Genomic DNA, 144,179 nt, shown 5'->3' with positions numbered 1-144,179 from the left:
TTGGTTTTTCATCACAATAAAATACACTGAACATAATCTTTACAAAAGTTATTTACAAAAGTTTAAGCTATTGCCATTATAAATTACAATACTTTTTATTTAAGTATTAATTATTTTTTAAAAATCAAGCCATTGTTATTTGGAATATCAATACATCAAAGGCACGTAAATACAAAACATGTTGCATTAGAAATGCTATAGGTGTCACATTTGCAAAAGTTAACAGTATTGGCATTGTAAATGACGAAGATATTAATTTCGCTATTTTCAAAGCCAACACATAACTAAAAAATGTGTAATTTACAATACCAGTAGCTCAAATGTTCCTAATGTGAGACCGATTGCATTGCAAATGCTTGTCTTAGACATTATGTTTTAGTGAGAGATGAGTTTTAATCCTCACCATTTGCGGACGGCATGACCCAGAAAAAATTATTATACACTTACCTTGCCGCTGGGTCCCGCATCTCTGCTCCTTGCTCCTGCTCTCCTTGTAGGACAGGAAGCCAGGAAGGAAGCTCCGCTGACCAACCACAGCGCTGCAATGCACCCCACTGTGTGATTGGTGAGCACCCAGGCTCCCCTGACCAATCATAATGCTGTGATTGGTCTGGGCGTCCTGGTTCCACACTCAACCAGGAAATGGGGGCCTGTGCTTGTTTTCCATACAAGCGGTAATGCAGCCTGCATGGAGAACGGGGAAAGTGCGCATGACTGGTTTGGGCGTGGCCCCATAGGGCCGACTAAGCAGCCATTGCACACGTAGGAGTGGGCACGCCCCTCCTGCCCTCAGCCCCGCCCATCCACCCGCAAAGGGAACATAAAATGAGAATAACTCAAAGTTCTAATCATTTTATATTTGCTTTCCTTTACACTCCGCAAAAGCAGTGAGACGACGCTCCTCCGCCACAGCGGAGGGGTTGCCACTGGTACTCACAAAAGTGTGCAGTTTGATTTGAAAATATCCTAACTCTGGGACAACTCTCACCATATCAAAATATTGTAAAGAGGACACACAAAGGAGCAGAAACACATTTGCAGCACTCCTAGAACCTGCAGTTGACAATATTGTTTCTAATCGAAGAAATAAAGAGTTTTGCCAACGCTTTTGAGAGGGGTCCGTGTCTCGTGGTGAAGCTCATTCTTTTCATGGTCAGTACTCAAGGTGGGCATCAGTCTCCACAAACCCTCGCCCTTCCAACCTGCAGAGGGTCACGGTTTCCACCACACATACCTCGATGCGTTTTTGTATCTCGCAAGTGTCATTGAAAGAACTAAGTTTCCATCAGCCTCGACTGAGTCTGGTCTAACCATTTATTGTCTCTTTGCTCCAAAAGCTGCATCCCATGGACTTCTAAGCGCCATGTGCATGAAAACTGTTTCGTCTTGTTCCTTCCTGATGGGTTGAGTAGAGCGCACAGCAGAGTTTTTGCCAGTGGATCCCCCTCGGCATTGTAGTGTTGTATGAGTTAGAAATGACGGAACCCTTGTGGCTCCTGGTGGCCTCCGTAGAACTGTGACGTGAGGATTAGAGCGGAGTGATGTGAACGCAGGTTTAGAATGTTGAGTTCACAGTTACGCGCAGAAGAGTCGACGTTTTATACTAAGCTCCGTGTGTGGTGTAGTCATTGGTGGGTACGCGGGCGGGGGAGGACGCTACGGGCATGTCCACTGGTCAATCAAGAGAAGGTGACAGGAAACTCCCCCCTCCTCCTCCGTGAGATCCATCCAGAATTCATCAGACCAGCTTTAATGACAGTTTGAAAATAGCTCCGTGGCATTTTGAGATGGAGCTTTAAGGGGTTGGCTGGTACAGAATATATTCGCATTGGAAGGAAGCCATACGTGTGGCTTATCACATGACCCAGTCGTGGCCCCAGGGACTCTTCCATTGCTCACCTTACCAAGGGGTACCTTGCAGTCTGTGGGGGACATTACTTGTTGCCTCCTCATTAAATATGTAATTTGACTCATGCCTTTGATGCTCCGACTCTCCCAGTGCACTGATGTATTTCTGTTTTGTTCTTTCAGGGTTCTCCACACAGGAAACACATCTTTTCTTCTTCAAAGCCTCTCCTCCTGCAATTAGGTTGTAAAATACTTGTCTTGTTAACATAAAATTTGGGATGTGATTACTTTTCTATGGCAAAAATTCCGACAGGAGAGAAATTCAAGAAGATACTGGCCAAATGCACAGACTAGCTGGATGTTTAACAAGCATTGGCAAACCCAAAAGTTCTGGATTTAATGAAATAATCATTTTTTGAAGTTTTTGTTCTTTTATATTTTTTTGCATTATTAACAACAAGCACAACATGCATTTATTCTCGATATTACGTGTGCACACTGCCATAAAGCTATGGCACTCGAAACATATTTCCTCTGACACATAGAAGTGTATTTTTTCTTGTTCTTGTTAATGTGGCTTCAAGTTAGGCATGGTGGCCATATTTCTAAAGATGGCTGTCTCCTCCTGAATGGACGCTGTTTAGTGTTTCTGCAGCACACACTCACGCGGAGTCATGTTTGTATATTTCCATTGACATTGTTCCTGCTGATCTCAAAGAATCTTTCCAGCGTGTTCGCAGTAATGCTGCACTTGCCCGAGACCCATCCGCAAGCTCACTGTACGGCATTCATTCACAATAGCAAACTCTTGTTCATCTGACCAGTCGCCCTGCCGTCTACGGAGGGCATTCGCATAGAGTGGGCAGAATTAGAATTCATGTAGTGAGATAGTGCTTCTGGGCCCGATTCACAGAACTAACTTAACCCCTTCCACGCTCATGACAAGCTGGGCTCGTCATGGCGTAGCCTCCTCGCACGCTGATGACGAGCCCAGCTCGTCACGAAAAGTGAGGTTTTAAAAAACTCAGCACAGGAGCGGAATTGGTGCAGCAGTGATGGTGTTAAGACAAAATCCTAAACGTACTACTTTTGGTATTCACAGAAGTTAGGATTCTGTCTTAAGACAGACTTAAGACAGACTTAAGTTAGGATTTTGTCTTAAGTCTGTCTTAAGTCTATCTTAAGTCTGTCTTAAAACAAACTTAAGACAAAATCCTAACTTCTGTGAATACCAAAAGTAGTAAATTTATGATTTTGTCTTACGTTAGTTCTGTGAATCGGGTCCTAGGTGCTGAGGCAGTATGACATTTTATAATGTTGCATTCTGATTTGCTGACACGGTAACTATTCGTCTCACGCTATGAGGAATCTGCGCTTTCCATGGGACTCTATTAGAGGATTCCCCATGTACACCCTAGATTTTGGGGGAGGCCAGAAGACTTTCCGGTGCTGTACGCGATGCTGTCCGTTTCTTTATTGATTTTGCTGCTCACTTGGGACTTGAAATTATTCTGATTTTCCCATTTTTCTGTCCATTCTTTTGAGACTTTATGGCTTTTGAGTCTATGTTTATGCATGAAATGATTTGTGTATTTTTTTTAATTTTTATAATAAATATGTTAGAACTCAATCATTGAGTGGGCCCTTAATTAAGTGACTGTATTTTGATGGGTGCTTTAACTCTGGAAACATTGTCTCATGAAACTAAAGTTCAATATAGTCTCCAATTCATCAATGAGAGGGTGCAGTATTGAGGTAATATTATGGGATGTACATCTTAGGGGCCTGGAGAGCTCGGGCCCATTAAAGCCAGAAAGAGCAGAGAGAGATGGCAGTTTAATCGAGCACATGAGTGGATTAGACAGCATTAGACGAGAGGCGGGCAAAAAAGCAGGGGTAAAGAAATATTAGAGACAATGGGGGGTTCAGGTAAATGTAAGAGGAGCGGACACAGCACTGCATGAGCGAATTTTGCGGATCTCGCGTTCGCGAATTTTGCGGATTTGCGGATTCGCAATCCGCAAAATCCGCGAATTCCCGCGAATTTGCGGATTTTTTTTTTTGTGTTCGCCCGTGTTTCTGCCAGTTCGCGAGGGTTTTGTACACTTTCGCAAATTGCGAACTTACCTGTCGGGTCGCAAGTTTCGCGAACTTGTTGTTTCTACGTGTCCAGCCTGTTTGGGACACTCTTCTTCATCACTGCCACTCTCTGTCACCACTGCCACTCTCTGACTACTCATGCCACCCTCTGGCCCACCCATGCCACCCTCTGTTTCATCACCACACCCTCTGGTTGTCCAGTGTACATTATTTTCGGCAAAGCAAAGCACACCTTCCCTGCCTCAAGTGACCTGAATTAATTTGGGGCTGATTAATGTGTCACAGAATATTTTTTTAGCTGGCACCTGCTTCCTTAGTGCGCCCTGATTAGTGATCTTTTGCACTTGCTAAGTGCTTTCATTGTTGCAAAATTAGTTACAACACCTGCCCTGCCCCAACTGACAATAATGAATTAGGGGCTGATTAATGGATTTTAACTTCCAGCCTGGCTCCTGCTTGTCTCCCTTAGCTGTAATTCAGGACCTTTGTGGCATATGTGTAACTATTCTGAGGTTCAGAGCAGGGTCACATAATAGTTTCAACTGGCAACTGAACTCTGGAGGGGCCCCTCAGGAAGCACTACAGGAAATGGCTACTAATGATGAGCCTGAACTTTTGAACCTGGTAAGTAGTTACTTTCAGTTTTGCTAAGATCGTATTTCTGCAATTTTGCACTTATTCGCGGGGCGCGAACTCACGCGAACTCACGCGAACAGTGCGAGCAGTGCGAGCAAAATCCGCTGCTCGCGGATTTGCGGATTTTGCGGGAGATTCGCAAATCTCGCGGATTGCGGATTTCCCGAAAATCCGCAAAATCCGCGAGCGGAACGGATTTTCCGCCCATGCCTACTGCTAATGTAGGAGGGAACTTTTATGTAGGGTCAGAGATAGGAGGTGGAAATGAATAACGTGGGAAATACAGATTTGGAATTAAGTTACTGGTAGTGAGAGGTACTGGGTGAAGGAAAAAATAATTGTAGAGCGCATAGCTGCCCTGAGGCATCCCAGCACTAACAGCAGCAGCAGGCAGAGAAGACAGGTTACTAGACGGGGTTTTGGAAAAACAATGTTTTAAGGGTCTTCCAGAAGGGGAAAAAATTGGACTCAAGACGTAAGTGAGTGTGGAGGGCGTTCCAACGCTTGCCAACGTTATAAGAGAATAAGCGCCCGCCGCTTCTTACTTTTTTGGGGGGGGGGACTGAAGCAAGAAGGCGGTTGGCCCAGCGGAGTCATCTGTTAGGGCAATAAGGGGAGACAATGGATGGAATAATTGGTGGGCTTTTTCCCCAGAAGGACTTGTGGGTGAAGCATAGAGACTTAAATTTGATTATCTCTGATACGGGTAACCAATGAAAAGCCTTCAGGGCTGCCTCAGTGGATGGACGGTAGGGGGGCTGGAGGAGCAAACGAACTGCACAATGTTGTACAATCTGCAACTTGGAGGTGGTCGCTCGGTGGGGTTAAGAGGAACATTCAAGGGGTGGGGTTAAGAATAAGATTTAAGGGTGGGGTTAAGAGTAAGAGTCAGGGGGTGGGGTTAAGAATAAGAGTTGGGGGTGGGGTTAAAAGTAACATTCAGGGGGTGGGGTTAAGAGTAACATTCAGGGGGTGGGGATAAGAGTAAGAGTCAGGGGTGGAGTTAAGAGTAAGAGTCAGGGGTGGGGTTAAGAGTAGGAGTCAGGGGGTGGGGATAAGAGTAAGAGTCAAGGGTGGGGTTAAGAGTAACATTCAGGGGGTGGGGTTAAGAATAAGAGTCAGGGGTGGAGTTAAGAGTAAGAGTCAGGGGTGTGGTTAAGAGTAAGATTCAGGGGGTGGGGTTAAGAGTAAGATTCAGGGGGTGGGGTTAAGAGTAAGAGTCAGGGGGTGGGGTTAAGAGTAACATTCAGGGGTGGGGTTAAGAGTAAGAGTCAGGGGTGGAGTTAAGAGTAAGAGTCAGGGGTGTGGTTAAGAGTAAGATTCAGGGGGTGGGGTTAAGAGTAAGAGTCAGGGGGTGGGGTTAAGAGTAAGAGTCAGGGGTGTGGTTAAGAGTAAGATTCAGGGGGTGGGGTTAAGAGTAGGAGTCAGGGGGTGGGGATAAGAGTAAGAGTCAAGGGTGGGGTTAAGAGTAACATTCAGGGGGTGGGGTTAAGAATAAGAGTCAGGGGTGGAGTTAAGAGTAAGAGTCAGGGGTGTGGTTAAGAGTAAGATTCAGGGGGTGGGGTTAAGAGTAAGAGTCAGGGGGTGGGGTTAAGAGTAAGATTCAGGGGGTGGGGTTAAGAGTAAGAGTCAGGGGGTGGGGTTAAGAGTAACATTCAGGGGGTGGGGTTAAGAATAAGAGTCAGGGGTGGAGTTAAGAGTAAGAGTCAGGGGTGTGGTTAAGAGTAAGATTCAGGGGGTGGGGTTAAGAGTAAGAGTCAGGGGGTGGGGTTAAGAGTAAGATTCAGGGGGTGGGGTTAAGAGTAAGAGTCAGGGGGTGGGGTTAAGAGTAACATTCAGGGGGTGGGGTTAAGAGTAAGATTCAGGGGGTGGGGTTAAGAGTAAGATTTAGGGGGTGGGGTTAAGAGTCAGGGGGTGGGGTTAAGAGTAAGAGTCAGGGGGTGGGGTTAAGAGTAACATTCAGGGGTGGGGTTAAGAGTAAGATTCAGGGGGTGGGATTAAGAGTCAGGGGGTGGGGTTAAGAGTAAGAGTCAGGGGGTGGGGTTAAGAGTAAGAGTCAGGGGGTGGGGTTAAGAGTAAAATTCAGGGGTGGGGTTAAGAGTAAGAGTCAGGGGGTGGGGTTAAGAGTAAGATTCAGGGGGTGGGGTTAAGAGTAAGAGTCAGGGGGTGGGGTTAAGAGTAAAATTCAGGGGTGGGGTTAAGAGTAAGAGTCAGGGGGTGGGGTTAAGAGTAAGATTCAGGGGGTGGGGTTAAGAGTAAGAGTCAGGGGGTGGGGTTAAGAGTAAAATTCAGGGGTGGGGTTAAGAGTAAGAGTCAGGGGGTGGGGTTAAGAGTAAGATACAGGGGGTGGGGTTAAGAGTAAGAGTCAGGGGGTGGGGTTAAGAGTAACATTCAGGGGTGGGGTTAAGAGTAAGACTCAGGGGGTGGGGTTAAGAGTAAGAGTCAGGGGGTGGGGTTATGAGTAAGAGTCAGGGGTGGGTTTAAGAGTAAGAGTCAGGGGGTGGGGTTAAGAGTAAGAGTCAGGGGTGGGGTTAAGAGTAAGAGTCAGGGGGTGGGATTAAGAGTAAGAGTCAGGGGTGGGGTTAAGAGTAAGAGTCAGGGGGTGGGGTTAAGAGTAACATTCAGGGGGTGGGGTTAAGAGTAAGAGTCAGGGGTGGGGTTAAGAGTAAGATTCAGGGGTGGGGTTAAGAGTAAGATTCAGGGGTCAGGGTTAAGAGTAAGATTTAGGGGGTGGGGTTAAGAGCAGGGCCAGACCTGCTACCGGGTGTTTTGGCATGCTGCTGAGCTGGGGTTTGATTTCGTTGATGGGGACCTGCGTGTGCTGAACGAAATTCGTTTTGCATTGTTTATTTGGAAGTACACGTAGGTCTCCATCAATGAAATTAGCCCCCACCGCAGTCACATCAGCCCCCAGCTCTGCCAAAACGCCCGGTAGCCAGTCCTGCCCTGGTTAAGAGTAAGATTCAGGGGATGGGGTTAAGAGTAAGATTCAGGGGGTGGGGTTAAGAATAAGAGTCAGGGGGTGGGGTTAAGAGTAACATTCAGGGGGTGGGGTTAAGAGTAAGAGTCAGGGGGTGGGGTTAAGAGTAAGAGTCAGGAGGTGGGGTTAAGAGTAACATTCAGGGGTGGGGTTAAGAGTAAGAGTCAGGGGGTGGGGTTAAGAGTAAGAGTCAGGGGGTGGGGTTATGAGTAAGAGTCAGGGGTGGGTTTAAGAGTAAGAGTCAGGGGGTGGGGTTAAGAGTAAGAGTCAGGGGTGGGGTTAAGAGTAAGAGTCAGGGGGTGGGATTAAGAGTAAGATTCAGGGGCTGGGGTTGAGAGTAAGAGTCAGGGCTTGGGTTAAGAGTAACATTCAGGGTTGGGGTTAAGAGTAAGAGTCAGGGGGTGGGGTTAAGAGTAGGAGTCAGGGGTGGGGTTAAGAGTAAGAGTCAGGGAGTGGGGTTAAGAGTAACATTCAGGGGGTGGGGTTAAGAGTGAGATTCAGAGGGTGGGGTTATGAGTAAGATTCAGGGGGTGGGGTTAAGAGTAAGAGTCAGGGGGTGGGGTTAAGAGTAACATTCAGGGGTGGGGTTAAGAGTAAGAGTCAGGGGGTGGGGTTATGAGTAAGAGTCAGGGGGTGGGGTTAAGAGTAAGAGTCAGGGGGTGGGATTAAGAGTAAGATTCAGGGGCTGGGGCTATGAGTAAGATTCAGGGGGTGGGGTTAAGAGTAAGAGTCAGGGGGTGGGGTTAAGAGTAACATTCAGGGGTGGGGTTAAGAGTAAGAGTCAGGGGTGGGGTTAAGAGTCGGGGGTGGGGTTAAGAGTAAGAGTCAGGGGTGGGATTAAGAGTAAGATTCAGGGGCTGGGGTTATGAGTAAGATTCAGGGGGTGGGGTTAAGAGTAAGAGTCAGGGAGTGGGGTTAAGAGTAACATTCAGGGGGTGGGGTTAAGAGTAAGAGTCAGGGGGTGGGGTTAGGAGTAAGAGTCAGGGAGTGGGGTTAAGAGTAACATTCAGGGGGTGGGGTTAAGAGTGAGATTCAGAGGGTGGGGTTATGAGTAAGATTCAGGGGGTGGGGTTAAGAGTAAGAGTCAGGGGGTGGGGTTAAGAGTAACATTCAGGGGTGGGGTTAAGAGTAAGAGTCAGGGGTGGGGTTATGAGTAAGAGTCAGGGGGTGGGGTTAAGAGTAAGAGTCAGGGGGTGGGATTAAGAGTAAGATTCAGGGGCTGGGGTTATGAGTAAGATTCAGGGGGTGGGGTTAGGAGTAAGAGTCAGGGGGTGGGGTTAAGAGTAACATTCAGGGGTGGGGTTAAGAGTAAGAGTCAGGGGTGGGGTTAAGAGTCGGGGGTGGGGTTAAGTGTAAGAGTCAGGGGTGGGGTTAAGAGTAAGATTCAGGGGGTGGGGTTATGAGTAAGAGTCAGGGGGTGGGGTTAAGAGTAAGAGTCAGGGGGTGGGGTTAAGAGTAAGAGTCAGGGGGTGGGATTAAGAGTAAGATTCAGGGGCTGGGGTTATGAGTAAGATTCAGGGGGTGGGGGTAAGAGTAAGAGTCAGGGGTGGGGTTAAGAGTCGGGGGTGGGGTTAAGTGTAAGAGTCAGGGGTGGGGTTAAGAGTAAGATTCAGGGGCTGGGGTTATGAGTAACATTCAGGGGTGGGGTTAAGAGTAAGAGTCAGGGGTGGGGTTAAGAGTCGGGGGTGGGGTTAAGTGTAAGAGTCAGGGGTGGGGTTAAGAGTAAGATTCAGGGGGTGGGGTTATGAGTAAGAGTCAGGGGGTGGGGTTAAGAGTAAGAGTCAGGGGGTGGGGTTAAGAGTAAGAGTCAGGGGGTGGGATTAAGAGTAAGATTCAGGGGCTGGGGTTATGAGTAAGATTCAGGGGGTGGGGGTAAGAGTAAGAGTCAGGGGGTGGGGTTAAGAGTAACATTCAAGGGTGGGGTTAAGAGTAAGAGTCAGGGGTGGGGTTAAGAGTCGGGGTGGGGTTAAGAGTAAGAGTCAGGGGTGGGGTGGGGTTAAGAGTAAGATTCAGAGGGTGGGGTTATGAGTAAGAGTCAGGGGGTGGGGTTATGAGTAAGAGTCAGGGGGTGGGGTTAAGAGTCAAGGGGTGGGGTTAAGAGTAAGAGCCAGGGGGTGGGATTAAGAGTAAGATTCATGGGGTGGGGTTAAGAGTAAGAGTCAGGGGTGGGGTTAAGAGTAAGAGTCAGGGGTGGGGTTAAGAGGCGGGGGTGGGGTTAAGAGTAAGAGTCAGGGGTGGGGTTAGGAGTAAGATTCAGGGAGTGGGGTAAACAGTAACAGTCAGGGGGTGGGGTTAAGAGTAAGAGTCAGGGGGTGGGGTTAAGAGTAAGATTCAGGGGGTGAGGTTATGAGTAAGAGTCAGGGGTGGGGTTAAGAGTAAGATTCAGGGGGTGGGGTTAAGAGTAAGAGTCAGGGGGTGGGGTTAACAATAAGAGTCATGGGTGGGGTTAAGAGTAAGAGTCAGGGGTGGGGTTAAGAGTAAGATTCCGGCATAAGTTTAATGCTAGAACAAACCTCAGGATAAGCAGCTGAGGATGAAAGTTGGAGGGGTTATACGAAAGGGGATTTGGAGGGTACCCCCATACATAAAAGATAATCTGAGAACTGCCTCAGGTTTATCCCCCAAAAAACTTAGAGAGTATTACAAATACATTCATTCAAATTTGACTCAGATATGTATAGTTCCTAAATGAATCACCCTTTTATAGAAGCAGACCAAAAGACTGACACATCCCAGCAGCCCCTCCCCCCGTACCTGGATACCCTCAGGGGTGATAAGCAGTGCTCTAGACATCCTTGATTGGTTGGAATCCTTGTTTGAACACAGAGTGGACCCCAGAGCAGGGGAGGCCTCTGCCCAAGGGACCTCAAGCTCACTCAGATGTCCCTCCTCCAATCCTCCCTGCTCTTTAACCCTCAGCTCCCCGCTGCAGAGCAGGAGGGCAGAGGCAACACAGACAATGGAGGGTTGGGGAAAAGCAACACAAACAAAGGGACGAGGCAGGGCAGGTGGGGAGCCAACAACACGGGCAACAAAAGAAGGTAAGCAACACAGAAAATGGAACGAGGCGGGTCGGGTAGGGGCAAGCAACACAATGGAAGGAGGGAGGGTCGGAGGAACAAAGGGGGTACATGAGGGAGACCGATGAAAAACATGCACTCTTGTAGAGTGCTCAAACAGTCAATGAAAAGTAGCACCTAAAAAAGAGCAGTGGAAGGACACAAGTAATGTCTCCAAGCTTCAGGGGAGGAACAAATCCACAAAGAAGAAGGAAGCCTGCAGCAGCTGACCAATTAGAAGCGAGCAAATGAGAGTGACAATGAAGGTAACTATTGGACAGGCCTCGTGGTAGGCCCGACCCCTCCCCGCATGGCAGGTCACGGATCACTGCTCCCCCTGTTCCCCGGACAAGAACCACCCCTGCAGCCGCCGGGTCAACACCTAGCTCTTCCCCGGCCCATCACAACAACATTCTCGGCTGGCCCGGGTTCCTTCCCGAACGACCGTCCCCGGCCCAGCCGCCATCTTGGACCCTCCACGACCAGGCCTCGTGGCCTCGGGTCAACCTCCGCCATCCGGCCCAGCCAGGCCCCGACATCGAGGCACCACCATCCACCCAGGGGGTACAGAGACCACTTGTCGAGTCAATGGAAGAAGGAGTGTCGATGGCTCCCCTCCGCCAGGTTTCGATCACCCCCCAGCCTCCCTGGGCGCTGGCTCCACCCCCCTGCTGGGTGTCTGGACTCCCTCATCCCGGACCCCCCGACCTCCAAGTGCGAGGGTCCGGACATCAAAGGGCGCCAGACCTATAACTGGGGTAGCTCCAGAGCAGGAAGGCAGTTGTATCCTGGAGTCGAGAGACACCGAGACGAACTCATCCTTGAAGGCCTGCTGGCGCTGCTGCGGCCCCTCTTCGTGAACCATCTTCAAAAGCCTGCTGGCCCTGCCGCGGCTCATCCTCTTCGTGAACCATCTTCGAAAGCCTGCTGGCACTGCCGCGGCTCATCCTCTTCGTGAACCATCTTCGAAATCCTGCTGCGGCTCATCCTCTTCGTGAACCATCTTCGAAAGCCTGCTGGCGCTGCCGCGGCTCATCCTCTTCGTGAACCATCTTCGAAAGCCTGCTGGCGCTGCCGCGGCTCATCCACTTCGTGAACCATCTTCGAAAGCCTGCGGGCGCTGCCGCGGCTCATCCACTTCGTGAACCATCTTCGAAAGCCTGCTGGCGCTGCCGAGGCCCCTACTTGCGAACCCTCCAGCTCGAGGATTGAGAGCTATACACCCGCTACCCCTGTACCGGACCGGTACTGAGACTGTCCCGCTACCCCCTTTCCCACAGAGACTAGAAATTGACGAGATCATCGTATCCTTGTCTTGCTGTATCGTCAAGTTTACCCTGCCTAAGAATACCTATAAAAGTGTACATAACCTATCTTGGTGTGGCGTCCATCTGTGGGGGGGTAGTTGCTTGTCCGTACGATCTAAGGAGAGGGCCCTCAACAGGAGGCCTCTCCCCCTTGCTCGGCCGACCCTCCGGGTCTCCGTCTAACATTGGTGGCCAGCGGCGCGATCCGAGCCGACGCATAATCGTACGGAGAGTAACTCGCCCCACGACGCACAGCAACAATGACGACAAAAGAGAGTGGAACAACCGCAACATTCCAGATGGAACGGCTGGAAGAATACAGCCACAAGGAATTGAAACAATTCTGCATAGACTTGGGCATCGCTACCACGGGACTGAGCACCAAAGATGACCTCAAGCACGCCTTGGAATCTTGGGTGGAAACGGGAACGCCCCCACCCCAGAACGAAAACATTGAGACCACCGAAACAACGGCAACCCCCGGAGAAGAAAGAAGAACGGGCCTCTCTCCCGAGGAGGCCCAAGAACGGGAGAGGAACCGGCTCCACGAATTGGAACTGGCTTGTTGGACAGGCCTCGTGGTAGGCCCGTCCCCTCCCCGCATGGTGGGTCATGGACCCCTGCTCCTCCTGTTCCTTGGACAGGAACCACCCTTGCAACCCACCGGGGCAACTCCCGGCCCTTCCCCGACGGAACCCTGGCTCCTGCACACCACCGCATCGGCTGGCCCGGGTCCCTTCCAGAACCCCGGTCTCCGGCCCAGCCGCCATTTTGGACACTACACGACCAGGCCTCGTGGCCTCGGGTCGACCTCGGCCTCGGGCCCAGCCAGGCCCCGACATCGAGGCACCACCACCCACCCAGGGGGTGAAGAGACCACTTGGCAGGTCAATGGGAGAAGGAGAGTCGATGGCTCCCCTCCGCCAGGTGTCGATCGCCCCCAGCCTCCCCGGGCGCTGGCTCCACCCCCCTGCTGGGTGTCTGGACTCCCTCATCCCGGACCTCCCGACCTCCAAGTGCGAGGGTCCGGACATCAAAGGGCGCCAGACCTATAACTGGGGCAGCTCCAGAGCAGGAAGGCAGTTGTATCCTGGAGTCGAGAGACACCGAGACGAACTCATCCTTGGAGGCCTGCTGGCGCTGCCGCGGCTCCTCTTCGCGAACCATCTTTGAAGGCCTGCTGGCGCTGCCGCGGCTCACCCTCCTCGTAAATCATCTTCAAGGCCTGCTGGCGCAGCCGCGGCCCTCCTCGTCGTGAACCATCTTTGAAGCCTGCTGGCCCTGCCGCGGCCCTCCTCATCATGAACCATCGTCAAGGCCTGCTGGCGCTGCCGCGGCCCCTCCTTGCGAACCCTCCAGCTCGAGGATTGTGAGCTCCACCTTTTGCTGCTCCTGTATCAGACCGGTATTCAGACTGTCCCGCTACCCTTTACCCCAAAGAGACTAGAATTGACGGGATCCTCGTATCCTGGTCCTACTGTACCGCTCATCACCTTGCCTAAAGATCTATATAAAAGTGTGCAGAACTTATCCTTGTGTGGTGTCTATCTGTGGGGGGGAAGTTACTTGTCTGTACGATTACCGGAGAGGGCCCTCGCCGGAGGCCTCTCCCCCCTGTACTCGGCCGACCCTCCGGGTCTCCTTCTAACATGGCTCGACTCCGCTTAGATGGAGAACTAAAACTAGCAGAGAAAAAGATAGCCCTCGAACACTTACGGCTACGGGAAGAACAGGAAGAGAAAAAAAGCCAGAGGGAGCTGGAAGAGAAGAAGCTAGCGTACGAACATGAGCGCAATTTAAAAGAGCTAGAAATTCGACGACAAAACAAGGACCTCGGCGTCCCCGAGAACCAAAACTCCGCTCCCCCTACGGACACCAAGGTCCACATTCCCAAAGACGTCGTCCGGGAGTACTACCGGAACAACGATATCCAGCAATGGTTCAAGGCCTACGAAGTAGCCATGACCTCCCACCGAATTCCACGGAAAGACTGGGGAGCCGGGTTGTGGGGGAGATTCGTCAACAAAGGAAGAGATGCCCTGCTACAACTCCCCGACGCAGAGATGACCTCCTACGACCACATGAAAGCCGCCCTGCTCACTCGCTACGGGCTCACCCCGAGATGTACCGGCAGCGATTTCGAGACTGTAAAAGAGTACCACCTGGGTAGAATACGTGAACTTTTTTAGCCGAGCCCTGGAAGAATGGGTCAAAGGCAGCCAGGTCACCACCTACGAACAGTTGTTCGACCTCATTGTGTGGGAGCACCTCTCCAATAATTGTTTCGTAGAACTCAGGCAGCATCTCCTCGACAGCAAGCTGACCGAACCCCGGAAACTCGCCATGGAAGCGGATCGATGGGAGAGCACCGAGTCCCCCGGAGTTGGCCGGGCGAACAAAACAGAGCCTCCCAGGGGTCCCACGTCCGCGAGGAGGAGGAGGAGGAGGCCAGGGTCGGGGCAGGGACACCGCTTCGGTACCCCCCCACTAACAACACCCCGTCCCCAGCCGGAAGAGGAAACCCTCCGACGCGACCGGGATTCCGCTCCAACATTGTCTGCCACAAATGCCAGCGGCCCGGCCATTACGCCAATGATCCAAACTGTCCGAGGAACCAGTCAACCCAGGCCCCGGGTCCCATGAGCCGCCAGATCACTGCTGTCGCCCTCAGAGAGGAGCAAGGCGAAGAAGAAGACGAAGAATGTGAGCACTACCAAACCGAGTGGGAACCCGCAGCCATGTCCCTGGTATGTCTAGGGGACAGGGACATGGTCCCGCGGGCCCCCCTCCCCGCCAACACGCAGAAGTACAGCCAGTGGGTCACCATTAATGGACACCGGGCTGAAGCCCTCCGCGACACAGGGGCCAGTGTGACCGCAGTCCGTTGCCATCTGGTGACCCCCAATCAAATCATGCCCAACGTACTTTGTCCAGTACGATCTGCGGACAATTCCGAGAGCCTGTGCCAGATGGCCCGCGTCCCCTTCGAGTGGGGGGGGTATCGGGCATGCTGAAGGTGACCGTCCGGGATGACGCCCCCGTGGACTTCCTCCTGGGAAACGACCTCGAGAGCTCCCCCTGGGCAGCCGTGGAGCGAAGAGAGCACCTGGGGATGCTGGGTCTCCCTGAATGGGTCTGCGCCACGACCCGATCCATGTCCGCCCGCGCCATCCCATCTCCCGAAGAACCCGAGTGGCCCGAACCTCCACCGCCGGTCGACACAGAAGAGACCGCCCCTGAGCCGGGTCCACTGGGGACCAACAACGAAGACCCGGACCCACTCCAGGACCTCCCGGAGCTGGCCCAGTGGCGCCAAGAAGGTGGCCCCACTCAGGAACAGTTCCGCCAGGAACAAGAAACGTGTCCCTCCCTCGAGGGACTCCGACAGCAAGCCAGAGCCCAGAGCGCAGGGGATGCCTCGGGGGCCCACTGGATCTATTGGGACAGCGGGCTCCTCTACAGCGAGCAAAAGATTGCCGAACTGGGGGCCAGCCGGGTGCTGGTGGTCCCTCTCCGATTCAGAGACTTCCTCTTGAACCTGGCACACGATGTGCCTCTCGCCGGGCACCTGGGGCAGGACAAGACTTACAGCCGCCTGGTGACCCATTTCTACTGGCCTAAGATGCGGAACGATGTAGTGAACCACTGCCGGGCCTGCCCCACCTGCCAGGCCAGCGGGAAGAGCGGCCGGAAAATAAAAGCCCCCCTAAAACCCTTTCCCATCGTCACCACTCCCTTTGAGAGGGTAGGGATCGACATTGTGGGGCCCATGGAGCCCCGGACAGCACAAGGGCACCGGTTCATACTAGTCCTGGTGGACCATGCCACCCGCTAACCCGAGGCCATCCCTCTCTGCACCGTGACAGCGCCCGTGGTGGGCCGAGCCCTGATGGGGATCTTCTCACGGGTGGGCTTCCCCCGAGAGGTCGTCAGTGATCGAGGCACGAACTTTATCTCCCGGTACATGAAGTCCCTATGGCAACAGTGTGGGGTCACCTACAAATTCACGACCCCGTACCACCCGCAAGGAAACGGACTAGTGGAACAATTCAACCGCACCCTCAAGGGTATGATCATGGGCCTGGAAGAGCCCCTACGCCGCCAATGGGACGTGCTGCTCCCCTGCCTCCTGTTTGCTTATCGAGAGGTCCCACAGAAGTCCCTGGGATTCAGCCCCTTCGAGCTCCTGTATGGGCACCCCGTCCGTGGTCCCCTCAGCCTGGTCAAGGTAGGGTGGGAAGTGACCCCCCAGAAGACTCCCCCTGATGTGTACAAGTACCTCCTGACCCTCCCGAACCAGACTCGGCGGTTCAGGGAACTCGCCAAAGCCAACCTCGAAGCCAGCCAAGAAGACATGAAACAATGGTACGATCAGAATGCCTCATCCATCGAGTACGAGCCGGGACAACAGATCTGGGTCATGTCCCCGGTCGAACCTTGCGCCCTTCAGGACAAATGGACAGGACCCTTCAAGGTGGTGGAGCGAAAGGGCCCCGTCACCTACCTGGTAGACCTGGAGACCCCCCGAAACCCTCTCCGGGTCCTCCATGCCAACAGACTTAAGCCCCACTTTGTACGCTCTGAACTTAGCCTTCTGATGGCAACCGACAGTGGGGCTGAAGAAGATTCCGAGCCCCTTCCCGACCTCCTGAAGACCCGCGAGAAAGACGGCTCCGTGGAAGGAGTCCACCTCTCCGCTGCCCTGTCTCCAGCCCAACGCCAAGACTTCCGAAACTTGCTACAGCAATTTGCCGACCTGTTCTCCCTCATCCCTGGGGTCACCCCCTGGTGCCTCCACGATGTTGACACCGGGGATAGCCCCCCTATCCGGCACCGAGCCTACAGAGTACCTGATCGAGTACGCGCCTGCATCCAGTCAGAAGAAGCCAAGATGCTGGCCCTGGGAGTAATCAAGCCCTCCGACAGTCCCTGCTGGTCCCCAAGGCCGCCGCCCCTGGCATCGCCCCAGAACTCAGATTTTGCGTAGACTACCGGGGCTTGAACGCCGTAACCCGAACAGATGCTCACCCTATTCCACGAGCGGATGAACTGATCGACCGCATGGGGGCCGCCCGCTACCTGAGCATCTTTGACTTGACCGCGGGCTACTGGCAGATCGGCCTCACCCCGGGTGCCCAGGAGCGATCGGCCTTCTCCACGCCGGATGGCCACTACCACTTCAAAGTGATGCCCTTCGGCATGAAAAACGCCCCCGCCACTTTCCAGAGACTCGTTAACAAAGTGTTGGCGGGGCTGGAAGAGTTCAGCGCCGCCTATCTGGACGATATTGCCGTGTACAGTCACCGCTGGGCAGAACACCTCCAACACCTCCGGGAGGTCCTGACCGCCCTCCGGCAAGCAGGACTGACAATCAAGGCCAGCAAGTGCCAAATCGGCCAAGGGTCCGTGACCTACCTGGGGCACCATGTGGGAAGTGGCCAGGTGGCCCCTCTCCAACTCAAGATTGCTGCCATTCGGGCTTGGGAGCCCCCGGTCACCCAAACAGAGGTCCGAGCCTTCCTGGGGCTCACCGAATACTACAGGCGCTTCATAAAAGACTATGGCAGCATTGTGGGGCCCCTCACAGAACTCACGTCCAAGAAAAACCCCCCGAAAGTACACTGGACTCCTGAGTGTCAGGCCGCCTTTGAGAACCTCAAGTCCGCAATGTGCACCGCCCCAGTGCTCCAAGCCCCCGACTACAGCCGGGAATTTATAGTACAGACGGATGCCTCCGATCACAGCGTTGGGGCCGTCCTCTCCCAAATCAACACCGAGGGAGTTGACCAGCCAGTGGCCTTCATCAGCCGACGCCTGCTGGCCCGAGAACAGCGCTGGAGCACCATAGAGCGAGAGGCCTTCGCCGTGGTGTGGGCCCTCAAGAAGCTCCGGCCCTATCTCTTCGGTACTCATTTTTGGGTGCAAACAGACCACCGTCCTCTGCAATGGCTGATGCAGATGCGGGGAGAGAATCCGAAGCTGTTGCGTTAGTCCATCTTCCTGCAGGGGATGGGCTTCACTGTGGAGCATCGCCCCGGCAACGACCACGCCAACGCAGACGGCCTGTCCCACTTCTTCCGCCTCGGCGAGGAGATTACCCAAGAGGATGGGTGACTCTCCCTGCCTTCAGCTGGGGGGGACGCATGTTGGACAGGCCTCGTGGTAGGCCCGACCCCTCCCCGCATGGCGGGTCACGGATCACTGCTCCCCCTGTTCCCCGGACAAGAACCACCCCTGCAGCCGCCGGGTCAACACCCAGCTCTTCCCCGACGGGGCCCCGGCCCATCACAACAACATTCTCGGCTGGCCCGGGTTCCTTCCCGAACGACCGTCCCAGGCCCAGCCGCCATCTTGGACCCTCCACGACCAGGCCTCGTGGCCTCGGGTCAACCTCCGCCTCCGGCCCAGCCAGGCCCCCACATCGAGGCACCACCATCCACCCAGGGGGTACAGAGACCACTTGTCGAGTCAATGGAAGAAGGAGTGTCGATGGCTCCCCTCCGCCAGGTTTCGATCACCCCCCAGCCTCCCTGGGCGCTGGCTCCACCCCCCTGCTGGGTGTCTGGACTCCCTCATCCCGGACCCCCCGACCTCCAAGTGCGAGGGTCCGGACATCAAAGGGTGCCAGACCTATAACTGGGGTAGCTCCAGAGCAGGAAGGCAGTTGTATCCTGGAGTCGAGAGACACCGAGACGAACTCATCCTTGGAGGCCTGCTGGCGCTGCCGCGGCCCCTCTTCGTGAACCATCTTCGAAAGCCTGCTGGCGCTGCCGCGGCTCATCCTCTTCGTGAACCATCTTCGAAAGCCTGCTGGCGCTGCCGCGGCTCATCCTCTTCGTGAACCATCTTCGAAAGCCTGCTGGCGCTGCCACGGCTCATCCTCTTCGTGAACCATCTTCGAAAGCCTGCTGGCGCTGCCGCGGCTCATCCACTTCGTGAACCATCTTCGAAAGCCTGCTGGCGCTGCCGCGGCTCATCCACTTCGTGAACCATCTTCGAAAGCCTGCTGGCGCTGCCGCTGCCCCTACTTGCGAACCCTCCAGCTCGAGGATTGAGAGCTATACACCCGCTACCCCTGTACCGGACCGGTACTGAGACTGTCCCGCTACCCCCTTTCCCACAGAGACTAGAAATTGACGAGATCATCGTATCCTTGTCTTGCTGTATCGTCAAGTTTACCCTGCCTAAGAATACCTATAAAAGTGTACATAACCTATCTTGGTGTGGCATCCATCTGTGGGGGGGTAGTTGCTTGTCCGTACGATCTAAGGAGAGGGCCCTCACCAGGAGGCCTCTCCCCCTTGCTCGGACGACCCTCCGGGTCTCCGTCTAACAGTAACCAATGATAAACAAAGGGCAGGCTCATTTTACAGATCTTGTGATGACATTCATGTGCAAGAGCTATCTTAATCATTCCTTGGTCTACAAATGTTAACAATCATGGACGCCACCAGCAGGTGGCAGATAGTAACAGTGTCGGGTTCGAGACCTACGCCTCAGACACTGTGGATTACACCATCCTCCTGGCACGCCTCTATGTCCTGGAGTTCACAGGTGTGGTTCTGAACTGGATGCAATATGATATGTGTTTTATGTCAGCCACGTTATGTTAGTCATTTCATGTGATGTCATATTATGTAATATCTTGGAAAGAACTGGGGCCCCTGTGTCTAGGATAAACAAGCCCTGACAGGGAATATTCAATAACATGTAAAAGCACACCTGGGCACAGTGAATTACAGTTAAAGCATGCAAACAAATTCTAGAATTCCGACATTCTTACTGGCAATAATTAGCAGAACAGATATCCAACCACTATGCATTTGTTTAATTTCTTTTTTTCTTTTTTTTAAATATCAAAATTCATCCATCGTACTTTTTTATATAAATGAATGTACATATTTGACACACATAATTGATTATTTATGAAAAGATTATCAAAAATCATTTTGAGTTGATATACTTCATATCATTATTTGCAAAAACTAGCAAAGTAAACATGTATACATTAGTAATATTCCTTTGTTACTAATATTTTACATAATCAATGGTCAAAAGAGAACAATTTGGTGATGATCTGCAGAGACTGGCGGCATGTTGTCAGCCACACTCCTTCCACATTGCAGTCAGGTAACTAGACATGAAGTTTGCACCTCTGTCTGATACAACCTCCTTAGGAAGCCCACTCTTGAGAAAATTCCCAAAAGGGCTCTTGACACAACAGGTGCTGTTGTGGTCCTAAGTGGAATAGCTTCTGGGTATCTGGTGGCATGATCTACTACCACCAGTATGAATCTGTGCCCAAATGCTGTTGGGGATCCATTGGTCCAACAAAGTCAATCCCTACACGTTCAAAGGGAACCCCCACCACAGGTAGTGGTATAAGGGGTCCTTTGTGGTGCCACCTGATTTGCCACTGGCTTGGCAGGTGACACAGGAGCGGCAAAACTCCTTTGTGTCTTCAGACATGTGAGAAGAATGGCCTTGAAGAGCACTCCAAATTCAATGCAACTTAAACGCCTAATCTATCGGTGCTGTGACTGATAAGGGTTGTCACTCCTTAGTTATACTGTAGTTAGGACTAGCCAAAAGGTTAGTCCAGTCATGCACTGTTCACGTGGTGTTATCTCACACCCTATGTAGTTATCAAACTAAGTCTATCTCGGAACGCCAAACTCTGGGGCATATTACCAACAACTAGCGATATTGGTTTAGCGGCGATATTTTTATCGCTGAGCTGCGGCGATTTTTATCGCTTAGGAACCTTGCTATTATCAAGGTTTATCTCCTAAGCGATAAAAATCGGCCGCAATGCATGAATATCGCTGAAAAGTCAGCGATATTCATGCATTACCGAGCTAATGCTCTTAGCCATGTTGTCCACCTACCATTGGATAACATGGCTAAGAACTGCTCAGGGGCAGGTGTTAGCTTTTGGAGATACAAGGTCTTGCCCGGTGTGACCTTGCTTAACATAGGCTCACACTTACTGATCGGGGTGTATCCATTAAAGATGAGGTACATTGATCTATACACAGGTAGATTGTGTATACTTAGTGACTCACTTTAGCTTTGGCCTTCCAAACTGTGATCTGAACTGTAACAGCCAGGTCGCGCTTGCTTGACTGGCTCTCGTGAGCCTTTGATGCGCGGTGAATTCGGGGCAGATACAGCTTTCTGAGTCTCTGTGGTGTGCGCATGCGCGGTCCTGAGACGGAGTGCGGCAGGGATAGTGGCGCGGGAGGCGATCATTACTGAAGCTTCCACGCATGCGCGCCATCACCGGCCTCACAGACGCGCATGCGCAGGGTAGTGTCTTGTTTACACACAGGCGCGTCTACAGCGGGACGTGGTCCAGCTGCCCTGCATTACACCGGTTAGCGCCGGTATATATACCGGCTCTGAACTATCCGTCGGTGCCTCCCCTTCGGCTCGTGAACCCGCCGTGAGGTACCGACGGACAGGTTAGTAGTGAGTGATTGCGTGTGACCTAACAGGTATTTCTAGCGCACTCCGCTGACTTGGGCTATGTGTGCTTGAGTATGGTTTGACTTGAGAGACACTGATAGGGTTGAGGAGCTATACTGCTCATTTTTCCTTGGTTTTCGTTTTTTTACAACTGAAACAACTTATATATCCTCATGGGTTGCACATCCCTTAGTGGAGGTATACCTGATTGTTATTTGTATATCTACAGCTAAAACTTTATCTATATTCATAGAGTTTATACACTCTGTAAGTAGATGGGTCTCACTAGGGATTGTGTCTGTAGTCACTAGATCTGTGGCTTGACTCATTGGGATTTTTGCCTAAATGACTCATCTTAATGTGACCATCTTTCTCCCTCGTGGCGGGATCCTTTGTTTGGACAATTCAGAAAATTATTGGGTTAGGTAGACAGTACAGTGTACTACAACATTGACAGTGATCTGACCAAGGAACTGTCTTTGTTTACACGTCTAGAGCGGGGCCTTGTCTTTCCGAGCAGTTGCCGGGTGAGGTGAGGCGTACTTCCCACAGTTAATGGGTAAGTGTTAAATAATTTCTTCACTTATTATGTAATTCTACACAGTAGTAGCTTGTGGTGATGTTTTTCGCGTGCCACTAGAATGATCATCATAAGTTTGTGCTTGATCAGCCGTAGGTTGCTGGAATGATTGCTGGAGATGCACTGTAATGATACGTGGTATTTAGAGCCTATGTGATTAATCCACGTGTTCATACAATTGACGTTTTTTTCTCTCACTCTTTCACCATAGGGAAGTCCATTCGCATCCACTGCCAAGATTTAGAAGATGCGGTAGGATGGTCGTGTCCGACCACTCTTAGTTTATTCACGTTTTTATTTTCTCTACACATTAGGTAGTGTGATCTGCAGTAGCATTTGACAGCTTGGCCCTGACGAATGCCGGTGTACTGACACAATACGGCAGAAACATGTTGGCCTTATTTTTGTTTTCCACCAAGCGAGCAGGACAGTGATTATTTTATGCTGTCATTACACTATTTTTAATCTGACGTCCAGGCAGGCACTAATAAAGGTCCTTGTTTGCCTCGACAGCCATTTTAGCCACTGCACTATACTTATGTATTCTTTGTTTGCACTGCACCTATCAGTACCATTTCTATATTAACTTTTGCGGTGTCCAGACCGTGACTCAGTCATACATCGCCAATTTACATCTGGGCTTCTGTAGACTGACCATGGCCTGAGTGTCCTACATGATGAGGCCCCGCCTTGTTTGGTTGGTCTGATAGGACTTTAATCAGCAAATGTTGATGGTCAAATGAGTTTTTGATTTATCTGGTTGTTGTATTGTTTCTTCTGTGCATTCCTTTCTCCAGCACAATTTCTTAGCACCTCGGCGTTATCCGACCGACAGGTACTTTTTGTTCTTGTGGCTGTTGTACTGGGGGTAACTACCTGTGAGGTCGTTAAACTTTCCCTCGGACCCTCCTATACCTTCTTGTTGTATTGTAGCTTTTGGAGATATTCACGCTTAGCGCGAATATCTCCAAAAGTTGGTAATAGGAGATAGCGATGTTAGCGACTGTTTCCAGTCGCTAACATCTTGGCACACCCATTTTGCATGTCATTAGTGATAAATATCACTGACATGCAAAGTGGGGCCCAAGATGGTCGCTATCTCCTACTAGCTGTCGCTAACTGGTGTTAGCGACAGCTAGGTAATAGGGAGATAATTTTATCTCCGCTTTCTTGGCTTTTAAAGCCAAAAAAGCGGAGATAAACCCCCTTGATAATATGCCCCTTTGTTTTCCGAAAAGTTTGGCGTTCCAAGATAGACCTGAAGACAGCAGATTAAGACTCGCGAACACTGTAAACAACAGGTTGAGTGTTTACCATCATCAGACACAGCACACATCGGTGACATTATCGAGTACGCATCGACTATTTTTACAATTCATCAGCCATATTAAGCAAGAGTGGCTCCTGAGGAAGGTACCGTTTAGGTGCCGAAATGCATCGGGCACGCGATTAAGATGTGTTATGTGCTAATGTTGACTGTAATCTGTGAAAAAGAATTATGACAACTGATCTTATGTATACATTGTTTTCAAAAAATTGATTGTGATTTATTTAAACATGTGATTTAAAACATGAACTCTGATGCAATTAAGAGAAATTAAATGAATGAAAAGTGATTGATATATATATTTATTGATTTAGTTTGATAACTACATAAGGTGTGAGATAACACCACGTGAACAGTGCATGACTGGACTCACCTTTTGTCTAGTCTTAACTTCTGACATGTAAGGCCAGTGAAAGTGAGGGGCAAGCCTGTCCCAAGTCTTGTTCTGGCCAAGATGTCCTGCAAGGGGAATATCATGGGCTAATGTAAGAAGGAAGCCCCTGAATGCCAAAGGTATGACCAACCTCCTGGAAGCACCAGGCTTGGGGTCTCTAGCCTCTGAATACAGGAGCCCTTCATCCCAATAGACTCTATGGGTTCCATTAGCATTCCCAGCAGCCTCAGCAGCAGCTTGCTGTCTGAGGGGTTACAAGAGACCTGATCAGGCTCAAGCTCCTCCAGGACAGTTCCTTCTTCAGGCTCACAATCAGCTTCCTCAGAAGGCTGATCCTCATTCTGAGGTAGGAGGGAAGGCACTACCTTAACCCTACTGCTCCTTGTCCTGGTAGGCAACTGGTCCATTATTCCAGAATCCAGTGCCTGTTCAGTGCTGCAATGTTTGACCTGTGACCTAGTCACAGCAAGCACATGTGCTGAGATGCCTAACATTTCTGCATGGGTCCTATACTCCACTTCAGACCAGACTGAAGTTTCTAGGTCATTGCCAAGCAAACATTCTACAGGGAGGTCTGAGCTAACAACATCCTTCTTTAGGCCAGTTACCCATTCCCAGGAGAAATTAACAACTGCAATACTGTGAGTGGTAGTGACATTGCTAGCATTGGTCTCTAGGTAATTTTCACCTAGTATGATCTGTCCAGGGTCCACAAAGTCAGGCATCACCATAGTGACACAGGCATATGTGTCCCTGTAGGCCTGAACCATTCTTTTATTAACCCCTTCGCCGCGGGGCTAATTCCCCCGCGGTGCGGGGAGGAGGGGGGGCGCGCACGGCGCCGCTGTGCTGATGACGAGCCCAGGCTCGTCATGCAGCACGGTGCTCGTGTGCTCATGACGAGCCTGGGCTCGTCATGAACCCGCCCGCGCAATGGAACGCTCAGCACAGCGGGGGAATTAGCCCCGCGTGTGAGCGTTACACGGCTCATGACGAGCCCAGGCTCCTCATGAGCACACGAGCACCGTGCTGCATGACGAGCCTGGGCTCGTCATCAGCACTGAAGGGGTTAATCAAAGGAGTGTGTCTGTACTTGCCCAAGGTATTGGGACCCACAGTAGAGGACATAGCCATGTCCCCATCAAGTTCAAGTTCAAGTTTAACATTTGTATAGCGCACTACTCACCCAGAGGGTGTCAAGGCGCTTGAGGGGGTACTTTACTTATCGAATATCCAAGTTTTTAGTTGTTTTCTGAAGGAGAGGTGGTTCTGTGTAAGGCGGAGGTGGGTACTCTGACTAGGCCAGAATCCATCTCAGTTCCCAGGGTTAACCCTACTACACCCTTCTGTTGAGAACCACCACTTGGAGCTGAACTAGGGGGAACAGTTGCCTTAGGGGCAATGGTGGCTGGAGCTGCCTCCTTCTTGGTGCAATTACTGGTCCAGTGAGTATTTATTTTTTACAAACATTGCACCAGGACCTTCTTTCTTTTTGGATTGTTGGGAAAGGAGAGACACAATATTGCTGCCCACTGACCCAGGGGTACCTGCTGGACATTGCAGGCCCTCTCCAAAGCAGTTATCCACTTGTGGATGTCATCCCCAATCTGATAGGGAGGGACAATTTTGATCAGGTTTCTATGGTCATGAGACCTATCCCTACCACCAGGGATATTGCTGCCACCAGTGGGCTCTAGCCCACACAATTTCCTCTCTCTTTAAAAAGCTAGGGTCTCTCTGCCCAGGGCAAGGTGTTGCCTTCTGATCCTGGGCTTGGCTTCTGTCATCCTTGCTTCGTGTTCCCTCTTTTCTGTAGAGGTTCTCCTCCTCCTATCAGGGGAGTTTCTCCTTCTCCTGTGAGAAGAGGCCGTGGACCCTATTGATGAACCAGAATGGTGAGATTCTCCTGATGAGGATCTATCCCTTCTAGGTCCACCAGTAGGCCTACTTGAGTGAATGGAGGAAGGCCCAATTTGGCCCTCTCCACTACCAGGTAGTCCTGTGTCTCCCAGGTGCTGATCAGAATCCTGGTCTACATCCTCATCATCTTCATTCTCCTGGTGAGGCACCCCACTAGGATCTTCTTCTGATGAAGGATGCCCCCCCTCCCTACTACCTTGATTCCCTGGGTCTGATGCTTTTGCTAAGTCATCTGCTACCACGATCTCTATCAAGTGTTGGGTGGTTGGACTCTGTCCTTGCCTTAACTTTCTGGCCACACACAAGCTTCTCAAATCTTGAAAAATGGATGTGTCATACTTAGTTGTCTGCAGATTGCTGAAATCTGGTAGAGGCACTACCTCATACTCTTAAGGCCATGACTAGTGAGGTGTGGTGTGTGCACCTACATACACTACTTGTTTTCCTACTAGAACCTCTCTAGGAGTTGTAGTCAGGGTGAGCTAAGCCCTTACCACCTACAACTGCTAAGTTCAGTAGAACTTATGTATTATAAGACTTGATTTATATGTACCTACAGGTACCGTAATGTGATTTTTCAAATGATATCTCAAGATTATTTGGTAAAACAACAGCAAGCTCTTATCCCATCCGCTGCACACCAATGTGAGAAGTTGGCCTGGCATATGATGTCCACTATTCTAGTGGGCACCTTGCACTAGTCTAAACGACCCTTATGATGGTGGTTGTAAAGTCAACCTTATAGACCAGCTATCCTGGTGGTAGCCTGGACCAGCAGTCTTAGGCTAAAACTTCAGAGAGCATGTAAAGCAAGCTGTTTTACCAATTATAATCCCTTGAATACCAAATGAAAGGACACCACACAAGGTATATATCAAATATATATGTATTTATTCTAAACACAACTCCTCTGCACTCTTTATAAGGTCAGAGGTAAAAGTACATCACGAGAATCTCAATTAGCATACGATAAGTTGCACAAATATAATTATGCCCAAGGGGCCTCACTAACCATTTATTAAAATAGTGGTATAAGAACCACGTCTGGAATAGAAAGTAAGCCTAGCGAATCGCTGGGGCTACTCTAAACAACCAAAGCCTAGGAACAGGAGGCCCACGGGAGACGCGTGCAGTGTCTAAACACAGCCGCGAGTTACCATTGACTTTCTATGGGAAACGAACAAGTTACAAAGTTAAAATTTAAGGGCACTTCCAGATGGACTACGATGGAACCCCTTTAGACTAGGACACTTCAAGAGTCAAGACCCACTGGAGCACCGGAGTACTCGTGTTACCTCACCCAGGGAAGCCGGGTACATAGGGGCCTTTTGGTGTTGAGTTTCGTCGATGTTTTCAGTGGAGATCAGCAAAGAAGTGCTGCAGGCGACCAGAGGAAAAGTGTCCGGGTGGATCCAAGGGTGGATCGAAGATCTGAAGAACCTGAAAGCAGAGGGGACAGAGTCTGGGTCACTAGCCAGTGGCCAGGAAGGAACCAGGAAGGAACCAGGCGATGTTGTGATGATCTCAGGTGAGATGGTGAAGCTTGTCTCTTCAGCCACGAGGCATCCATTTTGTGATGCTGAGGCTCTGTTTAACTTTAACCGGGTTTACCAGTAACTACATGTCTAGAAGGGTGGAATGCTACCCCCGCCAGGAATGGCAGGGGGGGGTAGTATTCCAGAGTGTTTGACACCTTACACAACATGTTTTGATAAAGCCAAACCAAAGATATCATTAACCAAGAGGATTATAATGCACTTAAGAGTATATGGTATGGCTATATCATAGAACAGCTACAAGGAGATGGTTCCGAAAGCTGCAGAGCCGCTCAGCTCATGCTAGGGCACCCTCTCACATAAAACCAAGCACTCTGCCTTCAGGATTGTTACGGCCTGTCATAGGAGTGACTTATAGGCTACTATGTGTCTATATATAAGGTAGATACAGGTATTCTATATCTAAGTAAGGGGTGATTACACCACCTTACCCAGGCTGTGTGAACAGACCTATGGTGTCAGTTTGGAAGCCCAACCAGGGGTGGCATAATACATGCTACAGTCCCTGGTAGGCCTTGGGTGAACCTATGCCCTGGGTACCTATGGTACACTGTACAGGGACTCACAAGGGTGACCCAGTAACCAATCTGGTATGTACCTAAAGTACGTGGTATCAATTTAGAGAGAGAACAGCTAGGCTGTGGTCCTGATTAGCAGGCCCACAGCCAGTCTAAAGTCCAGAAAATCACAGCAAAAAGTGGGGGTGACCATAGGAAGCAGACCCTACTCTCCTACAAACTAGACATGAGGTGAACTAGAGGTGAGGTAAACTAGAGGTGAGGTAAACCAGAGGTGAGGTAAACTAGAGGTGAACCAGAGGTGAGGTAAACTAGAGGTGAGGTAAAGCAGAGGTGCGATGAATCATAAGTGAGGTGAACAAGACATGAGGTAAACCAGAGGTGACGTAAACCAGAGGTGAGGTAAACTAGACGTGAGGTAAACTAGACGTGAGGTGAACCAGAGGTGAGGTATACTAGAGGTAAGGTAAACCAGAGGTGCGGTAAATGTTGTACATAAATTAAGTAGGCAGCAGGACACGTCTTCCAGTAGTTAAATTGGATTTATTAAGTTACAAAGATTAAGCTAAGACAGCAGAGCACAAAGTCTCACAGCTGACCAGACCAACTGCCCAGGGCTAGAATCCCAACACACCAGATAGAACACAGCTAGGTAAGAAGATAGAAACACAAAGAAAGGACTAAAGAAACCAAGAAGCCGTATAAAGCTAAGTATGAATTTACAACACATCTTCCCCCCTTACAAACAACACATATGAAAACCTCAAATACATAAGAAGATAAAGCATGGAAAACACAGAGAAGAAAACGTATAACACTTCGGAGGTCGAAGGTGAGGTAAACCAGAGGTGAGGTGATCCAGAGGTGAGGTGATCCAGAGGTGAGGTGATCCAGAGGAGAGGTAAACCAGAGGTGAGGAGAACCAGAGGTGAGGTGATCCAGAGGTGAGGTGATCCAGAGGAGAGGTGAACTAGAGGTGAGGTAAACTAGAGGTGAGGTGAACCAGAGGTGAGGTGAACTAGCGGTAAGGTAAACCAGAGGTGAGGTGAAGCAGAGGTGAGGTGAACCAGAGGTGAGGTGAACCAGAGGTGAGGTAAACCAGAGGTGAGGTAAACTAGAGGTGAGGTGAACCAGAGGTGAGGTGAACCAGAGGTGAGGTGAACCAGAGGTGAGGTGAACCAGAGGTGAGGTAAACCAGAGGTGAGGTAAACTAGAGGTGAGGTGAACCAGAGGTGAGGTGAACTAGCGGTAAGGTAAACCAGAGGTGAGGTGAAGCAGAGGTGAGGTGAACCAGAGGTGAGGTGAACCAGAGGTGAGGTAAACCAGAGGTGAGGTAAACTAGAGGTGAGGTGAACCAGAGGTGAGGTGAACCAGAGGTGAGGTGAACCAGAGGTGAGGTGAACCAGAGGTGAGGTAAACCAGAGGTGAGGTAAACTAGAGGTGAGGTGAACCAGAGGTGAGGTGAACTAGCGGTAAGGTAAACCAGAGGTGAGGTGAAGCAGAGGTGAGGTGAACCAGAGGTGAGGTGATCCAGAGGAGAGGTAAACCAGAGGTGAGGAGAACCAGAGGTGAGGTGAACCAGAGGTGAGGTGAACCAGAGGTGAGGTGAACCAGAGGTGAGGTGAACCAGAGGTGAGGTGAACCAGAGGTGAGGTAAACCAGAGGTGAGGTAAACTAGAGGTGAGGTGAACCAGAGGTGAGGTGAACCAGAGGTGAGGTGAACCAGAGGTGAGGTGAACCAGAGGTGAGGTAAACCAGAGGTGAGGTAAACCAGAGGTGAGGTAAACTAGAGGTGAGGTGAACCAGAGGTGAGGTGAACTAGCGGTAAGGTAAACCAGAGGTGAGGTGAAGCAGAGGTGAGGTGATCCAGAGGAGAGGTAAACCAGAGGTGAGGAGAACCAGAGGTGAGGTGAACCAGAGGTGAGGTGAACCAGAGGTGAGGTAAACCAGAGGTGAGGTAAACTAGAGGTGAGGTGAACCAGAGGTGAGGTGAACCAGAGGTGAGGTAAACCAGAGGTGAGGTAAACTAGAGGTGAGGTGAACCAGAGGTGAGGTGAACTAGCGGTAAGGTAAACCAGAGGTGAGGTGAAGCAGAGGTGAGGTGAACCAGAGGTGAGGTGAACCAGTGAACATCTTGTCCTATCCCCTGGTGCTGTATAGCGCCTTGTGACGTCCTCTCCCTCAAGCCCCACTGGTCACTGACGCGTCAATGAAATTACTCTGAGGGCCATGGAGGAGTCTTGGCGCGCAGCCCCTGCCCCCCCTACCCTCCCCCCCCCCCCCACACACACACATACCAGTCACGTGGGACCCGCGTGCCTGTGACGCTAGGCCTGACCTTTGCACTCCCTCCCCTGTGACGCAGGCCATGGCACGTGGACCCCCATGTGACGCAGCCCTGGCATGCCGCTGCCCACCCATGCCCAGGCCCGGCAGCTGGCACACACAGGGCACCAGTGTGGGTATGTGGATGTATGTGGGTGACAGGACGTCAACAGAGCTCTCTGCAGCCTCAGCTGCGGCCTCCAGGCGCCTGCTCTCTGCACTCGCTGGCCTGGAGACTGCAGGCTCACTTGGCGCTATAAAGGGGTCCTCGTCCACTCACACACCTGTCCACTCTCTCTCTGCTGAAGCAGTCACTCCCCTTGCGGCCTGTCTCGATTCTTGGCGCTATACAAGGGTCCTCGTTTACTCACACTCCTGTCCACCCTCTCTCTCCTGAAGCAGTCACCCCCCCACCTCGCAGCCTGTCTCGCTACTTGGCGCTATACAAGGGTCCTCGTCCACTCACACACCTGTCCACCCTCTCTCTCCTGAAGCAGTCACCCCCACCTCGCAGCCTGTCTCGATTCTTGGCGCTATAGAAGGGTCCTCGTCCACTCACACACCTGTCCACCCTCTCTGCTGAAGCAGGCACCCCCCCCGCCCCTCCAACTTGCTGCCTCTCTCGATTCTTGGAGCTGCCCCGGGCGCTGGGATCTACACTCGGTCGTCGAGGCGCTTGCTGTGTGTCCACGGCGGCCTGGAGGCTGCAGGCTCACTTGGCGCTATACAAGGGTCCTCGTCCACTCACACACCTGTCCACCCTCTCTGCTGAAGCAGTCACCCCCCTTGCGGCCTGTCTCGATTCTTGGCGCTATACAAGGGTCCTCGTCCTCTCACACACCTGTCCACCCTCTCTCTACTGAAGCAGTCACCCACCCACCTCGCGGCCTGTCTCGATTCTTGACGCTACACTGGGGCGTCCAGGCGCCCGGGGTGATGCCACACTCCGAAGTCAGATGCCAGGGATGTCGCACTCTGATGTCAGGGGCCCGGGGTGATGTCACACTCTGATGTCAGGGGCCCGGGGTGATGTCACACTCTGATATCAGGGGCCCGGGGTGATGTCACACTCTGATGTCAGATGCCTGGGGTGATGTCACACTCTGATGTCAGGGGCCGGGGTGATGTCACACTCTGATGTCAGATGCCAGGGGTGATGTCACACTCTGATGTCAGGGGCCGGGGTGATGTCACACTCTGATGTCAGGGGCCGGGGGTAATGTCACACTCTGATGTCAGATGCCTGCGGTGATGTCACACTCTGATGTCAGGGGCCCGGGGTGATGTCACACTCTGATGTCAGATGCCTGGGGTGATGTCACACTCTGATATCAGGGGCCCGGGGTGATGTCACACTCTGAAGTCAGATGCCTGGGGTGATGTCACACTCTGATATCAGGGGCCCGGGGTGATGTCACACTCTGATGTCAGGGGCCCGGGGTGATGTCACACTCTGATGTCAGATGCCAGGGGTGATGTCACACTCTGAAGTCAGATGCCAGGGGTGATGTCACACTCTGATGTCAGGGGCCGGGGTGATGTCACACTCTGATGTCAGGGGCCCGGGGTGATGTCACACTCTGATGTCAGGGGCCCGGGGTGATGTCACACTCTGATGTCAGATGCCTGGGGTGATGTCACACTCTGATGTCAGATGCCAGGGGTGATGTCACACTCTGATGTCAGGGGCCCGGGGTGATGTCACACTCTGATATCAGGGGCCCGGGGTGATGTCACACTCTGATGTCAGATGCCTGGGGTGATGTCACACTCTGATGTCAGATGCCAGGGGTGATGTCACACTCTGATGTCAGGGGCCGGGGTGATGTCACACTCTGATGTCAGCGGGCGGGGTGATGTCACACTCTGATGTCAGATGCCTGCGGTGATGTCACACTCTGATGTCAGGGGCCGGGGGTAATGTCACACTCTGAAGTCAGATGCCAGGGGTGATGTCACACTCTGATGTCAGGGGCCGGGGTGATGTCACACTCTGATGTCAGGGGGCGGGGTGATGTCACACTCTGAAGTCAGATACCCGGGGTGATGTCACACTCTGATGTCAGATGCCAGGGGTGATGTCACACTCTGATGTCAGGGGCCGGGGGTGATGTCACACTCTGATGTCAGGGGGCGGGGTAATGTCACACTCTGATGTCAGATGCCTGCGGTGATGTCACACTCTGATGTCAGGGGCCGGGGGTAATGTCACACTCTGAAGTCAGATGCCAGGGGTGATGTCACACTCTGATGTCAGGGGCCCGGGGTGATGTCAAACTCTGATGTCAGGGGCCCGGGGTGATGTCACACTCTGATGTCAGATGCCTGGGGTGATGTCACACTCTGATATCAGGGGCCCGGGGTGATGTCACACTCTGATGTCAGGGGCCGGGGGTAATGTCACACTCTGAAATCAGATGCCAGGGGTGATGTCACACTCTGATATCAGGGGCCCGGGGTGATGTCACACTCTGATGTCAGATGCCTGGGGTGATGTCACACTCTGATATCAGGGGCCCGGGGTGATGTCACACTCTGATGTCAGGGGCCCGGGGTGATGTCACACTCTGATGTCAGATGCCTGGGGTGATGTCACACTCTGATATCAGGGGCCCGGGGTGATGTCACACTCTGAAGTCAGATGCCTGGGGTGATGTCACACTCTGATATCAGGGGCCCGGGGTGATGTCACACTCTGATGTCAGGGGCCCGGGGTGATGTCATACTCTGATGTCAGATGCCAAGGGTGATGTCACACTCTGAAGTCAGATGCCAGGGGTGATGTCACACTCTGATGTCAGGGGCCGGGGTGATGTCACACTCTGATGTCAGGGGCCCGGGGTGATGTCACACTCTGATATCAGGGGCCCGGGGTGATGTCACACTCTGATGTCAGATGCCTGGGGTGATGTCACACTCTGATGTCAGATGCCAGGGGTGATGTCACACTCTGATGTCAGGGGCCCGGGGTGATGTCACACTCTGATATCAGGGGCCCGGGGTGATGTCACACTCTGATGTCAGATGCCTGGGGTGATGTCACACTCTGATGTCAGATGCCAGGGGTGATGTCACACTCTGATGTCAGGGGCCGGGGTGATGTCACACTCTGATGTCAGGGGCCCGGGGTGATGTCACACTCTGATATCAGATGCCAGGGGTGATGTCACACTCTGATGTCAGATGCCTGCGGTGATGTCACACTCTGATGTCAGATGCCTGCGGTGATGTCACACTCTGATGTCAGGGGCCGGGGGTAATGTCACACTCTGAAGTCAGATGCCAGGGGTGATGTCACACTCTGATGTCAGGGGCCGGGGTGATGTCACACTCTGAAGTCAGATACCCGGGGTGATGTCACACTCTGATGTCAGATGCCAGGGGTGATGTCACACTCTGATGTCAGGGGCCGGGGGTAATGTCACATTCTGATGTCAGGAGCCTGGGGTGATGTCACACTCTGATGTCAGGGGGCGGGGTGATGTCACACTCTGATGTCAGATGCCTGGGGTGATGTCACACTCTGATGTCAGGGGCCCGGGGTGATGTCACACTCTGATGTCAGGGGCCCGGGGTGATGTCACACTCTGATGTCAGGGGCCCGGGGTGATGTCACACTCTGGTGTCAGGGGCCGGGGTGATGTCACACTCTGAAGTCAGATACCCGGGGTGATGTCACACTCTGATGTCAGGGGCCCGGGGTGATGTCACACTCTGATGTCAGGGGCCCGGGGTGATGTCACACTCTGATGTCAGGGGCCCGGGGTAATGTCACATTCTGATGTCAGGAGCCTGGGGTGATGTCACACTCTGATGTCAGGGGGCGGGGTGATGTCACACTCTGATTTTAGATGCCAGGGGTGATGTCGCAATCTGATGTCAGATGCCAGGGGTGATGTCACACTCTGATGTCAGATGCCAGGGGTGATGTCGCAATCTGATGTCAGATGCCAGGGGTGATGTCACACTCTGAAGTCAGATGCCAGGGGTGATGTCACACTCTGATGTCAGGGGCCCGGGGTGATGTCACACTCTGATGTCAGGGGCCCGGGGTGATGTCACACTCTGGTGTCAGGGGTCGGGGTGATGTCACACTCTGATGTCAGGGGCCCGGGGTGATGTCACACTCTGAAGTCAGATGCCTGGGATGATGTCACACTCTGATGTCAGGGGCCGGGGGTAATGTCACATTCTGATGTCAGGAGCCTGGGGTGATGTCACACTCTGATGTCAGGGGGCGGGGTGATGTCACACTCTGATGTCAGATGCCTGGGGTGATGTCACACTCTGATGTCAGGAGCCCGGGGTGATGTCGCACTCTGGTGTCAGGGGTCGGGGTGATGTCACACTCTGATATCAGGGGCCCGGGGTGATGTCACACTCTGATGTCAGGGGCCCGGGGGATGTCACACTCTGATGTCAGGGGCCGGGGTGATGTCACACTCTGAAGTCAGGGGCCGGGGTGATGTCACACTCTGATGTCAGGGGCCCGGGGGATGTCACACTCTGATGTCAGGGGCCGGGGTGATGTCACACTCTGAAGTCAGATGCCAGGGGTGATGTCACACTCTGATGTCAGGGGCCGGGGTGATGTCACACTCTGATGTCAGGGGCCCGGGGTGATGTCACACTCTGATATCAGGGGCCCGGGGTGATGTCACACTCTGATGTCAGATGCCTGGGGTGATGTCACACTCTGATGTCAGATGCCAGGGGTGATGTCACACTCTGAAGTCAGATGCCAGGGGTGATGTCACACTCTGATGTCAGGGGCCCGGGGTGATGTCACACTCTGATATCAGGGGCCTGGGGTGATGTCACACTCTGATGTCAGGGGCCCGGGGTGATGTCACACTCTGATATCAGGGGCCCGGGGTGATGTCACACTCTGATGTCAGGGGCCCGGGGTGATGTCACACTCTGATGTCAGGGGCCCGGGGTGATGTCACACTCTGATATCAGGGGCCCGGGGTGATGTCACACTCTGATGTCAGATGCCTGGGGTGATGTCACACTCTGATGTCAGATGCCAGGGGTGATGTCACACTCTGATGTCAGGGGCCGGGGTGATGTCACACTCTGATGTCAGGGGCCCGGGGTGATGTCACACTCTGATGTCAGGGGCCCGGGGTGATGTCACACTCTGATATCAGATGCCAGGGGTGATGTCACACTCTGATGTCAGATGCCTGCGGTGATGTCACACTCTGATGTCAGATGCCTGCGGTGATGTCACACTCTGATGTCAGGGGCCGGGGGTAATGTCACACTCTGATGTCAGGGGCCCGGGGTGATATCACACTCTGAAGTCAGATGCCAGGGGTGATGTCACACTCTGATGTCAGTGGCCCGGGGTCATGTCACACTCTGATGTCAGGGGCCCGGGGTGATGTCACATTCTGATGTCAGGGGCCCGGGGTGATATCACACTCTGAAGTCAGATGCCAGGGGTGATGTCACACTCTGATGTCAGGGGCCGGGGTGATGTCACACTCTGAAGTCAGATACCCGGGGTGATGTCACACTCTGATGTCAGATGCCAGGGGTGATGTCACACTCTGATGTCAGGGGCCGGGGGTGATGTCACACTCTGATGTCAGGGGGCGGGGTAATGTCACACTCTGATGTCAGATGCCTGCGGTGATGTCACACTCTGATGTCAGGGGCCGGGGGTAATGTCACACTCTGAAGTCAGATGCCAGGGGTGATGTCACACTCTGATGTCAGGGGCCCGGGGTGATGTCACACTCTGATGTCAGGGGCCCGGGGTGATGTCACACTCTGATGTCAGATGCCTGGGGTTAATCACACTCTGATATCAGGGGCCCGGGGTGATGTCACACTCTGAAGTCAGATGCTTGGGGTGATGTCACACTCTGATATCAGGGGCCCGGGGTGATGTCACACTCTGATGTCAGGGGCCGGGGGTGATGTCACACTCTGATGTCAGGGGCCGGGGTGATGTCACACTCTGATGTCAGGGGCCGGGGGTGATGTCACACTCTGATGTCAGGGGCCGGGATGATGTCACACTCTGATGTCAGGGGCCCGGGGTGATGTCACACTCTGATGTCAGGGGCCGGGGGTGATGTCACACTCTGATGTCAGGGGCCGGGGTGATGTCACACTCTGATGTCAGGGGCCCGGGGGATGTCACACTCTGATGTCAGGGACCCGGGGTGATGTCACACTCTGATGTCAGGGGCCCGGGGGATGTCACACTCTGATGTCAGGGGCCGGGGTGATGTCACACTCTGATTTCAGGGGCCCGGGGGATGTCACACTCTGATGTCAGGGGCCGGGGTGATGTCACACTCTGATGTCAGGGGCCTGGGGGATGTCATACTCTGATGTCAGGGGCCGGGGTGATGTCACACTCTGAAGTCAGGGGCCGGGGTGATGTCACACTCTGATGTCAGGGGCCGGGGTGATGTCACACTCTGATGTCAGGGGCCGGGGGTAATGTCACACTCTGAAGTCAGATGCCAGGGGTGATGTCACACTCTGATGTCAGGGGCCCGGGGTGATGTCACACTCTGATGTCAGGGGCCCGGGGTGATGTCACACTCTGATGTCAGGGGCCGGGGTGATGTCACACTCTGATGTCAGATGCCAGGGGTGATGTCACACTCTGATGTCAGGGGCCCGAGGTGATGTCACACTCTGATGTCAGATGCCTGGGGTGATGTCACACTCTGATGTCAGATGCCAGGGGTGATGTCACACTCTGAAGTCAGATGCCAGGGGTGATGTCACACTCTGATGTCAGGGGCCGGGGTGATGTCACACTCTGATGTCAGGGGCCGGGGTGATGTCACACTCTGATGTCAGGGGCCCGGGGTGATGTCACACTCTGATATCAGGGGCCCGGGGTGATGTCACACTCTGATGTCAGATGCCAGGGGTGATGTCACACTCTGAAGTCAGATGCCTGGGGTGATGTCGCAATCTGATGTCAGGGGCCCGGGGTGATGTCACACTCTGATATCAGGGGCCCGGGGTGATGTCACACTCTGATGTCAGATGCCAGGGGTGATGTCACATTCTGAAGTCAGATGCCAGGGGTGATGTCACACTCTGATGTCAGGGGCCGGGGTGATGTCACACTCTGATATTCAGGGGCCGGGGTGATGTCACACTCTGATGTCAGATGCCAGGGGTGATGTCACACTCTGATGTCAGGGGCCGGGGTAATGTCACACTCTGATGTCAGGGGCCCGGGGTGATGTCACACTCTGATGTCAGGGGCCTGGGGGATGTCATACTCTGATGTCAGATGCCTGCGGTGATGTCACACTCTGATGTCAGGGGCCGGGGGTAATGTCACACTCTGAAGTCAGATGCCAGGGGTGATGTCACACTCTGATGTCAGGGGCCCGGGGTGATGTCACACTCTGATGTCAGGGGCCGGGGGTAATTTCACACTCTGATGTCAGGGGCCGGGGTGATGTCACACTCTGGTGTCAGGGGTCGGGGTGATGTCACACTCTGAAGTCAGATGCCCGGGGTGATGTCACACTCTGATGTCAGATGCCAGAGGTGATGTCACACTCTGAAGTCAGATGCCAGGGGTGATGTCACACTCTGAAGTCAGATGCCTGGGGTGATGTCACACTCTGATATCAGGGGCCCGGGGTGATGTCACACTCTGATGTCAGATGCCAGGGGTGATGTCACACTCTGAAGTCAGATGCCAGGGGTGATGTCGCAATCTGATGTCAGGGGCCCGGGGTGATGTCACACTCTGATATCAGGGGCCCGGGGTGATGTCACACTCTGATGTCAGATGCCAGGGGTGATGTCACACTCTGAAGTCAGATGCCAGGGGTGATGTCACACTCTGATGTCAGGGGCCGGGGTGATGTCACACTCTGATGTCAGGGGCCGGGGTGATGTCACACTCTAATGTCAGGAGCCCGGTGTGATGTCACACTCTGATGTCAGATGCCTGCGGTGATGTCACACTCTGATGTCAGATGCCTGGGGTGATGTCACACTCTGAAGTCAGATGCCAGGGGTGATGTCACACTCTGATGTCAGGAGCCGGGGTGATGTCACACTCTGATGTCAGGAGCCCGGGGTGATGTCACACTCTGATGTCAGATGCCTGGGGTGATGTCACACTCTGATATCAGGGGCCCGGGGTGATGTCACACTCTGATGTCAGATGCCTGGGGTGATGTCACACTCTGAAGTCAGATGCCAGGGGTGATGTCACACTCTGATGTCAGGGGCCGGGGTGATGTCACACTCTGATGTCAGGAGCCCGGTGTGATGTCACTCTCTGATGTCAGGTGCCCTGGGTGGTGTCACACTCAAATGTCAGGGGCCCGGGGTGATGTCACTCAAATGTCAGGGGCCCAGGGTGATGTCAATCTCAGATGTCTGGAGCCCGGGGTGATGTCACTCTCTGATATCAGTAGCCCGGGGTGATGTCACACTCTGATGTCAGGAGCCCGGGGTGATGTCACACTCAAATGTCAGGGGCCCGAGGTAATGTCACTTAAATGTCAGGGCCCGGGGTCGGGTGATGTCACACTCTGATGTTAGATGCCTGGGGTGATGTCACACTCTGAAGTCAGATGCCTGGGGTGATGTCACACTCTGATGTCAAGGGCTAGGGGTGACATCACTCTCTGATGCCAGGGGTCTCGGGTGATGTCACACTCTGATGTCAGATGCCTGGGGTGATGTCACACTCAAATGTCAGGGGCCCGAGGTAATGTCACTTAAATGTCAGGGCCCGGGGTCGGGTGATGTCACACTCTGATGTTAGATGCCTGGGGTGATGTCACACTCTGAAGTCAGATGCCTGGGGTGATGTCTCACTCAGATGTCAAGGGCTAGGGGTGACATCACTCTCTGATGCCAGGGGTCTCGGGTGATGTCACACTCTGATGTCAGATGCCTGGGGTGATGTCACACTCTGATGTCAAATGCCTGGGGTGATGTCACACTCTGAAGACTGATGCCTGGGATGATGTCACACTCTGATGTCAGATGCCTGGGGTGATGTCACACTCTGAAGTCAGATGCCTGTGGTGATGTCACACTCTGATGTCAGGTGCCCGGGGTGATGTCACACTCTGATGTCTCGGGCCAGGAGTGATGTCACTCTCTGATGTCAGGAGCCCAGGGTGATGTCACACTCTGATGTCATGGGCCCAGGGTTATGTTACACTCAAATGTAAGGGGCCCGGGGTCATGTCACACTCTGATGTCAGGGGCCCGTGGTGATGTCACACTCTGATGCCAGATGCCTAGGGTGATGTCACACTCTTTGGTTCTGGTAACTCTGAGGGTCTGTGGTTCGGAGATTCTGAACCCGTTCAATGAAGGTCGTCGGATATAGACGATTTTGGTATCAGCGGACCGCAAATCACGAGTGCGGTATGTATGAGTGTTTTCGTCATAACCGATCAATGAGAACACTACGTATTCAGGGATTTCGTTTGAACCCTCGGGTTCCATTTTGTGTGGTTGCCCTCACATAGGCCGATGACTATGGCCGAGCGAATCCTGGGACACGTACACCTTAGCTGACTTCTGTGTGACCTGGCCGAACTGACTCCCTTGCCCGAGGCTGACCTCGCTGAGCCAGTTCCTTGTTAAGCAGCTGGTCAGATAAAGATCAAAGAGCAGAACATTGCTGAGTTTATGGTACACGCACACACCTTTCTATCTTGCTTCTCATCTGTTTCTGTTCCTTCCTTTATGGCTTAATTATTGATTTGGGTTGAGGTCTTTATGATGGGTTGGTCTGGCCTGTTCGAACAGGAATGTTGGATTTTGCCTTGTCATCTCTGGGGGCTGGACAACGGAAAGTGGGATTGTCGTCATGCGATATTTTTGAAATGTCACCCTACGATTGGTCAGTTTGTATGTATTCGATGCTAGCCAGGAATGTGATTTTCAGCATAAAAGACGATGCTCCGCTCCATGATTTTGTGCAGTCTCTAGCGAACCAGCCGTGTTGTGCTTCGTAGATCTCTGTTCCTGGTTGCAGCCAATAAATTTGGTCTTTGACATCATCAAGAAGTGTCCCGTGTCTCTGTTTGCCGAGGCAGGGGAATCCGAAGACATCGGGCGTTATCCCTGGCGCCGCTGGGTTCTAAAACCCGGTTCTTCAGTTGGCGCCCAACATGGGGCGACTTCAGCGGTACCGGTCCAAGCCCGAAGATCGTGAGGAGCTTCGTGTGAAAATTCTGGAGGAAGGCCTGCCACTTCATCGACCCCTGTATGTCGTCGTGATCCGAAAGTCTTTGCTGCGAGGTTCCCCGCTTTCCGACAGCACCGAAGGACTGCTGCCCTGACTGTCGCCCTGTCTTGGAGCCATTAGACAATTTGTAGAGCGAGACAATAGACGGGTCTTCTGGTGACGCCATCGACATTTCAGTTAAGTATGAGTGGAGCATCTCCCAGTCCTTAGTTTTGTTTGGGTATCCTTCGAGGATCGCTTTGATTTGGTACCTGCAGGCCCCAAAGCCGAGGGACTCGTGTATTCAGGAGACTATCGTTTTGAGATTTCCCTTGAAGTTTGAAGCTAGACTAGTGAGCGAAGATGCTTGGTCTTTGCAGACTTGGTAAGATATTTGGTTGTGGTTGTACTAGGGATTCACGATTGGAGGATTTGTGTCCGGTTCCTCCGATTGGAACTCCGACCTATGAGCTCTACGTAAAACATGAAGTGGGCCCCATCACGTATAATGAAATGTGGATCAAATATACCAGGAAAGACGGCGTCCTACAGTGGCCCCGTTATGGTAGCTTTGAAACAGAGATTTTAGACAATCTCGAAGTTAAACTGTTCAAGAAGAAAGCCCGGCCGGCGATGTTTGACTCTTTCCGCTTATGGCGAAAGGAAGCCAAACAGAAAGAAATTAAGTTAGCGAAGCGAAATAAACGAGAACGAGGTATGTCAATGGTGCAAGCTGCTATACAGTTTAGGGATAATGAAGAAGAACAAGAGAGCGAACAGATGCTTAGGCAGCGTAAACTAGCAGTAGACAAGTGCTATCCAGCTTTGCCACCTCAACAGCAAGAAGAGAAGAAAGATCTTGTGAAAGATCCTTTAATTAACAGTTCAGCGAGGGGTTATTAGTGTTCAGAATAGAATGGCGCACAACATGTAGTGGTTGAGTAGTCACACAAAAGGTAATTTTGGTTGGTGCTGCTTGTACAGAGAGAACCCTAAAAACTCCGAAACCCAAGGGTGTAGGAACTAACCCTTATGTAAAGTACAACAGCCAGTCAAGCGCACACAACAATTGTAAGGGTATAAGTAATCAAGGTAAGGTGTTCAAGGATAAGGTCACACACGATGTTCTTTCTATGTTAGTTTTAATTGGTGTATGATTGGTCCTCCTGTCCAGGAGACACCACCAAGAAAGAAAACCAGCCGACACGTGTTTCGTCAGTCAGGGCGTTAACCCAATGACCCTTCAGGGCTGTTAGGGTGTGATATATTGTTGTATCGGGGGACCGGTGATACTTCCAACCCGGTCCTGGTCGGGTTAAATAAATGATAGCGTGTACGCACAAAAAGTAATGGACTGAAGGGTACGATACTCGTATTAATGAAAAAGGTGGGTAATGCCTTTTGTTCTGATCACGAGCGGCGGTGTGCCGAGTAGTAAAGAAGAAGGGTATTGCCGGATACAGGAAACAAAGATCCTTTAATGTCGCATCTATTGAGTTCAATACTTCAAAGTAGGGATTAGTGCATAGCTCCAACAGTTATTATTTGAAAAGTTTGTATCCGTTGTGGGTGCTCCGTAGGTGGCGACCAAAGTCCCTGGGCGCCTGATTGTGAATCGAAACTTGTATCTTTAATGGAACATTAAAGACATCCCTTTGGGCACACCTTTTCTCCTCAATATGAAAAGGGGATTCCACACAATTTATTCCTTTTCTTGTGTACGTATTTTTATTATTCTTCTTTGATTTCTCGTTTGATGCAATAAACATTATGATCATTGTAAATCTTTTATCATGTTTATATCAGCGACAGAGTTAAGTTTCAAATCCAATGCATTTCGGGCGTATCCATACCGCCCTTCATCAGGGAGTCAACACTACAAACAAAATATAACAACCATGAGTAAAATGTACTGTGTGTGCATCATGTTCAACTAAGCAATGTCCAATTCTAAACCTATGTGTGTTTTATCAACTTCACCACCATAACCTTAAATGCCCGTGACTATAGAGTCGAGTGATGCCGCTTAAGATACCACTTACGTGTCGCTGTATTCATACTCCATGTTTATATCACTGCAACAAAAACCAATACAAACTATGAGGTTCCCTGTACGATGTTAGATCACTTCTCACTGGCTTTACTCCACATGATTTCCTATTTGTAAACTAACCTGATTTGCGGTTTAACGACGTCTCATCGCGTTCTTTCCACCAAGTTTGCAACAACCTCCGTTCGAACCGTTCGCCATATTGACAGCCAATGCGGTCTGCTATAGGTTAGTGTTCCGATCACGTGATCGCTAAACTAGACAAAATACTACGCACTCCATATCTGCGTGTAGAATCTAGAGTCTCATCACTAGGTCTCATGTCTATGTTTACTATCATCCAGCTTCAATTATCCAAACCTGACTAAGGGTTGCGAAAAAAATAAATAAAAATAAAAATAAATCGAAAAGGTCAATTTTAAAAGTTTCTAAAACAAACCACGTGGGAATAGAACCCCACCATACTAATGTGTCAAAAGATCAGAATTATACCAGTGTGCTATCTCTATTGTGAAGAGAAAGTGTGTAATGTAGAATCACATGGTTACACAGTAAATGCATTTTTTGCTCATGTTTCAACAAATAAAATTCAACCTCGCACGTTTCCCCTTTAAAGACACAAGCATCTATTGAGTTCGCCACCCCCTTATGCGCAGAATGCTACGGCACCTCCGCCACCAGTTGTAGTTGCGCAACCTCCGGTTGCTTTGCCACCTGCGATTCCTCAACAGCCAGCTCCTCTTCCACTGGCTCCTATTGCTTCGGCGCAGCCTTCTCAAGGGCCGCCAATTTTGCTACCTCCTTCGTCTGCTACTCCTACGCCTGTCTTGTATACTCCTCCTGTTACTGTTCCGCCTCCGGTTTCTTCTCATTCTGCTCCGCCTCCTCTTCTTTTATCTACTTCTCCTTCTGCTCGACAGAGAAAGACTGATGCTGTTGCTGGTCTGTTTTCTCCTTTGTTGGGTTCATTGGGTATATCTCCTGTTGTAGAGCGTAAGCAATCGCGTAGCCAATTGCCTGGTCCTGATGAACGGACAGTGTTATATCACTTAGCGTGTAAATGGATTACGTATCCTTCGCACTATGACCTTGAGGGTGTTATGGATGTTTTCCATCAATGGGAAGCACCGAAACAAAGATATGTTTTTGATATGACGTGTTCTTTCCTTCGTGAACAATGGGAAGATGGTGAGGTAGGACAAACTCCGTCTGAGTTGTACCGTATCCGTTCTGAGTTTGCGAAAGGGACTGTTGTGGGTCTTGGAGTTGAGAAAGCAGTTGCGACGTTGTTGTCATTTAGGAGTGAATCTCCTTCTCAGCTACTGTTTGAGCCTGATTCGTCGGTTAGGAGAAAGGTGCGTCAATATCCGATGCGTGAGGTTCCTCCAGTTTTGAGACCTGGTGATGCAAATGCTGTTCCAATTATTCCGCCACATTTTCAGCGTGTCTGGGTACATGTTCCATGAAAGCGTGCTGAAGTTTTAGCTCTTAAGCAGACTTTGCCTGATCCGGGTAAAAATCCAGCAGGGTATTATAAGGAGTTATCTCAAACTGCGGATTCATGTATTATGAATCTAGCTGATATAGACATGTTGTTTGGGATTGTTGTTCCACAGCCTATTTGGGGAAAGATTCGCCATACGGATCATGCACAGGAATTTGGTGATACATGGAATAATCTTAGAGCTGCAGATGATAGACAAGTAGGTGGTGCTAAACCCGAAGATGTAATTGCCGAACTCCCTGGTAGGATTATTGATTATATGAAGACTTTAATGCCGGCTATGCATGTTAATTGGGACAAGTTGTCTACATGCAAGCAGAAGAAAGACGAAACTGTGTCCGACTTTTTCACTAGGTTCGAAGAGACATTTGTAGACCACAGTGGTCAGGACATGAGCACTGAAGGTGGTCAACGGTTGTTTGTTGACAAATTTGTTCATAATTTGCTTCCAGAATTGTGCAATATGTTGAAGGATTCTGAGAGTGCTTGGGCTGTTTCTACATCAGCACAGATTTTGGCTACTGCCCAGTACTATGAGAATAGGAACAAGGATGAGATAGAGAAAGCGGATAAGAAGACTAAGGAATTGAAGACTAAAGTTCGTCTACAGCAAGCTTATCCGCCTCGTAATACTCAACGTGATTATCAACAACCTCAGCAATATCAGAGAAACTCGCAAAGGTTCGAGTCTTCTCAACAGCGTATTCCCGTAGGCCCTAATCAGTGTGCGTATTGCAAAGAAGAGGGCCATTTCAAGAGTAGTTGTCCGGTTTTGTTACAGCGCACGAATGGTGCTTCTGGTGTGAGAGGTCGAGGTGTTCAACAAGCTCCTAGAGGTAGAGGTCGTGGTCAAAATGCGCGTTCTTTGCCTCCACAGTATTCTATGAATAGCTTTGATCAGCAGAATGGTGCGCCTGGTAGGACGGCACAGTACTATGCGGATGATTACTACGTCGAAGGTGAGGATGTGGATGGTAATGATTGCTAGGACAGCCATGGACAAAGAGAGGGAGTTGTTTCAGTTCCAGTAGATCAGAGTGGACCCTGTATTGAAGTGATTGCATCAGGTGTGTCAGAGCCTTTTCTGTTGGATACTGGTGCTGCAAAGAGTTCTATTATGCACTCTAAACTCCCTGGCGCACATTTGTCTGGCTTAAAGAATGTTTCAGTAGGTTTTTCTGGCGCCCCGGTTACGAATCCGATTTCTAGTCCGTTGTCTATTTCTGTTGGACATCGTAAATTCGAAGCACCCCTCATTCTGACGACTGGTTGTGGTGAGAACTTGTTGGGATTGGACTTGTTAAAAATATTGTATGCAACGCTATATTGTTCTCCGTCAGGAGTACACCTTACGTTGGGTGAGAGAGTGATCTCTCCGATGTACTTGTCTAAAGATCGACTTCCACCTGAATTGTCTTCTCTCCCTGATTCTCTTTGGGCTACTGGTCCTAATGATGTAGGTCTCCTAGAGATTCAGTCATATGTTGTGACGTTGAAAGCGAATGCTAGGTTACCACGCATTCCGCAATACAGGATTTCTAGTGATGGTGAGAGGGCACTTTTGGCGATCATTTATGATCTGATTGAGAAAGGTGTGATTGAGGAAACGAGAGGTTATGTGTGCAATAGCCCGGTTTTGCCTGTTCTGAAAAGAACTGATTCTTCAGAGCCTCCAGTATATAGGTTTGTGATCGATCTTCGCGAGGTGAATAAGATCGTTGTTCCGCAATTTCCTGTTGTGCCTGATATCACCGCTTTACTGACTTTGATCCCGGCTAAAGCCACGTGGTTTTCAGTGACTGACTTGAAGAATGCTTTCTTCAGCATCCCGATTGCCGTGGAAAGTAGAGATATCTTTGGCTTCTCTTTAGGAGGACGAAGTTTCCGCTTTAAGCGCGCTCCCCAAGGCTATTCCGAAAGTCCATCGATCTATAGTCAGGCTTTGAAGACACAACTTGATTTGCTGGTTTTTCCTGATGGTGCTGCTCTTATTCAGTACGTTGACGATCTGTTAGTTGCTGCCGACAATGAAGAGATCTGTAGAGAGGCTACTTTGTCGTTGTTACGTCATTTGTCTGATTTCCATCATAAGGTTTCTCTTTCGAAGTTGCAATATTGTCGACAAGAAGTTGCCTATTTAGGTCACCTCTTATCGAAGGAGGGAAGGAAACTGACCCCAGAAAGAATTCAAGCGATTGCGAAACTGAGTGTACCTATGACACAGAGAGAAGTGCGTGCTTTCTTAGGTATTACGTCGTATTGCAGACAGTGGATCCCTAATTTTTCGTTGCTTGCGAAGCCTTTGATAGCTCTTACTGTTAAGGATACTCCAAATCCTATTCCTTGGACTGACGAATGTCAGAAGAGCTTTTCAGAATTGCGTGATGCGTTGTGTTCGGCTCCTGTGTTGGGTACCCCTGACTACAGCAAGCCTTTCACATTGTATGTCCATGAGAGAGAGGGATGTGCATTGTCAGTTTTGGCGATAAGCAGCATCCATGTGCTTATTTTTCATCGACTTTGTATCCGGTAGCTAGAGCATTGCCGAGTTGTCTGAGAGCTACAGCAGCAGCAGCTGTCTCGATTCGACAGTCTGCTGGTTTCGTAATGGACAATACATTGATTGTGATGGTTCCACATGCAGTGGATACCTTGTTGAATCGTACCAAGACACAGCACTTAACTAGTGCTCGGTTGTCGGGTTACGAATTGACCTTGTTAGCGAGTCATATGCATATAAAGAGATGCAACATGTTGAATCCAGCTACGTTGTTGCCGATTTCAACTGAGACAGACGTTACCGAATAGCATGATTGTTTCCTTAGGACTGAGGAAGAAACGAAAGGGAGGATAGATCTTAGAGATACTCCTCTTCCAGAGTGTGATGGTACCTTATGGGTTGATGGTTCGTGCTTCAAGCTTCCGAATGGTGATACGACTGCGGCATATGCTGTTACGACTTTGCATACGACTGTTGAAGCTTCACGTATCCCACATAATTCAGTGCAAGCAGCAGAGTTGATTGCATTAACAAGAGTGTGTGTGTTGGCGAAAGGAAAACGAGTGACTGTGTATACCGATAGCCAGTACGCTTTTGGCGTGGCTCATAGTTTTGGACGTTTGTGGAGAGAGCGTGGGTTCCTGACTTCGCACGGAACCAAGATCCAGCATGGTCAGTTGGTGAATGAACTTCTTGAATCACTTACTTTGCCGTTGCAAGTAGCGATTGTGAAATGCAGTGCGCATAAGAAAGTTACGGATGATGTTGGTCGTGGTAATGCGTTTGCAGATGAAGTTGCGAAAGAAACTGCGAGAGATGTGATGAGTCGAATGTATGTTGCAGGTCCGGCGAGATGGGTTCCAGATGGAAGTATGTGTGAAGATATGATTGAGAGTGTGAAATCCATCCAAGCTGAAGCTACAGAGAAAGAATTGAATGAATGGAGAGAGAGTATGGGTAAAATTGATTCGAATGGTTGTTGGATTGATTTGTCAGAGCATCAGAGATGGTTGTTACCCGATGCGCATGTACTTCCAGTGGTTACAATGGCTCATGGATTGGCTCATTTCAGCGTGAAAGGGATTTGCAAGTTGTTGGCTTCGGTTTGGCAGAATGCTGGAATTACTAAGTGTGCAGAGAATCTGGTTAAGAACTGTATGGTGTGTTTGATGTACAATCCTGGTAAGGGAATTTAAACTCCAGCTGGTCATTTTGCTCCTCCAATGTATCCGTTCGAGGCTTTGCAGCTAGATTTCATCCACATGGAGAGGTGCAACAACCTAAGGTACGTGTTAGTGGTTGTTTGCTCTTTTTCTAGATGGGTGGAAGCCTACCCTTTGAAGGATAACACTGCCTTGTCCACAGCGAAAGCCCTTATTAAGGAATTCTTCCCTAGGTATGGTTTGCCGAGAATGATCTGGAGTGACAATGGGAGTGAATTTGTGGGTCAAGTGATGAAGAGAGTATGTGATGGATTAGGTATTAGGCAGAAGTTTCACGCTGCAAATCATCCCCAATCAGCTGGTCTAGTCGAGTGCTACAATGGCACTCTTAAACTGAAATTAGCCAAAATTCAAGCGAGCTCTGGTTTACAATGGCCAGATGCCTTGCCTCTAGCCCTTTTGTCCACTAGAATGACTGTGCATTCACGAATGGGTTTGAGTCCATACGAGGTCATTTTTGGTCGCCCGGGAAATGTTTGGGGAGTGCCGCGGCCGACAAAGTTTAGCGAAATAGAACATCCTGTGTTGCTCGACTACCTGTATGAACTGACGGCTAAATTGTGTGTTTTGCATCAACAGGTTCACGATACATTGCCACAAGCTTCTGAAGATCCAGGACATGCTATTGAACCTGGCACCTGGGTGCTGGTGAAGAACTTCCAGCGGACCAAGAACGAGCAGCCCCGCTGGAACTGACCCTGCCTGGTGTTGTTATCTACCCATTCTGCAGTACGAGTGCACGGTAAAAAGGACTGGATCCACGGTGTACACTGCAAGAGGGCTCCTTTGCCTCTGCTGTACGACCGGTGGGTCCAGAAAGGACTTCCTGACTCTGAGACTGAGACGTGCCTCATTTTCTGCCTTTCAGCGATGCCCGTTTGATTGGAACGAACACTGAGAAAGAAAGTGACGATCTTCTTCAAGAAGCTGTGCCTTTGTCGAATCGTTTGAACACTTCTGAACCTGAACTCCTTTTCCGTGAACAGACATTGCCTGGCAAAGAGCGTTATAATTTGCGATTGAGAGTCGCGGGACAAATAAAAATATAAAGTTTTCTTTTTCTGATTTTGAAGGTTAACTCTCCTCCGAGGAACTACTTTGATTTTTGTTTTTCGAACCGCCATCCGGGTTCAGCTGTAGGGTCGCGGTTGCCGAAGTCTTTGGAGTGCAAGCCGGAGACGTTAGGTCAACGGTTCTGGTTGGTCTAAGGGAGTTGCCCTGGACTGACAGAAGCATTCCTTAGCATAGAACACCCTACCACCGCGAGCAGCAATTAGAGAGGATGGAGTTTTTCGAGATGGAGAGACCTGTTGAAAGAATAAGCTTTAAGAACAAAATATGTAACCTGATGAGCCGAAAACGATTTTTAATATTGTGTTTGTTTATGTTGCTTAGTTTGATGATGTTTTTAATTGGATATGTGACATTCTCTTTTCAAGTGACGTTCATGCCCACTACGCAACCTATACCTCCTCCTACTATTTCTTCTCATTCTTTTCACCCTCTGCCCGAACAGGAAATTGTTAGAAGACTGGAATTTGCTAACAATTCTTTTGTTCAGCATCTGCACCAACACCAGCTAGTAATAACCACGACAAACTGTTGGGTTTGTGGCCTTTTGCCCCATACGACCGATAAAGGTATTCCTTACCTGGTTTTGCCTTTCAGCTACAATGGTTCTATTTGGGCATACAGAACGATGTTCATTTATGCTCATAGTGTCTATCCCCAACGTTCCGTGAAAGATAGTCTGAAGGCTAGTGCTTTGGTCAAGGGCATAGTCGACATGATTAGAGGAATTAGTTCCTATGAGACTATCCCGAGAGATGAGACACAAGCATACATTGGTTGGAACGTTACTGGATATGGAGTTAGTCTGAGTGTTAACCAGCGAGCGAAAAGTTCTCCACCGATTTGGATAGTGCCCAATCAGGGTCATTATTGTCTGCAGGGTAATGGCAAGAATCCGAAGGCTTAGTTAGGGAAGAGTGTCTGTACTGAGACTTATGTATTTGCGTCCCAGACTTCCCCAGCGTTCCTAGCAGCTAAGGGTACCTATTTCATCTGTTACGACAAAGCATATACATGGTTGCCTCCTGACTTCTCGTGCACATGTTTTGTTTCGTTCCTGTTGCCTCTCACTTTTACAGCTGCGGCAGATTACCATAAGACGAGAGTTGTTAGAGGTGTCTTCAGTAAGGAAGATACCGTAGGGCAAGAGTTGGGAGATTTCTTTAAGGGTTTTCTGCCGTTCTGGGTGCCTATAGCTAACAGCAGGAACATTCGCCAGTTGACGAAAGTGGTTGAGTCCACCATAGTCGAAACTGCCGGTGCCCTTAGTAACTTGACTGCTGAGCTCCAGTCTGATCGACTTATGACTCTTCAGAATAGAGTTGCTCTTGATGTCATACTTGCAGACAGAGGTGGAGTGTGTAAACTGATTCAATTGAGCTGCTGCGTTTTCATTCCAGACACCGCTTCGACAGCCTTCCAGGCCATTTCTAAGCTACATAAGATCTCCGAGTCTGTACATATAGACGAGGGAGATTGGTCGTTGATGGGATGGTTTTGGGGATTGATATCCACGTGGGGATGGAAGATTCTGATGGTCATTGGGATGATCTTAGTTATCCTTTTCCTATTCTGTCTCTGTGTACAGTGTGCCCCTGCTATATGTGGCCTCTGTGCTACTTCGTGTGCGAGGAAACCTGTCCAGAGAGAGTTGCTAAGTACAAGGATGATGCTACAGCAACATCTTCATGATCTGATGAATATAGACCTGGATTCAGACTGACATGGGTTTGGGTTTATTGCCAATGTAAGGGTAAAAGGAGGGTCTGTGGTTCTGTAACTCTGAGAGTCTGTGGTTCGGAGATTCTGAACCCGTTCAATGAAGGTCGTCGGATATAGACGATTTTGGTATCAGTGGGCCGCAAATCACTAGTGCGGTATGTACGAGTGTTTTCGTCATAACCGATCAATGAGAACACTACGTATTCAGGGATTTCGTTTGAACCCTCGGGTTCCATTTTGTGTGCGGCAGCCATTTTGTGTGGTTGCCCTCACATAGGCCGATGACTATGGCCGAACGAGTCCTTGGGACACGTACACCTTAGCTGACTTCTGTGTGACCTGGCCGAACTGACTCCCTTGCCCGAGGCTGACCTCGCTGAGCCAGTTCCTTGTTAAGCAGCTGGTCAGATATAGATCAAAGAGCAGGACATTGATGAGTTTATGGTACATGCACACACCCTTTCTACCTTGCTTCTCATCTGTTTCTGTTCCTTCCTTTATGGCTTAATTATTGATTTGGGTTGAGGTCTTTATGATGGGTTTGTCCGGCCCGTTCGAACAGGAATGTTGGATTTTGCTTGGTCATCTCTGAGGGCTGGACAACGGAAAGTGGGATTGTCGTCATGCTATATTTTTGAAATGTCACCCTACGATTGGTCAGTCTGTATGTAACTGATGCTAGCCAGGAATGTGATTTTCAGCATAAAAGACGATGCTCCACTCCATGAATTTGTGCAGTCTCTAGTGAACCACCCGTGTTGTACTTCGTAGATCTCTGTTCCTGGTTGCAGCCAATAAATTTGGTCTTTGACGTCATCAAGAAGTGTCCCGTGTCTCTGTTTGCCGAGGCAGGGGAATCCGAAGACATCAGGCGTTATCACTGGCGCCGCTGGGTTCTAAAACCCGGTTCTTCAACTCTGATGTCAGGAGCCCAGGGTGATGTCCCATTCTGATGTCAGGAGTCCGGGGTGATGTCACACTCTGATGCCAGGGGTCTGGGGTAATGTCACACTCTGCAGTCAGGAGCCCGGGGTGATGTCACACTCTGATGTCAGATGCCTGGGGTGATGTCACACTCTGAAGTCAGATGCCTGGGGTGATGTCACACTCTGATGTCAGGGGCCCGGGGTGATGTCACACTCTGCAGTCAGGAGCCCGGGGTGATGTCACACTCTGATGTCAGATGCCTGGGGTGATGTCACACTCTGAAGTCAGATGCCTGGGGTGATGTCACACTCTGATGCCAGGGGCCCGGGGTGATGTCACACTCTGATGTCAGGGGGCGGGGTGATGTCACACTCTGATGTCAGATGCCTGGGGTGATGTCACACTCTGATATCAGTGGCCCGGGGTGATGTCACACTCTGATGTCAGGAGCCCGGGGTCATGTCACACTCTGATGTCAGGGGCCCGGGGTGATGTCACACTCTGATGTCAGGGGCCCGGGGTGATGTCACACTCTGAAGTCAGATGCCTGTGGTGATGTCACACTCTGATGTCAGGGGCCCGGGGTGATGTCACACTCTGATGTCAGGGGCCCGGGGTGATGTCACACTCTGATGACAGGGGCCGGGGGTGATGTCACACTCTGATGTCAGGGGCCCGGGGTGATGTCCCACTCTGATGTCAGGGGCCCGGGGTGATGTCACACTCTGATGTCAGGGGCCCGGGGTGATGTCCCACTCTGATGTCAGGGGCCCGGGGTGATATCACACTCTGAAGTCAGATGCCTGGGGTGATGTCACACTCTTGTGTCAGATGCCTGGGGTTATGTCACACTCTGAAGTCAGATGTCTGGGGTGATGACACACTCTGATATCAGTGGCCCGGGGTGATGTCACACTCTGATGTCGAGAGCCCGGTCTCATGTCACACTCTGATGTCGGGTGCCCGGGGTGATGTCACACTCTGATGTCAGGGGCCCGGGGTGATGTCACACTCTGAAGTCAGATGCCTGTGGTGATGTCACACTCTGATGTCAGGGGCCCGGGGTGATGTCACACTCTGATGTCAGGGACCCGGGGTGATGTCACACTCTGATGTCAGGGGCCCGGGGTGATGTCACGCTCTGATATCAGCGGCCTGCGTCTTGTCACATTGTATTGTCAGATGCCTGGAGGGATGTCACACTCAAATGTCAAATTGGCAATATCCCCTACCGTCAGTCGGTTGCAGCCTATCGTAAGAAGTTACACTGGCTCCCCATCTCCAGGCGCATCCAGTTTAAGATGCTGACGCTTGCTTTTCGGGCCCTCAATGGGTCAGGCCCGGGATACTTGAGAAAGAGACTTGTACTCTCCCTATCGGTCAGATCTCTGCGGTCTAACAACCTACGTCTTCTCACAGTCCCTCGCTTCCGCCGCTCCAGAATGGGCGGTAGAGCTTTCACTGTAATGACTGCTAAACTCTGGAACAGCCTTCCTCTAGACCTTAGGTCTATTCCCTCTGAACCCCTGTTTCGTAGCCGATTGAAGACCTGGCTATTTTCCACCTCCTAATTTTCCTTTCCTTTTCCAGTCTGCAGCGCCGGGACACCCCTGTCGGGGGTAGCCGTGCGCTTTATAAACTTCATAAATAAATAAAAATAAATAAATATCAGGGGCCCGGGGTAAAGTCACACTCTGATGTCAGGGGCCCGGGGTGATGTCACACTCTGATGTCAGGGGCCCGGGGTGATGTCACACTCTGATGTCAGGGGCCGGGGTGATGTCACACTGATATCAGCGGCCGGTGTCTTGTCACATTGTGATGTCAGGAGCCCGGGGTGATGTTACACTCAAATGTCTGGGGCGTGTGGTAAAGTCACACTCTGATGTCAGGGGCCCGGGGTGATGTCACACTCTGATGTCAGGGTCCCGGGTCATGTCACATTGTCATGTCGGGGGAGGGGGGAGCTTGGGAGTAGCCTGTGCCGGACCGTGGGCGGCTCCCTTCAAAGTTGCAGTGCAGCAAGCATCAAGCAGCCATTTACATGCATTTATTTATTTATTTATTTAAGCTTATATCGCGCACAGCTACCCACAATGGGTTTCCCGGCGCCAGGGATAGACTGTAGAAGAAGGAGGGTGTATCACCTTGACTTGAGGCCACAGCCGACTATTGGTCACGCTTAGTAAAAAGCAGAGTCTTCAGGGCCTTACGGAAGCGGAGTAAGTTGGTCTCTGATTTTAATGCCAATGGGAGGGAGTTCCAGTATTTAGGACCCAGAGTAGAAAAGGAGCGGCCTCCCATTTTTGTCAGCTTCCATCTTGGTACTGTGAAATTACCAGTGTCCGATGACCTTAGTGAGCGCAGGGGTCTGTAGGGTTTTACCAGCCTTTGAATATATGCTGGGGCGCTGCCCTGCTTGGCCTTGAACATGTAACAGAGTGCCTTGAATTTAACACGTTCAGGGATGCTCAACCAATGAAGGTCACGTAAGGCGGCAGTGGCTGAAGTGCGTCTAGGGACGTTCTTTAGCAGGCGCGCAGCCGCATTTTGCACAACCTGCAGCACATGTATGGTGGCTTTATCTGCGCCCAAGTAGAGAATGTTGCCATAGTCCTGGCGTGATGTTACAACTGCCTGGACTACGGTTCTGCGGGAGGAGAGGGGGAGCATCCACAGAATCTTATAAAGCCACCGCAGTGTTGAGAAGCAGATGGCTGAAACCTTAGTAGCCTGTTACCTCATAGTTAGCCTGTCGTCAATAATGACACCCAGGTTACGAACTGCAGTAGATGGTGTAGGCGCATTTCCCAGTTCAGTGGGCCACTGGCAGGGACCCCATAGATGCTTGTTCTGTCCCAGAATGACCACCTCGGTCTTCTCCCCATTCAGCTTGAGACAGTTTCTCCGCATCCAATCGGCCACAAGAGTGAGGCCCGACTTGAGTGCGGAGATATTGTTCTCGTCCCTCCCTGATAAGGAGAAGACAATCTGGGTGTCATCTGCGTAGGAAAACAGGGTTAACCCAGCCTGTTCAACTATGGTTGCCAAGGGTTTACATTGGCAAACCAACAGCTCTGACCTTGTGATGCTGGTGCAATGGTAAAACAAATTGCATTTTTGAGGAAAAAATAACAGAAAAAGATCGCCACATGTATGTGGCCTCCATATGTTTGAAATAAAAATGTTCCATTTAAAATATTTTATAGAAGCTTAAGCTGTGCAATGACTTCTACCAGTTTTTCAGAAGGCGACAATATTTAATCTAACTGCTCAATTTGCATGCAGTTACAACGTCACTTAAACACTTTTTAACAGCAACTTTAAAAGGAAGCTGGGAAAAAGTCTGCAGTTTTTAAACACTGAGAACGAAAAAACTAAATGTAAACCCTTTGAATGAGCTTTGTCACTGAAGAGAAATGAACTATTTCTAATCGGCTGTGAACAACTTTGAGCAGTCACTCAAAGTGAAGGCGGCCAATGGGTAAAGTGGGCTGACCCACTGCCCCACGCTGACGTGGGTGGAGCCAAAATGTGATTGGCTATTCAACAGACCAATGGATGAAGCCTGCTGACCAAAAGCCCATTTATGTATGTATATTATGTATGATCTTACGTTATAAACAGTAGCATGAGGACAGGCCGGACCTAAAAATACTGAGGGCCAAGGCTTTAAGTGGGCCGGGTCTCACCAGTGCTGAGCACCAGCAGTTTTTTAAAGGGGGCATCGACAACGGGTCTCTATCGGCAGGGTTGGATTGGGATTGAAAATCGGCACGGGAACACAAAAAAAAAATCGCCCCCACATTTGCATAATCACTCCTCAAATCACTGCTATGGCGTAATCATATAAAAAAAACTTTAGGAGTGGGGTAAAAAAAATGCACGCGTTAGTTTACAGTGATGAAACGAGTTAGGCCACTTCTACTCAGGCCCCCACTCAGCATGTGCACACATTAATGGGCCGACCCGAGAGACAAAGGGAGTGACACCTCCACCTGTTGCTAAACGGAGGTAAAGAGCGCCCATCTGCCTATTGAAAGGCCACTCAGACACCCACTGGGCCGCGGGCTGTATTCGAACAATAGAGACAGCACCCAACTCGGCCCCCAGACTGCTAAAAAAAGAGGCCTCAGCAGCACTCGGACACCGGCCCCTTGGGCATTGCCCAAATGCCCGCGTTACCAATCCGACGCCGTCTATCGGGCTCTGTTTCGTGCCCTGGCTATAGCAGTCCGTGTTTTTTTTCCAGACTGCAGTGACAGCAGGCACATGGATGTGCGCTGCTCACACTGCTCACTTCTCACTAGTGGAGAAGTTACGGCATGACGTCATGCCAGGTGAGCGTTGGAGGGGAAGGGAAATCCTTAAAAGAGTAATTTTCTCTCTGCATTTCCCTTCTCTTTTTGAAACTCAGGAGCAGCAACATCGTCGTGATGCCACCAGGGCTTTAAGTGGAAGCTTTTTCAGTATTATAAACAAGCCACAGTTGCTGCTTATTTATCTTATGCATCTAACAACCATTGACAAAGCCAATAGCCCTGACTAGTTGTAGGTATGATGTTACTTGTCATATATCTGGAAGCAATGACAGAAACAGCAAAATACAGGTCCGGAGGCACACTGTGCTAAGCACAGATTTTTAGCTTACCTGTTTTTAAACCACACCCTTAATTACATTGGCCACGCCCCGTTGAGAGACCCCCCCCCCCCCCCCAGTTTTTTTGTCCAGTCATTGGCTGCAGCATTGCTAGTCTATGCTACTTAGCTCCCAGGTGCCTCTACTTTTGCCCAGCCATTCCTCCTGACTTTATGATGATTCTAATGCTTTCTCTGGCTGGAAAGAGACATTCACGGAGATCATTTGCAAAATCTAAAAAATCTGCCAGAAAATATGCAAAATGTCCAATGCCTGCGGTGAAGTATGTAATCTGGATTTTTGTGCAGAACTGGACTGCGGGCAGGACTCCTGCTCGTCTGCAGCTCTTCAGTAGTGTAAGGACCCCCTGGGGGTATGTACCCTATCGAGGTGTCCGCACTCTCACCCTCGCCTCAACAGGTCACATCCTATGAACACTGCTATGTCCCACCCAGCCTGTCATTTAACCACTTGATGGGATGCTTTGGTCTTGCGAAAGGAGAGCTGTCATTCCATGCTGCCCCCTGTTGGTGGGAGCAGGGGTGGACCATCAAGATTGTGAGATTTTGCTTTATTGCAGATTAGTAACTGGTATAATTTTCCCAGGTGGGGGCCACCGGGTTCCACAGGTTTAGGGGGGTGGAAGCTTTCACACATGCCGGTCCACGAACAGTGGAGACGGGTCTCTGCCAATGTTTCTTGGACGGTTGTCCACAAAATCTTCTGATGCAGTTGTCTTCTACATTCCCAGGGGATTTCTTCTTGCACCTTGAATTTCATACAGTATTTCTTGTAAAATGTTACTGCTACCCTTCGATGTTAATCATGCAAGTTCTGAGCATAATTTGATTTGTAATATGTTGGACCCAATGTATATCCATACATGAAAGTGTAACCAGTGAGGAGAGGGCTGAGGGGACTACAATGTTTCAGTGATCAGCACGCATGTCACCGAAGAAGGACATCCCATGGGCCTCTTGGTAGGTTAGCCAAGTTCAGATGCGGACTGTGTCCAACATAGCCTCCTCGTTGGCCAACCCATGAGAGGGCAAAATCCAAGGCTCCCTTTCCGGTCCTAAAGAAAAGTGGCCAGCTGTTGGCCTCATTGGCCAGCCCACGAGAGGGCAAAAACCAAGGCTTCCTGTTCGGTCCTAATGAAGAGTGGCCAGTCGTTGGTCTCGTTGGCCAACCCACGAGAGGACAAAAACCAAGGCTCCCTGGTCAGTCGTAAAGAAGAGTGGCCAGTCGTTGGCCTCATTGGCCAACCCACGACAGGGCAAAATCCAAGGCTCCCTGGTCAGTCCTAATGAAGAGTGTCCAGTCTTTGGCCTCGTTGGCCAACCCACAAGATGGCAAAATCCAAGGCTCCCTGTTCGGTCCTAAAGAAGAGTGGCCAGTCGTTGGCCAACCCACGAGACGGCAAAATCCAAGGCTCCCTGTTCAGTCCTAAAGAAGAGTGGCCAGTCATTGGTCAACCCACGAGACGGCAAAATCCAAGGTTCCCTGTTCAGTCCTAATGAAGAGTGGCCAGTCGTTGGCCTCGTTGGCCAACCCATGAGACAGCAAAATCCAAGGCTCCCTGTTCAGTCCTAAAGAAGAGTGGCCAGTCGTTGGCCTCGTTGGCCAACCCACGATACGGCAAAATCCGAGGCTACCTGTTCAGTCCTAAAGAAGAGTGGCCAGTCGTTGGCCTCGTGGGCCAACCCACAAGAGGGCAAAATCCAAGGTTCCTGTTCAGTCCTAAAGAAGAGTGGCCAGTCGTTGGCCAACCCACGAGAGGGAAAAATCCAAGGCTCCCTAGTCAGTCCTAAAGAAGAGTGGCCAGTCGTTGGCCAACCCACGAGAGGGAACAATCCAAGACTTCCTGTTCGGTCCTAATGAAGAGTGGCCAGTCGTTGGTCTCCTTGGACAACCCACAAGAGGACAAAAACCAAGGCTCCCTTGTCAGTCGTAAAGAAGAGTGGCCAGTCGTTGGCCTTATTGGCTAACCCATGACAGAGCAAAATCCAAGGCTCCCTGGTCAGTCCTAATGAAGAGTGGCCAGTCATTGGTCTCGTTGGCCAACCCACAAGATGGCAAAATCCAAGGCTCCTTGTTCGGCCCTAAAGAAGAGTGGCCAGTCATTGGCCAACCCACGAGACGGCAAAATCCAAGGCTCCCTGTTCAGTCCTAAAGAAGAGTGGCTAGTCGTTGGCCTCGTTGGCCAACCCATGATATGGCAAAATCTGAGACTCCCTGTTCAGTCCTAAAGAAGAGTGGCCAGTCGTTGGTCAACCAACAAGACGGCAGAATCCAAGGCTCCCTGTTTAGTCCTAATGAAGAGTGGCCAGTCGTTGGCCTCATCGGCCAACCCACAAGAGGGCAAAATCCAAGGCTCCCTGTTCAGTCCTAAAGAAGAGTGGCCAGTCATTGGCCTCGTTGACCAACCCACAATATGACAAAATCCAAGGCTCCCTGTTCAGTCCTGAAGAAGAGTGGCCAGTCGTTGGCCTTGTTGGCCAACCTACGATACGGCAAAATCCAAGGCTCTCTTTTCAGTCCTAAAGAAGAGTGGCCAGTCGTAGGCCTCGTTGGCCAACCCACGAGAGGGCAAAATCCAAGGCTCCCTGTTCAGTCCTAAAGAAGAGTGGCCAGTCGTTGGCCAACCCACGAGACGGCAAAATCCAAGGCTCCCTATTCAGTCCTAAAGAAGAGTGGCCAGCCATTGGCCTCGTTGGCCAAACCAAAAAAGGAACCGATCCATGGCGCCCTGGTGTGGGAAACTGTTTTTTTTATTGCAGAACCTCCCCTCTCCCCCCACACTTTTTGACTAGTATTTGATGCAACTTTGACTGAGAGTGTGCTGGGTTCCTGCTAACCAGGTTCCCAGTACCAGTGTTGTTCTTTCCCTCAATAGGTTCAATTGTTTTCCCTAATTGGCAAATCCTTGGGCTGGTGAGCTTCAGAGAAGTTGCCGCCTTCGGAATGTGAATCTGGCTCCCCTCAAAGAAGAGAACGCCACCCCATCCCCCGCCCAGAGCTCCCTCGGCACCAGGATAGGCAGGAATATTAGCTCGTCGTGTAGATGTGCCACCTCCAGGCTAGCACCACCCCTCAGGTGGGCATCTGTGAAGTGGACACCATTTTTCAGGCGTAGCCATCTTTGTGATGGCATATCTAGGAATTTTGGGACAGGGTTATGCCCACTTCCCACAGGAAGTGGTCATATAGGGGCCGATTCATAGAACTAACTTAAGACAAAATCCTCAACTTACTACTTTTGGTATTCACAGAAGGCATTTGTAGTAGTAAAGTTAGGATTTTGTTTTAAGTTTGACTTAAGACAAAGTTAAGACAGACTTAAGACAGACTTAAGTGAGACTTAAGACAAACTTAAGACAAAATCCTAACTTAAGTCTGTCTTAAGTCTATCTTAAGTCTGTCTTATGTCTGAGTTAAGTCTGTCTTAAGTTTGTCTTAAGTCAAACTTAAGACAAAATGCTAACTTTACTACTACTAAATGCCTTCTGTGAATACCAAAAGTAGTAAGTTTAGGATTTTGTCTTAAGTTAGTTCTGTGAATCGGGCCCACAGTCATATAGGTGGCGTAGTGACCCCAAGCGTCAGTGGCCTATTGCCTCCTATCCTCCACTCCCCTAACACCCCTAAATTCAGTATTTAGGGGAGTCTCTGGCACTAGAGAAGCAGATCCTGATGACCTAAGAAAAAAGAGGACACTGAAGTAGAGAGGAGAGAAGAGAAAAAGCAGTTGACCCGCTACCAATCCTGCCGGCCTGTCTACATCCCACTTCAAAAACTGCCAAAGCTGCTGACTCCAGAAACCTGGGAGGGCTGGCTGCCTTCGAAAAAAACTCAAGACCTCCTGTGAACAGCGGACCTGTTCTGAAGAAACTCTAAGAGAGAAGACTCTGAGGCCCCTGGAACCGCCAAAACCTGACTCCCGAAGCCACCACCGCACCCGTCGCTTTCAGCCTGAGTTCAAGTGGGCCATCCGTGTCAACATGGTTCCCCAGCCCTCCAGAGCTAGAGTCAATCGTGGTTTGAACCGTCCTGGACTGCCCGATGTCGCCTGCATCCTTTGCACACAGGCCCACTCAACCACAATTGCTCCGGTATGGAAGACCTGACGCCTAAGGACACCCCTACACCCGTTGCCCCCGGGCCTTGGAGAAAAGGACCAAAGGTGTCCCCTCATCCCCAGCATGGCAAGGCCTTAGCCCACTTGCTGGTTCAGCCCGGCTTGCTTCCTAGTCAGAGCCTGCAGCCTATTTTTACAGTGACCGATCCCCATTGAAACGCATTGGGCTCTCGATGCTGATCTGCACCCTGCACCCGCCGCCCCCGAGCCGCTGGTGGTTTACTGGTGGTGCTACCTTGGACCTGACCCACCCCTCACCTTAACTCCTAGAGACTGGTCCCATAAGTCGATGTACTCCACCTGTTTGCAGAACGTGTTCTTCCTTCCATAAGATAACATTGCAGAACTCGGAAATTGCACTGTGTCCACTTTTGAGGGACACTGTCCCGCACCACATCGCAGGACCAGTGAGCTCAGATATAAAAGAGGATATACAGTCAGTACAAGCAAAAGGAAATTACACACCCGCCCCCCCAAACCCCAACTCCCCGCTCCCCTCCCCGAGTCCCACCCCTCACCCTATACAGTGTCTGCAAATCTCAAGGCATATAGCATAAAAGTACAATAGGATGCACGCTTCCGGTCGCCCAGGGGCCAACATTCAAAGATCTTCTCCAATGTCTCGGGGCATTGGTGGCTCCAACCACAGTCCTCTATAGTCCGCCCATCTTTTCCATATCTTAAAATGTTTCGTAGGGCATCCCCTGGCCTCAAAGACAGGACGCTCCAGCCCCATACAAAAGTCCAACCCCCGTTTCCAAACTTCCAGCAAGGGGGCCCTGGGGTCCTTCCAGGCCCTGGCAATATCACGCTTAGCTACAGTGAGGCCCAGGACCAGTAGATGGCGTTTGTAAATGTTGCCCCCAACTTGTTCCATGACATGCAACAGGCCGAGCTGCGGCGTACGGGGAAGGTCCCATCCCAAGACCTCCGCCAAGCAGTCCCAGACACCCCTCCAGTATCTCTCTAGGTTCGCACACGACCACACAGTGTGAACAAATGTCCCGGTCGCTCGTCCGCACCTCAGGCACTCAGGGGAGGCGATCAGGCCCGCCTTCCACAATCGTTCTCTGGTAAAATAGGCCCTATGCAAATATTGAAACTGGATGAAGCGCAGCCGCATCGCAATGGCCGCCCCCCGTGGGGCCTCCAGGGCCTCCCTCCAATCCTCCTCCTCAAGGGCTCCCACATCCCCCTCCCACGCGGAGCGCAGTCTATCCAGGGAGGAGGAGCAGTGTGTGACCAGGGTCTGATATATAGTCGAAATCTTCTTTGCCTCCAGTTCCCCCATGAACACCTTAGCCTCCAAGGGGCTGAACTCTGGCAGAAATTCCAAACCCACCAAGGAGGGGGACAGTGCGTGACGCAATTGCAGGTATTTAAAGAATTGGGTTTTAGGCATGGCGTATTCCGCACTTAAGGTCTGGAAGGATTTAAGGGTAGTGCCCTTCATGATGTGGCCTAGCGTTGAGATGCTGATTGCGTCCCAGCCCCTGAATCCCCGTAAGGACGCCAGCGCCGGCAGTCGTCCATTTTGCCACAGCTGGGTTTCCTGCGTTAGCTTGTTCCACCACCCCATGCGGGGCAGCGCTGCCCGCTACACTCGAAAGACCACCTGGGTGACCACTGCAAGCCGCTTCCTGGTAGCCGCCGAGTACAGAATAGTGTGTACAGTGTCCGGGTCCATCAGGTATCTCTCCAGGGCGTAAGTCGGGTCGCCCCGGTCCCCATACCACCAGTCATTAAGCACCAGTAAGTGCGCCGCCTGGTAATATGATAGAATATTTGAGGTGGCCAGGCCCCCGCAGTATGTGGACAAGAAGCAGGTGCGAAGAGCCACTCTCGCCACCCCCCCAGCCCAGAGGAAGTGGCTCAGCGCAGCGTTCACCTTACTAAACCACTGCGGTGCTATTGGGCACGGGTGGTTCTGCAGCTGGTAAAGGAGGCGCGGGAGTGCCACCATTTTAAAAATCGCCGAGCGGCCATAAATGTTCAGTGGCATTCTGGACCAAGTTCTCATGTCCGTTCGTACTCTATCCCAAACGGGCAGTACGTTGCGCTCCCATGCCACATTAGGAACGTCTGTAATAAAGACGCCCAGGTACTTGAGCCCACCTGCCTCCGTCTGTAGTGTCGACGCCCATGGACCCAATCCCTCGCCATTCCCCAGCACCCATAGCTTAGACTTCTGTGCGTTGAGATGCAAGCCCGAGACTTCTCCGAAGATTCGCATTATCTCCAGGACTCTGGGCCCGGATCTATTGAGGACCGTGAGGAAGAAGAGGACGTCATCGGCATACAATGCAATGCGATTGGACGGGCCCATCTCCCATTCCAGACCCCACAGCTGTGCGTCCATTCGCACCCACGTTGCCAAGGGTTCCATGGCCAATGCGAAGAGGTAGGGTGAGAGAGGGCAAACCTGCCTGGTGCCCCGCGCTATGGGAAAGAGTTTTGACACTGCTCCCGCCACTCTCACCGACGCCGTCAGATCTGTATAGAGCAAGTTTAGATAAGAAAGGAAGACTGGCCCGAGATTGAGGCGGGGCAAAAGCGCCCGAAGGTATACCCAACTGAGAGAGTCGAAAGCCCGATCCATGTCAGCCAGGAGAAGTGCCGTCTGGATCCCGGCGGCTCGGGCCGTCTCCACCACGACCTGAGCCCGGCGGATATTGTGTCGTGTCGCCCTATGGGGCATAAACCCCGCTTGATCAGGGTGGATCAAGTCGGTGATGTAAGGTAGGAGGCGATTGGCTAGGGCCTTAGCCAGCACCTTCGCCTTGAAGTTTAAAAGGGAAATGGGCCTGTAAGACGAGTGAAGTTCAGGGGTCTCCCGGGCTTGCAAAAAACTACAATTTCAGCATGCCGCCAGTCCGCCAGGAGGCGACCGCATTCCCTGGCGGCCTCCAGTGCCTGCCTGTATCGCCCCTCGATTTGGAGATGAAAGGTTTTCATGAATTCACATGGGAATCCATTGGGTCCCGGGGCCTTACCAGTATTCAGTCCCCCAAGTGCCGCGCCCAGCTCCTCCAAAGATAGGGGAAGTTCCAGCTGGTCGCGGCTCTCATCCGAGAGCGCGCGCGTCGGGAGCTCCGCCAAGAATTTGTCAACGTCCTCAGCAGGAAGAATCTCTCGGGGGGCATAAAGGTCCGCGTAGTACCGAGCGAAATCGGCCGCTATGTCCTCAGGAGCTGACATCTGAACCCCCCGTTCGTCCCGAATACCAGGCAGGGTCTGCGCCTGGCAGGTGTGTTGGCAGAGTCTATAGAGCATGGTGCTGGACTTGTCCCCCCATTGATATATTCTGCTCTGTGTGGCCAACCAAAGCTGGCGTGCCTCACCGAGTGCCAGGGATGAGTACTCCTGCTGCGCCTGGAGGAGCCGCCCCACAACCTCATCAGTGTCGCCCATCGTACAGTCCCTCTCCAGGTCTCTAACCCGCCCCGCTGCCTCCTCCACCTCTCTGCGACGGGCCCTGCGGGCCTCAGCGCACCAGGCAATATCCACCCCCCGGAGCACCGGCTTCAGTGCCTCCCACCGGGTGGCGGCGTCCACCTCCGGTCCGTCGTTCTCCGCCCAATAGTTAGAAATGGCCTCTCGTAGGTGCGTGCGATAGCCATCCTGCTGGAGGTGCCACGCCGACTGGCGCCACCGGAAGGGCTGTCGCCTCTTGTCTAACCGCAGATCTAAGGACACGGGGGAGTGGTCCGAGAGACCCCGAGGATGCACAGCTGTGGAGACAACCCTCGACAGCCAGGGGAGGGGAATGAACACGTAATGCAATCTGGAGAAGGACCTGTGTACTGCCGAGACATAGGAATATTCACGACTCAAAGGGTGCTGATACCGCCAGGAGTCGATCCAGCCCATACCCTGCGCAAGGCCATTAAGTTTCGTCCGCGCCGCCACCTGGGGTTCCCTACCGGGCCTATAGCGATCCATACGGGCATCCATAACGTCATTCCAGTCACCCCCCACAATCACCAGGACATCCGGAACATCAGCCCACACCTCAAACAACTTTTCAATGAGTGCCTCCTGCAGCGGGGGCGGAGCATGCACACTGCCAAAGACCATCGGCTCGTCTCCAATCGTACCTTTAACAAACACATACCTACCATGGGCATCGATTCAGTGCTTCTCGTGTACGTAAGAGAGCCTGCGATGTATCAGCACCGCCACCCCCCGGGACCCCCTAGCAAAGCCTGCATGATACACTTGTTGGTAGCCATACCTCTGTAAACTAAGGGTCTTGGTGCCCTGGAGGTGCGTCTCCTGAAGGAGGAGAATGTCAGCCCCTTCCCTTTTCCCCTGCCGCAGCACCGCCCCACACTTTATTTTATCCAGCATCCCACGGACATTCCAACTCACTACTCGTAGCTTCGCCTGCGGGAGGCCTGGCCTTTGGGCATCAACCATTGTCAATGGGAAGAGGATGTAGCAGCCTGGGCTCACGGAGCCACACACCCAAACAATACACTTGCCAAATTAGCGCAGACACTGTGTCAACCTTATCCACCTCCCCCCTTCCCCTCCACCCCCCCTCCCACTGTCATTCCAGCCTCCCCCCATCCCAAGCCCCTGTCCCCTCCCGTCCCCCAAACAAGACCCACAACTGCCCACCTCCCCCCCCCCCCCCCCCAATACCTCATGGAACACTGAAGTATCTGTCGCGGCATGGGCAGCCTCGGGTCCAGAACAGAGCACCCAAGGCCAACCATCCCAATGGATCCCCAACACCCACTAACCAAAGAACTCCCCCTATCCCCCGGACATCTCCCACTCGAGTAGGAGGCAGGTAGCCCCTGTATCGGAGCACCCCGAACCCATCACATTGTTTCAGCAACCACTGGAATAACCAAACTTGTGTGACAGTTTATGCAGCGTTCAAGTGTCAATGACGTACAGCACCGAAGAGTCCCTTCCCTCAGCCCGGGCAACCAGGATCCGTAGGTGGGCAGGACCACCCATAACCCTTCAGCCATCGCCACCCAAGTGGTCTGAGTCAGTGGGTGCAGCAGTTCGAGACCCAGTGCCAGAGGCGGCACGGTTCCGGGATCTGGACTTTCTATTCCGTTTGCTTCGGGCCTGTTGATCACTCTGGGTTTGCGACGAATCACTCGTGCGGCCCGGATCCAGGCCCGGTTGGGCGTGGGGCCTGATCCTCACTGTTTCGTCCGTCCACCTGAAGACATCCTCCGGCGTATCGAAGAAGTGTGTCCGGGACTGAAAGACCACTCGCAGACGGGCCGGGTAGAGCAACGAATACTGAATCTTAAGGCCCCGGAGTTTCGCCTTAGCAGCCAGGAAGGAGTGCCGCTGCTGCTGCACCATCTTGGTGTAGTCGGGGAAGATCATGATCCTGTGGTTCTCAAATAAGAGGGAATCCTTGACCCTCGCCTCCCGCAGTATAGTGTCTCTATCGTGGAAGTTCAGGATTCGGGCGATCACCGGTCTGGGCCGCTTTCCCACTGGCGGCTTCTGCGTCAGGGCCCGGTGGGCGCGCTCAATCACAAAGCAGCGGGATAAGGCATCCGGGGGGAGCCAGCTCTCCAGCCATTGGGAAAGAAAGCGTTCCATGTTGCCCTTCCCGCTGCCCTCCGGAAAACCAACGAAGCGGAGGTTGTTCCTGCGCACCCGCCCTTCGGCGTCCTCCACCCGTAGCGCCAGGCCTTTTTGAATGCTCTCCATCGCCGCCATTTTCTGCTTCAGGGTTCCGACATCGTCTTCCACCACTGAAATCCTAGACTCGGTCTCCGTGATGCGCGCCACTGCGTTGCGGAGGTCTTGTCTCAGGAGGGTCACGTCCGCCCCAACGGCCCCAATCTTGGCATCCAGCATGTCCCTTGACTGGGTTATCGCCGCCAGGAGCGCCGCATTGTCCGGCCCCGACCCCTGACCGCCCTGTGCTCCGGGGCCGCCATTCGGTTCCGTGAACTTGTCGATGGGCCCCTGCTTAGCGGGCCCACCCCCCCCTCTGGTCATGGCTAGGACCCGCTCCGGTATTGTTGCACCGAAAGCGCCAGTAGATCCCTTGGAAAAGGTAGCTCACACCCCCAGCAGCAGCCAAGGACGGGTCAATGTTCAGGCACTGCTAAAGCCGATGTACGCCACACACGCACCGGGCGGAGAGGGAAGGTGGTCAATCCACGGGTCCCCGCCACCTCAGTAGGCCCCATGACAGTCCGGGGGCACCCTAGGCCCGCAGGTAGATCCGACAGCGTGCCCAGGAACCCAATGCAATGTCAAACCGGTCCCACCGGGCCCCCCCTGCCCTCCAGCCGTCCCCACAATGCGAGGGGGGGTATCCTCCAGGGGGGAGGGGGGGGGGAACTCACTGTTTGCCGATCTTCTCCACAGGGTCTGCGCTAGGTCCACACCAGGGCTGCAGGCATGCCCCTCCTGGCACGGACACAATCTTCTCTTGGCCGTCCCACTGGCCCCCAGGCCACCGCTCCGATGCACACAGCTACGATGGACGCTGCAGGCCGATGCGGGCACCCCTCTGGCCCCGTCGCCCCCGGGCCTCACTGCCACTGCACTCCAGCCACGAGAACAGAAGCTGGTGGAGCCAGGCGGGGCGCCTCCAAACTCAAGGCCCCTGCTTCACACAGGCCAGGTAGGCCGCTGCTTCTCCTCTGCGGCCCCCCGGGCACCAGCCCCAGCCACCACTACTGCAGGGGCACCCAGGGATCACCCCGGTGCTTCGGTAATGCCAGGCAGTCTGGGGCTCGGGCTGAAAGGCGGGCCCTCCGGCCCACGCGCGAGCCCTCCGGTCCGGGGACGCCAAACTCGAGGCCCCTGCGCCGGTGCTCGGGTCTAGGCCGCTCTCCGCTCCGGCCGGTTCCGCCGCTCTGGATGTTCCGGGAGCGCCGCTTTCAGGATCGGACGGCTCCCAGCACTGTCCGCCCCCGTCACCCCACGTTTGGCACAGAAGTCGGGTCCGGGGGCCAGGATAATGATACGGATAATCGCCGGGCTAGCGGGAGCTCTAGAGAGCCACGTCCGCCATCAGCGCCCGCTAAGCCACGAACCCACTGTGTCCACTTTTTAAAGTGAAAAGAATTAATATTTAAAAACGTATTTACCTGAATGATTTTTCTCTGATGTCTAAACATACTTAAAGATACTTACCATTTTTATCAATTGTTTTGGCTCTCCTGGAGTCGTGGTGTCAGTTATTCATCATTGTGTGTTTTTGCAAATGTCTTGCACTCCCCTGTGTTAACCCTAAGGCTGCTCGACCACACTACCCACTCTAGCAGCCCCTGTCCCACAGTAAGGGAACCTCAGAGTATATCAGGTTCTTGATATAATACATAAAGAGCCAGCTTCCCACACCTGGTCAGTCCTGGCGAAGAGTGGACGGTCGCTGGACTCGTAGGCCACCTCAGCAGAGGGCAGGAACCAGGGAGCCCTGGTCAGTCCATCCAGAGAGTGGACGGTACTGGACTCGTTGGCCACCTCAGCAGAGGGCAGGAACCAGGGCGCCCTGGTCAGTCCTGTCAGAGAGTGGACGGTCGCTGGACTCGTTGGCCACCTCAGCAGAGGACAGGAACCGCGGCGCCCTGGTCAGTCCTATCAGAGAGTGGACGGTCGCTGGACTCGTTGGCCACCTCAGGAGAGGACAGGAACCGGGGCGCCCTGGTCTGTCCTATCAGAGAGTGGACGGTCGCTGGACTCGTTGGCCACCTCAGGAGAGGACAGGAAGCAGGATGCCCTGGTCAGTCCTATCAGAGAGTGGATGGCCGCTGGACTCGTTGGCCACCTCAGGAGAGGACAGGAACCAGGGCGCCCTGGTCAGTCCTACTAGAGAGTGGACGGTCGCTGGACCCATGCCATGTCAGGAGAGGGCTGTAACTCGGGCACTCTGGTCAGTCCATCCAGAGAGTGGACAGTCGCTGGACTCGTTGGCCACCTCAGGAGAGGACAGGAACCAGGGTGCTCTGGTCAGTCCTACCAGAGAGTGGACGGTCGCTGGACTCGTTGGCCACCTCAGCAGAGGACAGGAACCGCGGCACCCTGGTCAGTCCATCCAGAGAGTGGACGGTCGCTGGACTCGTGCCATGTCAGGAGAGGGCAGGAACCGGGGCGCCCTGGTCAGTCCTATCAGAGAGTGGGCGGTCGCTGGACTCGTTGGCCACCTCAGCAGAGGACAGGAACTTGGGCGCCCTGGTCAGTCCTATCAGAGAGTGGATAGTCGCTGGACTTGTTGGCCACCTCAGGAGAGGGCAGGAACCAGGGCGCCCTGGTCAGTCCTATCAGAGAGTGGATAGTCGCTGGACTTGTTGGCCACCTCAGGAGAGGGCAGGAACCGGGGCGCCCTGGTCAGTCCTATCAGAGAGTGGACGGTCGCTGGACTCGTTGGCCACCTCAGGAGAGGACAGGAACCAGGGCGCCCTGGTCAGTCCTACCAGAGAGTGGACGGTCGCTGGACTCGTTGGCCACCTCAGGAGAGGGCAGGAACCGGGGCACCATCAGTCCTATCAGAGAGTGGACGGTCGCTGGACCCGTGCCACCTCAGGAGAGGGCTGGAACCAGGGGGCTCTGGTCAGTCCTACCAGAGAGTGGACGGTCGCTGGACTCGTTGGCCACCTCAGGAGAGGGCTGGAACCATGGTGCCCTGGTCAGTCCTATCAGAGAGTGGACGGTCGCTGGACTCATGCCATGTCAGCAGAGGACAGGAACCGGGGCGCCCTAGTCAATCCATCCAGAGAGTGGACGGTCGCTGGACTCATGCCATGTCAGCAGAGGACAGGAACCAGGGCGCCCTGGTCAGTCTTATCAGAGAGTGGACGGTCGCTGGACTCGTGCCATGTCAGCAGAGGACAGGAACCAGGGCGCCCTGGTCAGTCCATCCAGAGAGTGGACGGTCGCTGGACTCGTTGGCCACCTCAGGAGAGGACAGGAACCAGGGCGCCCTGGTCAGTCCATCCAGAGAGCGGACGGTCGCTGGACTCGTGCCATGTCAGGAGAGGCCAGGAACCAGGGCGCCCTGGTCAGTCCTATCAGAGAGTGGACGGTCGCTGGACTCGTTGGCCACCTCAGGAGAGGGCAGGAACCGGGGCGCCCTGGTCAGTCCTATCAGAGAGTGGACGGTTGCTGGACTCGTTGGCCACCTCAGGAGAGGGCTGGAACCAGGGTGCCCTGGTCAGTCCATCCAGAGAGCGGACGGTCGCTGGACTCGTGCCATGTTAGCAGAGGACAGGAACATGGGCGCCCTGGTCAGTCCTATCAGAGAGTGGACGGTCGCTGGACTCGTTGGCCACCTCAGGAGAGGGCAGGAACCGGGGCGCCCTGGTCAGTCCTATCAGAGAGTGGACGGTCGCTGGACTCGTTGGCCACCTCAGGAGAGGGCTGGAACCAGGGTGCCCTGGTCAGTCCTATCAGAGAGTGGACGGTCGCTGGACTCGTTGGCCACCTCAGCAGAGGACAGGAACCGGGGCGCCCTGGTCAGTCCATCCAGAGAGCGGACGGTCGCTGGACTCGTGCCATGTCAGCAGAGGACAGGAACCAGGGGGCTCTGGTCAGTCCTATCAGAGAGTGGACGGTCGCTGGACTTGTTGGCCACCTCAGGAGAGGACAGGAACCGGGGTGCCCTGGTCAGTCCATCCAGAGAGTGGACGGTCGCTGGACTCGTGCCATGTCAGGAGAGGGCAGGAACCGGGGCGCCCTGGTCAGTCCTATCAGAGAGTGGGCGGTCGCTGGACTCGTTGGCCACCTCAGCAGAGGACAGGAACTTGGGCGCCCTGGTCAGTCCTATCAGAGAGTGGATAGTCGCTGGACTTGTTGGCCACCTCAGGAGAGGGCAGGAACCAGGGCGCCCTGGTCAGTCCTATCAGAGAGTGGATAGTCGCTGGACTTGTTGGCCACCTCAGGAGAGGGCAGGAACCGGGGCGCCCTGGTCAGTCCTATCAGAGAGTGGACGGTCGCTGGACTCGTTGGCCACCTCAGGAGAGGACAGGAACCAGGGCGCCCTGGTCAGTCCTACCAGAGAGTGGACGGTCGCTGGACTCGTTGGCCACCTCAGGAGAGGGCAGGAACCGGGGCGCCCTGGTCAGTCCTATCAGAGAGTGGACGGTCGCTGGACCCGTGCCACCTCAGGAGAGGGCTGGAACCAGGGGGCTCTGGTCAGTCCTACCAGAGAGTGGACGGTCGCTGGACTCGTTGGCCACCTCAGGAGAGGGCTGGAACCATGGTGCCCTGGTCAGTCCTATCAGAGAGTGGACGGTCGCTGGACTCATGCCATGTCAGCAGAGGACAGGAACCGGGGCGCCCTAGTCAATCCATCCAGAGAGTGGACGGTCGCTGGACTCATGCCATGTCAGCAGAGGACAGGAACCAGGGCGCCCTGGTCAGTCTTATCAGAGAGTGGACGGTCGCTGGACTCGTGCCATGTCAGCAGAGGACAGGAACCAGGGCGCCCTGGTCAGTCCATCCAGAGAGTGGACGGTCGCTGGACTCGTTGGCCACCTCAGGAGAGGACAGGAACCAGGGCGCCCTGGTCAGTCCATCCAGAGAGCGGACGGTCGCTGGACTCGTGCCATGTCAGGAGAGGCCAGGAACCAGGGCGCCCTGGTCAGTCCTATCAGAGAGTGGACGGTCGCTGGACTCGTTGGCCACCTCAGGAGAGGGCAGGAACCGGGGCGCCCTGGTCAGTCCTATCAGAGAGTGGACGGTTGCTGGACTCGTTGGCCACCTCAGGAGAGGGCTGGAACCAGGGTGCCCTGGTCAGTCCATCCAGAGAGCGGACGGTCGCTGGACTCGTGCCATGTTAGCAGAGGACAGGAACATGGGCGCCCTGGTCAGTCCTATCAGAGAGTGGACGGTCGCTGGACTCGTTGGCCACCTCAGGAGAGGGCAGGAACCGGGGCGCCCTGGTCAGTCCTATCAGAGAGTGGACGGTCGCTGGACTCGTTGGCCACCTCAGGAGAGGGCTGGAACCAGGGTGCCCTGGTCAGTCCTATCAGAGAGTGGACGGTCGCTGGACTCGTTGGCCACCTCAGCAGAGGACAGGAACCGGGGCGCCCTGGTCAGTCCATCCAGAGAGCGGACGGTCGCTGGACTCGTGCCATGTCAGCAGAGGACAGGAACCAGGGGGCTCTGGTCAGTCCTATCAGAGAGTGGACGGTCGCTGGACTTGTTGGCCACCTCAGGAGAGGACAGGAACCGGGGTGCCCTGGTCAGTCCTATCAGAGAGTGGACGGTCGCTGGACTCGTGCCATGTCAGCAGAGGACAGGAACCAGGGGGCTCTGGTCAGTCCTACCAGAGAGTGGACGGTCACTGGACTCGTGCCATGTCAGCAGAGGACAGGAACCAGGGGGCTCTGGTCAGTCCTATCAGAGAGTGGACGGTCGCTGGACTCGTTGGCCACCTCAGGACAGGGCAGGAACCAGGGTGCCCTGGTCAGTCCTATCAGAGAGTGAAAGGTCGCTGGACTCGTGCCATGTCAGGATAGGGCAGGAACCAGGGCGCCCTGGTCAGTCCTATCAGAGAGTGGACGGTCGCTGGACTCGTGCCATGTCAGGAGAGGCCAGGAACCAGGGCGCCCTGGTCAGTCCATTCAGAGAGTGGACGTCGCTGGCCTCGTTGGGCACCTCAGGAGAGGACAGGAACCAGGGCGCCCTGGTCAGTCTTATCAGAGAGTGGATGGTCGCTGGACTCATGCCATGTCAGGAGAGGCCAGGAACCAGGGTGCCCTGGTCAGTCCTATCAGAGAGTGGACGGTCGCTGGACTCGTTGGCCACCTCAGGAGAGGGCTGGAACCATGGTGCCCTGGTCAGTCCCACCAGAGAGTGGACGGTCGCTGGACTCGTGCCACCTCAGGAGAGGGCTGGAACCATGGTGCCCTGGTCAGTCCTATCAGAGAGTGGACGGTCGCTGGACTCGTGCCATGTCAGGAGAGGACAGGAACCAGGGCGCCCTGGTCAGTCCTACCAGAGAGTGGACGGTCATTGACCGATCCAAGAGAGGCCAGGATCTGTTGCGCCTGCTGGGTCCAGGCTTCGACCCCCTGAGCCGGGATGTAGCCCAAACTCCCTGGTGAGCCCAGCAGCTCTGGTGGCCACAGGCCTGGAGGTCTCTGACTGGCTGCAGGGGAGCTGGCTCGGCGGGGTCCCTGGCTAAGCTCTCCTGTGCCGCAGGGCTCTCCGTGGCCTGGCGCTCTGGCTGCCCCTTCCCCTGCCCGGGGGGCGGCGCAGGCTGCTGAGGGCCCACCTAGGGGCCAGAGCCCCAGTACAGAGGGTGCTGCCGGGGTCCTCTTTTAAAGCCGACCCCTCCCCTACTCTGTAGCTCTGCTGCGGACGCCTGGCATCATATTGAGGGTCAGCCTCAACACCGGGCAATACAGTCTTACTGCTGCCCCCCCCCCCCCCCCCGACACTCACGAGACACCCCCTTACCCCACACCTCCAGACACTGACCCCCTGAACTGAGGCCAGGGCCCCCGGACCCTCACGAGACACCCCCTTACTCCCACACTTCCAGACACTGACCCCCTGAACTGAGGCCAGGGCCCTCCGACCCTCACGAGACAGCCCTTTACCCCACACCACCAGACACTGACCCCCTGAACTGAGGCCAGGGCCCCCCAACCCTCTCGAGACACCCCCTTACCCCACACCTCCAGACACTGACCCCCTGAACTGAGGCCAGGGCCACCTGACCCTCACGAGACACCCCCTTGCCCCCACACCTCCAGACACTGCCCCCCTGAACTGAGGCCAGGACCCCCGACCCTCACGAGACCTGTGAGGAAAAACATCTGTTCGGACCCTGTGAACATGAGACCCGGTGCCTGCCCCGCGACCCATGTGGGGGAGAGGCGTGCAGGGCTGACGGCCCCACCCTTCCTAAACCCCCCCTTAGTCTCTGGGGTGTGGGAGAGAAGAACGCATGGGGGGGGGGGCGGTGTCATTGTTTTTCATTTCGTTGAGTTTTATATAGCGCTGGCTAGACCCGGAGGTGTCAGGGCGCTTTACATGAGGAGAGTTGCATAGGTTTCACGTTACACTATATCTCCCAACACATTGCAGGTATGAGGGGTCTAGGCTGGGACCCACACCTTCTGGGGGGGTTCCTCTCTCAGTCAGGTAGGGTCTGGCCTGGTCCCCCAGGGTGGGTCCCACGACTCTCAGGGGTGGGGAGGGCCCTCTCTCGACCAGGTAGGGTCTGGCCTGGTCCCCCAGGGTGGGGCCCATGCCTCCTAAGGGTGGGGGGGGCTCTCTCGGTCAGGGAGGGTTTGGCCTGGTCCCCCAGGGTGGGGCCCATGGCTCCTAAGTTTAGGGGGGGCTCCCGCGGTCAGGTAGGGTCTGGCCTGGTCCCCCCCACCCCCATGGTGGGGCCCATGACTCTCAAGGGTGGGGGCCTCTCTCGACCAGGTAGGGTCTGGCCTGGTCCTCCAGGGTGGGGCTAATGCCTCCTGAAGGTGGGGGACCTCTCTCGGTCAGGGAGGGTTTGGCCTGTTCTCCCAGGGTGGGGCCCATGGCTCCTAAGGTTGGGGGGGGTGGGGGGCCTCTCTCGGTCAGGGAGGGTTTGGCCTGGTCCCCCAGGGTGGGGCCCATGGCTCCTACGGTTGGGGGGGGGGGGGCTCCTGCGGTCAGGTAGGGTCTGGCCTGGTCACCCCCCCCATCCCACCAGGATGGAGCCCATGACTCTCAAGGGTGGGTCGGGCCCTCTCTCAGTCAGGTAGGGTCTGGCTTGGCCCGGGGCCCCTCGTGCCTCTTGAGGGCGTAGGGAGGGGGGCGAGGACGGCCCTGCGGTGCCCAGCTTCGGGTCCACGCCTCGGGCCCTCGGTGCCAGGCCTCTGGCCCCGGAGGGAGGGAGGGGCGGGAGCGCTCACCTCACGCCCTCGGATTACTCATTAATGGGCATTGTGCGGGCCCGAGGACAGGAGTATATAACTGCCCGCGGGGGGAGGCCGGACAGAGCCTGGACAGAGAGTGGAGCAGACGGGAGCACCGCTTAATAACCCCCAGCAACCCGCCTGGAGGTGTCAGGGAACCCCGAGACCCGCAAAGCCCCTGAAGGAGGCAGGGTGCCCCCAAAGCCCCCGGTACCCCTTTAATAGCACCAGCGCCCCCTGGAGGAGGCAGGAGCATCTCAGCGCTGCAGTCTGAGGGACCCTGAGCGGAGCCTAGGTGAGTGCGAGCTCTGTGCACGCGCTGGAGTGCGTGAGTGAGGTGGATGCAGTCTGGAGTATGAGTGGGGGTGGGTGCACTCTGGAGTATGAGTGGGGGTGGGTGCACTCTGGAGTGTGAGTGGGGGTGGGTGCACTCTGGAGTGTGAGTGGGGTGGGCGCACTCTGGAGTGTGAGTGGGGGTGGGCGCCCTCTCTGGAGAGTGAGTGGGTTGGGTGCACTCTGGAGTGTGAGTGGGGGTGGGTGCACGCGCTGGAGAGTGAGTGAGGGTGGATGCACTCTGAAGTGTGAGTGGGGGTGGGTGCACGCGCTGGAGAGTGAGTGGGGGTGGGTGCACTCTCTCGAGTGTGAGTGGAGTGTGTTAGGTTATGAAGAACTTATTTCGCAAACAACTGAAAACGCAAATGTTTCAGCAAACTGTGAGGTGGTTGATTCCCTCCACTGGCGTCTGCTCTTGCACCGGGGCACTCTCGCAGTAGCTGCGCCCTAGCACCAGGACACTCTCGCAGTAGCTGCACCCCAGCACCAGGACACTATTGCAGTAGCTGCGCCCTAGCGCCTGGACACTCTCGCAGTAGCTGCGCCCTAGCGCCGGGACACTCTCGCAGTAGCTGCGCCCTAGCGCCGGGACACTCTCGCAGTAGCTGCGCCCTAGCGCCGGGACACTCTCGCAGTAGCTGCGCCCTAGCGCCGGGACACTCTCGCAGTAGCTGCACCCTAGCGCCGGGACACTCTCGCAGTAGCTGCGCCCTAGCGCCTGGACACTCTCGCAGTAGCTGCGCCCTAGCGCCTGGACACTCTCGCAGTAGCTGCGCCCTAGCGCCGGGACACTCTCGCAGTAGCTGCGCCCTAGCGCCTGGACACTCTTGCAGTAGCTGCGCCCTAGCGCCTGGACACTCTAGCAGTAGCTGCGCCCTAGCGCCGGGACACTCTCGCAGTAGCTGCGCCCTAGCGCCGGGACACTCTTGCAGTAGCTGCGCCCTAGCGCCTGGACACTCTTGCAGTAGCTGCGCCCTAGCGCCGGGACACTCTCGCAGTAGCTGCGCCCTAGCGCCTGGACACTCTTGCAGTAGCTGCGCCCTAGCGCCTGGACACTCTCGCAGTAGCTGCGCCCTAGCACCAGGACACTCTCGCAGTAGCTGCGCCCTAGCGCCGGGACACTCTCGCAGTAGCTGCGCCCTAGCGCCTGGACACTCTTGCAGTAGCTGCGCCCTAGCGCCGGGACACTCTCGCAGTAGCTGCGCCCTAGCGCCTGGACACTCTCGCAGTAGCTGCGCCCTAGCGCCTGGACACTCTCGCAGTAGCTGCGCCCTAGCACCAGGACACTCTCGCAGTAGCTGCACCCTAGCACCAGGACACTCTTGCAGTAGCTGCGCCCTAGCGCCTGGACACTCTCGCAGTAGCTGCGCCCTAGCGCCGGGACACTCTCGCAGTAGCTGCGCCCTAGCGCCGGGACACTCTTGCAGTAGCTGCGCCCTAGCGCCTGGACACTCTCGCAGTAGCTGCGCCCTAGCGCCGGGACACTCTCGCAGTAGCTGCGCCCTAGCGCCTGGACACTCTTGCAGTAGCTGCGCCCTAGCGCCTGGACACTCTCGCAGTAGCTGCGCCCTAGCACCAGGACACTCTCGCAGTAGCTGCGCCCTAGCGCCGGGACACTCTCGCAGTAGCTGCGCCCTAGCGCCTGGACACTCTTGCAGTAGCTGCGCCCTAGCGCCGGGACACTCTCGCAGTAGCTGCGCCCTAGCGCCTGGACACTCTCGCAGTAGCTGCGCCCTAGCGCCGGGGCACTCTCGCTGTAGCTGCGCCCTAGCGCCGGTGCACTCTCGCAGTATCTCCGCCAGGGCACTCTCGCTGTAGCTGCGCCCTAGCGTCGGGGCACTCTCGCATTAGCTGCAACGTAGCGCCGGGACACTCTCGCAGTAGCTGCGCCCTAGGGCCGGGGCACTCTCGCATTAGCTGCGCCCTAGGCCAGGGCACTCTCACAGTAGCTGCGCCCTAGCGCCGGGACACTCTCGCATTAGCTGCGACCTAGCGCCGGAACACTCTCGCAGTAGCTGCGCCCTTGCGCTGGGGCACTCTCGCAGTAGCTCTGCCCTAGCGCCGGGGCACTCTCGCAGTAGCTGCGCCCTAGGGCCGGAGCACTCTCGCATTAGCTGCACCCTAGCGCCGGAACACTCTCACAGTAGCTGCGCCCTTGCGCTGGGGCACTCTCGCAGTAGCTCTGCCCTAGCGCCGGGACACTCTCACAGTAGCTGCACCCTAGCGCCGGGACACTCTCGCAGTAGCTGGGCCCTAGCGTCGGGGCACTCTTGCAGTAATTGCGCCCTAGCGCCTGGACACTCTCGCAGTAGATGCGCCCTAGCGCCGGGACACTCTCGCAGTAGCTGCGCCCTAGCGCCGGGACACTCTTGCAGTAGCTGCGCCCTAGCGCCTGGACACTCTCGCAGTAGCTGCACCCTAGCACCAGGACACTCTTGCAGTAGCTGCGCCCTAGCGCCTGGACACTCTCGCAGTAGCTGCGCCCTAGCGCCGGGACACTCTCGCAGTAGCTGCGCCCTAGCGCCTGGACACTCTTGCAGTAGCTGCGCCCTAGCGCCTGGACACTCTCGCAGTAGCTGCGCCCTAGCGCCGGGACACTCTCGCAGTAGCTGCGCCCTAGCACCAGGACACTCTCGCAGTAGCTGCGCCCTAGCGCCGGGACACTCTCGCAGTAGCTGCACCCTAGCACCAGGACACTCTTGCAGTAGCTGCGCCCTAGCGCCTGGACACTCTCGCAGTAGCTGCGCCCTAGCGCCGGGACACTCTCGCAGTAGCTGCGCCCTAGCGCCGGGACACTCTTGCAGTAGCTGCGCCCTAGCGCCTGGACACTCTTGCAGTAGCTGCGCCCTAGCGCCGGGACACTCTCGCAGTAGCTGCGCCCTAGCGCCTGGACACTCTCGCAGTAGCTGCGCCCTAGCGCCTGGACACTCTCGCAGTAGCTGCGCCCTAGCGCCGGGACACTCTCGCAGTAGCTGCGCCCTAGCGCCTGGACACTCTTGCAGTAGCTGCGCCCTAGCGCCTGGACACTCTCGCAGTAGCTGCGCCCTAGCGCCGGGGCACTCTCGCTGTAGCTGCGCCCTAGCGCCTGGACACTCTCGCAGTAGCTGCGCCCTAGCGCCGGGACACTCTCGCAGTAGCTGCGCCCTAGCGCCTGGACACTCTTGCAGTAGCTGCGCCCTAGCGCCGGGACACTCTCGCAGTAGCTGCGCCCTAGCGCCTGGACACTCTCGCAGTAGCTGCGCCCTAGCGCCGGGGCACTCTCACTGTAGCTGCGCCCTAGCGCCGGTGCACTCTCGCAGTATCTCCGCCAGGGCACTCTCGCTGTAGCTGCGCCCTAGCGTCGGGGCACTCTCGCATTAGCTGCAACGTAGCGCCGGGACACTCTCGCAGTAGCTGCGCCCTAGGGCCGGGGCACTCTTGCATTAGCTGCGCCCTAGGCCAGGGCACTCTCACAGTAGCTGCGCCCTAGCGCCGGGACACTCTCGCATTAGCTGCGACCTAGCGCCGGAACACTCTCGCAGTAGCTGCGCCCTTGCGCTGGGGCACTCTCGCAGTAGCTCTGCCCTAGCGCCGGGACACTCTCGCAGTAGCTGCGCCCTAGGGCCGGGGCACTCTCGTATTAGCTGCACCCTAGCGCCGGAACACTCTCGCAGTAGCTGCGCCCTTGCGCTGGGGCACTCTCGCAGTAGCTCTGCCCTAGCGCCGGGACACTCTCACAGTAGCTGCACCCTAGCGCCGGGACACTCTCGCAGTAGCTGGGCCCTAGCGTCGGGGCACTCTTGCAGTAATTGTGCCCTAGCACCGGGGCACTCTCGCAGTAGCTGCGCCCTAGCACCAGGACACTCTCGCAGTAGCTGCGCCCTAGCTCCAGGGCACTCTCGCAGTAGCTGCGCCCTAGCGCTGGGACACTTTCGCATAAGCTGCATCCTAGCGCCGGGACACTCTCGCAGTAGCTGCGCCCTAGCGCCGGGGCACTCTCGCAGTAGCTCTACCCTAGCTCCGGGGCACTCTCGCAGTAGCTCTACCCTAGCGCCGGGGTACTCTCGCAGTAGCTCTACCCTAGCGCCGGGGCACTCTCGCAGTAGCTGCGCTCTAGGGCCAGGCACTCTCGCAGTAGCTCTACCCTAGCGCCGGGGCACTCTCGCAGTAGCTCTACCCTAGCGCCGGGGCACTCTCGCAGTAGCTCTACCCTAGCGCCGGGGCACTCGCGCAGTAGCTGCGCTCTAGGGCCGGGCACTCTCGCAGTAGCTCTACCCTAGCTCCGGGGTACTCTCGCAGTAGCTCTACCCTAGCGCCGGGGCACTCTCGCAGTAGCTCTACCCTAGCGCCGGGGCACTCTCGCAGTAGCTGCGCCCTAGCGCCGGGGCACTCTCGCAGTAGCTGCGCCCTAGCGCCGGGGCACTCTCGCAGTAGCTCTACCCTAGCGCCGGGGCACTCTCGCAGTAGCTCTACCCTAGCGCCGGGGCACTCTTGCAGTAGCTCTACCCTAGCGCCGGGGCACTCTCGCAGTAGCTCTACCCTAGCGCCGGGGCACTCTCGCAGTAGCTGCGCCCTAGCGCCGGGGCACTCTCGCAGTAGCTGCGCCCTAGCGCCGGGACACTCTCGCAGTAGCTGCGCCCTAGCGCCGGTGCACTCTCGCAGTAGCTGCGCGCTTTAGACATGCACTCATTCATTCGATCATGGTATGTAGATTCGTTTTGCATGGCTCATCCCCCGTGAAGGTGCGCAGTGCTTGCGCAGCGCGTGGGTGAGGCTGAAGGTGTTGGGAGTCGGCCTCAGTGACGCAGTCCGAGAGCCGGGTCGGCGCTGACCTGGCGAGGGCGGTCATTCCATGTCTTGGGTGTGATGTAGGAGGATGCCCGACCTCCTATTCATCGTCTCGGATGCGGTGTTGTGTGCGCGTGAGGCTGAGCGCAGGTGTCTCGGGGTTGGTGGAAGTGCATGCAGTTGTTCAGATATGTTGGTTCAATGCTGGGCAGTGCCGTGTATGTGTGCGTGAGGAGTTTGAATTGGCAGCGTTTATGCGTGGGGAGATAGTGGGGCTCTCTGAGATGCGGTCAGGCGAGGCTGCGTGGGGGGTCGAGGGCGAGTATTGTGGCACGTTCTGGATGGTCTGGAGTCGATGGAAGAGATGGTTGGAGATCACGGCAAAGAGTGCGGGCCGGAGTCTAGTCTGCGTGTGATGAGGGCTTGCGTGAGGGTGCGTGAGGGTGCGTGGGGTTCACGGGCCACCATTTGAAGTTCTTGGGGAGAGTGCGGAGAACATGGAAACAGAAGCAGCGGACCGCCGGTGCTGTCCTGTTCCGTTTGTTGTCTACAATGATTGGTGGGTGTGGGTCCGAGCTCCGATGGCCCGGGGGGGTCCCGGGGAGAGCTCTTGTTCCTGGAGTTCAGCGCTTTTGTCTTCTCAGAGTTGAGTTTCAGGCACTTCGCTCTCCTCCATCTCCTACGCTGATCATGCACTTGGAGAAGTTGGCTCTGGTTGTGGTGGACTAGAAACTCGCTGGTCTGTGAGTGGAGGGTGCACTCGCAGGTCTGTTAGTGAGGGGTGGTGCACTCGCTGGAGTGTGAGTGGGGGTGGTCCACTCGCTGGTCTGTGAGTGGAGGGTGCACTCGCAGGTCTGTTAGTGAGGGGTGGTGCACTCGCTGGAGTGTGAGTGGGGTGGTGCACTCGCTGGTCTGTGAGTGAGGGGCAATGCACTCTCTGGTCTGTGAGTAAGGGGTGGTGCACTCACTGGAGTGTGAGTGAGGGTTAGTGCACTCGCTGAAATGTGAGTGAGGGTTAGTGCACTCGCTGGAGTGTGAGTGGAGGGTGCACTCACTGGTCTGTGTGTGGGGGTGGGAGGTGGGTGCACTCGCTGGTCTGTGAGTGAGGGTTGGTGCACTTGCTGTAGTGTGAGTGTGGGTGAGTGCAGTCACTGGTCTGTGAGTGAGGGTTAGTGCTCTTCCTGGAGTGTGAGTGAGGGTTAGTGCACTCGCTGGTCTGTGAGTGAGGGTTAGTGCACTCGCTGGAGTGTGAGTGAGGGTTAGTGCACTCGCTGGTCTGTGAGTGAGGGGTGGTGCACTCTCTGGTCTGTGACTAAGGGGTGGTGCACTCACTGGAGTGTGAGTGAGGGTTAGTGCACTCGCTGGTGTGTGAGTGAGGGTTAGTGCACTCGCTGGTCTGTGAGTAAGAGGTGGTGCACTCTCTGGTCTGTGAGTAAGGGGTGGTGCACTCACTGGAGTGTGAGTGAGGGTTAGTGCACTTGCTGGAGTGTGAGTGAGGGTTAGTGCACTCGCTGGTCTGTGAGTGAGGGTTAGTGCACTCACTGGAGTGTGAGTGAGGGTTAGTGCACTCGCTGGAGTGTGAGAGAGGGTTAGTGCACTCACTGTAGTGTGAGTGAGGGGTGGTGCACTCGCTGGTCTGTGTGTGAGGGTTAGTGCACTTGCTGGAGTGTGAGTGAGGGGCGGTGCACTCACTGGTCTGTGAGTGAGGGGCGGTGCACTCGCTGATCTGTGAGTAAGGGGTGGTGCACTCACTGGAGTGTGAGTGGGGGTTAGTGCACTCACTGGAGTGTGAGTGAGGGTTAGTGCATTAGCTGGAGTGTGAGTGGAGGGTGCACTCATTGGTCTGTGAGTGGGGGTGGGTGCACTCGCTGTAGTGTGAGTGTGGGTGAGTGCAGTCGCTGGTCTGTGAGTGAGGGTTAGTGCACTCGCTGGAGTGAGAGTGAGGGTTAGTGCACTCGCTGGTCTGTGAGTGAGGGTTAGTGCACTCACTGGAGTGTGAGTGAGGGTTAGTGCACTCGATGGAGTGTGAGTGTGGGTGAGTGCAGTCACTGGTCTGTGAGTGAGGGTTAGTGCACTCGCTGGAGTGTGAGTGAGGGTTAGTGCACTCGCTGGAGAGTGAGCAGGAGGTCGCCTCGCAGCGGTCTGCGCAGCTGTGTTTGTGCTGACGGGGTCTTCGGGGCGCTCCGGTGGCACAGGCTTCATGGCACAGGGGGCATATGGCACATCCACCTGCTCAACGAAGCACCGGGGCAGTTATCGAGGCGCTGACGGTGGGCACACGTGGGTGGGTACCCAGGGGGCACACGGGGACAGGGGGGGAGGCAGCTCTCAAGGCACCAGTCACCACCTGGGCACACGCGGGTGGATACCCAGGGGGCACACGGGGACAGGGGGGCAGCTCTCAGGGCACAGGACTCACCACCTGGGCACAACGAAGCACCGGGGCAGTTATCGGGGCGCTGACGGTGGGCACACGCGGGTGGGTACCTAGGGGGCACACGTGGACAGGGTGGGAGGCAGCTCTCAGGGCACCAGTCACCACCTGGGCACACGCGGGTGGATACCCAGGGGGCACACGGGGACAGGAGGGGCAGCTGTCAGGGCACAGGACTCACCACCTGGGCACACATGGGCGATTCACACGACACAGAGGGAAGGCAGGGGCACATTCAGGGCAGAGGGGGCATATCGCACCTCCACGTGCTCAACGAAGCCCGGGGCAGGTATCGAGGCGCTGAGGGTGAGCACATACGGGTGATTCGGGGGCACGTCGCACGGTGCCAGTCCAAAGCACGGGAAGCAGAGGGGGCAAAGGGGGGCCGGTCCCACGGGAGGTCGGTCTGGCCGCCAGCCACATTCATGCGCGGGGGAGGGGGGGATCAGGCCGAAGACACAGGTGTGTGTCGGGGGGCATAGATTCAGAGGGGTGGGGGCCTCACAGCACAGGTACGAGGGGTCGGGTCAGAGAGCACCTGTGCACGGCGGGCACCGCCCGGGGCACACTAGTGCAAGGTGCGCCACACGTCCTAGGGCGCACAAGAGAAGGCGGGGGGAGGGGGGGGCAAGCCCCACGACGCACGAAGGCACAGCTGGGGTGCGGGCCAGTCGGGCCACGAGAGGCCCCTGGCATGTTTCAAAGCACAGCGAGGCGCCCAGGTGCCAGGAGGCGCTACCTAGGGAATCCACCGTGCCCAGTGGAGCCAGGGTACCCGTGTTTTAATCCCAGGGTGACCACACTTGAATGCTTAGTGTGATGAGGGCGACGTATCTGCCCCAGTGCTTACTCACAAGCTAGATGTTAGCTTTAGGCGCTACATCTGAGGGTTTGCTCTGCTGCCCAAAGCCCGGGCCAGGCTCGTCTGCTTCGTAGAGCGAGCGCACGTGTGATCTGTATACGGCTGTCTATTGGCTCTGCTTATGTAACGCCTATAATCTGAGAGATAGCTCTGCTGCATGTACTCCGCTCAACCCGAGAGATAGCTCTGCTGTATGGAGTCACCTGAGCATGGTATATATAACCTGAGAGATAGCTCTGCTGCATCTAGTCCTCTATGCATTATATGTATAACCTGAGAGATAGCTCTGCTGCATGTAGTCCTCTATGCATTATATGTATAACCTGAGAGATAGCTCTGCTGCATGTAGTCCTCTATGCATTATATATAACCTGAGAGATAGCTCCGCTGCATGTAGTCCTCTATGCATTATATATAACCTGAGAGATAGCTCCGCTGCATGTAGTCCGCTCAACCCGAGAGATAGCTCTGCTGTATGGAGTCACCTGAGCATGGTATATATAACCTGAGAGATAGCTCTGCTGCATCTAGTCCTCTATGCATTATATGTATAACCTGAGAGATAGCTCTGCTGCATGTAGTCCTCTATGCATTATATATAACCTGAGAGATAGCTCCGCTGCATGTAGTCCTCTATGCATTATATATAACCTGAGAGATAGCTCTGCTGCATGTAGTCCGCTCAACCCGAGAGATAGCTCTGCTATATGGAGTCACCTGAGCATGGTATATATAACCTGAGAGATAGCTCTGCTGCATGTAATCCTCTATGCATTATATATAACCTGAGAGATAGCTCTACTGCATGCAGTCCTCTATGCATTATATGTATAACCTGAGAGATAGCTCTGCTGCATGCAGTCCTCTGTGCATTATATATATAACCCGAAAGATAGCTCTGCTGCATGTAATCTTCTATGCATTATAGTATAACACGAGAGATAGCTCTGCTGCATGTAATCTTCTATGCATTATAGTATAACCTGAGAGATAGCTCTGCTGCATCTAGTCCTCTATGCATTATATGTATAACCTGAGAGATAGCTCTGCTGCATGTAGTCCTCTATGCATTATATATAACCTGAGAGATAGCTCCGCTGCATGGAGTCTGCTGTGCATTATATGTATATTACGAGAGACAGCTCTGCTGCATGTAGTCCGCTCAACCCGAGAGATAGCTCTGCTATATGGAGTCACCTGAGCATGGTATATATAACCTGAGAGATAGCTCTGCTGCATGTAATCCTCTATGCATTATATATAACCTGAGAGATAGCTCTACTGCATGCAGTCCTCTATGCATTATATGTATAACCTGAGAGATAGCTCTGCTGCATGCAGTCCTCTGTGCATTATATATATAACCCGAAAGATAGCTCTGCTGCATGTAATCTTCTATGCATTATAGTATAACACGAGAGATAGCTCTGCTGCATGTAATCTTCTATGCATTATAGTATAACGTGAGAGAGAGCTCTGCTGCATGTAGTCCTCTATGCATTATAGTATAACGTGAGAGATAGCTCTGCTGCATGTAGTCCTCTATGCATTATAGTATAACACGAGAGATAGCTCTGCTGCATGTAGTCCTCTATGCATTATATATATAACATGAGAGATAGCTCTGCTGCATGTAGTCCTCTATGCATTAGATATATATAACATGAGAGATAGCTCTGCTGCATGTAGTCCTCTATGCATTATAGTATAACGTGAGAGATAGCTCTGCTGCATGTAATCTTCTATGCATTATAGTATAACACGAGAGATAGCTCTGCTGCATGTAATCTTCTATGCATTATAGTATAACACGAGAGATAGCTCTGCTGCATGTAATCTTCTATGCATTATAGTATAACACGAGAGATAGCTCTGCTGCATGTAATCTTCTATGCATTATAGTATAACGTGAGAGATAGCTCTGCTGCATGTAGTCCTCTATGCATTATAGTATAACGTGAGAGATAGCTCTGCTGCATGTAGTCCTCTATGCATTATAGTATAACACGAGAGATAGCTCTGCTGCATGTAGTCCTCTATGCTTTATAGTATAACGTGAGAGATAGCTCTGCTGCATGTAGTCCTCTATGCATTATATATATAACATGAGAGATAGCTCTGCTGCATGTAGTCCTCTATGCATTAGATATATATAACATGAGAGATAGCTCTGCTGCATGTAGTCCTCTATGCATTATAGTATAACACGAGAGATAGCTCTGCTGCATGTAGTCCTCTATGCATTATATATATAACATGAGAGATAGCTCTGCTGCATGTAGTCCTCTATGCATTAGATATATATAACATGAGAGATAGCTCTGCTGCATGTAGTCCTCTATGCATTATAGTATAACGTGAGAGATAGCTCTGCTGCATGTAGTCCTCTATGCATTATAGTATAACGTGAGAGATAGCTCTGCTGCATGTAATCTTCTATGCATTATAGTATAACACGAGAGATAGCTCTGCTGCATGTAATCTTCTATGCATTATAGTATAACATGAGAGATAGCTCTGCTGCATGTAATCTTCTATGCATTATAGTATAACGTGAGAGATAGCTCTGCTGCATGTAGTCCTCTATGCATTATAGTATAACGTGAGAGATAGCTCTGCTGCATGTAGTCCTCTATGCATTATAGTATAACACGAGAGATAGCTCTGCTGCATGTAGTCCTCTATGCATTATAGTATAACACGAGAGATAGCTCTGCTGCATGTAGTCCTCTATGCATTATATATATAACATGAGAGATAGCTCTGCTGCATGTAGTCCTCTATGCATTAGATATATATAACATGAGAGATAGCTCTGCTGCATGTAGTCCTCTATGCATTATAGTATAACACGAGAGATAGCTCTGCTGCATGTAGTCCTCTATGCATTATATATATAACATGAGAGATAGCTCTGCTGCATGTAGTCCTCTATGCATTAGATATATATACCATGAGAGATAGCTCTGCTGCATGTAGTCCTCTATGCATTATAGTATAACGTGAGAGATAGCTCTGCTGCATGTAGTCCTCTATGCATTATAGAATAACGTGAGAGATAGCTCTGCTGCATGTAATCTTCTATGCATTATAGTATAACACGAGAGATAGCTCTGCTGCATGTAATCTTCTATGCATTATAGTATAACACGAGAGATAGCTCTGCTGCATGTAATCTTCTATGCATTATAGTATAACGTGAGAGATAGCTCTGCTGCATGTAGTCCTCTATGCATTATAGTATAACGTGAGAGATAGCTCTGCTGCATGTAGTCCTCTATGCATTATAGTATAACACGAGAGATAGCTCTGCTGCATGTAGTCCTCTACGCATTATAGTATAACACGAGAGATAGCTCTGCTGCATGTAGTCCTCTATGCAATATATATATAACATGAGAGATAGCTCTGCTGCATGTAGTCCTCTATGCATTAGATATATATAACATGAGAGATAGCTCTGCTGCATGTAGTCCTCTATGCATTATAGTATAACACAAGAGATAGCTCTGCTGCATGTAGTCCTCTATGCATTATATATATAACATGAAAGATAGCTCTGCTGCATGTAGTCCTCTATGCATTAGATATATATAACATGAGAGATAGCTCTGCTGCATGTAGTCCTCTATGCATTATAGTATAACGTGAGAGATAGCTCTGCTGCATGTAGTCCTCTATGCATTATAGTATAACGTGAGAGATAGCTCTGCTGCATGTAGTCCTCTATGCATTATAGTATAACACGAGAGATAGCTCTGCTGCATGTAGTCCTCTATGCATTATAGTATAACGTGAGAGATAGCTCTGCTGCATGTAGTCCTCTATGCATTATATATATAACACAAGAGATAGCTCTGCTTCATGTAGTCCTCTATGCATTATAGTATAACATGAGAGATAGCTCTGCTGCATGTAGTCCTCTATGCATTATAGTATAACATGAGAGATAGCTCTGCTGCATGTAGTCCTCTATGCATTATAGTATAACGTGAGAGATAGCTCTGCTGCATGTAGTCCTCTATGCATTATATATATAACACAAGAGATAGCTCTGCTGCATGTAGTCCTCTATGCATTATAGTATAACATGAGAGATAGCTCTGCTGCATGTAGTCCTCTATGCATTATAGTATAACACGAGAGATAGGTCTGCTGCATGTAGTCCTCTATGCATTATAGTATAACACGAGAGATAGCTCTGCTGCATGTAGTCCTCTATGCATTATAGTATACCACGAGAGATAGCTCTGCTGCATGTAGTCCTCTATGCATTATATATATAACACGAGAGATAGCTCTGCTGCATGTAGTCCTCTATGCATTATATATATAACATGAGAGATAGCTCTGCTGCATGTAGTCCTCTATGCATTATATATATAACACGAGAGATAGCTCTGCTGCATGTAGTCCTCTATGCATTATAGTATAACACGAGAGATAGCTCTGCTGCATGTAGTCCTCTATGCATTATATATATAACACGAGAGATAGCTCTGCTGCATGTAGTCCTCTATGCATTATATATATAACATGAGAGATAGCTCTGCTGCATGTAATCCTCTATGCATTATAGTATAACACGAGAGATACGTCTGCTGCATGTAGTCCTCTATGCATTATAGTATAACACGAGAGATAGCTCTGCTGCATGTAGTCCTCTATGCATTATAGTATAACACGAGAGATAGCTCTGCTGCATGTAGTCCTCTATGCATTATAGTATAACACGAGAGATAGCTCTGCTGCATGTAGTCCTCTATGCATTATATATATAACACGAGAGATAGCTCTGCTGCATGTAGTCCTCTATGCATTATATATATAACACGAGAGATAGCTCTGCTGCATGTAATCCTCTATGCATTATAGTATAACACGAGAGATAGGTCTGCTGCATGTAGTCCTCTATGCATTATAGTATAACACGAGAGATAGCTCTGCTGCATGTAGTCCTCTATGCATTATAGTATAACACGAGAGATAGCTCTGCTGCATGTAGTCCTCTATGCATTATAGTATAACACGAGAGATAGCTCTGCTGCATGTAGTCCTCTATGCATTATATATATAACATGAGAGATAGCTCTGCTGCATGTAGTCCTCTATGCATTAGATATATATAACATGAGAGATAGCTCTGCTGCATGTAGTCCTCTATGCATTATAGTATAACGTGAGAGATAGCTCTGCTGCATGTAGTCCTCTATGCATTATAGTATAACGTGAGAGATAGCACTGCTGCATGTAGTCCTCTATGCATTATAGTATAACACGAGAGATAGCTCTGCTGCATGTAGTCCTCTATGCATTATAGTATAACGTGAGAGATAGCTCTGCTGCATGTAGTCCTCTATGCATTATATATATAACACAAGAGATAGCTCTGCTGCATGTAGTCCTCTATGCATTATAGTATAACATGAGAGATAGCTCTGCTGCATGTAGTCCTCTATGCATTATAGTATAACATGAGAGATAGCTCTGCTGCATGTAGTCCTCTATGCATTATAGTATAACGTGAGAGATAGCTCTGCTGCATGTAGTCCTCTATGCATTATATATATAACACAAGAGATAGCTCTGCTGCATGTAGTCCTCTATGCATTATAGTATAACATGAGAGATAGCTCTGCTGCATGTAGTCCTCTATGCATTATAGTATAACACGAGAGATAGGTCTGCTGCATGTAGTCCTCTATGCATTATAGTATAACACGAGAGATAGCTCTGCTGCATGTAGTCCTCTATGCATTATAGTATAACACGAGAGATAGCTCTGCTGCATGTAGTCCTCTATGCATTATATATATAACACGAGAGATAGCTCTGCTGCATGTAGTCCTCTATGCATTATATATATAACATGAGAGATAGCTCTGCTGCATGTAGTCCTCTATGCATTATATATATAACACGAGAGATAGCTCTGCTGCATGTAGTCCTCTATGCATTATAGTATAACACGAGAGATAGCTCTGCTGCATGTAGTCCTCTATGCATTATATATATAACACGAGAGATAGCTCTGCTGCATGTAGTCCTCTATGCATTATATATATAACATGAGAGATAGCTCTGCTGCATGTAATCCTCTATGCATTATAGTATAACACGAGAGATAGGTCTGCTGCATGTAGTCCTCTATGCATTATAGTATAACACGAGAGATAGCTCTGCTGCATGTAGTCCTCTATGCATTATAGTATAACACGAGAGATAGCTCTGCTGCATGTAGTCCTCTATGCATTATAGTATAACACGAGAGATAGCTCTGCTGCATGTAGTCCTCTATGCATTATATATATAACACGAGAGATAGCTCTGCTGCATGTAGTCCTCTATGCATTATATATATAACATGAGAGATAGCTCTGCTGCATGTAATCCTCTATGCATTATAGTATAACACGAGAGATAGGTCTGCTGCATGTAGTCCTCTATGCATTATAGTATAACACGAGAGATAGCTCTGCTGCATGTAGTCCTCTATGCATTATAGTATAACACGAGAGATAGCTCTGCTGCATGTAGTCCTCTATGCATTATAGTATAACACGAGAGATAGCTCTGCTGCATGTAGTCCTCTATGCATTATATATATAACACGAGAGATAGCTCTGCTGCATGTAGTCCTCCATGCATTATATATATAACACAAGAGATAGCTCTGCTGCATGTAGTCCTCTATGCATTATATATATAACATGAGAGATAGCTCTGCTGCATGTAGTCCTCTATGCATTATATATATAACACGAGAGATAGCTCTGCTGCATGTAGTCCTCTATGCATTATAGTATAACACGAGATATAGCTCTGCTGCATGTAATCCTATATGCATTATATATATTACCAGAGAGATAGCTCTGCTGCATGCAGTCCTCTGTGCATTATATATATAACCCGAGAGATAGCTCTGCTGCATGTAGTCCTCTATGCATTATATATATAACCCGAGAGATAGCTCTGCTGCATGTAATCCTCTATGCATTATATATATAACATGAGAGATAGCTCTGCAGCATGTAGTCCTCTATGCATTATATGTATAACACGAGAGATAGCTCTGCTGCATGCAGTCCTCTATGCATTATATATATAACACAAGAGATAACTCTGCTGCATGTAATCCTCTATGCATTATATATATAACCCGAGAGATAGCTCTGCTGCATGTAGTCCTCTATGCATTATATATATATAACATGAGAGATAGCTCTGCTGCATGTAGTCCTCTATGCATTATATATATATCCCGAAAGATAGCTCTGCTGCATGTAATCTTCTATGTATTATATATATAACATGAGAGATAGCTCTGCTGCATGTAGTCCTCTATGCATTATAGTATAACACGAGAGATAGCTCTGCTGCATGTAGTCCTCTATGCATTATATATATAACATGAGAGATAGCTCTGCTGCATGTAGTCCTCTATGCATTATATATATAACACGAGAGATAGCTCTGCTGCATGTAGTCCTCTATGCATTATAGTATAACACGAGATATAGCTCTGCTGCATGTAATCCTCTATGCATTATATATATAACCAGAGAGATAGCTCTGCTGCATGCAGTCCTCTGTGCATTATATATATAACCCGAGAGATAGCTCTGCTGCATGTAGTCCTCTATGCATTATATATATAACCCGAGAGATAGCTCTGCTGCATGTAGTCCTCTATGCATTATATATATAACATGAGAGATAGCTCTGCAGCATGTATTCCTCTATGCATTATATGTATAACACGAGAGATAGCTCTGCTGCATGCAGTCCTCTATGCATTATATATATAACACGAGAGATAACTCTGCTGCATGTAATCCTCTATGCATTATATATATAACCTGAGAGATAGCTCTGCTGCATGTAGTCCTCTATGCATTAGATATATATACCATGAGAGATAGCTCTGCTGCATGTAGTCCTCTATGCATTATAGTATAACGTGAGAGATAGCTCTGCTGCATGTAGTCCTCTATGCATTATAGAATAACGTGAGAGATAGCTCTGCTGCATGTAATCTTCTATGCATTATAGTATAACACGAGAGATAGCTCTGCTGCATGTAATCTTCTATGCATTATAGTATAACACGAGAGATAGCTCTGCTGCATGTAATCTTCTATGCATTATAGTATAACGTGAGAGATAGCTCTGCTGCATGTAGTCCTCTATGCATTATAGTATAACGTGAGAGATAGCTCTGCTGCATGTAGTCCTCTATGCATTATAGTATAACACGAGAGATAGCTCTGCTGCATGTAGTCCTCTACGCATTATAGTATAACACGAGAGATAGCTCTGCTGCATGTAGTCCTCTATGCAATATATATATAACATGAGAGATAGCTCTGCTGCATGTAGTCCTCTATGCATTAGATATATATAACATGAGAGATAGCTCTGCTGCATGTAGTCCTCTATGCATTATAGTATAACACAAGAGATAGCTCTGCTGCATGTAGTCCTCTATGCATTATATATATAACATGAAAGATAGCTCTGCTGCATGTAGTCCTCTATGCATTAGATATATATAACATGAGAGATAGCTCTGCTGCATGTAGTCCTCTATGCATTATAGTATAACGTGAGAGATAGCTCTGCTGCATGTAGTCCTCTATGCATTATAGTATAACGTGAGAGATAGCTCTGCTGCATGTAGTCCTCTATGCATTATAGTATAACACGAGAGATAGCTCTGCTGCATGTAGTCCTCTATGCATTATAGTATAACGTGAGAGATAGCTCTGCTGCATGTAGTCCTCTATGCATTATATATATAACACAAGAGATAGCTCTGCTTCATGTAGTCCTCTATGCATTATAGTATAACATGAGAGATAGCTCTGCTGCATGTAGTCCTCTATGCATTATAGTATAACATGAGAGATAGCTCTGCTGCATGTAGTCCTCTATGCATTATAGTATAACGTGAGAGATAGCTCTGCTGCATGTAGTCCTCTATGCATTATATATATAACACAAGAGATAGCTCTGCTGCATGTAGTCCTCTATGCATTATAGTATAACATGAGAGATAGCTCTGCTGCATGTAGTCCTCTATGCATTATAGTATAACACGAGAGATAGGTCTGCTGCATGTAGTCCTCTATGCATTATAGTATAACACGAGAGATAGCTCTGCTGCATGTAGTCCTCTATGCATTATAGTATACCACGAGAGATAGCTCTGCTGCATGTAGTCCTCTATGCATTATATATATAACACGAGAGATAGCTCTGCTGCATGTAGTCCTCTATGCATTATATATATAACATGAGAGATAGCTCTGCTGCATGTAGTCCTCTATGCATTATATATATAACACGAGAGATAGCTCTGCTGCATGTAGTCCTCTATGCATTATAGTATAACACGAGAGATAGCTCTGCTGCATGTAGTCCTCTATGCATTATATATATAACACGAGAGATAGCTCTGCTGCATGTAGTCCTCTATGCATTATATATATAACATGAGAGATAGCTCTGCTGCATGTAATCCTCTATGCATTATAGTATAACACGAGAGATACGTCTGCTGCATGTAGTCCTCTATGCATTATAGTATAACACGAGAGATAGCTCTGCTGCATGTAGTCCTCTATGCATTATAGTATAACACGAGAGATAGCTCTGCTGCATGTAGTCCTCTATGCATTATAGTATAACACGAGAGATAGCTCTGCTGCATGTAGTCCTCTATGCATTATATATATAACACGAGAGATAGCTCTGCTGCATGTAGTCCTCTATGCATTATATATATAACACGAGAGATAGCTCTGCTGCATGTAATCCTCTATGCATTATAGTATAACACGAGAGATAGGTCTGCTGCATGTAGTCCTCTATGCATTATAGTATAACACGAGAGATAGCTCTGCTGCATGTAGTCCTCTATGCATTATAGTATAACACGAGAGATAGCTCTGCTGCATGTAGTCCTCTATGCATTATAGTATAACACGAGAGATAGCTCTGCTGCATGTAGTCCTCTATGCATTATATATATAACATGAGAGATAGCTCTGCTGCATGTAGTCCTCTATGCATTAGATATATATAACATGAGAGATAGCTCTGCTGCATGTAGTCCTCTATGCATTATAGTATAACGTGAGAGATAGCTCTGCTGCATGTAGTCCTCTATGCATTATAGTATAACGTGAGAGATAGCACTGCTGCATGTAGTCCTCTATGCATTATAGTATAACACGAGAGATAGCTCTGCTGCATGTAGTCCTCTATGCATTATAGTATAACGTGAGAGATAGCTCTGCTGCATGTAGTCCTCTATGCATTATATATATAACACAAGAGATAGCTCTGCTGCATGTAGTCCTCTATGCATTATAGTATAACATGAGAGATAGCTCTGCTGCATGTAGTCCTCTATGCATTATAGTATAACATGAGAGATAGCTCTGCTGCATGTAGTCCTCTATGCATTATAGTATAACGTGAGAGATAGCTCTGCTGCATGTAGTCCTCTATGCATTATATATATAACACAAGAGATAGCTCTGCTGCATGTAGTCCTCTATGCATTATAGTATAACATGAGAGATAGCTCTGCTGCATGTAGTCCTCTATGCATTATAGTATAACACGAGAGATAGGTCTGCTGCATGTAGTCCTCTATGCATTATAGTATAACACGAGAGATAGCTCTGCTGCATGTAGTCCTCTATGCATTATAGTATAACACGAGAGATAGCTCTGCTGCATGTAGTCCTCTATGCATTATATATATAACACGAGAGATAGCTCTGCTGCATGTAGTCCTCTATGCATTATATATATAACATGAGAGATAGCTCTGCTGCATGTAGTCCTCTATGCATTATATATATAACACGAGAGATAGCTCTGCTGCATGTAGTCCTCTATGCATTATAGTATAACACGAGAGATAGCTCTGCTGCATGTAGTCCTCTATGCATTATATATATAACACGAGAGATAGCTCTGCTGCATGTAGTCCTCTATGCATTATATATATAACATGAGAGATAGCTCTGCTGCATGTAATCCTCTATGCATTATAGTATAACACGAGAGATAGGTCTGCTGCATGTAGTCCTCTATGCATTATAGTATAACACGAGAGATAGCTCTGCTGCATGTAGTCCTCTATGCATTATAGTATAACACGAGAGATAGCTCTGCTGCATGTAGTCCTCTATGCATTATAGTATAACACGAGAGATAGCTCTGCTGCATGTAGTCCTCTATGCATTATATATATAACACGAGAGATAGCTCTGCTGCATGTAGTCCTCTATGCATTATATATATAACATGAGAGATAGCTCTGCTGCATGTAATCCTCTATGCATTATAGTATAACACGAGAGATAGGTCTGCTGCATGTAGTCCTCTATGCATTATAGTATAACACGAGAGATAGCTCTGCTGCATGTAGTCCTCTATGCATTATAGTATAACACGAGAGATAGCTCTGCTGCATGTAGTCCTCTATGCATTATAGTATAACACGAGAGATAGCTCTGCTGCATGTAGTCCTCTATGCATTATATATATAACACGAGAGATAGCTCTGCTGCATGTAGTCCTCCATGCATTATATATATAACACAAGAGATAGCTCTGCTGCATGTAGTCCTCTATGCATTATATATATAACATGAGAGATAGCTCTGCTGCATGTAGTCCTCTATGCATTATATATATAACACGAGAGATAGCTCTGCTGCATGTAGTCCTCTATGCATTATAGTATAACACGAGATATAGCTCTGCTGCATGTAATCCTATATGCATTATATATATTACCAGAGAGATAGCTCTGCTGCATGCAGTCCTCTGTGCATTATATATATAACCCGAGAGATAGCTCTGCTGCATGTAGTCCTCTATGCATTATATATATAACCCGAGAGATAGCTCTGCTGCATGTAATCCTCTATGCATTATATATATAACATGAGAGATAGCTCTGCAGCATGTAGTCCTCTATGCATTATATGTATAACACGAGAGATAGCTCTGCTGCATGCAGTCCTCTATGCATTATATATATAACACAAGAGATAACTCTGCTGCATGTAATCCTCTATGCATTATATATATAACCCGAGAGATAGCTCTGCTGCATGTAGTCCTCTATGCATTATATATATATAACATGAGAGATAGCTCTGCTGCATGTAGTCCTCTATGCATTATATATATATCCCGAAAGATAGCTCTGCTGCATGTAATCTTCTATGTATTATATATATAACATGAGAGATAGCTCTGCTGCATGTAGTCCTCTATGCATTATAGTATAACACGAGAGATAGCTCTGCTGCATGTAGTCCTCTATGCATTATATATATAACATGAGAGATAGCTCTGCTGCATGTAGTCCTCTATGCATTATATATATAACACGAGAGATAGCTCTGCTGCATGTAGTCCTCTATGCATTATAGTATAACACGAGATATAGCTCTGCTGCATGTAATCCTCTATGCATTATATATATAACCAGAGAGATAGCTCTGCTGCATGCAGTCCTCTGTGCATTATATATATAACCCGAGAGATAGCTCTGCTGCATGTAGTCCTCTATGCATTATATATATAACCCGAGAGATAGCTCTGCTGCATGTAGTCCTCTATGCATTATATATATAACATGAGAGATAGCTCTGCAGCATGTATTCCTCTATGCATTATATGTATAACACGAGAGATAGCTCTGCTGCATGCAGTCCTCTATGCATTATATATATAACACGAGAGATAACTCTGCTGCATGTAATCCTCTATGCATTATATATATAACCTGAGAGATAGCTCTGCTGCATGTAGTCCTCTATGCATTATATATATACCCTGAGAGATAGCTCTGCTGCATGTAGTCCTCTATGCATTATATATATAACCAGAGAGATAGCTCTGCTGCATGTAGTCCTCTATGCATTATATATATAACACGAGAGATAGCTCTGCTGCATGGAGTCCTCTATGCATTATATATACCCTGAGAGATATCTCTGCTGCATGTAGTCCTCTATGCATTATATTTATACCATGAGAGATAGCTCTGCAGCATATAGTCCTCTATGCATTATATGTATAACGTGAGAGATAGCTCTGCTGCATGTAGTCCTCTATGCATTATATATATAACATAAGAGATAACTCTGCTGCATTTAATCCTCTATGCATTATAGTATAACACGAGAGATAGCTCTGCTGCATGTAGTCCTCTATGCATTATATATATAACCTGAGAGATAGCGCTGCAGCATGTAGTCCTCTATGCATTATATTTATAACCCGAGAGATAGCTCTGCTGCATGTAGTCCTCTATGCATTATATATATAACACAAGAGATAGCTCTGCTGCATGTAATCCTCTATGCATTATATATATATATATAACCAGAGAGATAGCTCTGCTGCATGTAGTCCTCTATGCATTATATATATAACACAAGAGATAGCTCTGCAGCATATAGTCCTCTATGCATTATAGTATAACACGAGAGATAGGTCTGCTGCATGTAGTCCTCTATGCATTATATATATAACACGAGAGATAGCTCTGCTGCATGTAATCCTCTATGCATTATATATATATATATATAACCAGAGAGATAGCTCTGCTGCATGTAGTCCTCTATGCATTATATATATAACACAAGAGATAGCTCTGCAGCATATAGTCCTCTATGCATTATAGTATAACACGAGAGATAGGTCTGCTGCATGTAGTCCTCTATGCATTATATATATAACACGAGAGATAGCTCTGCTGCATGTAGTCCTCTATGCATTATATATATAACACAAGAGATAGCTCTGCAGCATGTAGTCCTCTATGCATTATATCTATAACACGAGAGATAACTCTGCTGCATGTAATCCTCTATGCATTATATATATATATAACCAGAGAGATAGCTCTGCTGCATGTAGTCCTCTATGCATTATATATATATAACATGAGAGATAGCTCTGCAGCATGTAGTCCTCTATGCATTATATGTATAACATGAGAGATAGCTCTGCTGCATGTAGTCCTCTATGCATTATATATATAACACGAGAGATAGCTCTGCTGCATGGAGTCCTCTATGCATTATATATACCCTGAGAGATATCTCTGCTGCATGTAGTCCTCTATGCATTATATATATAACATGAGAGATAGGTCTGCTGCATCTAGTCCTCTATGCATTATATATATAAAATGAGAGATAGCTCTGCAGAATGTAGTCCTCTATGCATTATATGTATAACATGAGAGATAGCTCTGCTGCATGTAGTCCTCTATGCATTATACATATAACATGAGAGATAGCTCTGCAGCATGTAGTCCTCTATGTATCATATGTATAACATGAGAGATAGCTCTGCTGCATGTAGTCCTCTATGCATTATATATATAACACGAGAGATAACTCTGCTGCATGTAATCCTCTATGCATTATAGAATAACCAGAGAGATAGCTCTGCTGCATGTAGTCCTCTATGCATTATATATATATAACCCGAGAGATAGCTCTGCTGCATGTAGTCCTCTATGCATTATATATATAACATGAGAGATAGCTCTGCAGCATGTAGTCCTCTATGCATTATATGTATAACATGAGAGATAGCTCTGCTGCATGTAGTCCTCTATGCATTATACATATAACATGAGAGATAGCTCTGCAGCATGTAGTCCTCTATGCATCATATGTATAACATGAGAGATAGCTCTGCTGCATGTAGTCCTCTATGCATTATATATATAACACGAGAGATAACTCTGCTGCATGTAATCCTCTATGCATTATATATATAACACGAGCGATAGCTCTGCTGCATGTAGTCCTCTATGCATTATATATATAACATGAGAGATAGCTCTGCTGCATGTAGTCCTCTATGCATTATAGTATAACCCGAGAGATAGCTCTGCAGCATGTAGTCCTCTATGCATTATATATATAACCCGAGAGATAGCTCTGCTGCATGTAGTCCTCTATGCATTATATATATAACATGAGAGATAGCTCTGCTGCATGTAGTCCTCTATGCATTAGATATATATAACACGAGAGATAACTCTGCTGCATGTAGTCCTCTATGCATTATATATATAACATGAGAGATAGCTCTGCTGCATGTAGTCCTCTATGCATTATAGTATAACACGAGAGATAGCTCTGCTGCATGTAGTCCTCTATGCATTATATATATAACACGAGAGATAGCTCTGCTGCATGGAGTCCTCTATGCATTATATATACCCTGAGAGATAACTCTGCTGCATGTAGTCCTCTATGCATTATATATATAACATGAGAGATAGCTCTGCTGCATGTAGTCCTCTATGCATTATAGTATAACACGAGAGATAGCTCTGCTGCATCTAGTCCTCTATGCATTATATATATAAAATGAGAGATAGCTCTGCTGCATGTAGTCCTCTATGCATTATATGTATAGCACGAGAGATAGCTCTGCTGCATGTAGTCCTCTATGCATTATATATATAACCCGAGAGATAGCTCTGCTGCATGTAGTCCTCTATGCATTATAGTATAACACGAGAGATAGCTCTGCTGCATGTAGTCCTCTATGCATTATATATATAACCTGAGAGATAGCGCTGCAGCATGTAGTCCTCTATGCATTATATATATAACCCGAGAGATAGCTCTGCTGCATGCAGTCCTCTATGCATTATATGTATAACACGAGAGATAGCTCTGCTGCATGTAGTCCTCTATGCATTATATATATAACCTGAGAGATAGCTCTGCTGCATTTAGTCCTCTATGCATTATATGTATAACACGAGAGATAGCTCTGCAGCATGTAGTCCTCTATGCATTATATATACCCTGAGAGATAGCCAGACCCAATCACAGTCAACCCTCACTCACCCGAGGGTGACACGCCTCCTCACTGGGTTCCCTCCTCACACCAGGACCGCAGGTACCCAGTGTGGGGTACGACTCGCACTACTAACCAGACCCAATCACAGTCAACCCTCACTCACCCGAGGGTGACGCGCTTCATCACAGGGTCCCCTCCTCACACCAGGACCGCAGGTACCCAGTGTGGGGTACGACTCGCACTACTAACCGGACCCAATCACAGTCAACACTCACTCACCCGAGGGTGACACGCTTCATCACAGGGTCCCCTCTTCACACCAGGATCGCAGCTACCCAGTGCAGGGTATGACTCGTACAACTAACCAGAACCAATCACAGTCAACACTCACTCACCCGAGGGTGACACGCCTCATCACTGGGTCCCCTCCTCACACCAGGACCACAGGTACCCAGTGTGGGGTACGACTCACACTACTAACCAGACCCAATCACAGTCAACTCTCACTCACCCGAGGGTGACACGCCTCATCACTGGGTCCCCTCCTCGCACCCGGACCACAGGTACCCAGTGTGGGGTACGACTCACACTACTAACCAGACCCAATCACAGTCAACTCTCACTCACCCGAGGGTGACACGCCTCATCACTGGGTCCCCTCCTCGCACCCGGACCACAGGTACCCAGTGTGGGGTACGACTCACACTACTAACCAGACCCAATCACAGTCAACTCTCACTCACCCGAGGGTGACACGCCTCATCACTGGGTCCCCTCCTCGCACCCGGACCACAGGTACCCAGTGTGGGGTACGACTCACACTACTAACCAGACCCAATCACAGTCAACACTCACTCACCCGAGGGTGACACGCTTCATCACAGGGTCCCCTCCTCACACCAGGACCGCAGGTACCCAGTGTGGGGTACGACTCGCACTACTAACCAGACCCAATCACAGTCAACACTCACTCACTTGAGGGTGACACGCTTCATCACTGAGTCCCCTCCTCACACCAGGATCGCAGCTACCCAGTGCAGGGTACGACTCGTACAACTAACCAGAACCAATCACAGTCAACACTCACTCACCCGAGGGTGACACGCCTCATCACTGGGTCCCCTCCTCACACCCGGACCACAGGTACCCAGTGTGGGGTACGACTCGCACTACTAACCAGACCCAATCACAGTCAACTCTCACTCACCCGAGGGTGACACGCCTCATCACTGGGTCCCCTCCTCACACCAGGACCGCAGGTACCCAGTGTGGGGTGCGACTCGCACTACTAACCAGACCCAATCACAGTCAACTCTCACTCACCCGAGGGTGACACGCCTCATCACTGGGTCCCCTCCTCACACCCGGACCACAGGTACCCAGTGTGGGGTACGACTCACTCTACTAACCAGACCCAATCACAGTCAACTCTCACTCACCCGAGGGTGACACGCCTCATCACTGGGTCCCCTCCTCACACCCGGACCATAGGTACCCAGTGTGGGGTACGACTCACACTACTAACCAGACCCAATCACAGTCAACACTCACTCGCCCAAGGGTGCTACGCCTCATCACTGGGTCCCCGCCTCACACCCGGACCGCAGGTACCCCAGTGTGGGGTACGACTTGTACTCCCAACCACAGTCAACTCTCACTCACCCGAGGGTGACACGCCTCATCACTGGGTCCCCTCCTCACACCCGGACCACAGGTACCCAGTGTGGGGTACGACTCACTCTACTAACCAGACCCAATCACAGTCAACACTCACTCGCCCAAGGGTGACACGCCTCATCACTGGGTCCCCTCCTCACACCAGGACCGCAGGTACCCAGTGTGGGGTACGACTCGCACTACTAACCAGACCCAATCACAGTCAACACTCACTCACCCGAGGGTGACACGCTTCATCACAGGGTCCCCTCCTCACACCAGGACCGCAGGTACCCAGTGTGGGGTACGACTCGCACTACTAACCAGACCCAAACACAGTCAACACTCACTCACTTGAGGGTGACACGCTTCATCACTGAGTCCCCTCTTCACACCAGGATCGCAGCTACCCAGTGCAGGGTATGACTCGTACAACTAACCAGAACCAATCACAGTCAACACTCACTCACCCGAGGGTGACACGCCTCATCACTGGGTCCCCTCCTCACACCAGGACCGCAGGTACTCAGTGTGGGGTGCGACTCGCACTACTAACCAGACCCAATCACAGTCAACTCTCACTCACCCGAGGGTGACATGCCTCATCACTGGGTCCCCTCCTCACACCCGGACCACAGGTACCCAGTGTGGGGTACGACTCACACTACTAACCAGACCCAATCACAGTCAAAACTCACTCGCCCAAGGGTGCTACGCCTCATCACTGGGTAACCTCCTCACACCCGGACCACAGGTACCCAGTGTGGGGTACGACTCGCACTACTAACCAGACCCAATCACAGTCAACACTCACTCACCCTAAGGTGACACGCCTCATCACTGGGTCCCCTCCTCACACCCGGACCGCAGGTACCCCTGTGTGTGCCACAACTCCCCAAGGGGAGGAGTCGAGGTGTTTTAATTCAAGATGAGCACAATGATAGTGTTCTTGAGTGAGGGGTAAAGTGCCAAGTGATGTAAACATGTCTCATGGTGGGCTCAGATCGACCTTTATTCTGGTGCCCCATTGGACAGGAGTCAAAAGCGAGCGAGGACGGGGGGACAAGAACGACCCTATGGGAAGTGGCAACGCGTTTCTGCAGTGGTGACTCGGTAACGTTCATAGGCCTTCACCAGGACCAAAAAGTGCCTCCCACTCTGCTAGTTTGACTAAAATATCAAGGATCAGGGACTGTGGATCAGGGACTGAAGTTAAGGGACTGAGGTTAAGGGACTGTGGATGAGGGACTGTGGATGAGGGACTGTGGATGAGTGACTGTGGATCAGGGACTGAGGATCAGGGACTGTAGATCAGAGACTGAGGATCAGAGACTGAGGATCAGGGACTGTGGATCAGAGACTGAGGATCAGAGACTGTAGATCAGAGACTGAGGATCAGGGACTGAGGATCAGAGACTGAGGATCAGAGCCTGAGGATCAGGGACTGTGGATCAGAGACTGAGGATCAGGGACTGTAGATCAGAGACTGAGGATCAGGGACAGAGGATCAGAGACTGAGGATCAGAGACTGAGGATCAGGGACTGTGGATGAGGGACTGTGGATCTGAGACTGAGGATCAGGGACTGTGGATGAGGGACTGTGAATCAGGGACTGTGGATCAGGGACTGAACCAGGGACTGTGGATCAGGGACGGAGGTTAAGGGACTGAGGTTCAGGCACTGTGGATGAGGGACTGTGGTTGAGGGACTGTGGATGAGGGACTGTGGATGAGGGACTGTGGAGCAGAGACTGAACCAGGGACTGTGGATCAGGGACGGAGGTTAAGGGCCTGAGGTTCAGGCACTGTGGATGAGGGACTGTGGATGAGGGACTGTGGATGAGTGACTGTGGATCAGGGACTGAGGATCAGGGACTGTGGATGAGGGACTGTGAATCAGGGACTGTGGATCAGGGACTGTGGATCAGAGACTGTAGATCAGAGACTGAGGATCAGAGACTATGGATCAGGGACTGAGGATCAGGGACTGTAGATCAGAGACTGAGGATCAGAGACTGAGGATCAGGGACTGAGGATCAGGGACTGTAGATCAGAGACTGAGGATCAGAGACTGAGGATCAGGGACTGTGGATCAGAGACTGAGGATCAGACTGAGGATCAGAGCCTGAGGATCAGGGACTGTGGATCAGAGACTGAGGATCAGGGACTGTAGATCAGAGACTGAGGATCAGGGACTGAGGATAAGGGACTGGGGATCAGAGACTGAGGATCAGAGACTGAGGATCAGGGACTGAGGATCAGGGACTGAGGATCAGAGACTGTGGATCTGGGACTGAGGATCAGGGACTGAGGATCAGAGACTGAGGATCAGAGACTGAGGATCAGGGACTGTGGATGAGGGACTGTGGATCTGGGACTGAGGATCAGGGACTGTGGATGAGGGACTGTGAATCAGGGACTGTGGATCAGGGACTGTGGATCAGAGACTGAGGTTCAGGGACTGTGGATGAGGGACTGTGGATCAGAGACTGAGGATCAGAGACTGAGGATCAGAGCCTGAGGATCAGGGACTGTGGATCAGAGACTGAGGATCTGGGACTGTAGATCAGAGACTGAGGATCGGGGACTGAGGATCAGGGACTGAGGATCAGAGACTGAGGATCGGAGACTGAGGATCAGGGACTGTGGATGAGGGACTGTGGATCTGGGACTGAGGATCAGGGACTGTGGATGAGGGACTGTGAATCAGGGACTGTGGATCAGGGACTGTGGATCAGAGACTGTAGATCAGAGACTGAGGATCAGAGACTATGGATCAGGGACCGAAGATCAGGGACTGTAGATCAGAGACTGAGGATCAGAGACTGAGGATCAGGGACTGAGGATCAGGGACTGTAGATCAGAGACTGAGGATCAGAGACTGAGGATCAGGGACTGTGGATCAGAGACTGAGGATCAGAGACTGAGGATCAGAGCCTGAGGATCAGGGACTGTGGATCAGAGACTGAGGATCAGGGACTGTAGATCAGAGACTGAGGATAAGGGACTGAGGATCAGGGACTGGGGATCAGAGACTGAGGATCAGAGACTGAGGATCAGGGACTGAGGATCAGGGACTGAGGATCAGAGACTGTGAATCAGGGACTGTGGATCAGGGACTGTGGATCAGAGACTGTAGATCAGAGACTGAGGATCAGAGACTATGGACCAGGGACTGAGGATCAGGGACTGTAGATCAGAGACTGAGGATCAGAGACTGAGGATCAGGGACTGAGGATCAGGGACTGTAGATCAGAGACTGAGGATCAGAGACTGAGGATCAGGGACTGTGGATCAGAGATTGAGGATCAGGGACTGTAGATCAGAGACTGAGGATCAGGGACTGAGGATCAGAGACTGAGGATCAGAGACTGAGGATCAGGGACTGTGGATGAGGGACTGTGGATCTGGGACTGAGGATCAGGGAGTGTGGATGAGGGACTGTGAATCAGGGACTGTGGATCAGGGACTGAACCAGGGACTGTGGATCAGGGACGGAGGTTAAGGGACTGAGGTTCAGGCACTGTGGATGAGGGACTGTGGATGAGGGACTGTGGATGAGGGACTGTGGATGAGGGACTGTGGAGCAGAGACTGAACCAGGGACTGTGGATCAGGGACGGAGGTTAAGGGACTGAGGTTCAGGCACTGTGGATGAGGGACTGTGGATGAGGGACTGTGGATGAGTGACTGTGGATCAGGGACTGAGGATCAGGGACTGTAGATCAGAGACTAAGGATCAGAGACTGAGGATCAGGGACTGTGGGTCAGAGACTGAGGATCAGAGACTGAGGATCAGAGCCTGAGGATCAGGGACTGTGGATCAGAGACTGAGGATCAGGGACTGTAGATCAGAGACTGAGGATCAGGGACTGGGGATCAGGGACTGAGGATCAGAGACTGAGGATCAGGGACTGTGGATGAGGGACTGTGGATCTGGGACTGAGGATCAGGGACTGTGGATGAGGGACTGTGAATCAGGGACTGTGGATCAGGGACTGTGGATCAGAGACTGAGGTTCAGGGACTGTGGATGAGGGACTGTGGATGAGAGACTGAGGATCAGAGACTGAGGATCAGAGCCTGAGGATCAGGGACTGTGGATCAGAGACTGAAGATCTGGGACTGTAGATCAGAGACTGAGGATCAGGGACTGAGGATCAGGGACTGAGGATCAGAGACTGAGGATCAGAGACTGAGGATCAGGGACTGTGGATGAGGGACTGTGGATCTGGGACTGAGGATCAGAGACTGTGGATGAGGGACTGTGAATCAGGGACTGTGGATCAGGGACTGTGGATCAGAGACTGTAGATCAGAGACTGAGAATCAGAGACTATGGATCAGGGACTGAGGATCAGGGACTGTAGATCAGAGACTGAGGATCAGAGACTGAGGATCAGGGACTGAGGATCAGGGACTGTAGATCAGAGACTGAGGATCAGAGACTGAGGATCAGGGACTGTGGATCAGAGACTGAGGATCAGAGACTGAGGATCAGAGCCTGAGGATCAGGGACTGTGGATCAGAGACTGAGGATCAGGGACTGTAGATCAGAGAATGAGGTTCAGGGACTGTGGATGAGGGACTGTGGATGAGAGACTGAGGATCAGAGACTGAGGATCAGAGCCTGAGGATCAGGGACTGTGGATCAGAGACTGAGGATCTGGGACTGTAGATCAGAGATTGAGGATCAGGGACTGTGGATGAGGGACTGTGGATGAGAGACTGAGGATCAGAGACTGAGGATCAGGGACTGAGGTTCAGGGACTGAGGATCAGAGACTGAGGATCAGAGATTGAGGATCAGGGACTGTGGATGAGGGACTGTGGATCTGGGACTGAGGATCAGGGACTGTGGATGAGGGACTGTGAATCAGGGACTGTGGATCACGGACTGTGGATCAGAGACTGTAGATCAGAGACTGAGGATCAGAGACTATGGATCAGGGACTGAGGATCAGGGACTGTAGATCAGAGACTGAGGATCAGAGACTATGGATCAGGGACTGAGGATCAGGGACTGTAGATCAGAGACTGAGGATCAGAGACTGAGGATCAGGGACTGAGGATCAGGGACTGTAGATCAGAGACTGAGGATCAGAGACTGAGGATCAGGGACTGTGGATCAGAGACTGAGGATCAGAGACTGAGGATCAGAGCCTGAGGATCAGGGACTGTGGATCAGAGACTGAGGATCAGGGACTGTAGATCAGAGACTGAGGATCAGGGACTGAGGATCAGGGACTGAGGATCAGAGACTGAGGATCAGAGACTGAGGATCAGGGACTGAGTATCAGGGACTGAGGATCAGAGACTGTGGATCTGGGACTGAGGATCAGGGACTGTGGATGAGGGACTCTGAATCAGGGACTGTGGATCAGGGACTGTGGATCAGAGACTGTAGATCAGAGACTGAGGATCAGAGACTATGGATCAGGGACTGAGGATCAGGGACTGTAGATCAGAGACTGAGGATCAGAGACTGAGGATCAGGGACTGAGGATCAGGGACTGTAGATCAGAGACTGAGGATCAGAGACTGAGGATCAGAGCCTGAGGATCAGGGACTGTGGATCAGAGACTGAGGATCAGGGACTGTAGATCAGAGACTGAGGATCAGGGACTGAGGATCAGGGACTGAGGATCAGAGACTGAGGATCAGAGACTGAGGATCAGGGACTGTGGATGAGGGACTGTGGATCTGGGACTGAGGATCAGGGACTGTGGATGAGGGACTGTGAATCAGGGACTGTGGATCAGGGACTGTGGATCAGAGACTGAATCAGGGACTGAGGATCAGGGACTGAGGATCAAGGGTTGCGGGTCGGTGTATGTGGCCGGTGTGTCCCTGCAGACAGATGAACTCTGGGGGTTGCAGTGTGCATCCCTCCCCCTCCTTGGCCTCTGGTGCAGTCCATGTTTTCACGCAGCGCGCGCTGACCTTTGTCCCCTGCGCAATGCTTGCGTGTGCGGCGTCCAGGCCAAGGGTCGGCCTCGGTCTGGGGACAGAAGGCTCTGCTCCCTGCTTCCTGCCCACAGGAGGCCCTGCCAAGACACAGGTATGTCTGGAACGGGAGCAGGGGTCAGGAGCATTGATAAAATACTTCTAGACCATCTATAAGGCGTCTGGAACTGGAGCAGGGGTCACGGGTATTGATAAAATACTGCTAGACCATCTAGAGGTGGGTCTGGAACTGGGGCAGGGGTCACGAGCATTGATAAAATACTGCTAGACCATCTAGAAGGCGCTTGTGGAACTGAAGCAGGGGTCACGAGCATTGATAAAATACTTCTAGACCATCTAGAAGGCGTGTATGGAACTGGGGCAGGGGTCACAAGCATTGATAAAATACTGCTAGACCATTTAGAGGTGGGTCTGGAACTGGGGCGGGGGTCACGAGCATTGATAAAATACTTTGAGACCATCTAGAGGTGGGTCTGGAACTGGGGCATGGGTCACGAGCATTGATTAAATACTGCTAGACCATCTATAAGGTGTGTATGGAACTGGGGCAGGGGTCACGAGCATTGATAAAATACTGCTAGACCATCTATAAGGCACGTGTGGAACTGAAGCAGGGGTCACGAGCATTGATAAAATACTTCTAGACCATCTATAAGGCGCGTGTGGAACTGAAGCAGGGGTCACGAGCATTGATAAAATACTTCTAGACCATCTATACGGTATGTCTATAACTGGGGTAGGGGTCACGAGCATTGATAAAATACTTCTAGACCATCTAGAGGCGGGTCTGGAACTGGGGCACGGGTCACGAGCATAGATAAAATACTGCTAGACCATCTAGAAGGTGTGTATAGACCTGGGACAGGGGTCACAAGCTTTGATAAAATACTGCTAGACCATCTGGAGGTGCGTCTGGAACTGGAGCAGGGGTCGTAAGCATTGATAAAATACTTCTAGACCATCTATAAGGTATGTCTGGAACTGGGGCAGGGGTCACGAGCATTGATGAAATACTTTGAGACCATCTATAAGTCACGTCTGGAACTGGAGCAGGGGTCACGAGCATTGATAAAATACTTCTAGGCCATCTATAAGGTATGTCTGAAACTGGGGTAGGGGTCACGAGCATTGATAAAATACTTCTAGACCATCTAGAAGGTGTGTATGGAACTGGGGCAGGGGTCACGAGCATTGATAAAATACTGCTAGACCATCTAGAGGTGGGTCTGGAACTGGGGCGGGGGTCACGAGCATTGATAAAATACTTCTAGACCATATAGAGGTGGGTCTGGAACTGGGGCATGGGTCACGAGCATTGATTAAATACTGCTAGACCATCTATAAGGTGTGTATGGAACTGGGGCAGGGGTCACGAGCATTGATAAAATACTGCTAGACCATCTATAAGGCGCATGTGGAACTGAAGCAGGGGTCACGAGCATTGATAAAATACTTCTAGACCATCTGTAAGGTATGTCTAAAACTGGGGTAGGGGTCACGAGCATTGATAAAATACTTCTAGACCATCTAGAGGCGGGTCTGGAACTGGGGAACGGGTCAGGAGCATAGATAAAATACTGCTAGACCATCTAGAAGGTGTGTATGGAACTGGGACAGGGGTCACAAGCATTGGTAAAATACTGCTAGACCATCTAGAGGAGCGTCTGGAACTGGAGCAGGGGTCGTAAGCATTGATAAAATACTTCTAGACCATCTATAAGGTATGTCTTGAACTGGGGCAGGGGTCACGAGCATTGATGAAATACTTTGATACCATCTAGAAGGAGCGTCTGGAACTGAAGCTGGGGTCAGGAACATTCATAAAATACTGCTAGACCATCTAGAGGTGTGTCTGGAAGTGGGGCAGGGGTCGTAAGCATTGATAAAATACTTTGAGACCATCTATAAGTCGCGTCTGGAACTGGAGCAGGGGTCACGAGCTTTGATAAAATACTGCTAGACCATCTAGAAGGTGTGTCTGGAACTGGGGCAGGGGTCACGAGCATTGATTAAATACTGCTAGACAATCTAGAAGGTGTGTCTGGAACGGGAGCAGGGGTCAGAAGCATTGATAAAATACTGCTAGACCATCCAGAGGCGTGTCTGGAACTGGAGCAGGGGTCACGAGCATTGATAAAATACTTCAAGACCATCTAGAAGGTATGCCTGGAACGAGAGCAGAGATCATAAACATTGATAAAATATTTTCAGACCATCTATAAGGCGCGTGTGGAACTGGAGCAGGGGTCACAAGCTTTGATAAAATACTGCTAGACCATCTAGAAGGCATGTCTGGAACTGAAGCAGGGGCTGATAAAATACTGCTAGACCATCTAGAAGGCGTGTCTGGAACAGCAGCAGGGGTCATGAGCATTGATAAGATACTTCTAGACCAGCTAGAGGCATGGCTGGAACTGAAGCAGGGGTCACAAGCATTGATAAAATACTTCTATACCTTCTAGAGGCGTGGCTGCAACTAGGGCAGGGGTCAGAACCATTGATAAAATACTTCTAGACCATCTAGGGGCATGTCTGGAACTAGGGCGTGGGTCAGAAGCATTGGTAAAATACTTCTAGACCATCTGGAGCCATGTCTGGAACTGCAGCAGGAGTCACGGGCATTGAGAAAATACTACTAGACCATCTAGAAGGTATGCCTGGAACGGGAGAAGAGGTGATAAGCATTCATAAGATACTTCTAGACCATCTAGACGATATGTCTAGAAATGGGACAGGGGTCATAAGCATTGATCAAATACTTCTAGACCATCCAGAAGGTGTGTCTGGAATGGGGGCAGGGGTCATAAGCAATGATAAGATACTTGACCATCTAGAAGGTATGTCTGGAATTGGAGAAGGGGTCATAAGGATTGATAAAATACTTTTAGACCATCTATAAGGAGCGTCTGGAACTGAAGCAGGGGTCATAAGTGCTGATAAAATACTTCTAGACCATCTAGGAGGGATGTATGGAACTGGGGCAGGGGTCACAAACATTGATAAAAATACTTCTAGACCATCTAGAGGTGTGTCTGGAACTGGGTTTGGGGTCATAAGCATTGATAAAATACTTCTAGACCATCTATAAGGAGCGTCTGGAACTGAAGCAGGGGTCATACGTGCTGATAAAATACTTCTAGATCATCTACAAGGTATGTCTGGACTGGGGCAGGGGTCACAAACATTGATAAAAAATAATTCTAGACCATCTAGAAGGGATGTCTGGAACTGGGGCAGAGGTCACAAACATTGATAAAAATACTTCTAGACCATCTAGGAGGGATGTCTGGAACTGGGGCAGGGGTCACAAACATTGATAAAAATACTTCTAGACCATCTAGAGGCGTGTCTGTAACTGGGTTTGGGGTCATAAGCATTGATAAAATACTTTGAGACCATCTAGAAGGCGTGTCTGGAACTGGGGCAGGGGTCAAGAACATTGATAAAGTACTTTGAGACCATCTAGAAGGCGTGTCTGGAACTGAAGCAGGGGTCACGAGCATTGATAAAATACTGCTAGACCATCTATAAGGTGTGTCTGGAACTGGAGCAGGGGTCACGAGTATTGATAAAATACTTCTACACCATCTATAAGGTATGTCTGGAACTGGGGCAGGGGTCACAAGCATTGATGAAAGTACTTCTAGACCATCTAGAGGCGTGTTTGGAACTGAGTTTGGGGTCATAAGCATTGATAAAATACTTTGAGACCATCTAGAAGGCATGTCTGGAACTGGGGCAGGGGTCACAAGCATTGATAAAATACACCTAGACCTTCTAGAATGTGCATCTGGGTCAGCAGGATTATGTGTCCAGTCTTAGACATCTCCAGAGTACAGTACCAGTTCTAGAGATTTCCAGGATACAATGACCAGTTACAGGGGACGTTAGAGTACTATGCCCAGTTCTAGAGGACTTTGGCATATTGTGTTCAGTCCTAGACGTCTCCAGGGCTTAGTGTCCAGTTCTAGAGGTCTCCATGGTACAGGGTCCAGTTACAGAGGACGTTAGAGTACTGTATCCAATTCTAGAGGACTTTGGAGTATATTATCCATTTCTAGAGATCTCCAGGGTACAGTGGCCAGTTCAAGAGCACTTTAGAGTACTGTGTCCAGTTCTAGAGCTCACCAGGGTACAATGTCCAGTTACAGAGGACATTAGAGTACTGTGTCCAGTTCTAGAGGACTTTGGAGTATAGTATCCAGTTCTAGAGGTCTATGGGGTAAAATGTCAAGTCCCAGAGGCCTACCGAGTACAGTCTCCAGTTCTAAAGGTCTTCGGAGTATAGTGTCCAGTTCTAAAGGTCTTCGGAGTACAGTGTCCAGTCCTGGAGGTCTTCAGTGTATAGTGTCTTGTTCTAGAGGTCTTTGGAGTCTTGTGTTCAATCCTAGAAATCTACGGAATATACTGTTCAGTTCTAGAGGTCTCCGTGGTAACGTGTTCTGTTCTAGAATTCAAAACAACAAAGGGAGAGGTAGGGAGATTCAAGGACACTCTCTCAGTCCCCGGTTAGATGCAAGTAAACAAAAACAGAGAGGTCAAATCAGTCTCAGAACTGCCACAGAGATGGAGCGAGATAGATAAGAATCACACACTCACTTTGGGTGGATAGGAAGGCCCTCACACACCGACCTAGTCAGTGTCATGCTTCATCACTGGGCCCCACCAAAGAGGCCGAGTGCCTCTTTGGTGTGCTGCGACGCCAGAAAGACTGCAGAGCTGGTTGTGTGAAGAGGGGCGTGTTGTGAGGGTAATTACAATTAAAAGTGCCTAAAAGGCTATCAGTAAAAAGAAGTTTAATGAGTGATCCCTAAGACACGAATGAAGAGTATTATGTGTCTGAATTTAGTTGCCAAGGTTAGGATTGGTTAAATTCAGAGAAAATACTTAAGTCAGTCAACATGTTTCTGCCATATGGGTGGTTTCAATTTACCAAGGCATTCATCAGGACTAAACCCCGGCGGTATGGACTCTCTAATCGTCCACCCTGACCTGGGGGCGTGAAAGTGAAAATTATAAAAAAAGGTGAAAAAAGTGCTTTAGAAAAAATGGAAGAGCGGGTCGCTCATTCCAAAAAAGCTCCAAAATCAGGAGTATCTCAGCACTTTAAAATCGGGCGCTACTTGCACCATGGGTCTCGGGAGGGGGGTTGGAGGTTGCCTGGCACATCGCCCTCAACGCTCTCAGCCCGCTAGAAACCTGTATTCAGCCTCAAAACCGGACCCCGATCGTCGGGGTCCGGTTTTGAGGCTTTTGTGTCCAGTACTAGAGGTCTCCAGAGTACTGTGTCCAGTCCTAGCGGTCTTCGGAGTACAGTGTCTAGTTTTAGAGGTCTCCAGAGTACTGTGCCTAGTCCTATATGTCTCCAGAGTACTGTGTCTAGTCCTAGATGTCTCCAGAGTACAGTGTCTAGTTCTAGAGATCTCCATAGTAAAGTGTCCAGTCCTAGAGGTCTCCAGAGTACAGTTTCCAGTCCTAGAGGTCTCCAGAGTACTGTGTCCACTTCTAGAGGTCTCCAGAGTACAGTGTCTCATTCTAGAGGACTGCAGAGTACTCTGTCCAGTCCTAGAGGTCTCCAATGTACTGTGTCTAGTTATAGAGGTCTCCAGAGTACTGTGTCTAGTTCTAGAGATCTCCATAGTACAGTGTCTGGTCCTAGAGGTCTCCAGAGTACTGTGTCCAGCCCTAGAGGTCTCCAGAGTACTGTGTCCAGTTCTAACGGTCTCCAGAGTACTGTGTCTAGTCCTAGATGTCTCCAGAGTACCGTGTCCAGTACTAGAGGTCTCCAGAGTACTGTGTCCAGTCCTAGCGGTCTTCGGAGTACGGTGTCTAGTTCTAGAGGTCTCCAGAGTACAGTGTCTGTTTCAAGATGTCTCCAGCGTACAGTGTCTAGTTCTAGAGGACTCCAGAGTACTGTGTCTAGTTCTAGAGGACTCCATATTACAGTGTCTGTTTCAAGAGGTCTCCATAGTACTGTGCCCAGTGCTAGAGGTTTCCAGAGTACTGTGTCTAGTTCTAGAGGATTCCAGATTACAGTGTCCAGTTCTGGAGGTTTCCAGAGTACTGTGTCTAGTTCTAGAGGTCTCCAGAGTACAGTGTCTAATTCTAGAGGTCTCCAGAGTACAGTGTCCATTTCTAGAGGTCTCAGAAGTTCAGTGGCCTGTCCTAGTGGTCTCCAGAGTACAGAGTCCAGTTCTAGAGTTCTCCAGAGTATAATGTCCTGTCCTAGTGATCTCCAGAGTACAGTGTCTAGTTCTAGAGGTCACTAGAGTACAGTGTCCAGATCTAGAGGTCTCTAGAGTACAGTGTTTTGTCCTAGTGGTCTCCAGAGTGCTGTGTCCAGTTCTAGAGGTCTCCAGAGTACAGTGTCCTGTCCTAGTGATCTCCAGAGTACAGTGTCTAGTTTTAGAGGTCTCCAGAGAACTGTGCCTAGTCCTACATGTCTCCAGAGTACTGTGTCTAGTCCTAGATGTCTCCAGAGTACAGTGTCCAGTACTAGAGGTCTCCAGAGTACCGTGTCTAGTTCTAGAGATCTCCATAGTAAAGTGTCCAGTCCTAGAGGTCTCCAGAGTACAGTGTCCAGTACTAGAGGTCTCCAATGTACTGTGTCTAGTTATAGAGGTCTCTAGAGTACTGTGTCTAGTTCTAGGGGTCTCCATAGTACAGTGTCTGGTCCTAGAGGTTTCCAGAGTACAGTGTCCAGCCCTAGAGGTCTCCAGAGTACTGTGTCCAGTTCTAACGGTCTCCAGAGTACTGTGTCTAGTCCTAGATGTCTCCAGAGTACAGTGTCTCATTCTAGAGGACTCCAGAGTACTGTGTCTAGTCCTAGATGTCTCCAGAGTACCGTGTCCAGTACTAGAGGTCTCCAGAGTACTGTGTCCAGTCCTAGAGGTCTCCAGAGTACTGTGTCTAGTTCTAGAGGTCTCCAGAGTACTGTGTCTAGTTCTAGAGGTCTCCAGAGTACAGTGTCCAGTCCTAGAGGTCTCCATAGTATTGTGTCTGGTTCTAGAGGTCTCCAGAGTACAGTGTCCAGTCCTAGAGGTCTCCAGAGTACTGTGTCTATTTCTTGAGGTCTCCAGAGTACAGTGTCCAGTCCTAGAGGTCTCCAGGGTACTGTGTCTAGTCCTAGCGGTCTCCAGAGTACAGTGTCCAGTCCTAGAGGTCTCCAGAGGACTGTGTCTAGTCCTAGATGTCTCCAGAGTACCGTGTCCAGTACTAGAGGTCTCCAGAGTACTGTGTCTAGTTCTAGAGGTCTCCAGAGTACTGTATCTAGTTCTAGAGGTCTCCAGAGTACAGTGTCCAGTTCCAGAGGTCTCCAGAGTACTGTGTCTAGTTCTAGAGGTCTCCAGAGTACTGTATCTAGTTCTAGAGGTCTCCAGAGTACAGTGTCCAGTTCCAGAGGTCTCCAGAGTACTGTGTCTAGTTCTAGAGGTCTCCATGGCACTCTGTCCGGTTCCAGAGGTCTTTAGAGGATTGTATTGCGTTTTATAGGTTTCTGGAGTATGGTGTCCGGTTCTTGGGGCCTTTGATGTGTTTTTACAGTTTTAAATTCCGTTACAGTATTGTATCACGTTCTAGAGCCTTTGAAGGATTGTGTTGGGTTATATATTCTTCCAGGGTAGTGTGCTCTGCCCTAGGCCGCTCCTGAGTATGTGTGCAGGTGCAGGGGCAAGAGTAGAAAGGCCTCTCGGGTATGGTGCTTGGCTGTGTCCTGTTCTGGGGGTCACGTGACCCAGGCTGTGTCCTGTTCTGGAGGTCACGTGACCCATGCTGCAAGAGTAGAGAGGCCTCTCGGGTGTGGTGCTTGGCTGTGTCCTGTTCTGGGGGTCACGTGACCCAGGCTGCAAGAGTAGAGAGGCCTCTCGGGTGTGGTGCTTGGCTGTGTCCTGTTCTGGGGGTCACGTGACCCAGGCTGTGTCCTGTTCTGGAGGTCACGTGACCCAGACTGCAAGAGTAGAGAGGCCTCTCGACCCAGACTGCAAGAGTAGAGAGGCCTCTCGGGTGTGGTGCTTGGCTCGTGCTCTGGAGGTCACGTGACCCAGACTGCAAGAGTAGAGAGGCCTCTCGGGTATGGTGCTTGGCTGTGTCCTGTTCTGGGGGTCACGTGACCCAGGCTGTGTCCTGTTCTGGGGGTCACGTGACCCAGGCTGTGTCCTGTTCTGGAGGTCACGTGATCCAGGCTGCAAGAGTAGGAAGGGCCGCAGGGGGCCGGCATTACTGGTAACAAGAAGTTAAGGAATGGACCCGGTAAAATGGCTTAGTGCGGCCTCGGGTGAATGAATTGCTGAGTGCAACCTCTGAGTGCAGCCTGTGGACAATGCATGGCTGACTGCAGACTCCGGATGGATGGCTGAGTGCAAACCCCGGTGATTGGCTGGGCGCATCCTGTGGTGATTGGCTGAGTGCCCCCCTCGGGATGAATGGCTGAGTGAAGACCCCGTGATTGGCTAAGTGCCTCCTCGGGATGAATGGCTGAGTGCAAACCCCGTGATTGGCTTAGTGCCTCCTCGGGATGAATGGCTGAGTGCAGACTTCGTGATTGGCTGAGTGCCCCCCTCGGGATGAATGGCTGAGTGCAAACCCCGTGATTGGCTGAGTGCCTCCTCGGGATGAATGGCTGAGTGCAGACCCCGTGATTGGCTGAGTGCCTCCTCGGGATGAATGGCTGAGTGCAGACCCCGTGATTGGCTGGGTGCCTCCTCGGGATGAATGGCTGGGTGCTCCCTTGGAGCGCATCCGGTGGTGATTGGCTGGGAGCATCCTGTGGTGAATGGCTGAGTGCAGACTTCGTGATTGGCTGAGTGCAGACCCCGTGAATGGCTGAGCGCATCCTGTGGTGAATGGCTGAGTGCAGACCCCGTGATTGGCTGAGTGCCTCCTCGGGATGAATGGCTGGGCGCATCCTGTGGTGAATGGCTGAGGGCAGACCCCGTGATTGGCTGAGTGCCTCAATGGTTGAGCCACGCTTCGCCACCCACTCGGGATGAATGGCTGGGTGCTCCCTTGGGAGCGCATCCGGTGGTGATTGGCTGGGCGCATCCTGCGGTGAATGGCTTCCTCCCGATGGTGCCCGGCTGACTCACATCCAGTCCTGGTCCTGGCGGGCGGTCCGCGGTGCCCGGACACAAAGGGCGCTCTGTGCCCGGGGTGGGCGAGCGCCCCGCGCGTTTCATCTGAATGTGAGGCGCGTTGTGCGCGAGACCCTCAAAGGGCCCTTTGTGAGGGTCTGATTATAACTGACCATATGACTCCAGGGCGGGGGCACAGGACACTCTGCACCGGGCACCGAGCAGGAGCCAGGCCGCCGGCCGCTGCCCAGCATGGCACCCGTGCCAGGGCGGCCGTAGAGCGCCGAGGACACTGCCAGGGACAGCGGCGAGCGACGCAAGGTACGGGCACAGGTGGGGGCGGAGGAGCACTGCAAGGTATGGGCACCCGGGGTACACTGCCAGGGCAGAGTGGGCATCGAGCACTGCAAGGCCAGGGGGCACTGCCAGGAGGCATGGCGGGTACCCAGAACTACAGGTATGGGCACCCAGGGGCACTGTGAGGGAAAGAAAGAGCATCAAGTGTTGCAAGGTTTGGGCACCCGGGGGCACTGCCAAGGGCTGAGTGGGCACCGGGCACTGAGAACCATAAGGTATGAGCCCGAGGGGCGACTGCCAGGGGCCGGCCGGGCACTGAGCGCCACTGTGCGCGTGGTCTCTCCCTGGCCGCGATTGGGGGGTGAGGGGGCTCAAAGGCTAGTCGTGGGGGTCCCATGGAGCTGTGCGCGGGGTCTCTCCCTGGAATCCATAGGGGGTCTATGGCTAAGCGTGAGGGGCCCGATCTATGGGCAATGTTTGTTCAGTGCCAGGTGAGGGAGGCAGGCAGGCGGCTGCCAGGGCTTCACCCCCTCTGCCAGGCCAGATGCGGTGTCCTGGGCAACCCTCAGCTGCTCTGAACTGTCAGCCTGGACTTCTAGCGCCTAGAAGGACATTCAAGAGCTCACTCAGAAGCGCACTCGGGGGTTCACTCAGATTCCCACTCAGAGTGACACTCGGAGGCACGTTCAGGGGCTCACTCGGAAGTACATTCAGAGTCACACTCAGTGACACTCTCAGGGGCTCACTCGGAAGTACATTCAGAGTCACACTCAGTGACACTCTCAGGGGCTCACACAGAAGTACATTCAGAGTCACACTCAGTGACACTCTCAGGGGCTCACTCGGAAGTACATTCAGAGTCACACTCAGTGACACTCTCAGGGGCTCACTCAGAAGTACATTCAGTGACACTCTCAGTGACACACACTCTGTTTCCCTCGGAAGCACACTCGCAGTGACGCCCACCCGCAGCACATTCAGAGGCTGGCTCGAGGGACACCGCATGCACTCTGTGCACACTCTTTGTCTCGGGGGCGCGCCCAGCAGCACTCAGTGACATAGGAATGTACAGCCCGGAGTGGTCACCCGGGCGGTGCGCCCCGAGGCCCCGGCAGCAGGCGCAGAGCCGGTGTGTCTGCATTCCGTGCACGCCACGGGCGCAGGTGCGAGGGGCGGCAGTGAGCGCCCTGTGCGTCTGCACGGCCGGGTGTGTAGTGCGGCAGGTGTGGACAGGCCAGATGCGCGCTGGATGTGGCGTGCGCGGCGCAGGTGCGCGCCCCTGACCAGCCCTGCTCCTGTGTCTGGGCGAGGGGCGCGGCAGGGCCCCGCGGAGGGCCCGCGGAGGGCTCCGTGAGGGCTCCTGCTCAGGGACGTGCCTGGGGGCCACCGGGCCTATCCGAAGGAGTTGGCGCTAGGAGCCGTGAGTAGCGGTGGATCGGGGTAACAGGATTGATTGTGTATCGGGGCGGGATCCAAGCACAGCGGGGCAGCTCAGCCTTTCATCCTTCCAAGGATAATATCCTCGTTTGCGGTTTACTACCGTTCATTATTAGCCTGAAGGCGGCTCCGTCTGTGGTGTGTTCTGTGTACGGGGTCTTGGTCTCAGCGTGGAGGGACCACAACTCAGCCTTTCATCCTTCCAAGGGTACTATCCTCCTTTGGGGTTTACTATCGATCATTATTTGCCTGAATGCGGGGTCTTGGTCTCAGCGTGGAGGGACCACAGCTCAGCCTTTCATCCTTCCAAGGGTACTATCTTCTTTTGCGGAGAGGGGCAGGCCTACTGGAGACAGAGGCCAGTCCGCCACTGCTGCTGGGTTGACACCTACGAGGCTATAGTGTTGATAGGTGTCATTTCTACAGGGTAGCAGCATGAAGGGGCTGTGCGTGCACAGATCTACTTTGTTGTGCAATCAGCACTGCTATAGCGCCTCGCACCTTTAGGAGGACTCCGAAGCGCTTTCTTTGTCTGGCCGCTCTTTCCGTCTCCTGGGTGTTCGGTGGTAAGTAGCTGAGTCGGGATGACTGGAAGAGAGTTGCAAAAACGGGACAAATTCGCTTTACACATTTCCACGAAAACACAATATAATCAGCACTCTCCCGCAGGGGGTCTGGGAGCTATATTGTTGTCCCAAATGTGTGGCACTAGGGGAGCGCCATCCCCAGGACACATCTGTTACTTCCAGTACGCGGTGCTAGTCGAAGAGCTTCACTTAATCCGAAAGTAGACTACAAGTCCCAGAATGCACCTCGCTGCTGGGCGAGTGTCCAGAGCTGGCACGTGTCCCGGGGCACGGAACGCTCTCTGAACCCTACCACGAGCAGTCTCTTTTCTGTGCCAGGGCCCCCAGGAGGGGGGTATGGCAGCCCCCCTCCCCCCCGAGCCCTACGACCTAGGGTAGGGGACGAGGGTGGTGGGGGGGGGGGCTAGTGGGGTCAAAGCTTGAGGTAGGTGCACAGGGGGTGCACAGGCCTTAGAAATGCACGGAGCGCGAGGGCGCGGCGGGGTGTGAATGATGCAAGACTACGAACCTTAAGGGCCAAGGGTCAAAGGTGACAAACTCTAAGGCGGATCTAGAGAGCCCGAAGGCCTCCTTCCTCGTGGGAGGTGACCGGAAGTACAGCCAAGAGCGACCCCCTGGGACAGGCCTCACCGGCCCCAGAGGGGCCCTTTATTGCAGATGCCCCCTGCATTACAAACTCTGGGGTCATCCCACCCAGACCCAGCTGAGACAAGAGAGGCCGGTATGGGGGTGACACCCGGGGAATGAGAAGTGAGGGGGAGGGGGGGAGCTTGAGATCAGGGAATTCACAATGTACGCTCTCTTTGTGAATACCAAGACCAACTCACACTTACGCCAAAGTGTCAGTTTACCTCTGTGGTGGGCCCTCTGGGGCCAACCTGTGATGGGCCCTCTGGGGCCAACCTGTGATGGGCCCTGGCGGCACCAGTACCCTGTTAACTCAGGCCCTGTGTTCGGGTCACTCCTAATGGTAGTGTTGCCCTACATTCAAAACATTTCAGGACGCAGAGTGTGCAGCGGGTCCAGAATCACAGGGCCCGATTCACAGAACTAACTTAAGACAAAATCCTAACCTTACTACCATTTCGATATTCACAGAAGGCACTTACTTATTTCAGTATTCACAGAAAGCACTTACTCATTTTGGTATTCACAGAAGGCACTTACTCATTTTGATATTCACAGAAGTTAGGACTCCTAACTTTACCTCTCCTAAACTGAGAAAAATCCTAACTTTAAGACTTTCGGTATTCACAGAAGGCATTTAGGAGTCTTAACTTCTGTGAAAACCGAAATGAGTAAGTGCCTTCTGTGAATACCAAAATGAGTAAGTGCTTTCTGTGAATACCAAGATGAGTAAGTGCCTTCTGGGAATACCAAAATGAGTAAGTGCCTTCTGTGAATACCGAAATGAGTAAGTGCTTTCTGTGAATACCAAGATGAGTAAGTGCTTTCTGTGAATACCAAGATGAGTAAGTGCCTTCTGTGAATACCGAAATGAGTAAGTGCCTTCTGTGAATACCAAAATGAATAAGTGCCTTCTGTGAAAACCGAAATGAGTAAGTGCCTTTTGTGAATACCAAAATGAGTAAGTGCCTTCTGTGAAAACCGAAATGAGTAAGTGCCTTCTGTGAATACCGAAATGAGTAAGTGCCTTCTGTAAATACCAAGATGAGTAAGTGCCTTCTGTGAATACCGAAATGATTAAGTGCCTTCTGTGAATTTCGAAATGAGTAAGTGCCTTCTGTGAATACCAAAATGAGTAAGTGCCTTCTGTGAATACCAAAATGAGTAAGTGCCTTCTGTGAAAACCGAAATGAGTAAGTGCCTTCTGTGAATACCAAAATGGTTGTAAGGTTAGGATTTTGTCTTCAGTTAGTTCTGTGAATCAGACCCACAGAGCTGTAACACAAGCGCCGATGGGAGAATAGTTGTAATAGAAGTGGCCATGAAACTACGAAAGCGTGGATTGCTAGACTAATAGAGGTGTTCAACAACAAAGGTGTATAGCGCTCGGCCTTTGGTGTAATAGAAGTTCTCTAACAATGGAGGCGGGTATTGCTAGACTCGAAGCTGTAATAGAAGTGCTTCTGGAACAATAAAGGCGCGTAGCTGGAATAGAAGTGCGCATTAAACAGTGAAGGTGTGCAGTGCTAGACTCGCAGTATTAATAAAAGTGTATAGCGCTAGGCCTGTGGTGTAATCGAAGTGCGCATTAAACAGTGAAGGTGTGTGGTGCTAGAACAGTATGTGTAATAAAAATGCCATTAAACTATGAAGGCGGGTACTAGTCGAATTATAGTTGTAATGAAAGGCGCCTTGCGCTAGAAGTTGCAGCTGTAATAGAAGTGTGCATTAAACAGTCAGGGTGTGCAGTCTTCCCTCCATGGCATGTCCCTGGAGCCCCCGCTCTGTCCCCGCCAATAACCTGCATTTCTTGTTTTCTTCTTTCAATCCATGGCTCTGGTATGCACATTTGTCCGCTCTGCACGTCAAACAGCCTGCGGATCATCCTGTTTTAATGTTTTAAAGGCAGACCTTGTTTTCTGAACGTTAAACACAAAGGGCAGGGCCTGTTTTTCAGCTGTAATTAACTTCTTACAACTTTAAAATGTAAGCCTTAATCTCAAAGAAAGGAAACTGTCTGAGCAAGTACGTCATCATAGCGTACTTAAGATACTTTAATAAGAGCGTTTCTGTTGTGGGCCCAAATTATAAACAGCGTAAATATCCCTGCATGTCACTCTGCTGGGAGTGACACCCCTGAGGGCGGTTTGAGAGGCATCCGCTTTGGCGCGAACTTGTGTTTCAGACGCTCGTTTGAACCATGTCTGTAACGCGCATGCGCCAGCCTTCTTACAGCTGTGCAGTAGCCCCACCGGGGCCCTCCCCCACAGCATGAGAAACAGACAAAGGACTGACATAGTACCCGTCTCTCTGTGGGGCCACGTTTAAGAAAGCTTTAAGCATAAGCAAAGGGCATCTTTAACAAAAAGAAGAGTATATGCCCTTCTTGGCACAGTATTCACCTTGAGCCCACGTGCCCTCCCTGGTGAAACACGATTCTCAATTACTGTCTTGTGGAAAATGAGACGCCTTTGGTGTGCAGGCCTGACCTAGGATGCAGGTATGTCTACAAATAAATATATATCTATATATACATAGTTCTGTGAGTGAGGTTTGTATGAAACCAACAGCCATCACTCACAGCCCCTGGTCTCTTTGTATTTTTCCGGATTAACCCTGCACCGACTGAACAGATATAACCGACACATAACCAGCCAGCTGTAAACTCCAAGGATAAGTGGGCAATCAACTGCAATAGGTATTGTCAGAAAACACAATTTCCCTATGGCCCAGAAGAAGGCTTCCAAGCCTACTGAGTCGAAACGTATCGATATTACGCGCAAAAGCTTTGGAATGTGGATTAATTCTGAAATCTAACAGCCTTCATAGCAACAACTCCTACAAGTTCTATACAGACAAACATTTACAAGTACTGATGAAAGACCCAGAAGGCACACCCGGTCTGCACATGGGCAAGCCTTCTGTTACACCGACTCTATTTTCACCAAGTCTTTATTTTGACACTATGGCTGTTTATGATCGTCTTTCCTAGGCCTGATTCAGCCCCACGACTCCGGCTGGACAGGATTCCATGTACCGAGCATCTTTTCAGCCAGAGACTGTGCCAGTCTGAAATCCTTCCGCGTGCAAGGCTTGGTAGGCCAGTCAATACATGGACCTGGTGGAGTTTACCATCCTGGGGGCGGGGGGCGGGGTTATTATCAAGCCATAGGATGTGTTTATTACATTATTCAATGGTGAGGAGCAGCGACTCTCCCTAAAGCTCAGCTGTCCAGTGCCCCAAAGCGCAGGGCCTGGGTGCTCAACACCAGGTGGTAATCATGGACCGGTATTTCCCAGGCTAGCACGCTGTGCGTGAACAGAGGGAACTCCCAATTCCTCGAACACCATCTCCTTCCTTCTGTCAGTTTTCCGAACTTAGTCAGTATTTTAGTTATAGTATTTTGCTCACTTGCAACTACCTCGATGTGTTCATTTAGAAGAGGAAATACATCTTGGTGGGTTAACGGACCAGCTGCAGAGATCTTTGCGCACATCACAGTTTCCCTCTAGTTATTAGGTAAAGGTTAGTACAGAGCTCAGAAATGTGTGTGAGGGGCGCAGGCAATCCTGCTGCCTGTGCTGCATCCGTTCATTGTGTGAGAGGCGTGCACTGCTAATGCTTCTGCTTTTCTGTGCACGGAGTAAAGCTTGCACTGCTGCTGCTTGTGGAGTATCATTTCAGTGTGTGAGAGGCGTGCACTGCCGCTGTCAGTGCATCTTCTGTGCATGAGCGAAGCTTGCACTGCTGCTGCTTGTGATGTATCATTTCAGTGTGTGAGAGGCGTGCACTGCCGCTGTCAGTGCATCTTCTGTGCATGGAGCGAAGCTTGCACTGCTGCTGCTTGTGATGTATCCTTTCAGTGTGTGAGAGGCGTGCACACTCGCTGCCAGTGCATCTTCTGTGCATTAGCGAAGCTTGCACTGCTGCTGCTGCTTGTGATGTATCATTTCAGTGTGTGAGAGGCGTGCACTGCTAATGCTTCTGCTTTTCTGCTTTTCTGTGCACAAAGTAAATCTTGCACTGCTGCTGCTTGTGATGTATCATTTGAGTGTGTGAGAGGCATGCACTGCCGCTGCCAGTGCATCTTCTGTGCATTAGCGAAGCTTGCACTGCTGCTGCTGCTTGTGATGTATCATTTCAGTGTGTGAGAGGCGTGCACTGCCGTTACCAGTGCATCTTCTGTGCACGGTGTAAAGCTTGCACTGCTGCTTGTGATGTATTATTTCAGTGTGCGAGAGGCGTGCACTGCCGCTGCCAGTGCATCTTATGTGCATGGACTGAAGCTTGCACTGCTGCTTGTGATGTATAATTTCAGTGTGTGAGAGGCGTGCACTGCCGTTACCAGTGCATCTTCTGTGCACGGTGTAAAGCTTGCACTGCTGCTGCTTGTGATGCATAATTTCAGTCTGTGACAGGCGTGCACTGCCGCTGCCAGTGCATCTTCTGTGCATGGAGTAAAGCTTGCACTGCTGCTGCTTGTGATGTATCCTTTCAGTGTGTGAGAGGCGTGCACTGCCGCTGCCAGTGCATCTTCTGTGCATTAGCGAAGCTTGCGCTGCTGCTGCATGTGATGTATCATTTCAGTGTGTGAGAGGCGTGCACTGTCGCTGCCAGTGTATCTTCTGTGCACAGACTGATGCTTGCTCTGCTGCTTGTGAAGTGTCCTTTCAGTGTGTGACAGGCGTGCACTGCCGCTGCCAGTGCATCATCTGTGCACGGAGTAAAGCTTGCACTGCTGCTGCTTGTGATGTATCATTTCAGTGTGTGAGAGGTGTGCACTGTCGCTGCCAGTGTATCTTCTGTGCACAGACTGATGCTTGCTCTGCTGCTTGTGAAGTGTCCTTTCAGTGTGTGACAGGCGTGCACTGCCGCTGCCAGTGCATCATCTGTGCACGGAGTAAAGCTTGCACTGCTGCTGCTTGTGATGTATCATTTCAGTGTGTGAGAGGTGTGCACTGTCGCTGCCAGTGTATCTTCTGTGCACAGACTGATGCTTGCTCTGCTGCTTGTGAAGTGTCCTTTCAGTGTGTGGGAGGCGACAGCTTGCACTGCCGCTGCCAGTGCATCTTCTGAGCACGGAGTAAAGCTTGCACTGCTGCTTGTGACGTATCATTTCAGTGTGTGAGAGGCATGCACTGCCGCTGCCAGTGCATCTTCGGTGCATGGAGCGAAGCTTGCACTGCTGCTGCTTGTGAAGTGTCCTTTCACTGTGTGACAGGCGTGCACTGCCGCTGCCAGTGCATCATCTGTGCACGGAGTAAAGCTTGCACTGCTGCTGCTTGTGATGTATCATTTCAGTGTGTGAGAGGTGTGCACTGCCGTTGCCAGTGTATCTTCTGTGCACAGACTGATGCTTGCTCTGCTGCTTGTGAAGTGTCCTTTCAGTGTGTGGGAGGCGACAGCTTGCACTGCCGCTGCCAGTGCATCTTCTGAGCACGGAGTAAAGCTTGCACTGCTGCTTGTGACGTATCATTTCAGTGTTCAAGAGGCATGCACTGCCGCTGCCAGTGCATCTTCTGTGCATGAGCGAAGCTTGCACTGCTGCTGCTTGTGATGTATCATTTCAGTGTGTGAGAGGCGTGCACTAATGCTGCCAGTGCATCTTTTGTGTATAGAATAAAGCTTGCACTGCTGCTTGTGATGTATCATTTTGGTGTCTGAGAGACGTGCACTGTCCCTGCAAGTGTATCTTCTGTGCACAGACTGAAGCTTGCACTGCTGCTTATGAAGTATTATTTCAGTGTGTGAGAGGCGTGCACAGTCGCTGCCAGTGCATCTTCTGTGCATGAGTGAAGCTTGCACTGATGCTGCTTGTGATGTATCATTTCAGTGTGTGAGAGGCGTGCACTGCCGCTGCCAGTGCATCTTCTGTGCATGAGTGAAGCTTGCACTGATGCTGCTTGTGATGTATCATTTCAGTGTGTGAGAGGCGTGCACTGTCGCTGCCAGTGTATCTTCTGTGCACAGACTGATGCTTGCTCTGCTGCTTGTGAAGTGTCCTTTCAGTGTGTGACAGGCGTGCACTGCCGCTGCCAGTGCATCATCTGTGCACGGAGTAAAGCTTGCACTGCTGCTGCTTGTGATGTATCATTTCAGTGTGTGAGAGGTGTGCACTGTCGCTGCCAGTGTATCTTCTGTGCACAGACTGATGCTTGCTCTGCTGCTTGTGAAGTGTCCTTTCAGTGTGTGGGAGGCGACAGCTTGCACTGCCGCTGCCAGTGCATCTTCTGAGCACGGAGTAAAGCTTGCACTGCTGCTTGTGACGTATCATTTCAGTGTTCAAGAGGCATGCACTGCTGCTGCCAGTGCATCTTCTGTGCATGAGCGAAGCTTGCACTGCTGCTGCTTGTGATGTATCATTTCAGTGTGTGAGAGGCGTGCACTAATGCTGCCAGTGCATCTTTTGTGTATAGAATAAAGCTTGCACTGCTGCTTGTGATGTATCATTTTGGTGTCTGAGAGACGTGCACTGTCCCTGCAAGTGTATCTTCTGTGCACAGACTGAAGCTTGCACTGCTGCTTATGAAGTATTATTTCAGTGTGTGAGAGGCGTGCACAGTCGCTGCCAGTGCATCTTCTGTGCATGAGTGAAGCTTGCACTGATGCTGCTTGTGATGTATCATTTCAGTGTGTGAGAGGCGTGCACTGCCGCTGCCAGTGCATCTTCTGTGCATGAGTGAAGCTTGCACTGCTGCTGCTTTCAGTGTGTGAGAGGCGTGCACTGCCGCTGCCAGTGCATCTTCTGTGCATGAGTGAAGCTTGCACTGCTGCTGCTTGTGATGTATCATTTCAGTGTGTGAGAGGTGTGCACTGCCGCTGCCAGTGCATCTTCTGAGCACGGAGTAAAGCTTGCACTGCTGCTTGTGACGTATCATTTCAGTGTGCAAGAGGCATGCACTGCCGCTGCCAGTGCATCTTCTGTGCATGAGCGAAGCTTGCACTGCTGCTGCTTGTGATGTATCATTTCAGTGTGTGAGAGGCGTGCACTAACGCTGCCAGTGCATCTTCTGTGTATAGAATAAAGCTTGCACTGCTGCTTGTGATGTATCATTTTGGTGTCTGAGAGACGTGCACTGTCCCTGCCAGTGCATCTTCTGTGCACAGACTGAAGCTTGCACTGCTGCTTGTGAAGTATTATTTCAGTGTGTGAGAGGCGTGCACAGTTGCTGCCAGTGCATCTTCTGTGCATGAGTGAAGCTTGCACTGATGCTGCTTGTGATGTATCATTTCAGTGTGTGAGAGGCGTGCACTGCCGCTGCCAGTGCATCTTCTGTGCATTAGTGAAGCTTGCACTGCTGCTGCTTGTGATGTATAATTTCAGTGTGTGAGAGGCGTGCACTGCCGCTGCCAGTGCATCTTCTGTGCACGGAGTAAAGCTTGCACTGCTGCTGCTTGTGATGCATAATTTCAGTGTGTGAGAGGCGTGCACTGCCGCTACCAGTGCATCTTCTGTGCATGAGCGAAGCTTGCACTGCTGCTGCTTGTGATGTATATTTTCAGTGTGTGAGAGGCGTGCACTGCTGCTGTCAGTGCATCTTCTGTGCATGAGTGAAGCTTGCACTGCTGCTGCTTGTGATGTATCATTTCAGTGTGTTAGAGGCGTGCACTGCCGCTGCCAGTGCATCTTCTGTGTTCAGACTGATGCTTGCACTACTGCTTGTGAAGTATCATTTTAGTGTGTGTGAGAGGCGTGCACTGTCGCTGCCAGTGCATCTTCTGTGCATGAGTGAAGCTTGCACTGCTGCTGCTTGTGATGTATCCTTTCAGTGTGTGAGAGGCGTACACTGCCTCTGCCAGTGCATCTTCTGTGCATTAGCGAAGCTTGCACTGCTGCTGCTTGTGATGTATCCTTTCAGTGTGTGAGAGGCGTGCACTGCCGTTGCCAGTGCATCTTCTGTGCATTAGCGAAGCTTGCGCTGATGCTGCATGTGATGTATCATTTCAGAGTGTGAGAGGCGTGCACTGCCGCTGCCAGTGCATCTTCTGTGCATTAGCGAAGCTTGCGCTGCTGCTGCATGTGATATATCATTTCAGTGTGTGAGAGGCGTGCACTGTCGCTGCCAGTGTATCTTCTGTGCACAGACTGATGCTTGCTCTGCTGCTTGTGAAGTGTCCTTTCAGTGTGTGACAGGCGTGCACTGCCGCTGCCAGTGCATCATCTGTGCACGGAGTAAAGCTTGCACTGCTGCTGCTTGTGATGTATCATTTCAGTGTGTGAGAGGTGTGCACTGCCGCTGCCAGTGCATCTTCTGAGCACGGAGTAAAGCTTGCACTGCTGCTTGTGATGTATCATTTCAGTGTGCAAGAGGCATGCACTGCCACTGCCAGTGCATCTTCTGTGCATGAGCGAAGCTTGCACTGCTGCTGCTTGTGATGTATAATTTCAGTGTGTGAGAGGCGTGCACTGCTGCTGTCAGTGCATCTTCTGTGCATTAGCGAAGCTTGCACTGCTGCTGCTTGTGATGTATCATTTCAGTGTGTGAGAGGCGTGCACTAACGCTGCCAGTGCATCTTCTGTGTATAGAATAAAGCTTGCACTGCTGCTGCTTGTGATGTATCATTTTGGTGTCTGAGAGACGTGCACTGTCCCTGCCAGTGCATCTTCTGTGCACAGACTGAAGCTTGCACTGCTGCTTGTGAAGTATTATTTCAGTGTGTGAGAGACGTGCACTGCCGCTGCCAGTGCATCTTCTGTGCATGAGTGAAGCTTGCACTGCTGCTGCTTGTGATGTATCATTTCAGTGTGTGAGAGGCGTGCACTGCCGCTGCAAGGCCATCTTCTGTGCATGAACGAAGCTTGCATTGCTGCTGCTTTTGATGTATTATTTCAGTGTGTGAGAGGCGTGCACTGCCGCTGCCAGTGCATCTTTAGTGCACGGAGTAAAGCTTGCACTGCTGCTGCGTGTGATGTATCTTTTCAGTGTGTGAGAGGCGGGCACTGCCGCTGCCAGTGCATCTTCTGTGCATGAGCGAGGCTTGCACTGCTGCTGCTTGTGATGTATCATTTCAGTGTGTGAGAGGCGTGCACTGCCGCTGCCAGTGCATCTTCGGTGCATGGAGCGAAGCTTGCACTGCTGCTGCTTGTGATGTATCATTTCAGTGTGTGAGAGGCGTGCACTGCCGCTGCAAGGCCATCTTCTGTGCATGAACGAAGCTTGCATTGCTGCTGCTTTTGATGTATTATTTCAGTGTGTGAGAGGCGTGCACTGCCGCTGCCAGTGCATCTTCGGTGCATGGAGCGAAGCTTGCACTGCTGCTGCTTGTGATGTATCCTTTCAGTGTGTGAGAGGCGTACACTGCAGCTGCCAGTGCATCTTCGGTGCATGGAGCGAAGCTTGCACTGCTGCTGCTTGTGATGTATCCTTTCAGTGTGTGAGAGGCGTACACTGCAGCTGCCAGTGCATCTTCTGTGCATGAGTGAAGCTCGCACTGCTACTGCTTGTGATGTATCATTTCAGTGTGTGAGAGGTGTGCACTGCCGCTGCAAGGCCATCTTCTATGCATGAACGAAGCTTGCACTGCTGCTGCTTGTGATGTATAATTTCAGTGTGCGAGAGGCATGCACTGCCGTTACCAGTGCATCTTCTGTGCATTAGCGAGGCTTGCACTGCTGCTGCTTGTGATGTATCATTTCAGTGTGCGAGAGGCATGCGCTGCCGCTACCAGTGCATCTTCTGTGCATGAGCGAAGCTTGCACTGCTGCTGCTTGTGATGTATCATTTCAGTGTGTGAGAAACGTGCACTGTCCCTGCCAGTGCATCTTCTGTGCACAGACTGAAGCTTGCACTGCTGCTTGTGAAGAATTATTTCAGTGTGTGAGAGGCGTGCACAGTCGCTGCCAGTACATCTTCGGTGCACGGAGCGAAGCTTGCACTGCTGCTGCTTGTGATGTATCCTTTCAGTGTGTGAGAGGCGTACACTGCAGCTGCCAGTGCATCTTCGGTGCATGGAGCGAAGCTTGCACTGCTGCTGCTTGTGATATGTCAGTTTAGAATGTGTGAGAGGTGTGCTGTGGCAGTGATCTGCTGTTCACAAGAGAAGCTTACACGGCTGCTGTTTATAATGTATCATTTAAGTGTGTGATAGATGTGCACTGCTGCAGCCAGTGCATCTTATGTGCACGGACTGGAGCTTGCACTGCTGCTTGTGATGTATCCTTTCAGTGTGTGGGAGGCGACAGCTTGCACTGCCGCTGCCAGTGCATCTTCTGTGCACGGAGTAAAGCTTGCACTGCTGCTTGTGATGTGTGTGATGTGTGTGAGAGGTGAGCACTGCCACTGCCTGTTCATTTTGTGTTCTGTGTAGTGATTGAAGGTTGCAGTGCTGCTGCTTGTGATGTGTCAGTTCAGAGTGCGTGAGAGGCGTGCACTGCCTCTGCCAGTGCATCTTGTGTTCTGTGCACTGATTGAAGGTTGCAGTGCTGCTGCTTGTGATGTGTCAGTTCAGAGTGCGTGAGAGGCGTGCACTGGCAGCGATCTTCTGTTTACAAGTGAAGCGTGCACAGCTGCAACCTGTTGTGTTCATGTTATGAGTACCTGAAGGGTGCTGGGGTTACAGTGTCACGTGAGAAGCCATCTCACACCGCTGTTGCCTGCTGCTTAGGCAGCCTGTGGTGCCTGTGCCATGCCTGTCCTGTGCACGAGGGGGCTGTGCACTCATTCTGCCTGGGCGGCTCTCATTCAAGAAGCACCTGTGAAAGGCCTCAGTGTTTTCAGGAGACACGTCATGCCTGGGTAGTTTCACCAGGGGAAGGAAGGCGCAGTACTGGCCTTATAGCGCCCCCTGCTGGACAGGCCCCGTACAGCTGCACCTCCGGCATGTATACCGAGCCCTGACACTTCTAACCCCTACAGTGCAATATTGAGTCTCTGAGGAGGGCAGCCTGGTCGTGCTCCGCCACCTGCCGGACATGAGTGAAAGTGCAACCCAGAACCTATTTATATTTAAGAGGATAACTCTGCTCATACTGTGCACCTTTCTGGGGAGGCCTAGGGCTGCAGCTGATCGATATATTCACAGTCTCATATGAAGGCAGCCCCACTCTTACAGAGACCCCTGCTGGACAGGCCTGGGACTGCAACTGAGCAAATACTCACAGCCTTATAAGGAGGCTGCCTTGCTCTTACAGAGACCCCTGTTGGACAGGCCTGGGACTGCAACTGAGCAAATACTCACAGCCTTATAAGGAGGCTGCCTTGCTCTTACAGAGACCCCTGTTGGACAGGCCTGGGACTGCAACTGAGCAAATACTCACAGCCTTATAAGGAGGCTGCCTTGCTCTTACAGAGACCCCTGCTGGACAGGCCTGGGACTGCAACTGAGCAAATACTCACAGCCTTATAAGGAGGCTGCCTTGCTCTTACACAGCCACCTGCCAGACAGGTGCGGGACTGCAACCAAGCAGATATTCACAGCCATAAATGAAGGCAGCAGTCCTTCTGTGCCACCTGTTGGGCAGGCCTGGAACTGCAACCGAGCAGATATTCACAGTCTCATGAGATGGCAGTCCTGCTCTTACAGAGACGCCGGCCGGACAGGCCCAGGAGTTCAGCTGAGCGAGCGAGCATCCAAAGTCTCTTAAGACGCTGTCACTGCCCCCTGCTGGACGTGCGTGGGAGTGCAGCAGAGTGCACACTTAAAGCAGTTTTGTTCTCACACTGGCACATTCTGGACCCCTCAGACACTCCCAGAGCTCTAAAGTAATACATAACGTCTAACAAGGGAGGAGGGCATTTCTCATCCCACCATGCGCGCCCCGGCATTGAGGTGAAAGAACAGTAACCCAAAGTCAGTGGGAATTAGGGGAATCCGCGGGGGTACTTGAAGCACTTGGGCTTCAAAAAGCCACGCAGTGACTCCACGTACTCCCGGCGTTGGGTTTCCAGGGGTCAGCAGGAGATGGACTGTGAGGCTCTCAACAATAAATGCAGTTCTCGTCCAGACTGGCTCTCTAGGGGAGGACGCGGCCAGGCCAAGATTGCCTTCAGGAGCAGCTTATCTGCTTTCTAACTAGGAGTGTAGAGGGAAGTGTGTGCCTGCATCTTTAGACAGTTCCTGAAGCATAAGAACCTTCTACGTCTGGGACCCAATGTTAAGAGGACTGGAGGCCAGTACCGGCAGATTAGAGTAGGAACCCCAAAACAGACCCGTTCTACCTCCCTTTGGGTCCTGGGTGCAGCTAAGACACAGACTCATATTCATTTTCCCCAAGACCCGAGGGGTCTTCAGGCTTGAGGGGAGGGGAGGTGATTGGAACTTGCATCAAAATCGGGGCTAAGATGACTTTGAAGATCTGTCCCTATCTAAAAGTTGAAAAGGCATGGATCTCGCCTCCATGAAGTTCCTGATGCTCCTCAACATGGAACCCGACCTCAGTGGCGACCCTTGAGAGAAGTTTCATCAGTCGATGGCAGTATGGCTTGAGTCGGGAGCCCCTCCCTCAGCACAGGTGATGCTAGGAGGTCGCTTCGTCGTTGGTCGGCTAAGCTGTCTAGTGGCTGCTATTCTGGTACATTGCAGATTAAGGGGTATATGTATGAGTCGGTTTGCATCGCGTTTGCACCACGCAATGTGGGGCATGAACTACACAAACCTTAAATGCGATTTATGAAGCCACACTCAGCCACTTTGCTTGGCCCTGAGCGGCTCCATAAATCTGTGGTAAAGCAACGCAGTCCAGATTGCTGCGTTGCTTCACTCTGCGCAGGTGCGGCGTTGCATTGGCGTTGTGTGGGGGCTCCCATGCGACTCCCATGATTTTGAGACATTCCCAGGTTTTCCTGGGAATGTGCCATAAAGATGCACCTTCCCAGGGGAGACGCAACGAGGAGAAATATCTTTGTTTCTCCTCGTTACTTCCTCCTTCTATTTGCCTCTCAGGGTTGTTTTTGTGCAGGAAGGTTCCCCCTTCCGGCACAGAAACAATCCTGCCAGCAATGGAGGCGCCCTCGCTCCTTGGGGCATGGTGCCTGCGTTGGCGTTAGGCCGCCCATCACCCGTCAGCACAGGAGAAGAGGCACGTAGGAGCCGTGTTCTTTTTAGATATGGTTCATTCCTGCCCTTTCCCTGTCACGCAGCGCAGCGTACAAAGGTGACTTCCTGCGCTGTCCTGCGCGACAATCTCGTAAATCTGCCCCTGAGTATGCAAGATTTTTAAGACTCAGGACTTTATCGTCTCGTGACGTTTTACGCAAGGGCTGAACATCGCCTTCTTTTTGTTTTTAAACCCGGTTGTATTGCTCTGTATCAAAGCTTAAAAATATTGATCGAGAAAGATGCTGCGTTCATACTATTGGCTACCAAAGCATTGTCATGGTCAGTATATATCTACTGGTCTGACCTCTGCTCCACTGGCCTGGACTTACCGTGCGCTGCTGCACTGCAGTGGTTGGCCCACTGTGGTGGGTGGTGTATTTCTGATATGCTGCATAATGCATGCAAATACAGTGGTGATATCTTAATTCCTGCTTTCGAGACGGAGTAATCTTTGTGCCTACTCGTCACACCCAGGAGTATGACACCAGGGCCTGATGTAGGTCTCGGCGGAGGGGTTACTCCATTACAACAGTGATGCATTTCCTGTGCGCCGACATATAAATCCCATGGGATATTATAGGATTTATATTTCATCAGAGGGTATACCCGTCACCGCGGCGACGGAGTGACCCATCCACGAGATCTACACCAGGCCTATGGGACAAATTAATTTTGCCACAGGTGTAAACGGAGGGAGCGGCAATGACATGGGTAAGGGGGTTATGGTCCCAAAATATATAGGGTACCAGGGCATGGGAGAAAAGGCATCTACCGCCCTCTACCTCTTTACCTTCATAAACAGCAGTTTCACTGCACTCTGAACTCTGACCCTTAATGCCCGTCCTCACGCCGGGACCATTATACAGGTTTTTAGGGTCTTTAGGGTTCATCATTATGTTTTTGGTAGGTATGGTGCATGAGAGGAAGATGGTTGTATGAAGTCGTGACAGTTATGGTGCTTGAGAGGAAGATGCTTGTATGAAGTTGTGGCAGTTATGGTGCTTGAGCTGCAGGTGCTTGTATGAAGTTGTGGCAGTTATGGTGCTTGAGAAGCAGATGTTTGTATGAAGTTGTAACAGTTATGGTGCTTGAGAGGCAGATGTTTGTATGAAGTTGTGGCAGTTATGGTGCTTGAGCTGCAGGTGCTTGTATGACGTTGTGACAGTTATGGTGCTTGAGAGGAGGATGCTTGTATGAAGTTGTGACAATCATGGTGCTTGAGAGGCAGATGCTTGCATGAAGTTGTGGCAGTTATGGTGCTTGAGCTGCAGGTGCTTGTATGAAGTTGTGGCAGTTATGGTGCTTGAGAGGAAGATGCTTGTATGAAGTTGTGGCAGTTATGGTGCTTGAGAGGCAGATGTTTGTATGAAGTTGTGGCAGTTATGGTGCTTGAGAGGCAGATGTTTGTATTAAGTTGTGGCAGTTATGGTGCTTGAGAGGCAGATGTTTGTATGAAGTTGTGGCAGTTATGGTGCTTGAGAGGCAGATGTTTGTATTAAGTTGTGGCAGTTATGGTGCTTGAGAGGCAGATGTTTGTATGAAGTTGTGGCAGTTATGGTGCTTGAGCTGCAGGTGCTTGTATGAAGTTGTGGCAGTTATGGTGCTTGAGAGGAAGATGCTTGTATGAAGTTGTGGCAGTTATGGTGCTTGAGCTGCAGGTGCTTGTATGACGTTGTGACAGTTATGGTGCTTGAGAGGAGGATGCTTGTATGAAGTTGTGGCAGTTATGGTGCTTGAGAGGAAGATGCTTGCATGAAGTTGTGACAATCATGGTGCTTGAGAGGCAGATGTTTGTATGAAGTTGTGGCAGTTATGGGGCTTGAGCTGCAGATGCGTGCATGCAGTTCTGGAAGTTATGGTGCTTGAAAGGCAGATGCTTGTATGAAGTTGTGGCAGTTATGGGGCTTGAAAGGAAGAAACATGCATGCAGTTCTGGACGTTATGGTGCTTGAGATGCAGATGCTTGTATGAAGTTGTGGCAGTTATGGTGCTTGAGCTGCAGGTGCTTGTATGACGTTGTGACAGTTATGGTGCTTGAGAGGAGGATGCTTGTATGAAGTTGTGGCAGTTATGGTGCTTGAGAGGAAGATGCTTGCATGAAGTTGTGACAATCATGGTGCTTGAGAGGCAGATGTTTGTATGAAGTTGTGGCAATTATGGTGCTTGAGAGGAAGATGCTTGCATGAAGTCGTGACAGTTATGGTGCTTGAGAGGAAGATGTTTGTATGAAGTTGTGGCAGTTATGGTGCTTGAGAGGAAGATGCTTGCATGAAGTTGTGACAGTTATGGTGCTTAATAGGCAGATGCTTGTATGAAGTTGTGGCAGTTATGGTGCTTGAGCTGCAGATGCGTGCATGCAGTTCTGGAAGTTATGGTGCTTGAAAGGCAGATGCTTGTATGAAGTTGTGGCAGTTATGGGGCTTGAGCTGCAGATGCGTGCATGCAGTTCTGGAAGTTATGGTGCTTGAAAGGCAGATGCTTGTATGAAGTTGTGGCAGTTATGGGGCTTGAAAGGAAGAAACATGCATGCAGTTCTGGACGTTATGGTGCTTGAGATGCAGATGCTTGTATGAAGTTGTGGCAATTATGGTGCTTTAAAGGTAGATGCTTGTAAGGAGGTGTGGCAGTTATGGTGCTTGAGAGGCAGATGCTTGCATTAAGGTGTGGCAGTTATGGTGCTTGAGAGGAAGATGTGTGCATGCAGTTCTGGTAGTTATGGTGCTTGAGAGGCAGATGGTTGTGTGCAGTTATGGTGGTTGTGGTGCTTGAGAGGATGATGCTTGTATGCATTTCTGGTTGTTCTGCTGCTTGAGAGGAATATGTCTGTATGCAGTTCTGGAAATTATGGAGCTTGAGTGGCAGATAGTTGGATACAGTTCTGGAAGGTATGGTATGTGGTTCCATTAGTTAAGGAGGTTGGTGAGGTTGATGTTTGTATGTGGTTGAAGTAATTTTGGCAGCTGGAAAGGCAGATGTTTGAAGGTGGTTCTGGTAGTTGGTACCTGGAGAGGCAGATGTTTGCATTCAGTCCTGGTTTTCTTTTTGGGTACTGCAGAGTAAGACTCCTGCCTGAATCTTGACCTATTGGCGTACATGGTGTTAAACCAGCTTCTGAGGGGGTTTTATTAAATAGTTCCTTAAAGGTCGTATTTGTGCTGCCATTGGTGGGTTCGCTGTATGTCATCTTTGATATCACTGGCTTGGGCAGTTAATTCATGTGTACCATGCAGCCCCTTCGGCTTCTGCTAAGTGCTCCCTGAACGCAACGCCTACCTACCCCTCTCCATGTTTCTTCCATTTAGGTGTGAGACAAGATGAACTGGGCCGGCCTCTACACCACGCTCAGCGGAGTCAGCCGCCACTCTACGAGCATCGGACGCATCTGGCTTTCCGTGGTCTTCATCTTCCGGATCATGATTTTGGTGGTAGCTGCTGAGACCGTATGGAGCGACGAGAAGTCCTCCTTCACTTGTAACACCGAACAGCCTGGTTGCAACAGCGTCTGCTACGATGAGTTCTTCCCCATCTCACACATCCGTCTCTGGGCCCTGCAGATGATCATTGTGTCGACTCCGGCGCTGCTCGTGGCCATGCACATCGCGCACCTGCAGCACCAAGAGAAGAAAGCGCTGAAGATGTCCGGCCAAGCAGATGCCAAGCACTTGGACGAGCTGAAAAAGCAGAAAGTGCGCATCTCAGGCACGCTGTGGTGGACCTACTCCCTCAGCGTGATCTTCCGCATCATCTTTGAGGTTGGCTTCATGTACCTTTTCTACGTGATCTACCCCGGATACAAGATGATCCGACTCGTCAAATGCAGCGCCTACCCTTGCCCCAACACGGTGGACTGCTTCGTCTCCAGGCCGACCGAGAAGACCATCTTCACCGTCTTCATGCTGACCACGTCCGGCATATGCATAGTGCTCAACGTGGCCGAACTCATCTTCCTCATCGTCCGAGCCTGCACACGGTGCTACCGGGGAGAGACAAGCTTGTCATCCGCCAGGAGCTCCTTCTACCATGGGAAGTAGCAACCACAGAAGAAGTTGAAGGACATGCAGCTGGAGGAGGGGGCCTGGATGAAGAAGAAACATCGACTAACAGCCCCACCATCCTCTCTCCTCTAGATCTGCCTGTCATGAGCCGCACGGACGCCAGTTGTAAGGATTATAAACACTCAAACAGACATGAGGTAGCTGGTGGTGTGACTCCACCGATAGACTTTGAACTTAACAGACTGGATGCTCAATACAGGTCAACAAAGCCATGTTGGGAATTGGTAACATGGCGCAGGTCAACGGTTTCAGCCAGGGGCATCCCGGTCACTCAGGTTTCAGCAGAAACATCTGATTTGCCCGTACGCTGCTCGTCCATCCCCGTGCACCCTCATGTGGACTTGTGGTCTACAGACTTCTCCTTCAGTGGGCTTGAGTGGACTTCCCTTCAGTGGATCTGAAAGAAGAGATGGTGGTGGGAAGGGAGCAGGGGGGCTTCCTCCTCTTGGTTGTGTCAGCATGGACCGTAATCCCATTGGCTGCCTGGGACCTCTGCAAGGCGTTCCTTTGAAGGACTGGGCCAGCGTCACCCCCTGTTCCTGGCACATGACTGACTCCGTCCCACTTCCGCCGGCCCGTTGAGATATTTACCGGATTCCTTCTCTGGTCGCTCCTCCTTTTGTCCCTTTAGCTGCTGCTGGAAGCAGGACTCCTGTAACACCTGAGCGCCCAGTTTGATGAGAGAGCGGGGCTGCAGGGCGCTCACCCAGTCTTACAGGAATGCCTGAGCTGTTACATTGTGGGTTGGGGTGGGATATAGGATTTCGTGTTGGGGTGAAGAGTTTACGTGTTTCTTTGTGGGTTACAGTTACTGTTCTGTCAAAATAACTCTGAGTTTTTTCTAGTTGTGTTTGTGATTTGAAAACTCTGACCCCTCTGCTCTCATTGAGCCTTACTAGGCGCCCACTGATGACGTCACGGGCGGCTGCTGATGGCGTTACAGGGTTCCATCAGGGCTGGGGCAAGGAGGGCTGAGAGAACATTGATTTGTTAAAAGCATTGAAATCATTGAAATGAATCAACCGACAGGAAGAGTTACACCGCAGTACTGTTAATAAAGGGCTTTTAAAGAACCAGGGGTCGCCTCTCTTTAATACTGACATGATCGTCCATCTCTCCCATCCGGCGCTTACTTACACAACCACCTGCTCGCGCGTCACAGACTCGCATCTCTAAGTGACATTTCCTAAGGTCATTATGGCAGGGACTGGCCTGGGGTATACATGCCATGGAGGCGGAGCCTCTGCCTGGAAGAAGAACAGCCATTGGTGGTTCAAATCAAGCCCCTCCCCTTCCTGCGGTGGGATTCTGGGATCCTGCCTGGAAGGGACATCAGCCATTGGCGGTTCAAATCCAGCCCCTCCCCTTCCTGCGGTGGGATTCTGGGATTCTGCCTGGAAGGGACATCAACCATTGGTAGTTCAAATCCAGCCCCCCCCCTTCCTGCGGTGGGATTCTGGGATCCTGCCTGGAAGGGACATCAACCATTGGTAGTTTAAATCAAGCCCCCCCCCTTCCTGCGGTGGGATTCTGGGATCCTGCCTGGAAGGAACATCAGCCATTGGTGGTTCAAATCAAGCCCCTCCCCTTCCTGCGGTGGGATACTGGGATCCTGCCTGGAAGGAACATCAGCCATTGGTGGTTCAAATCAAGCCCCTCCCCTTCCTGCGGTGGGATACTAGGATCCTGCCCGGACACATCCCACACTTCCTGGCTCAGATGTTTACATTTGAGGAGAAATCTTGAATTCAAATGTCTGGGGTCGCAGGATCCTCTGCTTTATTCTGTATTATGGTTTCTCTACAAATGACCCACAATGAATTCATAGATCAGCCTCTCATTACAAACTGTATCCCTGCAACTTAGCAATGCTCGCACTCAGCTCTTACTCATGTGTCCACCACAAAGAACCTGGATTACATGCATGGACTGGTTTCTGTGAGATCACAAGACTGACCCCCCTAACCAATATTAACCAATAAGACTGAACGAGCAACTAGTAAATAGTAAATAGTCAAAATAGGGAGTGAAGAGGTTATGCCTAGAAGGCAAAAGAGGTGGATACGACCTCTGGTCGATCTATTAGAAACACAGGGGTCCACCCCAGAAGGATGTGTGTCCGTGTTCTCCCAAACTAGGTGTGTCTCCTACAATGGTGGAAAGTACACAGTTTTGTTTAAATACCCCTCACACACCACGAAGGACCCTTGGTGGCATGCTTCATCAAGGGGGTCTTCCCGCCCGCTGCGGGACGGGGCGCGCTACGGCCTACGACTACACGGGAGCACTGTTGGTTAGATAAAGCTATGTGTTGTGTAGCTATGTGAGTAGAAGGGTCAGGAGTGAGTGGAGGAGTGAGTATGATAGAAAATACCTGGCTCTATGGAAAAAAAGCGTTAATGTTCAGTTGAGCTAGTATTGTTAAATAGTAGTCGTAGGTTGTAGCACGCCCCATTCCGCAGCGGGGTGGGAAGACCCTCATGAGGGGTATTTAAACAAAACTCTGTGCTTTCCACAATTGTAGGAGACACACCTAGTTTGGGAGAACACGGACACATATCCTTCTGGGGTGGATCCCTATGTTTCTAGTAGATGAACTAGCCACTAACCTTGAGTTCCAGAGTAGCGGGCTACCCTTCTTAAAGTGCTCCAGTGCCTCGCCAGAGGCTGTAAGTGCTACATAAATCCAATTACAATAGAACTCTCTGTTATCTGCTGTGACGTTCTCTTTTTCATATGCTTTGCTGAATCATCCACTCACTTTCGTGCTTTCATTCCCTTAAAGTCTCAGGTTTTTGCTCCTTTTGCCGCTCTTTTCACTGAGTAAGGACTCACTCTGACCGCCTCCCGCTGTCTCGTCTCCCAGCTTTGTGATCTTTCTCTCTCTCTCGCCTTCTCTCTCTCTAATCTGCTGTTTTCATTTGGTGTGGCATTCTATGGCATCTGGCACTGTAGACCAAACTCGAGAAGCACCAGGCCACCCTTCAGGTATGGTGGGTGCCCGATGTCTGTGGGAAAAACATCTGAAGAGGGTAATATCGTTAGGGAAGGTTTTTCACAGGGAAGGCGGTCGCGGGGTGTCCAATCCCAGCGAAGAGACTCATCACAGCACGCAGAGTGTGCTCAAGAGTGCTTGTGCTCGTGTTTGTGCTTCACTGGTCACAGTTTACTCTCTCCCTAGGGTGTATACTGCAGAGGAACATACCCCCTTGGGTGAGCGCGGTGCAAGGGGTGTCGCTTGTGATACACACCATGCTGTGCTTCCAAAGACCTCCATGTTGAGGTCAGGCACCATTCAGAGGCGACCTCACTTTCCCACCTCTTCAACCCCCTCCCAGTGGACAAGCACTCTGACATGACTTCAAGGTGACACTTAATCAGTGCTGTAAATGGAAATAAAAAAGTGCAGGTACTCATGTTAATGTTAATGTTATGGGTGTCTTATATAGTGCTCGGCTACTCCGAGGAGTGTCCCGGCGCTTTCTCACCCACAGCATACTATAAAGGGCAGGCGAAAAGGAGAAAAAAGGGCATGCTGTTGAGTATACATGTTTGCTCCTGAGAAGTGCTGGTACTCTACTAATAAATGTACTGCAGCAATGCTGGGAAGTGCAGGCACTCTCCCTTTCAAGTTCAAGAAGTGCAGGTACTCAGTACCGGACAGTATCTGCCCATTTAAAGCACTGCACCTCGAGCTACAAAAAAAATCTGATAATGATAAAAAAGATGTGCGCCTTCCTGCGATGTTTGGAAAATAAAATCATACAGTGTTGAGATCAACAAGCCACAGACAGTGTAGTACAACAGCCCACCCCCTGCGAGGTGTGTGCACCTGTAAAAATCATAATGTGGCATGGTCTAGAAGGTATCAGCTGTGTGTGTCTGAAACACAAAAGTAAGTGTGGAATTATTTTGTAATGGTAAGTTACAAATGGAACACCCATTCACCTCCAGTCAAATGTCCTACAGCTTGCATGGAGCTAGAAACAGGCTTTTTTTGTGAGGAAAGAGTGAACAGTACCTAGAAAGCTCAGGAGCTCTCTCTAAAAGAGTAACTTCTACGCACCAACCACCACCTTTGTGCACTGGGACTAGGGGCTGGTGACCTGCACTGGAAACAAACACTGGGCGGAAATGCTCTGATCTGAACTGCAGGAGCAGGATAGTCCCTCCTCTCTGTCGTTGAGCAGCTCAAAGGAAGATGGTATCCTCTGAGTGGTGAATGCTGCCTCTGATGGCTGCCACGCTGAGGATTGTATGCATTTCATGGTGTGTGTAAGCCCCTCTCACTGCACAGCTGAGTCACCCTGTATGCCCATTGCAGCACCAAACTTTGCCATTCCCAGACACCACCTCAGCATGCAATGGAAGCAACTTTATGTGTGTCGCAGCTCAGCTAAAATACATCAGATCTCTGCACGTGAAGCGTCCGTGAGCAGGGGTCCTAAGAGCGCGTCAACCTCTGGAAGTGTCAATGCTGCACTAGCAGAGCCCTGAAGCGACACCCTGCCCTTAAAACGGATAGTTTATCCTGTGGCAGCTGGCATCTACGGGGAGGGGGCGGGCACACACGCTTTAAATAACATATATTTTAAAAAGAATTCCCGAACTCAGCAATATCCTCGCTCCAGACCTCTTCTTTCCACACAGGAACCGGAAGCAGCAATTCCCTCAACCAATCCTAGGGTTGCTCTCACCAGCCTGAGAGCAGCCCTAGGATTGGTGGGAGCGACATGACTCAGTGCTCAAGAGCGCGCTGGAGGCTTTGGCTTTCTCTAACCCAGCTGTCTTAAGAATAGCTACATTAGAGATGTTTAAAGTGCGCTTGTGTGGCTGGCCGTCACATGACGTCCAGCCAAAAATACATGCGCACTTTGAACAGCGCCATATCAGCCCACCCTCCTCCCTGATGATTGACATGCTTCTGTCACTCAGCAGTGGCCCGCCCCCTTCCCTGACGCTCCGCCAGGGACAGGCCATGAAAAATAAAATGGAAATTAATTCCAATTTTATTTTTCATCTTTGGGGGGATCTTTAAGTGGGGAGACGCTCTTTCACTCAAGCATGTGCACCATCCCTCCTGACATCAGCCTTGACCCGAATCCTGGCATTTGTGCCTTGAAACATCTCAATAATCGCATGGAGAGTGTCTTCATCCTTTGCTCCGCTGAGTAACCCTCCCTCGGAGCTCTAGCCAGTACCGAGGCTGCTATGTCGATGAGAGAGAAGGGTACATCTTGTGTACGCGGAGCACTGATTCAGGGTCCTGATCCATGGGGGTCTTGAACCCTCCACTCAGGGCAGTAGTCCTGGGTATGTGTAACAGAAAGAGGTGGGGTGGTTTTGTTAGCCGAAAGACCTCTGTTCCACAAGGGTAGGTGCAGGTCTGGGAAGGGCGGGTGAAAGCTCAGTTGATGGAGATGCAAGAGTTTGAGCTGGTCACATTGAACATTAGTTGAGGGCACTTGTCAGTTTGTTGGCGGTGTGTATGAGTCTGTTGATACCTGTGAGAGAGTGGTGAGGTTATGTCAAAACCTTTCAGATGCTAAGTGAGATACATACAATTCTAAGCATTTACAGAATGGACGTCTACGTCCCACCATTTTTGCTTAGCCACACTTGCCTCTGTGCTCTTGTCACAGGCCCTTCCACCGCTAACGACTACTCTATCTTTTTTGCCACTAGGTCTAGGACAAGATGAACTGGGCTGGCCTCTATGTCATCCTCAGCGGAGTGACCCGTCACTCAACGAGCATCGGCCGCATTTGGCTCTCCGTGGTCTTCATCTTCCGGATCATGGTGCTGGTGGTGGCCGCTGAGAGTGTGTGGGGTGACGAGAAGTCCTCCTTCACCTGCAACACCCAACAACCTGGTTGCAACAGCGTCTGCTACGATGAGTTCTTCCCCATCTCACACATCCGTCTCTGGGCCCTGCAGATGATCATTGTGTCGACTCCGGCCCTGCTTGTGGCCATGCACATCGCGTACCTGCAGCACCAAGAGAAGAAAGCGCTGAAGATGTCCGGCCAAGACGACGCCAAGCACTTGGATGCGGTTAAAAAACACAAAATGCGCATCTCAGGCACGCTGTGGTGGACCTACTCCCTCAGCGTTATCTTCCGCATCATCTTTGAGGTTGGCTTTATGTACCTCTTCTACATGATCTACCCTGGATACAAGATGATCCGACTCGTCAAATGCAGCGCCTACCCTTGCCCCAACACGGTGGACTGCTTCGTCTCCAGGCCGACCGAGAAGACCATCTTCACCGTCTTCATGCTGACCACGTCCGGCATATGCATAGTGCTCAACGTGGCGGAGATGCTCTTTCTCATCGTCCGAGCCTGCACACGGCGGTCCAGGAGTCGCTCGAGCTTGGCATCGACAAAAAGTTCCTTCTACGAAGGCAAAGAGTACAAGCAGAATGAGTTTAACCAAAGACTGACCGAAGGTGGAGACTTGAAGGAGAAGGGGGTCCACTGCTCGGCCTCCTAAGGCGACCCTTCCTCCTCATCTTCCTCCTCCTCCTCTGCCACAGACACGAGCATCATAGGTACCTTTTCGAAAGCTCAAGCACAGACTAGAAGGGGCTGGCGGTGGTGGTAGGGGGGGTTGAACAACAAGTACATTCAGCAGAAAACAAAGACATTGAGCAAGATGTCAACAAGGCTGCCCCGTGATTGGACAGCAGGCTTCAGATCAGGATGGAACCTTATCTTCTCGTTGAAGACACACCATTGCCAATAAAACACTGAGAGGTGGATTCGTCTGTCGAGACCACCACAAACCAGTAAACCTCTGTAGATGGTAGCTCAGCACTGGCGTCTGACCATGACTTTGTGGCGTACTGACATTTATTTATTCGCTGGACCATGGGTAAATAGCGCAGCAAGCAGCGCCTCCTCTTGAGTCAAGAGGAAGAAGGAGCTAGAGGGGGGTGGGGGTCCTTGCCTGTTACAGGACACCGCAGAGAGATATCAAAGCAGCCTATCGCTACGGCTGCGACTGGGAATAAGATATACCTCTGCGTCCGACACTGCCAGTGTCACCCAGACCATAAATGTTACCCTAATCCCCAATAAACCTACTTCCACCAAACTCTAGGCCACCCTGCTTCAATATTATTGTCATTTTGGACTATCCCCCCACCTAAACCGCTCCATCGTGTACTAGAAAAACTCCCACGCACTGCGTTACTTCGCCCTGTGACAATCGACTTCCAACCCCAAACAAATCTTTACCACACACCAGTTCCATGCCCTCCTTCAAAAGGCATACTTTCAACACTGCTCCACCCTTAACCCATTTTATATCAGCCTACCAGCATGGTTAAGCTACCTTGTATCAATGTCACCTCCGTAGTGAATCTTATTCCACTCCATGCAGGGTTCCTTGACGTCATACCACCCTTTACGAACCCTTTTCTACATCACTTCTCACTACACCAGCCCATTCCAACCAAGTTCCTCTTGCACAGTGTTCAATTAGCAGTATTTACAGGTCTCAGGACCTTGCTGCCCTGGGTACTCCAGGAACTCATGGCCACATTGGTAGGAACGGCCAAATTTATCCAATAACTTTCTTGATTTCCCTCCCCCCCCCCCCCCCCCACCCAACCCCGGCTGCTTCGGTACAATACAGGGTTAACTTCAAGGTATGAAGGATTTTACTGTTTGCTTCCCTTTTTTAATGTTAAATTAAATCGATTGCACTCTTGTTTTGATGAGTTTACATCCTGTGTTCCTCCCAGCTCTTGGCTTATACACGATTGCACATGTCGCCCAGTGATGGCGTCACCTCATGGTATGGGAGGGTGAGGTTTTTATCAATGAGAGAAATCATGACTAATGGAAAAAAATGATTTTAGATAAAGTAATCAATGTTGCCGTGAGTGATGAACATAAGCTACTGAGATACTTTGGAAGAGTTTTTTTTCATTATTAAAGTCAATTTTTAAAGTACGTTTTTGCTGCTTTCTGTCCGGCACTCTGATAATTCCATTTAATCTCTCCTCAGCCTTCTTTTCAGGTTCATTAAGACATGCACCAAATTGGATTATTATCTGGGACGGCTGACTGCTCACCTCAAAGAATAATCACAACCCTTGACAGCGCGAACCTTCGAAGTCGCTAAATTAACCTGAGCTCAACCCTCTGTGAGCCGCGGCACAGAGCAGACAGGCTTAACTTAGGTCAATTTGCAAAGAATTTATGCTACAGTGAAAACGTAATAAAGTCAAAATGACAAAAAAGAAAAATCCCAAATCAAATAAAAAATAGACTAATATTTGATAAACAAAATGACTCAAATTCAATAAGGGGAACTGGCGATATGAATTTACAAAGTTTTAATTAAGAATAGCACCAAGAAGCACAAAGCGCCACTGATAGTCAATGGTCTTGGTAGAACAGGACGTAATGGCAGTTTGAGGCTATCCTGATGGAGTGAGGGTCAGGTACACCAACCAGGTTCGTTCTGGTCAAAGATTTTACCTTCTGACTTGGTGAAAAAAATCCCAATCCACCACAGGTGTACGCTTATAAAGCCCCCTTATCTCAGGGGAGGCGCTTAGAGGCTCACAGAGACGAGCGCAAATAAATGATTCAACCACTATTTTTAATATTGATTACAAATCCAATCATAAGGCAATGTTGAATTTTTCATAAATATTTAGGAAAAGTAACTTTTGAAAAAGTACTTTCTCCCTGCCTAAAGCTCCTGGATGCTAATTTGCATTAGCCTGACAGCATCTGCTCTGCCAGTGCATGACCTTAATGAGGTGTAAAAACTGCTCCTAGAGCAGAGACAATGACTTAGGCCAAGTTCAGGCTGATGTTTTCAGGCGAAAGCCAAGGACTTAGGTGCATTCCAATAATGATGGCTTACGAGTTAGCACATCTATTAACGTGATGTAAGTTTGCACAAGGATACAAGAGTTGGTGGAAACAGAGATCAGGAGAAACTCTGTTTTCAGAGGGTTGAGCTAAAGATGATGTGGTCCTCCCAGACTGGACATCTGTAAAAGCTTGGGCTAAATGTTCAGTGTCTCTAGGGGAAGAGATTTGTAGGTAACCTATGTCATGAGCATAGAAATGGTGTGAAATAGAAATGTATAGAGTAATATTGGGAGATTCTATATAGAAACCTCTGCAGTGTGCGCTCTACAGTGAAAAACGCACCTTACTTAATGCTCATAGCAAAAATGAAGGCCTCAATAACCCGTATTCAACCGAAACGTGATTAACCCCGGACTGCAATCCTATTGTACTGGTACTAGGAGATGTTAATATCTGGCAGAGGATGGAAACTCCCAGAATCACGCCAGCCACAAGATATTATTAGACCTCACCT

At 51.3% G+C, this 144,179-nt stretch overlaps 2 protein-coding genes across 2 annotated transcripts; both read left to right on the top strand.

The window, feature by feature from the left end:
- The first annotated feature begins 73,993 nt into the window (after positions 1 to 73,993).
- Positions 73,994 to 142,789, top strand: LOC147718332 (gap junction beta-1 protein-like). The gene is made up of 2 exons (XM_086918274.1): positions 73,994 to 74,129; positions 140,514 to 142,789. The coding sequence occupies exon 2, from the start codon at positions 140,526 to 140,528 to the stop codon at positions 141,321 to 141,323; it is 798 nt and encodes a 265-aa protein (XP_086774400.1). The 5' UTR covers positions 73,994 to 74,129; positions 140,514 to 140,525; the 3' UTR covers positions 141,324 to 142,789.
- On the top strand, positions 73,997 to 135,901 carry LOC147718333 (gap junction beta-1 protein-like). The gene is made up of 2 exons (XM_086918275.1): positions 73,997 to 74,129; positions 134,076 to 135,901. Exon 2 carries the CDS (start codon positions 134,088 to 134,090, stop codon positions 134,802 to 134,804), a length of 717 nt encoding a protein of 238 aa, XP_086774401.1. The 5' UTR covers positions 73,997 to 74,129; positions 134,076 to 134,087; the 3' UTR covers positions 134,805 to 135,901.
- Positions 142,790 to 144,179: the final 1,390 nt, after the last annotated feature.

This window comes from Lissotriton vulgaris, chromosome 4_1 (genome assembly GCF_964263255.1).
Source record: "Lissotriton vulgaris chromosome 4_1, aLisVul1.2, whole genome shotgun sequence".
Classification (NCBI taxonomy): domain Eukaryota; kingdom Metazoa; phylum Chordata; class Amphibia; order Caudata; family Salamandridae; genus Lissotriton; species Lissotriton vulgaris.
The sequence above is the reverse complement of the archived record's forward strand: the minus strand, read 5'-3'. Positions and strand labels throughout refer to the sequence as shown.

Coding starts and splice junctions, on each gene's coding strand:
- LOC147718333 (XM_086918275.1), top strand. CDS start 134,088: ATGAACTGGGCCGGCCTCTACACCACGCTCAGCGGAGTCAGCCGCCAC.
- LOC147718332 (XM_086918274.1), top strand. CDS start 140,526: ATGAACTGGGCTGGCCTCTATGTCATCCTCAGCGGAGTGACCCGTCAC.